General features: G+C 38.5%; 9 protein-coding genes and 1 pseudogene across 11 annotated transcripts in view; 6 read left to right on the top strand and 4 right to left on the bottom strand.

Moving 5' to 3' along the window:
• LOC143887574 (blue copper protein-like) overlaps window positions 1–2424 on the top strand; it is a 2701-nt gene extending 277 nt beyond the window's left edge. Inside the window, exons 1-2 of the mRNA XM_077391655.1 lie at window positions 1–1064; window positions 1896–2424. The exon at window positions 1–1064 is cut by the window's left edge and continues 277 nt beyond it. Of these exons, the coding sequence (XP_077247770.1) occupies window positions 893–1064; window positions 1896–2203 (480 nt within the window). The 5' untranslated portion in view covers window positions 1–892 and the 3' untranslated portion in view covers window positions 2204–2424. The remainder of the gene's footprint in view (window positions 1065–1895) is intronic.
• Window positions 2425–17634: 15210 nt separating this feature from the next.
• On the top strand, window positions 17635–40088 carry LOC143845578 (5-methyltetrahydropteroyltriglutamate--homocysteine methyltransferase 2-like). Its single transcript, XM_077353959.1, has 12 exons — window positions 17635–17873; window positions 17985–18187; window positions 18267–18430; window positions 18833–18913; window positions 19007–19140; window positions 19187–19292; window positions 19395–19484; window positions 24254–24259; window positions 38857–39011; window positions 39133–39205; window positions 39324–39452; window positions 39580–40088. Exons 1-12 carry the CDS (start codon window positions 17635–17637, stop codon window positions 39946–39948), a joined length of 1749 nt encoding a protein of 582 aa, XP_077210074.1. The 3' UTR covers window positions 39949–40088.
• A 1788-nt stretch (window positions 40089–41876) lies between these two features.
• Window positions 41877–43146, top strand: LOC143845588 (blue copper protein 1a pseudogene; annotated as a pseudogene).
• Window positions 43147–52542: 9396 nt separating this feature from the next.
• On the top strand, window positions 52543–53474 carry LOC143845597 (Cupredoxin superfamily protein). The gene is made up of 2 exons (XM_077353979.1): window positions 52543–52714; window positions 53182–53474. The coding sequence occupies exons 1-2, from the start codon at window positions 52543–52545 to the stop codon at window positions 53472–53474; spliced, it is 465 nt and encodes a 154-aa protein (XP_077210094.1).
• A 5128-nt stretch (window positions 53475–58602) lies between these two features.
• On the bottom strand, window positions 58603–59697 carry LOC143887579 (blue copper protein 1a-like). Its single transcript, XM_077391664.1, has 2 exons — window positions 59488–59697; window positions 58603–59077 (listed from the first exon to the last, which is right to left on the bottom strand). Exons 1-2 carry the CDS (start codon window positions 59654–59656, stop codon window positions 58758–58760), a joined length of 489 nt encoding a protein of 162 aa, XP_077247779.1. The 5' UTR covers window positions 59657–59697; the 3' UTR covers window positions 58603–58757.
• Window positions 59698–64242: 4545 nt separating this feature from the next.
• On the bottom strand, window positions 64243–65203 carry LOC143887587 (blue copper protein 1a-like). The gene is made up of 2 exons (XM_077391677.1): window positions 64994–65203; window positions 64243–64633 (listed from the first exon to the last, which is right to left on the bottom strand). The coding sequence occupies exons 1-2, from the start codon at window positions 65160–65162 to the stop codon at window positions 64296–64298; spliced, it is 507 nt and encodes a 168-aa protein (XP_077247792.1). The 5' UTR covers window positions 65163–65203; the 3' UTR covers window positions 64243–64295.
• Window positions 65204–72530: 7327 nt separating this feature from the next.
• On the top strand, window positions 72531–75086 carry LOC143887594 (blue copper protein 1a-like). Its single transcript, XM_077391691.1, has 4 exons — window positions 72531–72687; window positions 73563–73638; window positions 73777–73934; window positions 74597–75086. The coding sequence occupies exons 1-4, from the start codon at window positions 72678–72680 to the stop codon at window positions 74932–74934; spliced, it is 582 nt and encodes a 193-aa protein (XP_077247806.1). The 5' UTR covers window positions 72531–72677; the 3' UTR covers window positions 74935–75086.
• A 7593-nt stretch (window positions 75087–82679) lies between these two features.
• LOC143845608 (uncharacterized) lies at window positions 82680–85346 on the bottom strand. The gene has a single exon (XM_077353992.1). It carries the CDS (start codon window positions 85344–85346, stop codon window positions 82680–82682), a length of 2667 nt encoding a protein of 888 aa, XP_077210107.1.
• A 4575-nt stretch (window positions 85347–89921) lies between these two features.
• Window positions 89922–91360, bottom strand: LOC143887601 (uncharacterized). The gene is made up of 2 exons (XM_077391703.1): window positions 91179–91360; window positions 89922–90733 (listed from the first exon to the last, which is right to left on the bottom strand). Exons 1-2 carry the CDS (start codon window positions 91285–91287, stop codon window positions 90000–90002), a joined length of 843 nt encoding a protein of 280 aa, XP_077247818.1. The 5' UTR covers window positions 91288–91360; the 3' UTR covers window positions 89922–89999.
• A 16129-nt stretch (window positions 91361–107489) lies between these two features.
• LOC143881566 (RNA binding (RRM/RBD/RNP motifs) family protein) lies at window positions 107490–122975 on the top strand. 3 transcript variants are annotated; one of them, XM_077384716.1, is made up of 9 exons: window positions 107490–107649; window positions 107785–107888; window positions 108205–108280; window positions 115931–115996; window positions 116089–116154; window positions 116287–116627; window positions 118597–118720; window positions 122311–122441; window positions 122570–122975. In XM_077384716.1, the coding sequence occupies exons 1-8, from the start codon at window positions 107644–107646 to the stop codon at window positions 122314–122316; spliced, it is 789 nt and encodes a 262-aa protein (XP_077240831.1). In that variant the 5' UTR covers window positions 107490–107643; the 3' UTR covers window positions 122317–122441; window positions 122570–122975. The 3 variants fall into 3 exon arrangements, with proteins under 3 accessions (XP_077240831.1, XP_077240822.1, XP_077240839.1); XM_077384707.1 differs by lacking the exon at window positions 122311–122441; XM_077384724.1 differs by lacking the exon at window positions 122311–122441 and having other exon boundaries at window positions 116089–116112.
• The last annotated feature ends 21204 nt before the right edge of the window (window positions 122976–144179 follow it).

The raw sequence follows: 144179 nt of genomic DNA on the forward strand, positions 1-144179 counted from the left end.
AGACACATCAAGTATTGATAGGGGCGGGGACTAATAGTAGAAGAGCAAATAGCCTGTAGGGTGAAAGCTCAAGATTAGGCAAGATAAATTGAAGACATTTGAGGGGATTCATCTAGTGTTAACGTCTGGTGTTCAATGGCATCATGGTCAATTTTATTAGGTTCAAAGCTTTTTCCTATTAGCAAAACTTTGGTCCATACATTACAAGGGTTCATGAAGTAAAATGGAAGTACCGTCTATGCATATGTCATCGGGTTAGCCAAATATTTGCAGGCTAAAGAAGAATACCAAAGTTGACAACATCAGATTCTAATTATTTAAAAGTTTTGCCTGGAAAGGCATTTCACGGCCTACTTTTGAAGGACAGAACATCCACCTCAGATGACTTAAATGAATAAGACAATCTCCTAACATGTGAGCCTGTGTGGGTGTTCTCTTCTGCAAAAGGTGCAAAGGTGAGCCGCGAAATGGCTTTCTGCGAAATTGCCTTACAAATCTCATTATTTAAACTAGTGAAAGAATGAGGCCATAGCATAAACAAGAAAAAAAAGAAGGTAAGCATTGTAAGTATGATAACATTAACATTAAAGATGTTTTACATATAAAACAATCTACATTTTATTATACTTATGAAACATCCACTAGTTAGCTCCGTCATGAATTCTGTTTCAGATGAAAGCAGTCCGGCAAAAGCATCTTCAATAAACAATATGCCGGCATCTCTGTACATGTTGTTCTCTGCCAGCAACCCATCTAATTACTTCCTAATATTATTTTAATATTTTTGAAAGGGATTATTGTTAGTATAAATACACATCTTTCTCCCCGTTCTTCTTATCATAATCTTACCATCGGAGCAAATCGGGTTTTAAGCAAATTAATACGAGCTCCAATGGGTTTGATCGGATCGAGGGTTCCTTTTGTTTTTGTCATTGCCATTTTCATTCTTCCTGCAGTTGCTCTCGCAACAGAGTATGTTGTTGGAGACAACGATGGCTGGACCATTGGTGTGGATTACAATGATTGGGCTGTTGACAAAAAGTTCTACGTAGGAGATGTTTTAGGTAATTTATATTTAGTTTCAAAGCTAATCATAATTTTAATATTTTTTCAAGCTTATTATAATAATTTTAATTGGTTTCTTCTACTCGTGTTGGGTTTCATCTCTCTTGTTAATGGTTTCCAATGCGCTTCCTACTCCCCCCCCCCTCCCCTTTATTACTACTACTACTACTAGGGAAATGATATTATCCTAACCATGTTTCGGTATTTCCGCTAAGGGATTTGCTAAGGTCCATCACAAAAGGCTTTTCGCAGCTGGTCTGTCGCACGTCAGAACAGCCACCTTGCGAATAGGGACAAAAACTGTTGTCTTCATTCAAGAGATGGTTAGTCTGACAGACCAGCCACGAAATTCCTTCTGAGATGGACGCTATCAATTCCCTTTCTCTAATGCATCATGTCTTATATTTGAAGAGCTGCCAAAAGGTTATCACAATTCCCAAAAAGCTCTTCCAAGACAATTAAAAAAATAAATAAAAATCCTGCGGATCAGTGCAATTATTAAACCATGTATGTGCTGATATTATTATTATTATTATTATATTCGACCTATTTCTTCCCTGGGTCACCCCGACCACTACAAGGGGTGGTATGGAGAAGAAAAGGGGGCAGTTCAAATATATCATTTCCCTTTATTACAAATAATTAATTAAGGGATTTCCTAGTTAATTTTGTGGAAAGCCATTTCGCGGTTCACTTTTACACGAGAGAAGAGAAATGAAGAAGACAGAGTGTGCTAAAAAGTGAGCATGTGTGGGTGTTCCATTCTACAGATAAACGAAGAAAAAATATATTTCATGATATATTTTTTTCTTGTTTTCTGATGTTCACAGTATTCAAGTACAACGAAGGTTCCCATACAGTGATTAAAGTGAACGGAACAGGGTTCGCCGGTTGCATAACATCGCCGAATTCAGGGGTTCTTACAAGTGGGGATGACAAAATAACCTTGTTAACTCCGGGCAATAAGTGGTATATTTGTGGAGTTAGCAATCATTGCAGTTACTACTATCAGAAGCTCACAATTACAGTGATGCCGAAAACGATGATGTGGCCACCTGCAACGGCACCGGCACCGGCACCGGAGGCAGGAATCGAGCCGTCACAACCAGCATCGGTCGCAGCTCCAGGCAGCTATTAAGCACCCATCTACTCTTAACAAGACCATTGTGCACCATAGCTTTGGTCCTACTCGTATGTCCCTACTGTTCTAGCATATATGGTTTTAATAAATATTGCTTGGATGTTCTTACCAAGGTCTAAGCTATACCTTAGGTTTAGGAGGTTCTCTAATTTACATTTAAGTCAAAACATCCGTATGTTCTTTTAAAGTATTCTCCTACACCATTTGGGCGTTGTTGATGTTGCTGTCTCTCTCTCTCTCTCTCTCTCTCTCTCTCTCTCTCTCCTTTTTGTTGTCTTTTGTCTTTCAATTTGGATCATAATTAGTTCTTAAGTTAATTGCCGATTATTTTATTTGCACAAATATTCTGAGCCCAGCCGGTTTCCTAGTTGGAAGGTGTTGAGAAAAATGGTAAATGGCTCATAAATGAATGGAAATGTATAAATAAAAGCAAACTACAAGATGAACACTGAGATTTACGTAGGCCAAGAAGACTACATCCATGGGCAAGAACACGATCACAACTACGCGAAAAAAAATTACAAGGATTACAATGGGATTAACCTCCACACCCGTAAACCTACAATTAAACCTGCAAACTGCAACCATTTCCCTTGCTTCTTAACCAAGACAATACATGAGAGTAACTTGAGAAAAACTAGAGAAAACCCAAGGTGAAACCCTCATTCAATTCTCTCTTCCTCTTCCTCTTCCTCTCTTTCCATGTCTACCTTGTCCTTCATGTATCCACTACCCACAAGAGAAAAACACCTTGTCTCTCGCCTCATCTCTGTAGTCGTCACCTCTTGTACTTCCGAAATCAGAAATTCCTAATTAAAAACTTTTGTCTTAAATAAAATAATTTCAAAATTGAAGCAAAGGACAAAACTATTAAAGTGCTTTACAAGATAAAAAACAAGATGCAAAAAGAATAGAGAAAAAGGCTAAGAGAAGGTACACCCGGATTTTTATAGTAGTTCGGCCAAATCCCGTCCTACGTGCATTCTCACAAAGAAACTCCCTCCTTGTGCTTCCACTATCCTCGTCATGTTACGAGTGAAGACCAAACTGTTTACAATCCAAGCTTTATCTCCAAGTTTGCCTTCCGAAGTTGATTCCATGCATCTCTACGAACCCTAGCTTTATCCCCAAGCTCGTCTTCAAGGGTTGATATGTTGCCCTCCACCAATTATAAGAAGTAGGAAAAGATGAAAAAATATACAAAATCCCCACTAAAACTTCTCCCAAGGATATACATAGTAGTTCCTATACTAATCCTCAATAGATTTGTAAGTGATGGCACTTAGGATTCTAAAACTTCTATGATGGTCAATAATGAGCTCAAGTGTCTTAGATTTTATTTTTGGGACCTTAGAACCCCTTTTATAGAGGTTAGAACCCAAAAGCACCCTTTATAGGATCCCAACGGTCTCTACAGATGACCCACGGTCGGCTGGGGGAGCCGACTGTCCAGGGTACTGGTCTTGTTTGCACAGTGAAATTCAGAAAAATCATATCTCCCTCGTTTCTTATCGGATTTTGACGTTCTTATACATTCTGAAAATCTTAGAGAGTCTACTTTTTGTTAAAAGTTATTTCAAAATTACTTGAAACTTCCTTAGTGCCATAATCTAAAAGTTACTATGAGGAATTAGCTTTACACTTGACACAAATCTTTAACTTCTTCAAGTCTTTAATCTTCAAAGCTAGAGCACATCTTCTTTGTTCTTCAATCTTTCAACTCTGGCATGAAGCTCCCAAGCCTTTGCTCTGATCCATGCTTCAACTGATCTTCAATTTGACCTTTAAAGAACATTCTTAGATAACATTGAAGCATTATTAAAATGACTAAAATACAATGTTATATTGTGTTTGGAGACATCAAAACATGACTGGAAAATTTGTACGTTTGTACGAATTTGGACCATTTTTTATGTTTTGAAAACATGTGAATAGAGTAACAAATGTACGTTGTACGAAAATTACCACCAAGTTTTAATTTGAAAAATTCCTCGAAAGTTCAAGTTCGTACGAAATGAAACGTATGAATAGAATTCATATGTTTCAAACAAATTCGTATGTTTTAGACAAATTCGTACATTTTGAACTTCTTGAGAATTTTGCACAATTCTCTGAGGATTTTGAGATCTAATCACTAACAGTGGTGCTAGGGGTTATTGTTAACCTATTTACCACCAAATTACCTACCGGATCTCTTTGAATTTCGAATTACATTGAATTCCATTGGAGATCCATGGGAATTATGAAAGAATTGTCCACAATTCTCATGATCATACATTAGATCTCACTAGAATTTGAAATTACCTTACAAATCTAGATGAAAAACAAGAAATCAAACCTAGATCTATCAGAATTGGGAGAAAACATTGAGAATTAGGGTTGAAAACTCTAATTCCCTAGGGTTTCCCCCAATTCTAACTAAACTATGCTTGGAAATTGAAAGTAACTACAAAACAGAACCTGATTGAAGTCGTTCCAACAGAATTCCGGCGAACTCCGATGATCCAAGCGACGGTGCTCCGGCTCTCAACTTTCCTCTCCGAAAAACTTGAAGGAGAATTCGTCGGAGGAGATCGGAAAAGGCCTTTAGAACCTTGATCTTCCTTTGAAATTCTTCCGGTAAGAATTCCTGACGAAATCCGGTCGGCTCCGGAGAGAATTTGAACTCTCTCTCACAAATGGGAGGGAATTTTCTCACTTTTTGAGGAATTTTGAATTCCAAATTCTTCTCTCTTAATACACAGAACTAGGGCTTATTTATAGGTACAAATGAGAGGGACCATTTCCACTCATTTGAAATCTTTGGCTGAAAACTTGATGTTCGTACTATCTAGAATTCGAATGTTTTAAATTCGTACGGATGGAATTTCATACATTATAAAACGTACTGGCGACTTTGTACAAACATACAAATTGAAAATGGCTTTGAAACTGGCTTAGCTCAGGGCTATTTTGCTGGTTTCTTGGCTCGATCTCAGGGATCTCAGATGTGCAAGCTCAGGATTATATTTGCAATCTGGTTTGGTCAAATTTGTACTGAGTTGAAAGGTATTTTCATGGTCAAAATGCTATGAGCTGGGAATTCCTCCACTTTCTATGCCTATAATAGTTCATCATTCTGTTGTCCGGAGAGTGCCGAAACTTCCCGGATCTCATGCTGGAGATTCAATGTCTCAAGGATACGTATGTTCCCCTCATAGATGGATTCATCATTGGGACTATCATTGCGCCAAACTATCATCAGTCTGATCGTGGAAAAATGGGGTGTCTACACCTAATAAGGATTATACTGGCATTGGTGGCTCAACTGATGATGGGTGTAAAAATGGACTTTCTCAAAGGAGAGTTGAGGAAAACTATTTATATAAATAAGCCTGAGGGTTTTTCAGATGAAGGGTTAGGAGGAAAAATATATATTGATGTAAGAAATCTTTATACATTTTGAAACAATAATATCGTCAATTGCATTTGACATTTAACAAGTTAATTCTCTATGTGGCTAACAAGCTCAACTACTAACTTGTCTCAGATTGTGGACTTCCACTGTCTAAAAAAGTACTGGAAGTTTAGAATCTTGTCTCAAAATGTAGATGATATAACTTAGAAATGGTCGAAGGAACTGAGTCATGATTTAGCTCAAGGTTTGAGATGAAAGACAATAGAGAACCATCCTATGTGCTCAGAATTAAATAATACTAGGTAGACGAAGAATAAAACATTAAGACAAGAAATATACTTGAATTCACCATTTTAGAATGCATAATTGTACTCCTACACAGACACCCTAAGCGTAGGCAAGAAATTGTCTTTGAGTCAGTGTCCAAACAAGGATAATAAATACTCAATATTCCGTATGCTCAAGTAATTGACTGCTTGATGTATGAGATGTGCTATAATAGGCCGGATTTGGACCAATCGGTAGCTACTCATTAGGATGCAGTGAAAAGGAACTAAGTACCTCAAGTTATGTTTTTGAGCAGAAAATCTTGAGGTTCACGGTTACCTTGATGCAGATACTGCAGATGACAAAGATATTCTAGTCATGTACTCATATCTAGCAAGAAATAGGGTCGTGAGGTGAGATACAAACAAGATGCTAAGTATATAGCATGTAGCATAGCAACTACTCATGCCCTTTGGACTAGACAATATTTGGTCAATTTGGACCTTTGTCTAGTTGATGGTCCAATAGAATTGTATTGCAACAATAAGGCAATATTAACCCTAACATACAATGGAGCGAATAGCTCTGCGGGAAGACATGTGTGGAATATCACTATATTAGATTGCTACCCTTTGACAAAAGGAGTTCGTGAGAAAATTTGCATCAAGTATGTTACGTTGATGGAACCTTAGAAGTGTCTAGTTGAGGATGTGAGCTTGACAAGACTAGAAATGTCAATCCTTTTACCAAAGGAGTTCATGTGAAAGTTAATGAGCATGTGAGCTTGACAAGACTAGAAATGTCTAAGTCATGGAAAATTGTTTGGAAGAATATCCTAGATGAAATAATTGCAATCCGTTGAGTTCGTGCTGAAACATCATTAAGCATATGAGCGTGAAATTGTTTTAGAAATATCCTAAAATGGAAACACAAAAGGAATTCACTCAGCCAATGTGGCCAAGTGAGAGATGTTATCGCAATGGCCACAAAGGCCTCAGCATAATGCATTGGCTTGCATACGTTTTATATGAGGAATGAATGAAGAGGTATGAAGGAACCGACGGTTGTTAATGGCATGAATTAAGGGAATGCCCTTATATAACTGGTCAATGGATCAAAGAAACTATGGCCATTGTACATGATAAAGGATACCCCTAACATGGTGACCATGGAGTCCCCTCATCCAACGTTATCTTCTTTTGCAAAACACTACAAAAAGAAGTGGCTACATTGACTGTTCTGAAGTTAGGGGTAGACGAGGCATGTGATGCATTATATTGATTTGTCATGATTGAGGCATGTCTGATCTAAAATGATAGGCAGGGAAACAAAGTGTGAAGCACGCTCGGGTAATTTGGATGACAATTTCCAATAACGTACGGCATGGAAGAAGTTCCTTATTCTTCAAATTCTATTTTTGTCATCTATTTTGTGCCCTACTTTTTAGGCATCAAATCTTGTTCGTTAGCCTTGAGTTTGATCTCATTAGAAATATTTTTCGATTATGTATCAAAAGAGCCCAAGATAATGCGATTTGGACTTGATTTGAAGGAGTTATGGGCAATTTATGGATGCTGTGCATGGCTATTACGAGATTTATATTTTCAGGGATATTTTAGGCATATTTTTGTTTTTATTTAGTTGCTTTAGGTGAACAGCTCGGACTAATTGCTTAGGTGTTAAGTTAGCTTTTAGGGTTTCTTTTTATTATAAGAAGAAGTTAACAAAGCATTGTAATGGATTTCTTTAAATTGCCTTTTATGATTTTGAGTTATTTGAGAATTTTAGAGCATTTTCTAGTTTCGCTCTGAGAAACTCCACTTCAATGGGAATGAAGTAAATCTCATCCCCTTCGACAGTGATCGAAGTATTCTATTCCCTTTGACGGTGATCCAAGGGTCCATTTTATTCTTTATTTTGTCTTTTTTGCCTCCGCTACTGGGCAATGAAGAACCTTTGGGTTTTTGGACTGCATCAGTTGCTGTCAGAGAAAATTCTTTTCTTAGGTTGAAGAAGATTTTTGGTAGAGAAGTTTGCGTAGATTGCACTGGCTACAGAGTATTTTCGATCAATTGAAAGGAGGGTTGCTGAATGCCAAGATTGGGAGGTAACACTAGGCTTGAAGTCATTCTATTATTACTTAGAGCAAGGAATCATAAATTGAGAGTCACCACCAATCTATGATGAATATTCTGGATATTTAATCATTACTAAAAGATCAGATTATAAGTTATTGCCTTTTGATGGTAACAAAGTAATAGCAAATCACTTGAAGGTAGGGGTGTTCACTAGTCGGTTATAACTGACCGAACCGAATTGTATTTCGGTTTCGGTTTAGTTATTTTTTATTTCGGTTCGGTTTCGGTTAACAAACCCTTCCTTTTTCGGTTATCGGTTTTAGTTTCGGTTTCAAAGAAAAGGTAAATTGGTTTAGACCGAATAACCGAATTGTATTGTTTACCCATAGCGCCAAGTCGCTCAATTGCTTAAAATATCTTGTTGGATGTCTTTTTATTAGCCCTATGGAAAAGTTTGATTTGATTGGTCACTGGGAAATGTCATATCAAAGATAAAAAAGAGAATCTAAATAGGAGATCTTGTCTTTGCAAATTGCCAAAAAACATGGAAAGCAGGAGCCTTATTATTTGGCTTTGGGAATCATTTGACTGTAAAACTTGAAATTTACACTGCTGGCTCTGAATATAACTAGTTTTAGAAGTGACTCATGTAGTGAAGTGGACCATGTTGAAATTTACAAATTTGTAAATTGTACATTTGTATCATTTCTAAAACTAAAGTGGACCCAAGTCACCAAACCTACCCGAATACTAGATACTTCAATAGACTTGATTTTTCATTCAATCTCTCGGTCAAACCGTCAAAGAGGCGATAAGACCAAAGAGGCGAAGAGTCCTTAGGGCTTAGGGTTTCTTCTCTTTCAGCCTTATCCTTTCAGAGTTTAAAGTTTTCAGCAAAAGAAAAGACCAAAGAGGCAAAAAGTCCTTAGGGCTTAGGGTTTCTTCTCTTTCAGCCCTATCCTTTCAGAGTTTCAGGCTTTCAGCAAAAGAAAAGACCAAAGAGGCAAAGACCTAGGGTTTCTTCATTTTCTTCTCTATGGAGTCTCGAGTCTCCACGCCATCTTCTCTCACTGAGACACCGACGACGAATCTTCTTCTCTATCGAGTATCGACTATCGAGTCTCGACACTCCACGACGACTCTTGAATCTCGGGTTTTTGACTTTTTTCTACTCTCTCGACTGAATATCTTTGGCGTTTTTGCTGAAGATCTCTCTCCAACTCCGGCTTCAACAGATCAACTTAGAAGTGATTTATATTTATGTTTTATGATTTTAGACTTGGTTTGTAATTTTTCTGCCATTTTTTGAAATCAATTCTCGTTCGGTTATACCGAACTAACCGATTAACCGAACTAAAAATCCGGTTTCGGTTAGGTTCGGTTATGAATGATTTCGGTTACGGTTTCGGTTATAAGAATAAGATAACCGAATTTAAATCGGTTAGTATTTTTCGGCTAAATCGGTTCGGTTATAACCGAATAACTACCTCTACTTGAAGGGATGATTAATGTTCCCTACGAAATCATGAATGAAGAACTCAAAGAAATTGGATTTGATAGCATGGAGATTTAAATGAAGGATAAATGGTGAAATGTTAGGTTGATTTTTTCATCAATTTACGTCGATCCATTTTTATGAGATCATACATTGAAGCCTACAATGGGTATATGAATTCAAACCGGTTCAAGATAAAAAAAATTATATTTTCATTTTTGGAATTATGTAACAGGATTTGATCCTCAAGAATTTCATATGATTAACATTCTTCGATACGTTTTAAACCAGGGGAGAATGATGCGGACGACAATTACTAAGAGCATACATCATTGAAGAAGTTCCTTATTCTTCAAATTCTATTTTCGTCTTCTTTTTGTACCCTACTTTTTAGGCATCAAATATTGTTCGTTTGGCTTGATTTTGGTATCATTAGAAAGGGTTCTTGATTACCTATCAAACGAGCCTAAGATCACGCGATTTGGACTTGAGCTAAGGAAGTTATAGGTAACTTACGGATGTAGTGCATGCCTATTACAGGGTTTCTATTTTTTGAGTTATTTTTACTATTTTTAATTTTTATTTAAGTTGCTTTAGATGAATGGCTCGGATTAATTTCTTAGGTTTTAAGTTAGCTTTTATGGTTTCTTTTTCTTATAAATAGATGTTAACACAGTATTGTAATGGACTTTTTTGAATTCTTGAAAGAAAATTAGCCTTTAGGGTTTTGAGTTCTTTGAGAACTTTTTGAGTATTTTCTAGTTGCGCTATGAGAAACTCGAGTTCGATGGGAACTAAGTAAATCTCATCCCCTTCGAAGGAGATTGAAGAGTGTACGAGATGCTGCAATCAAACCCACTGGATTTTTCTGACATCAAGTACATTAGCCTCCCCTTTGTCATTGATACACTGACGCTGGGTGTCCCTAGTGATCAAAAGGGGCGTAAATACCATTTATTCTTTATTTTGTCTTTTTGCCTCCATTGTTGGGCAACGAAGAACCTTCTAGTTTTCGGATTGCGTCATCGAGTCCCTTTAAGATGGATAATGGTTCTCGGATTTGTCCAAATTGCTTGTAGAGAGTCTTTGTTACGCCCATGAACTCTGAGAGGATGCAGCAGAAGAGGTTATGTCTACATTAGTTTGCAGTCTGACACGGGCTTTAGGGTGGTATTGGAGTTTGTATCAATGGTCATGGGAGGTGTTAACAGTTACAAGCTTTCTACTTTGGGGACTGCTAAGCTGAATGGCGCCCTTTCAAAAAACCAGCCACAAAGGTGCCCCCATTCCACCATCTCACCAAAGTGCATTTATTATGGCACCAAAAAATCTAAAATTAAAGAAATAATAAATACAATATGGTGAGATGACCCAATGGGTGCACCCTTGTAGTTGGTTTTTTTTGCAAGGCCACCCTTAACTTTAGATTCCTCTTCTACTTGTTAGTCAGATGATTTGAAACGTCACATTGATTAATGATTCTTACTGTTAGGAGGTAACATGGTGGGTAATTAAACCTTAAAACAATAATCACCGTTGATTATAGAATTTTCTTCCTACCAATCGCCCGAGGCCCATCTATGCCTCATTTATATGATCAAATCCATTGATCCATGCTTTTTTTTTAATTGATGCAGATTAAATTAAAGCTGAGGAGAAAAAAAGCTAAGATCGAGATGGTAAAAAATACACAGGAAGGAAGAGCAATAAAAGATGAAATACAACCAATGATCAAGGAGGAAGTTAATAAAATGGGTTTTTTTGCAAAAAGAGTCTTCATGTTTGACGTTTTTGTAAAAGGAGAGTCTTCTGGTTTGCAAAATTGCAAATCAGGTCACGCCATTTTACCCATACGGTGCAAATCAGGTCATTATTGACAGCATACAAACGGAACTCCACTTTAAATTGTAAAAGACAAAACTGTCCCTTATTCTCAAATAGCTACGTTAGTCCCAACAAATGAATGGTTTGGATCACCCAAATAATGTGGGCCTCACTATATTTTTGTATTGCACGTGCGCATGCAGCCGTCACTGTATAATTTCAAACCTATTTTCTATACCAAATACACACATAAGGCGAGAGAGGGAGAGTCGGAGACGCAAAGAGAGAGAGAAGGAAACTGCCTAGCCATTCACGGCAAGGTTGCACCGATCTTCATTTCAGGATTTGCCACTTTCAGGATACATAGGTTTGAAATTATTTTATTATTTTATTCTTGTTTTGATAGGACGATTCAAAACCTTTGATTTTAGGAGGGTTTAATACTTTGTTCATTTGGCATGCGAACATGAGCATGGGAGGCGGGCCCACCATATGTCAACAGTCTAAATTAAACACAACACGTTTCTATGTGGTCGGACCATTATTTTAAAAATGACCTGGTAGCCGAACACGAGTCCGGCCTCTTGATGTTGAGCCACCTTGACCAGCCAATAGTTAGTCCCCAACTGAAAAATCTAGAGAAGATATTATTTAAACAAAGTGAAAGAATGAGGCCAATGCATAAACAGCTAAAAGAACAATACATTGTGAGTATAATACCATCAAAGATGTTTCATACATAAAACAATCTACAATTTCTTACATTTAATTTCGGAATCTCTTCTTTTTCTTCAAGGCATAATGTCTGATCTGCTTACGGATCTTGCTTATCCATTGTTTTGCTGGATTTTACCGTTGTATATGATAATGTAATGTTATATGCATCTGATCTATTTGTCCCTGATTTTGGTGTATTTTTGTTCTACTGATGGAAAAAGTCATTTCTTATGTCCGAATCCGCATAAGAAAGCTTTTGATATAAACATCTTTTATCTCCTTTCCTGATAAAGTTCTCCTATTAAATTGTGGAATACTATTTATTTGAACAAGTTTACCCTGATAAATTGAACTGAAACTTATATCAATGATTGCGATTACCGGTTTGGTTTTGTATTTGAATAATTTGGAACTCAGTTTTAATGCCCGTTTCTTTCATTCTCTCCCATATGTTTATTTTTCCAGTTTCAGATAAAATGATTATGATGATGCTTTATATGCCAATAGTTTTTTTTTATTTTTAAAAGAGGTTTTGATTTATTTTGTTGCATCTGCCGAACCAGCACAATGGCGTCACACATTGTTGGATATCCTCGCATGGGGCCTAAGAGAGAGCTCAAGTTCGCATTGGAATCTTTCTGGGATAAGAAGAGCAGCGCCGAGGACTTGCAGAAGATTGCTGCAGATCTTAGGTCGTTCATCTGGAAGCAGATGGCCGGTGCTGGGATCAAGTACATTCCTAGCAACACATTTTCGTACTATGACCAGGTACTCGATACCACGGCAATGCTCGGGGCAGTTCCTCCTAGGTATGGTTGGAATGGCGGAGAGATTGGGTTCGACACCTACTTCTCAATGGCAAGAGGTGCAAGTGCAGCTCACACATACCTTGTATAGCTTATTGCCATTCCACATATGCCTTGTATAAGTTATTGCCTCTTCACCCATACCTTATATAGAAGATTACATGTATGGGTTTCCATTCTCCTTGTATGAAATCCCCTGATCAAGGGATTAGAGATCTTTGCAATATATATAAATGTATATGCCATGTACACATTAAGAAATACTGTGAATAAAGCTTTTCTTCCATTACCTTGTTCGGTTATTCACATGGTATCAGAGCTTTATGGATCGATCTATCTGTTCTATTCTTTCTCCATCCATTCCTTGCAGCAGCCGCAAGCGACCCCACAGATCAAATCATCTAGAAAGGATTCCTCTCAGAGAGCGATCCAATTTCTCATTGATCATATCACTGCTCCTTGCGAGAACACCGGATTCCAAGCGTTCTTGCCGGATTCAAATCTCCCACTGCATACTCTGTTTCCCATTCAAAGCCCTCTGGTTCCGCATCTTTCCGTCGTGAAATCAGTCACAGCAAAGACTTCACCTCTGTTGCGATTTCACCCATTCTTCTCGCCTACTTCAAGTCATATTGGTAGGTGTCTTCTTATTTCTTCAATCCCTTCAAATTGATATCGACACCACCTTGTATTTAAGATATGACTTCTGAAATCGCCCAACCAATTTCTATTAAGCTGGATGGAACAAATTACAGTCACTGGTCTTTTCTTATGCGAAGTTTTTTGATAGGGAAAGGTCTTTGGAAATATGTCACTGGCGACACTAAACTCCCTGCAAAAGATGATCCAAAATTTGATGATTGGGAACTAAATAATAATAAAATCCTTACGTGGATCGCTAATACTGTTATCCCATCTATCAGCATGCAATTTGGTAGATTTGAAACTGCCAAAGATGTATGGGATTTTTTGTCTCGCCGGTATGTGCAATCTGATTTTGCTCGGAAGTATAAGTTGGAACAAGATCTTCGTTCACTAAGGCATCAGAAGAGCCAATCTGTTTCAGAATTTCATTCCCAAATGACTGTAATATGGGATGAACTAGCCCTTATGGAACCCAAATGGACAACTGATGCAGAATTGTGGTACAACTATCGAGAAGAAATGCGGTTAGTACAATTTCTAATGGCTCTTCAAGATGACTTTGAGACAATCCGTGCCACTATTCTTCATCGCTCGCCCCTCCCAACTGTTGAAAGTGCTTTATCAGAATTACTTGCTGAGGAGACCCGTAAAGGTCTTCTTCCTAATCCAGCTTCAGTCTTTGCTGTCGCATCTCATCCAAGAGGGAATTACTCAAAGGGAAAATCAACTCAGGGATATCAAGATATGTCCAAAATTCAATGCATTTACTGCAAAGAATATGGACATATGGTTAAAAATTGTCCTTCACCTACCTCTAACAATATGCGCAACAAAAAGAAGGGGATTACTCGCTTTGAGAATGCTTCTGATACTCGTCTAGCCGCAGCGGCTTCATCTGAGAACGCTCCATTTGCTCTTTCTTCCACTCATGGACAACTTACAACATATATTGTACAGGAAATGATTCAACAAGCTATCTCACAGATTGGTAATATCACTCCTACTGTCTTTGCTCTCTCGGTACCTTCAAGTATTTATTCAGATAATTGGTTTTTTGACTCTGGTGCTTCTCATCACATGTCCTATGATATGCACTCTTTCCAAAATCCTCGACCGATTACTTCTCCTGTCATTTATACTGCCAATGGATCCACTATTACTGCTAGTCATATTGGGACGATTAATTCATCTTCCATGCTTTCTTTCCCTGATGTTCTTCTTGTTCCTCAACTCTCAATGAATTTAATTTCCGTAGGCCAGCTATGTGATCATGGTTTTGATGTTATATTTTCCTCTTCTGGTTGTATTGTGCAAGATCACTTGACGGGGAAGCAAGTTGGGACAGGCAGTAAAGCTGGTCGATTATTTCGCCTGGATGCACTTCATCTTTCTCCTACTCTCCGTCCCTCGCTTATAGCTGCCTCCACTCCAGGATCCTCTTCTTTCATGTCATGGCACTCTCGAGTGGGTCATGTTTCCGCACCGCCTCTCCGTTACATGATCAATAAAAAGTTGTTAGGACCAGTACAAGTACAAAAAGAATTATGCTGCGTTAATTGCAAACTGGCTAAACAACCAGCATTACCATTTTCTAGAAGTACCTCTGTTTCCTTATTTCCATTTGACTTAGTACACTCTGATGTTTGGGGGCCTACTAATGTCTCCTCTATGGGAGGTAGTCAGTACTATGTTATTTTTATTGATGATTACTCTCGTTATACTTGGCTTTATCTGTTGCAGTCCCGTTCTGAATTTTTACGTGTTTATATTGAATTTGGTACTATGATAAAAACTCAGTTTTCCAAATCCATTAAAATTTTTCGTTCCGACTCCGGTGGAGATTACATGTCAACTCCATTTCATGCATTTCTAAAAAATGAAGGTACTCTTCTCCAGTTGTCTTGTACTGATACACCCGAACAAAATGGTATAGCGGAACGGAAACATCGTCATATTATTGAGACGGCCCGAACACTACTTTTCTCATCTTCTGTTCCTCGTAAGTTCTGGGGTGAAGCTGTTCAAACTTCAGTCTATGTCATTAATCGGATTCCCTCATCCATCACTGCTGGTGTGTCCCCTTTTGAACGTCTTTATCACTCTCTTCCCGACTACTCTGAACTTCGAGTGTTCGGATCCACATGTTTTGTACTTCTTCCTACACGAGAGCGACATAAGTTGAGTAAAAGGAGTGCCATTTGTGTGTTTTTAGGCTACGACATTCAACAAAAAGGATATCGTTGTTATGATCTTGAAGCAAAAAAATTAAGGATTTCTCGGCATGTTGTTTTTTTGGGAAAAAATACCATTTTATTCCCTCTCCTCAAATCCATCCTCTGAATCTCCTCAACCTGTAGACCCCTTTCCTGATTTTCATTCCGACACCTCTTGTGAGTCTCCTAACGATTCTCCTATTCTTCCGAATCATCCTACAGCTTCTGATTCTGCTATTGACCAATTTATGCCGAATACCAACGATGCTGCCTCTACAAGTGATCCCTCACATGTTGTTCATACGCATCACTACCCGCAACGTGAACACCAGCCTTCAGCCAAGCTTAAGGATTATCATTGTTTTTTATCTACTATTTTGTCCCTCCACGAGCCTCAATCTTACCGAGAGGCTGCCTCTGACCCAAAGTGGCAGCAAGCTATGATAGAAGAGCTTACAGCCTTACAAAATACTAATACTTGGGATCTTGTAGATCTTCCTCCTGGAAAGTCTGTTGTAGGATGTAAATGGGTTTATAAGATCAAAACCAAATCCAATGGATCTATTGAAAGGTACAAAGCTCGCCTTGTGGCTAAAGGGTTCACCCAAGAGTACGGAATTGACTACGATGAGACATTTGCCCCTGTTGCTCGTATGACAACTGTACGATCACTTATTGCCGTTGCCTCTACTCGACACTGGTCGCTGCATCAAATGGATGTTAAGAATGCATTCCTAAATGGTGATCTTCATGAAGAAGTATACATGAAGCCTCCTCCTGGTTTTTCACACAAGTCTCGACAAGTTTGCAAACTTCGCCGTGCCTTGTATGGTCTCGAACAAGCCCCTCGCTCCTGGTTTGAGAAATTTCATACTGCCATTCTACACCATGGTTTTTCTCAAAGTGCATATGATTCTGCTATGTTCATCCAGAGATCAACTCGTGGGCTCGTCATTTTACTTTTATATGTTGATGATATGGTTATTACTGGTGATGATCTACGCGGCATTACTGACGTTAAGAATCATTTGAACAAATGCTTTGAGGTGAAAGATCTCGGTACTCTTCGTTACTTTCTTGGGATTGAAATTGATTACATGCCCACTGGATATTTTCTTTCGCAAGTGAAGTATGCATCTGACATTATTAGTCGAGCCGGTAATACTGATGCTAAGGTCGTAGACACTCCTCTTGAACTAAATGTGAAGCTTCGACCTTCTGATGGGAATCTTCTTCCTAATCCTACTTTGTATCGCCAGTTGGTCGGGAGTCTCAACTATCTTACCATTACCCGACCTGATATCAGTCATGCCGTTCAAATTGTTAGTCAGTTTATGGCCGCACCTCGCTCTGGTCATTTCGCTGTCGCTCTCAGAATTTTACGATACCTCAAGGGCACGATGTTTCAAGGGATCCTTTACTCTTCCAAGTCACCACTTACTCTTCGTGCATACTCTGATGCTGATTATGCCGGTGATCTTACCGATCGACGGTCCACAACTGGATTTTGTGTCTTTCTTGAAGATTATCTTCTCTCATGGAAAAGTAAGAAACAAACAGTCGTTGCTCGCTCCAGTACTAAAGCTGAATATCGTGCGCTTGCCCATTCTACTACCGAAGTTATTTGGCTACGGTGGCTTCTCCATGACATAGGTGTTTCTATTTCTGATCCCACTCCTCTCTTCTGTGATAACAAAAGTGCTATTCAAATTGCTCACAATGATGTCTTCCATGAACGCACCAAACATATTGAAGTTGACTGTCATTTTATTCGCGATCATGTGTTATGGAAGACGATTTCGTTGCCGTTTATACCATCAGAACATCAGATTGCTGATTTATTTGCCTGCCATGGAAATGACCAAGTGGTTTGACACCAATTAGTAAGCCCTTTGACTTCTACCCATGTAGTTGAATGTTAGACATGTAATGTTATTCCTTGCATTCGTTTATCTAACCATCACTTTTGGCAATGTTAGACATGTAATGTTATTCCTTCCAATCTGCTATACTGATAAACAAACCACTGTCAGGGAAGTTGTGGCCGAATTGAAGGCAGCTGGTGCTTCCTGGATTCAGTTCGATGAGCCTACGCTGGTGTTAGATCTTGATTCTCATCAATTGCAAGCTTTTACTCATGCCTACTCGGACTTAGAAGCATCTTTGTCCGGTTTGAATGTGCTCATTGAGACCTACTTCGCTGACATCCCTGCCGGGGCATACAAGTACGTTAGATCTCCATTATTTCAGTCTCAATATAACATTAGTTTATACAAGGATCTCCTCATATCTCTGTTTATTAATTCCATCCAACTGTTCATTTATATTTGTTTCAGGACTGTGACTGCTTTGAAGGGTGTCTCTGCATTTGGGTTTGATCTTGTTCGAGGAACAAAGACCCTTGACTTAATCAAAAGTGCTGGATTCCCTTCAGGAAAATGCCTCTTTGCTGGAGTTGACGATGGAAGGAACATCTGGCCTAACGATCTGACAGCTTCTCTCAGTACTCTGCATGCTCTTGAGGCCACCGTGGGCAAAGGTATTCTTTCTTTCATGCATCTCTGGCTTTCCAATTTAGTTGGAAATTGGCTAACATCTGTTTGTTATTTGTTCTTCAGACAAGCTTGTGGTCTCTACTTCCTGCTCCCTCCTCCACACTGCAGTTGATCTTGTCAACGAGACAAAGCTGGATGATGAAATCAAGTCATGGCTGGCATTTGCTGCTCAGAAAGTAGTTGAAGTCAATGCCTTGGCAAAGGCATTGGCTGGTCACAAGGATGAGGTATGAGCTAATGTACTTGTTCTCTTGCATCTCTCGACTTGGAATATTTTTCTCTTATATTGGTGGCATTTCATCTATTAGCTTTCAACCAAGTTAGTGTCATATCCATAGTTCTATTCTCAATAGCAATTTGTAAAAGCATGTTTAAGGAGCAATGGATTTTATACTCACTTGGAAGAGTATTTTTTTTGTTCTGGGCGGACATGATTGAATCAGAGAAATGCTTATTGTGACTATAAAAATGGACCCTGGTCAACATGAGTTACTCGGCCATGTTCCACGTTCTCTGACTTCTGAATATTTGGAAGGAGTTTCTATGCTCCAACATAGGGCTATATATACTTCGTACAAATGAGTGTAATGATTGCTTTCAGCCACTCAGTTGTTTATTATTGTCTTCAGGCCTTCTTCTCGGCCAATGCAGCTGCTCAGGCGTCTAGAAAATCGTCTTCAAGGGTGAACAATGCAGCCGTTCAAAGAGCTGTAAGTACTCCAACATTCGTGGTATTGTTTTCTTTTTTATTTTAAGTTTCTGAACTCTGTATTGAAGTTACCTCTTATTAATGTTGTGCTCAGGCTGCTGCTTTGAGAGTCTCTGACCATCGCCGGAAAACGAATGTCAGTGCCAGACTGGATGCACAGCAAAAGAAACTGAACCTTCCTATTCTCCCAACCACCACTATTGGGTCCTTCCCGCTGTTGCAATCTTTGCCCTAGATATAATGTAATGTTTATAATTATCTGACTCTAATGCAGGATCTCTGAAGATGAGTATGTGAAGGCCATCAAAGGGGAAATCAGCAAGGTGGTGAAGCTCCAGGAAGAGCTAAACATTGATGTCTTGGTCCATGGAGAGCCTGAGGTGAGCTTCTTTTGTAAGTTCCATAGAATAATCATAGGAATGTTTTTTGTTAGTGTACAGAATGTATGTATCACCATTTCTAAGGAAAATTTTTGAATACAGAGGAACGACATGGTCGAGTACTTTGGGGAGCAGATGCAGGGTATTGCTTTCACTGTCAATGGCTGGGTGCAATCTTATGGTTCCCGCTGCGTTAAGCCACTGTAGACACCCCATTTTGACCAGACCCAAATTCGTATTGATTGTGCAAAAACTCGTCAAATCGGTGAGTTGGGGTCCCAAATTGAACCCTGAAGCAGCTTATGGTCCCACCGAGATCCCCGTAAAATTTCGATAAAATCCAATTTGATTTGGCAGATAGGACGAGCCGAGAGAGGGTGCGCAGTATAAATCCGAAGGGAGATGAATTATCTGCACTAGGGGGTGCCCTGGGAAAAAGGGAGGCAAATATATATATTTTTTTAGAAAAAGGCAGATTCTCGTTGAAACAGAAATGGAAGAAGAGGGGAGGAGAAGGAGGAGATTCGAAAGGGAAATCTCAGATTCAGATCTGAGATTTTGAGAGAAAATCTCAGATCTGAATCTAAGATTTTCAGAGATTAAGAAAGGGAGGATCTCATTTTCATTTGGAGGTTTTTTGGCAGAGAGAGAGGGTGAGAACCCATCTTCTCCGGTGGGCTTGCCGGAATCCGGCAAAGCCATTGGAGCCACAATCGCCGCCGGCCACCTCTAGCCACCCTCTCCTTTGCCGCCGATTATTCTCAACCACCCTCCGGCCAGCAACCCCATCTTCTTCTTCTTTTTTCTTCTTCCTCAAACCCACTCCCGCTACCTTCAGAAATCAGAGGAGAAAACCCCCATTTGCAGAGGATTTTCCTCGTGAAGATTAGAGAGAAGAAGGAAGAGAGATTAGGGGTTACCTTCTCCGACCTTGCTCCCCGGAGCTCCGGCCAGCAGAGAAATCTCAGATCTGAGATCTGAGATCTCAGATCTGAGAAGAGAGAAAGAAAAAGAGAAAAAAGAAAAAGGGGAGAAGAAGGAGGAAAGAATAAAAAAAAGCTCATTTGCAGAGAGAAAGAGAGAGGCCGATCGTCTCCTCCGGCCACCTCTCTCGCCGTCGGTAAGCCCTCATCCACACCAACTTCTTCCTCTTTTCTAACCCCTAACCTCTATTACATCCCTCTCAAAACCCATTTTCGTTTTCCCTCAAATCCCCCAAACCCCATCTTCATCTCCTCCGGCAGATTTGCCGGAATCCGGCACCCATTCTGGCCAAGCCTCCACCATAAACCTCCTTCATCAGCCATCACCTTCATCACAAACCCATTTCGTTTTTCCTTCACTTGCTAGTCACCATTAAACCCATCAGCTCTTCCTCCAAACCCATTTTTACCTAAATCTGGGTTTACCCAAATCAACCACCATCTCTGTCTCATCTCAGAAAAAATCAGAAGGGGAGCTTGAGCTCCACTTTCTGGGTGCTCTTCGATCAACCCCGTTGCATCCACCCTAGCCGCCATCTCACCATTAGATCATCTCTGCAATTTTGTTTGAACTATCCTTAATTCCGGCAATTTCTGTATTGTTTTCGGCCAAGAGCAAATCTGCAGAGAGAGGAGAACATCATAGATTTCATCATCAGATCGCTATTAGGAAGATTGATTTAAGAATAAGAAATTGAAGAAGAGAAGCCATTGCCACCCATTGATTCCACCCCCCATGACTTCGATTATAATGAGGAAAAGAGAGGATAGGAGCTGATTCGCTTGAATTTTCCTGGACCTAAGAGAAATCATAGAAGAGAGTTGAATATGGGAGGGTAATGAGCAATGTCATCTAAAGGAAAGAGAAGCATAGAGATGTAGAGATTTGCAGGGATTCGCCCCTCTCAACTATTCCTTCATTCTTAAGTTCTCCATACAGTTGGACATGTAGAGGAGTTAAAGTAAAGGGCCTGATCTGTCCTCTACCCAATTTCAAAGTGAAGGAGAGAAGCTGAGAGATCTGGCTAAGATCCGATCATTTTCCAGAGAAAATCAAAGAAGAGAAGACAGAGCCTTTGATTCATTTCTTTTTATTATTTGGAGCAATTTAGGTAAGACTTTCTTTTAAATTTTGTATGATTTTCTCACTTTAAATCATATAGCATTAAGCTTGAATTGCTGAGATTTTCTTTGCTGATATTTCTTCTTCTTGTTTGATGATGAGTTGATGATCGTTTGGATGGGTTTACACTATATTTTTTTCAGTTGTCTTTTTGGATCCCTGTATTGCCATGATGAGACTAACGAGATTAGACTATTTCATGAGTAATGCTTGTGTTGCTATAGGCCAATTGTTGTAATTGTTCCATGTCAAGGACGAAAGTACATGAATTGTTTGATTTCATATCCCTGTTTGCTTTTAAGAGCACCATAGTGAGGATTGATTTCGATCCATTTAGCATATGCTATGTTGTTATCGGTGGCCATATGCATTTCTCACTATTCATTCAATTTTCCAAGTACTGAAGCTTTGTCCATGCCTGTATTTCTTCTCTTCATTTTTTGAATGAGATTACTAGTGTCAGATGCTTTATTTGGAGAAGTAATGATTTATTTTGCCATGTTGGGAGAATAATTTCTTGGCTGATATCGCATTCCTGTTTTACTGGATTTTGTAATTGGGAAATACATCTGTTAATTTAGAATTCAATGTTATTACATGCTAATATTTGTCATTGAAAAGATGGTGCTCACCGAACTATTCTACCATCACCCAAATAATCAGTCGTTGATTGAAAGAATTGATTTGGAAATTCTTTACTCCCTTCATATCTGGAGTAATAATTTTGCTATGCTAGTCATGGTTGCAAGTAGATTTGTCAGTGCTATATGGCAGATGAGGGCAATGAAGGCGCTAGCCCAAGCCCATCTTTTTAGGGGACTTGCTAAGTCCCTTTAGTTTTTTCCCTTTCTCTTTTAGGAAGACTTTCCCAGTCTTTTAGATGCTCTTAGATTTTAGTTCCCTTTATCATTGCAAGGGCTATGATGGCGATAGTCGGAGCCTCCCCTTTAGAGAGACAATTTGTGTCTCTATAGAGCTAGCTTTATCTGTCCACTTTTCAACTATGTTTTGCACTAAAATTTTTATAAATTGGGAATATCATTTGATATATTCGTATAATCTGTTGAAAATCTAATACTCTTCTTATACTAAGCTTTGAGTTAGGTTTTGAAGATGGTGATGAATGGATTATTCAGGTGAGACTATCTTGAAACCTTATCATACTTTCTTTTATTTCATTAGGCTACCCAGCGGCTGGTCTGGGCTAATTAATTTTATAAATTGTTTAATTGAAGAAGGAAATCAGATGATTTGCACTATTCGATGTCTTTGACACGAATATCGTCTGATTTCAAGGCGGTTTGTAGAAATATTATATGTGTAGGAAATCAGATGATTACTTTGGCATCATCTGATTTCATTGGAGTCCCCGTATTGGGGTTTGTGGTTGGTTTTGAAGTGTTTGATATTGTTTTTGCTTTATTAGGCTATCCAGCGGCTGGTCTGGACTAATTAATGTTGTTTATCATTTTATGATTGCTACAGGTTGTGCACTCTTTAGTTATAGATCATATTTTGCTGATATTTGATTTGTTTTTATAATAATCGATTGGAATTTGCGATTATCTGGTAGCATTTTCCTCTCTCTCTGGTTAGACTAGCACAGTCTTTTAGATTTCTGTTAGGCTTCTTTAGATAATAGAGCCTGTACTAGGAGACATACTCTGTCTCGTTAGGCGATCCTCCTTTGGAGGCAAGCCTCTTTTTCAGCTTAACCTCAGGGAGGTTGCTTTGATTTTGATAAATGATTAGCCTTTAGAAGGCCTGCTTGGTCTCATTTGTAGAATCCTCTCTGAGGTTGCACCTCAATTTGTTCCTTTGTTAATTAGAGACCAATTTGGTCAATTAGTTGTCTTAGCCCTGCTTACCCCTTGAGGGTAATGATAAGGTTGTTTAGAGCCCCTCCTTTGTATATAGGAGACTTGCCCAGTCTCACTCTCTTGCTAAACCTCCTCTTTGTGCGCCGTTTGGTTTTGGAAGAACACCCTACTCGGCTTGGCTTCATACCCCTACCCTTATGGGTATTGGGTTGCACATTTGTTGCACCCTGAGGGCTAGGTAGCTGTCCGGCCCGGCTGGATGTTTTTACCTTTGCCAAATATGCACAAGGTCTCTTATTCCTTTTGCTTGTGAGTCTCTCCTTATTCGGTAGTCCTTTCGCATAGGAGTCAGCCCTTGATTAGAGAGTCTTTGACTCATTCGCCTTTTAGGTGGTGTTATTAGGAGAGTCTTTGACTCATTTGTCTTTAATGTAGTGTTATTAGAGAGTCTTTGACTCATTTATCCTTTAATTAGCATTGGTGGAGTCTTTGACTCGTGTTTCCATCTCTTAGAGAGTCTTTGACTCGTATATCCTTTAGTTGTTGTCAGTGGAGTCTTTCACTCGTGTTTTCTCTCTTAGAGTGTCTTTGAATCGTGTTTCTGTTTCTTTTAGAGAGTCTTTGACTCATTCGTCCTTTGGATGATTTTGCTGGAGAGTCTTTGACTCGCTCGTCCTTTAGATAGTGTTATTAGAGTCTTTGACCTAGTTGTCTTTATTGATCTTGTCGGGGAGTCTTTGACTCATTCGTCCTTTGGATGATTTTATTAGAGAGTCTTTGACTCATTTGTCCTTTTAGGAGTGTTATTAGAAAATCTTTGATTCGTTTACCTTTGCTTTTGATAGTGTTATTTGTTTAGGGGTTTCCCCTATTTGCCCTAAGGTTTAGCCCTAGGGTTTTGCTTTGTGTATTTCTCTTAAGTCTTTGACTCAAAGGGTGAAAACAATTAAAATCCAAAAACATATTAAAGCATTTAAAAATCCCAAAACATTAAATATTTTAAAACTCAAAAACATTCGAAAAATCTTAAAAAAGCTTAAAGTGTTGAGTGTTTTAGAAGTATTAGTTAGGAGGGTTCGTTTCGAACTACGTTGGCTTGATCCTCTTCCGAGGTACGTAGTGCAGCTTGGGATTTACATCCCAAGTCCAGCCAAACTTTTTTATAAATAAACGTTTTAAACCTTCTTCAAAAACCTTTAAAATCTTGTTTTCAAAAGATCTTCCTCTAGAGTTAGGAGTTTCTCCTAGATAGAGAGTTTTAGAGTTAGGGTTTTTCTTTTGATAGGTTGTTTGATTGTTTGTTTGCTGTGTGCTTGTTTTAGAGTTAGGGGTCTGTCCTAGAGTTATAGGAGCGCCTCCGTCCGGTCAGTTGGCGATTCACATCGCCGACTGATGACTAGAGTAGGATACGCTAGTCCACCTTTGGTTTTCCTTAGGAAATACAGCCTAGTTACACATAGGTTGTAGGAACCGCCTGCATTAGCCTAGGGCTAATCTGCATTTAGTTAGGGCATATAGGGTGTCCTAAAATCCATAATTCACTGGAATTTAAATAATCGTACAATAAACTTTAATAATTGGTCCGGTCTTTTAGATCGAGTCTAGGATAGAGGTCTAGGTGTCTTAGGCATCCTAGCTTAGAATAGGTGCGAAGAACTACGTTGCCTTGATTCTCGTGGAGGCGGGGATACGTAGGCTTCTTTGGATGAATACCAGACCATCCGAAGACTCGGGCTAATAATTTAGAGTCTTAGGATTTATTATGTTGTTATTATATGTTTTGATGTGTTTTCTTACTTTCTCGTACTGATCCTATACCTTTTGCTGTGGCTTGCATGTGTTTGCACATCAGAATTTAGACACCCATTAGGCATGTCACTCATAACCTAGCTATGCTTAGGTGATACATCTTTCATCTCATTTTATGTGTGCTTATTATTTTATCCTCAGGAAATGCATGCTTAGGTAGACGATTCCTGAGGATTGTTCCTATTTCATATGATTTTTACCCAAACTTCTTTGGAGTTAATAATAAATGGCATAAGAGACCAAGTGCTTGCACTCGGACGAATCGGGGGTGCTCTCAGACCTTCCCCATTCGTAACCAGGCACGAACCCATATATATTTCTGGTTATCCATTGCACAGAGGATTTGATTTTAGGGTTCCATGGTATATCCATGGATGGCGACTCTGAGTTTATTTCAGGTATGTCTTGGTTTCGAGTCTTGGCTCCGGATCGAGACATATCTCTTTCTTTTTATATCGCCACTCGTGCTATGCTATGAGGGTGGCATCCGTTTCGAGAGTTCCTTGGTAGAGCTCTCCATTCACGTGGATGATCCAGAGGATGGTGTAGGGACTAGTTTCCCTCACCTCACTACCTCTTCGGATCGGGGTCCACAGGCTGGCGACTCTGCTGGGGAGTTTTTGAAACATTGCCTAACTCTATAAAAATGCCATTTTTACTAACTTTGGAGAAATTTGAGTTAAAATCATTTTAAATGGGAATTCTATCGTTAGAATTCAGGGGCACCAGACCGGTGCGTAATTAAAACGAGGGATTCACACACTGCACATCATGCATTATCATTTTTGTTATTTATTTCATTGTTTTTCCTTCTTGGCTCCACGGGATAGATTCGATGCGTACCCGACTGGGATGTCTTCACCCTGACGGTACTGTTGAATCTATTTCCAAGCTATGCGCTAGAGCTGCAATCGTAGACATTGGGCGTACTTTTGTCTACAGCAGCCGATGAGCAATGAAGCATACTATGTATGACACGGGGCGTACTTGTGTTATACATGTTAAGTATGTTTCATACGCATAGTACCCTTTAGATTGAGTCCGGAGCCCTACTTTGTTTTTATATATTATGTATATACTTATTGACCTAGTGAAATCCAACTAGGAAGTACCCTTGTTTATATGAGTATATTACATTCATATAGGGTCGAACATGTGTTGCTCACACATGTGGAGCCTAGAGTTAGGAGCTTTGCCCCATTTGTAGACTAGGGTAGCTCATTTTACATGGCTACAACACGGTCCTAGTACACTTATCAGTCTGTCTTGAGTCGAGATTTTCTTGACTCAGCTAGATTAGAGTTAGGGCTGGTGCCCCTGGTTAGGATTTGTGTGTATGTGTATGTACCTATATATACTGATCATGTATATTATGGTTCTCTTAGTCAGAGATTTCTTATTCATTTCAATCAGTTGTATCCATCTCGAATTCAGATCTAGATCTAGTCAATGGCTTTTTACAGCCATTACCTTGGCCAGGTTTAGTCTTTGATCTGTTGATTATAGGGTTTGACCCATTGTTGTATATTCTTACCTTGGGTTAGTTCATCTGTTGATCACCTTTTTATAGTAATCATTATTCATATACTTTCGATTGAGCTAGGATGATCCCTTGTATAGCCGTTATGCTGCCGGATTTTATCCAGAATATTTTTGAGCATAACCGCTATTTCTTAGGGTTAGTTAAACCATGAGTTTACCTTACCTTGACTTTCTTGTCTAGTCGTTATGCTGCCGATTTTTTCGCAAAATATTTTGAGCATAACTGCTATCTTCTTAGAGTTAGTTAAACCATGAGTTTACCTTACCTTGACTTTCTTGTCTAGTCGTTATGCTGCCGATTTTTTTCGCAAAATATTTTGAGCATAACTGCTATCTTCTTAGAGTTAGTTAAACCATGTGTTTACCTTGCCTTGACTTTCTTGTTTAGCCGTTGTGCTGCCGAATTTTTTCGCAGCACGTTTTTAAGCATGACGGCTACTCTTTAGAGTCAGTTTACTCAGTCAGGACCTTGACCTACTCGTATAGCCGTTATGTTGCTGGATTTTATCCAAAAACATGTTAAGCATGATTGCTATCCTTTGGAGTCAGTCTACCTTGTCTTGATTCCCATATATACATTGTTCAGTAGGATTGGATCCTTACCTGTTTTATCTTGAGATCTGGCCGATAGCTCGTTTGCTGTCCTTATGACCATGGTCTATCATTTCTGATCATATTGATCGTACAGTTGTTGATATCCATCATTTAGATTTTAGATCTGGTCTTTGACCCTACTTTTGTCATTCTTATGGCCATGATCTATTATCTGAGCCATTGATTTTCATTTGATCCGTGTTTACCAATCATATATTTTTTACCCTTGGATCATTTCAAAATCATTGATGCAAAAGTTTGATCTTACCTGTATCCTTTGAGTGCATGATCATTGCTGAGATCGAAACTTATTTTAATTAGGGATGTTTATCGTTCCTGATTCTTCATTCCCAAAAGAAGACCAGTTATACTCAAATGAAACTTAAAGGTGTGAATTGAGAATTCATTGAGACCCTGTTGATGTAGGTCATATGATCACTGTCTATTTTTCTTTAACCTTCATAGACAGTATTTCTTTGATTTTCAGAATAAAATACCCTTTGGTGTATTTCAAGATTACTCTTTTCCCTATTTGTTCAGAATTTTTATCTTATGACTATTGATCTAGTGTGTGTGCTTCCAAGTCAACAGTCTGTGTTTAGCGAAAGACCATTCTTTCAAAAGACTGACCATATCCAAATCACTTGATCCAGGCAGTCTATTGTTTTACCCACATTGTCAACATAAGCCTTTTGTTGCCCCATTTAACCTAGACCTTGTGGAATTGCCTTTTCTGGGATTCATACTCCAAGATCGAACTTTATAGTTATCATTCTCATGAGGAAAGGTGTATCATCTATAAAATTTCAGTGTCAGTTCACTACTTTTGAAGAAGTGTCCTGTGTCTTTAGATTTGCCTTTCATTGAGTGTACATCAACTTTCTTTTCTCTAAGTTGAAAAAGTTCAGTTATGTAGATGTTAAAAAAAGAAAAAGAAAGAGAGAAGTATCATATCTGTCAGTCTTTCTTATATAGAGTCAGCGTTCTGTTTTCTATCAGAACTGATGAAAAGCCCATTGAGGTGTGTCAAAAATCATCAATGAACTTACAGTCTTCAATTCTATAAATTGGTTGATTTCGTATCTGTGATACTCTATGATTCACTCTTAGATTTAATGTTTAAATAACTAAAGACCCCCTTCTCGGATGAGAATGCAGACGAAATTCACCTCGAGATCTGAAAGATGGTCAAACGAGAGGAAGAGCGTCGAGCAAAGCCACTTAAAGAAGAAATCAAAGCCATTGATAGTGGTATCGAAATCCGAAACTCGGGAGAGATGGAGTGGCAAAATTTTATCTCCCGATGAGCGCTAAGAATTGATAAACCTGTTTAGAGGGGTTTGAGGTAGTCTTGCTTGATCCTATAAGGATAAACTAGGGGAATGCCCTGTTGTTGAGCAAAGCAAGACTTCATCTGCTTTAGACATCCGGTTGAAGAGTACAATTTTAAAGAGATAAGCGTCAGACATCCTGTGGAGCTGATGAAATATTGAGAGAAGATTTTCAGACAAAGTTGTGGTATCTTGAGCATAAATTCAAGATCTTCGAGATGGGAGTGGAGCACAGTGGTTGAAGTTTTGCCAGAAAACCGCCAGACTCCTCGAAAAAAAATTTCAAAGATTTTGAACCTTAAGCAAACGAGCTTGTACATCAAATACATCAGGAGGCCATCTTTGATCGTTTGAGCTTTTATAGCCAAAATCCTAATATTTTAAAATTCATTTGTAAACCCTTTGGGCCAAAAGCAAAATTAAAACAACTTCTTTTCAAACACATTATAAACCCGGGGCATTTATGCGCCCGAACTACGTCAGACCTGATCCTCATTTCTTCAGGGGTACGTAGGCAACTTGATTAATTCAAGTTCGGTCAAACCTTGGGATAAAATCCCTTTTCAAAATTTTGAAGCTAAATGCTAAACCATTCTTTGAAAAATCCTTAAGCGAACTACGCGGATCTGATCCTCCATTTTTGGGGTACGTAGGTAGTCTGGCTAGACCAGATTCGGTCCAAATCCTTAGAACCTTAGGTATTCAACCATTTTGAACCCGAGCCCACCTAGAAAGCCCTTCTGGTGAAACAAGTAAAGGTTCGAGGCGAATTAAAAGAAAAACAGAAAGAAAAGAATGAGAGTCTGAAGACCCGCTAGGTTGAAAACCCGAAAGGGCGGCCTGGATAAAGTCATTTTCTTACTAAGTCAATAACCAAAGAGATTGACTTATGTAAAGTAAGGGTAGCGGTCTGATGGATTGAAATCTTGAAGATGCAATCTATTCAGAGGCAAATACTTCCCATGAAAAGTTGAGTTGAATAGAAGCAGAATGAGTTCCTCAGTTACGTAGAATTCCCAAGTTTGAGTACAAGCAAAAGTTGAGACAAGTAGTCTTTTAGACTGAAAGCTTGGAAAGCAAAAGTTGAGATAATTGGTCTTTTAGACTGAAAACTTGAAAATTAAAAGTTGTGACTTCTTTTGAAGAGGAGACTCAAGAAGACGGAGAAACAATCACTGCATAGGGTAGGATCTTGGAATCCGAATAGTGTCAGCGAGACTTACTTTGACACCTTTTTAAACTAGGGGCATTAAAACCGAGCAACCCAAAGGGGGTAATAACCATGACGGAAATCCCGATGGAGGAAATTAGAGCATCTTGACTTGGTTTTTGAGACTACTCTAAGAGTGGCTGACCTTACCATTTAAAAAATGATACATTTGATTTAAGAGTGAATCAAAATTTAGTCAAGTCCCTTGAATATTGTAAGTCTTCTTTGAAAGAGTCATCAGGAGTCTGTTCCTTGTTTATCATTGTTTTCTTTTAGAATCCAAAGTGTTTGGCACTGAAAAGAATGGGTGTACACCTTCCGAAATGTAAAGAAAAATCTAGAGTAGATCCTAGTTTAAGAATCAAGGAAAGGGCAAGAAACATTTGGTCCAAACCTACCAGAGACATCAAGCCTCAAGTAATATTCAACAAAAAGGAAGAATCTTAGATCTAGCCTTTGTGAAGTTGGTTTTACCACTATACCAAAGAAAGAACCCATGCAAACTCACATTTTTCCTACTTACCTTGGTTCTGCCTTCTTAAGACCTTGTCATAGAAGCACATCATACTAGGGGCATCTTTTATGACTTGCGTCATAAAAGATATTACACAATGATAATTGGGATATCTATTCTTAGCAAATAGAAACCAGAGAAGCTTGAGCATACTCTTTGAGTTAAATTCCTTGATCAAATTGTCTCTTTTAGTAGTTTCAGAAACTTCAATTCCCAGCGGGGTATATAATCTACTCTTGCGTCCTTGAAACCTCATCAGAATGCTTCTCACCTATTAAAGAGAGTCAGCACCTGAAAATCTCATCAATCTACTTGAGTTTTGCTTTCAGCAAAGATCATGCGCTCATAGTTATTCTCGGTAAGAGATGACTGGCCCATTATTGAAATCAATCAAAGATGGTAAATTCTTCATTCCTTTTGAAGGTTTTTAATAAGGATAGAAATGGATGGTTCCGTGTTCCACGGTTTGGTTTTTCTTCCATGGTTTTAGAAAGTTTTCAATAAAGGAAGAAATTACTATATTCTGTGTTATACGGTTTGATATTTTCTTCCATTATAAAAAAAAAAAAAAAACTCTTTGAGTGTTTTTATAGAGATAGAAGGTACCGAACCAGTGTTACATGGTTGGGTCTTTTTGAAGTTTTTTTTTACAGAGTTGAAAATTACCGAACCTGTGTTACACGGTTTGGTCTTTTTGAAAGGTTTTAATTGGGAAAAAATCGCTGATCCTGTGTTACACGGATTGGTCTTTTCTTCCTTCTCCCGGGTATTTAGTACCCTGATGATTAGTATTGTAATGTCAAGTAGTGACTTACCTAATCATCGTTCCACAATGTGCAGCTTCCTAACGTGTTAGGAGTCATGCGTATCTGTGAAGAGGTTTGTATGGGACTGTTTAGCAGGACATACAAATTTGGGTTTACGTGGAACTGTTTAGCAGAACCGCGTGATCCGGAGTGATTCTCTACCTTGAAAGAGAGGAGTCAGAATTACTCGGATAGTTAAACAGATTTATTTTCAGCAATGATCTGTATAACTATCGCTGGGCTTGAGACTTAGTCTCGCCTCGGGTATTAGAAGTTTGAGTTTAGCTTGAATATTCGAATATCCTTTTAAATGGTCGAGTAAGTTTGAGACTGATCGACAAGATAAATTACCGGACCTGTGTTACACGGTTTGGTCGTTTTGAAAGATTTTAACAGAATTGTAAATTACCGGACCTGTGTTACACGGTTTGGTCGTTTTGAAAGATTTTAACAGAATTGTAAATTACCGGACCTGTGTTACACTGTTTGGTCTTTTTAAAAGATTTTAATAGAGATGGAAATTACCGAACCTGTGTTACACGGTTTGGTCTTTTTGAAAGATTTTAATAGAGATGGAAATTACCGAACCCGTGTTACACGGTTTGGTCTTTTTGAAAGATTTTAATAGAGTTGGAAGTTACCGAACCTGTGTTACACGGTTTGGTCTTTTTGAAATGTTTTAGTAGGGAAAATATTTCCGATCCTGTGTTACACGGATTGGTCTTTTCTTCCTTCTCCCGGGTATTTAGTACCCTGATGATTAGTATTGTAATGTCAAGCAGTGACTTACCTAATCATCGTTCCGCAATGTGCAGCTTCCTAACGTGTTAGGAGTCATGTGTATCTGCGAAGAAGTTTGTATGGGACTGTTTAGCAGGACATATGAATTTGGATTTACGTGGAACTGTTTAACAGAACCGCGTGATCCGGAGTGATTCGCTACCTTGAAAGAGAGGAGTCAGAGTTACTCGGATAGTTAAACAGATTTATTTTCAGCAATGATCTGTATATCTATCGCCAGGCTTGAGACTTAGTTTCGCCTCGGTATTAGAAGTTTGAGTTTAGCTCAAATATTCGATTACCCTAATAATTGGTCAAGTCTTAGACTGATCCGCATGATATATAAAAAAAAAACTCTTTGAGTGTTTGGTTTTGAACTTGTTTTGGACGAGTTTCAATACATTGGTCTTTGGCCTATTTTTACAGGTTTCTAAAAAGGAAAAGCTCTCTGAGTGTTAGGAGTTATACTTGTCTTAGACAAGTTGCATTGTGGTTTCTAAAAAAATGAAAACTCTTTGAGTGATTGAAATGATTTGTTTGTTTGTTTGGTTGGTGCTCTTTGAGCAATTGTTATGTTTACTTTGGCTCAGCTTGATTAAAAAAAAGAAAGAAAAGAGAAGTGTTTATGTTTTATAATCTGTTTGTTCATCTTTGCTAGCTAGTTTAAATAGTTGAGTCGTGAGCGTTAGAGAGAGGCTATCTCTTTGAGATGTCTTAGTTGCCAAGTTAAGAGTCGGTGAGAGGCTATCACCTTTTAGCTGGTAGAATCTTTCCCCCGTGAATGTCGTTCTTAGAACCAAAAACCCAAAAAAAAAAAAAAAAAAAAATAAAAAATTTTGCTTTGCTTTCGGGTCAGTCAAAATGTGTCGTCTGTTCAGCTTTGTCATTCGCGTGTTACACACGCTCTGCCAAAGAGGGGCATCTGTAGACACCCCATTTTGACCAGACCCAAATTCGTATTGATTGTGCAAAAACTCGTCAAATCGGTGAGTTGGGGTCCCAAATTGAACCCTGGAGCAGCTTATGGTCCCACCGAGATCCCCGTAAAATTTCGATAAAATCCAATTTGATTTGGCAGATAGGACGAGCCGAGAGAGGGTGCGCAGTATAAATTCGAAGGGAGATGAATTATCTGCACTAGGGGGTGCCCTGGGAAAAAGGGAGGCAAATATATATATTTTTTTAGAAAAAGGCAGATTCTCGTTGAAACAGAAATGGAAGAAGAGGGGAGGAGAAGGAGGAGATTCGAAAGGGAAATCTCAGATTCAGATCTGAGATTTTGAGAGAAAATCTCAGATCTGAATATGAGATTTTCAGAGATTAAGAAAGGGAGGATCTCATTTTCATTTGGAGGTTTTTTGGCAGAGAGAGAGGGTGAGAACCCATCTTCTCCGGTGGGCTTGCCGGAATCCGGCAAAGCCATTGGAGCCACAATCGCCGCCGGCCACCTCTAGCCACCCTCTCCTTTGCCGCCGATTATTCTCAACCACCCTCCGGCCAGCAACCCCATCTTCTTCTTCTTTTTTCTTCTTCCTCAAACCCACTCCCGCTACCTTCAGAAATCAGAGGAGAAAACCCCCATTTGCAGAGGATTTTCCTCGTGAAGATTAGAGAGAAGAAGGAAGAGAGATTAGGGGTTACCTTCTCAGACCTTGCTCCCCGGAGCTCCGGCCAGCAGAGAAATCTCAGATCTGAGATCTGAGATCTCAGATCTGAGAAGAGAGAAAGAAAAAGAGAAAAAAGAAAAAGGGGAGAAGAAGGAGGAAAGAATAAAAAAAAGCTCATTTGCAGAGAGAAAGAGAGAGGCCGATCGTCTCCTCCGGCCACCTCTCTCGCCGTCGGTAAGCCCTCATCCACACCAACTTCTTCCTCTTTTCTAACCCCTAACCTCTATTACATCCCTCTCAAAACCCATTTTCGTTTTCCCTCAAATCCCCCAAACCCCATCTTCATCTCCTCCGGCAGATTTGCCGGAATCCGGCACCCATTCTGGCCAAGCCTCCACCATAAACCTCCTTCATCAGCCATCACCTTCATCACAAACCCATTTCGTTTTTCCTTCACTTGCTAGTCACCATTAAACCCATCAGCTCTTCCTCCAAACCCATTTTTACCTAAATCTGGGTTTACCCAAATCAACCACCATCTCTGTCTCATCTCAGAAAAAATCAGAAGGGGAGCTTGAGCTCCACTTTCTGGGTGCTCTTCGATCAACCCCGTTGCATCCACCCTAGCCGCCATCTCACCATTAGATCATCTCTGCAATTTTGTTTGAACTATCCTTAATTCCGGCAATTTCTGTATTGTTTTCGGCCAAGAGCAAATCTGCAGAGAGAGGAGAACATCATAGATTTCATCATCAGATCGCTATTAGGAAGATTGATTTAAGAATAAGAAATTGAAGAAGAGAAGCCATTGCCACCCATTGATTCCACCCCCCATGACTTCGATTATAATGAGGAAAAGAGAGGATAGGAGCTGATTCGCTTGAATTTTCCTGGACCTAAGAGAAATCATAGAAGAGAGTTGAATATGGGAGGGTAATGAGCAATGTCATCTAAAGGAAAGAGAAGCATAGAGATGTAGAGATTTGCAGGGATTCGCCCCTCTCAACTATTCCTTCATTCTTAAGTTCTCCATACAGTTGGACATGTAGAGGAGTTAAAGTAAAGGGCCTGATCTGTCCTCTACCCAATTTCAAAGTGAAGGAGAGAAGCTGAGAGATCTGGCTAAGATCCGATCATTTTCCAGAGAAAATCAAAGAAGAGAAGACAGAGCCTTTGATTCATTTCTTTTTATTATTTGGAGCAATTTAGGTAAGACTTTCTTTTAAATTTTGTATGATTTTCTCACTTTAAATCATATAGCATTAAGCTTGAATTGCTGAGATTTTCTTTGCTGATATTTCTTCTTCTTGTTTGATGATGAGTTGATGATCGTTTGGATGGGTTTACACTATATTTTTTTCAGTTGTCTTTTTGGATCCCTGTATTGCCATGATGAGACTAACGAGATTAGACTATTTCATGAGTAATGCTTGTGTTGCTATAGGCCAATTGTTGTAATTGTTCCATGTCAAGGACGAAAGTACATGAATTGTTTGATTTCATATCCCTGTTTGCTTTTAAGAGCACCATAGTGAGGATTGATTTCGATCCATTTAGCATATGCTATGTTGTTATCGGTGGCCATATGCATTTCTCACTATTCATTCAATTTTCCAAGTACTGAAGCTTTGTCCATGCCTGTATTTCTTCTCTTCATTTTTTGAATGAGATTACTAGTGTCAGATGCTTTATTTGGAGAAGTAATGATTTATTTTGCCATGTTGGGAGAATAATTTCTTGGCTGATATCGCATTCCTGTTTTACTGGATTTTGTAATTGGGAAATACATCTGTTAATTTAGAATTCAATGTTATTACATGCTAATATTTGTCATTGAAAAGATGGTGCTCACCGAACTATTCTACCATCACCCAAATAATCAGTCGTTGATTGAAAGAATTGATTTGGAAATTCTTTACTCCCTTCATATCTGGAGTAATAATTTTGCTATGCTAGTCATGGTTGCAAGTAGATTTGTCAGTGCTATATGGCAGATGAGGGCAATGAAGGCGCTAGCCCAAGCCCATCTTTTTAGGGGACTTGCTAAGTCCCTTTAGTTTTTTCCCTTTCTCTTTTAGGAAGACTTTCCCAGTCTTTTAGATGCTCTTAGATTTTAGTTCCCTTTATCATTGCAAGGGCTATGATGGCGATAGTCGGAGCCTCCCCTTTAGAGAGACAATTTGTGTCTCTATAGAGCTAGCTTTATCTGTCCACTTTTCAACTATGTTTTGCACTAAAATTTTTATAAATTGGGAATATCATTTGATATATTCGTATAATCTGTTGAAAATCTAATACTCTTCTTATACTAAGCTTTGAGTTAGGTTTTGAAGATGGTGATGAATGGATTATTCAGGTGAGACTATCTTGAAACCTTATCATACTTTCTTTTATTTCATTAGGCTACCCAGCGGCTGGTCTGGGCTAATTAATTTTATAAATTGTTTAATTGAAGAAGGAAATCAGATGATTTGCACTATTCGATGTCTTTGACACGAATATCGTCTGATTTCAAGGCGGTTTGTAGAAATATTATATGTGTAGGAAATCAGATGATTACTTTGGCATCATCTGATTTCATTGGAGTCCCCGTATTGGGGTTTGTGGTTGGTTTTGAAGTGTTTGATATTGTTTTTGCTTTATTAGGCTATCCAGCGGCTGGTCTGGACTAATTAATGTTGTTTATCATTTTATGATTGCTACAGGTTGTGCACTCTTTAGTTATAGATCATATTTTGCTGATATTTGATTTGTTTTTATAATAATCGATTGGAATTTGCGATTATCTGGTAGCATTTTCCTCTCTCTCTGGTTAGACTAGCACAGTCTTTTAGATTTCTGTTAGGCTTCTTTAGATAATAGAGCCTGTACTAGGAGACATACTCTGTCTCGTTAGGCGATCCTCCTTTGGAGGCAAGCCTCTTTTTCAGCTTAACCTCAGGGAGGTTGCTTTGATTTTGATAAATGATTAGCCTTTAGAAGGCCTGCTTGGTCTCATTTGTAGAATCCTCTCTGAGGTTGCACCTCAATTTGTTCCTTTGTTAATTAGAGACCAATTTGGTCAATTAGTTGTCTTAGCCCTGCTTACCCCTTGAGGGTAATGATAAGGTTGTTTAGAGCCCCTCCTTTGTATATAGGAGACTTGCCCAGTCTCACTCTCTTGCTAAACCTCCTCTTTGTGCGCCGTTTGGTTTTGGAAGAACACCCTACTCGGCTTGGCTTCATACCCCTACCCTTATGGGTATTGGGTTGCACATTTGTTGCACCCTGAGGGCTAGGTAGCTGTCCGGCCCGGCTGGATGTTTTTACCTTTGCCAAATATGCACAAGGTCTCTTATTCCTTTTGCTTGTGAGTCTCTCCTTATTCGGTAGTCCTTTCGCATAGGAGTCAGCCCTTGATTAGAGAGTCTTTGACTCATTCGCCTTTTAGGTGGTGTTATTAGGAGAGTCTTTGACTCATTTGTCTTTAATGTAGTGTTATTAGAGAGTCTTTGACTCATTTATCCTTTAATTAGCATTGGTGGAGTCTTTGACTCGTGTTTCCATCTCTTAGAGAGTCTTTGACTCGTATATCCTTTAGTTGTTGTCAGTGGAGTCTTTCACTCGTGTTTTCTCTCTTAGAGTGTCTTTGAATCGTGTTTCTGTTTCTTTTAGAGAGTCTTTGACTCATTCGTCCTTTGGATGATTTTGCTGGAGAGTCTTTGACTCGCTCGTCCTTTAGATAGTGTTATTAGAGTCTTTGACCTAGTTGTCTTTATTGATCTTGTCGGGGAGTCTTTGACTCATTCGTCCTTTGGATGATTTTATTAGAGAGTCTTTGACTCATTTGTCCTTTTAGGAGTGTTATTAGAAAATCTTTGATTCGTTTACCTTTGCTTTTGATAGTGTTATTTGTTTAGGGGTTTCCCCTATTTGCCCTAAGGTTTAGCCCTAGGGTTTTGCTTTGTGTATTTCTCTTAAGTCTTTGACTCAAAGGGTGAAAACAATTAAAATCCAAAAACATATTAAAGCATTTAAAAATCCCAAAACATTAAATATTTTAAAACTCAAAAACATTCGAAAAATCTTAAAAAAGCTTAAAGTGTTGAGTGTTTTAGAAGTATTAGTTAGGAGGGTTCGTTTCGAACTACGTTGGCTTGATCCTCTTCCGAGGTACGTAGTGCAGCTTGGGATTTACATCCCAAGTCCAGCCAAACTTTTTTATAAATAAACGTTTTAAACCTTCTTCAAAAACCTTTAAAATCTTGTTTTCAAAAGATCTTCCTCTAGAGTTAGGAGTTTCTCCTAGATAGAGAGTTTTAGAGTTAGGGTTTTTCTTTTGATAGGTTGTTTGATTGTTTGTTTGCTGTGTGCTTGTTTTAGAGTTAGGGGTCTGTCCTAGAGTTATAGGAGCGCCTCCGTCCGGTCAGTTGGCGATTCACATCGCCGACTGATGACTAGAGTAGGATACGCTAGTCCACCTTTGGTTTTCCTTAGGAAATACAGCCTAGTTACACATAGGTTGTAGGAACCGCCTGCATTAGCCTAGGGCTAATCTGCATTTAGTTAGGGCATATAGGGTGTCCTAAAATCCATAATTCACTGGAATTTAAATAATCGTACAATAAACTTTAATAATTGGTCCGGTCTTTTAGATCGAGTCTAGGATAGAGGTCTAGGTGTCTTAGGCATCCTAGCTTAGAATAGGTGCGAAGAACTACGTTGCCTTGATTCTCGTGGAGGCGGGGATACGTAGGCTTCTTTGGATGAATACCAGACCATCCGAAGACTCGGGCTAATAATTTAGAGTCTTAGGATTTATTATGTTGTTATTATATGTTTTGATGTGTTTTCTTACTTTCTCGTACTGATCCTATACCTTTTGCTGTGGCTTGCATGTGTTTGCACATCAGAATTTAGACACCCATTAGGCATGTCACTCATAACCTAGCTATGCTTAGGTGATACATCTTTCATCTCATTTTATGTGTGCTTATTATTTTATCCTCAGGAAATGCATGCTTAGGTAGACGATTCCTGAGGATTGTTCCTATTTCATATGATTTTTACCCAAACTTCTTTGGAGTTAATAATAAATGGCATAAGAGACCAAGTGCTTGCACTCGGACGAATCGGGGGTGCTCTCAGACCTTCCCCATTCGTAACCAGGCACGAACCCATATATATTTCTGGTTATCCATTGCACAGAGGATTTGATTTTAGGGTTCCATGGTATATCCATGGATGGCGACTCTGAGTTTATTTCAGGTATGTCTTGGTTTCGAGTCTTGGCTCCGGATCGAGACATATCTCTTTCTTTTTATATCGCCACTCGTGCTATGCTATGAGGGTGGCATCCGTTTCGAGAGTTCCTTGGTAGAGCTCTCCATTCACGTGGATGATCCAGAGGATGGTGTAGGGACTAGTTTCCCTCACCTCACTACCTCTTCGGATCGGGGTCCACAGCCACCCATCATTTATGGTGACGTTAGCTGCCCCAAGGCCATGACTGTTTTCTGGTCCTCAATGGCTCAAAGCATGACTTCTCGCCCAATGAAGGGAATGCTGACAGGCCCCGTCACCATCCTCAAGTGGTCTTTTGTTAGAAATGATCAACCGAGGTGAGTCCGACAACCTGCACGCCATGTACTTCCCTTTATAATCTTTGGATACTATTCATGACATTCCCACTATGTTTTAACTTTGATGTGGGGCGTAACACTAACACTTGCTGAATATCAGATTTGAGACATGCTATCAGATTGCTTTGGCCATCAAGGACGAAGTGGAAGATCTTGAAGTTGCTGGTATTCAGGTTGTCATTTGAAAATTTTGAAATAACTTTTGATCCATTTCTTCCTCCATTTTGTCATGGTGTTCTTCCTCTTCTTCTGCTCTCTCATGTTCTTGCTTTGTTTTGTGGTCGCTTGTAGGTAATTCAAATTGACGAGGCGGCTCTTAGAGAGGGTTTGCCACTGCGGAAATCCGAGCAGGCTTTCTATTTGGAGTGGGCAGTCCATTCTTTCCGTATCACAAATTGTGGCGTCATAGACACCACTCAGGTTCTTCATCTATCATATTCTCCTTTTGCTGCCATTTTTGCATTTCTCCATTTCAAGAACTGTATATCCATAGAGTGAAACCAACTAATGTAATCTATTCTAATCTCCCATCTGTCTTTCCCAACAGATTCACACCCACATGTGCTACTCCAACTTCAACGACATCATCCATTCAATCATCGACATGGATTCGGACGTGATCACCATTGAGAACTCTCGCTCTGACGAGAAGCTCCTCTCTGTCTTCCGAGATGGGGTGAAGTATGGTGCCGGCATTGGCCCAGGGGTGTATGATATCCACTCCCCTCGCATTCCATCCACAGAAGAGATTGCTGACCGTATCAACAAGATGTTGGCTGTGCTAGAGACCAACATCCTTTGGGTGAACCCAGACTGTGGGCTCAAGACCCGCAAATATCCCGAGGTTATGCCTGTCCTCACCAACATGGTCGCCGCCGCCAAACTCCTTCGCACCCAACTAGCCAGTGCCAGGTAAGAGAGGCCCCATTTTATCTAAAAGAAATTTCCTGTTTGAGTCTCTAATAATCTGTCTTTTGTGTTATGATGAGTATGTAGTACATTAGCTCTTGCTCCTTCCCAGCCATATTTTTTTGTTTCAAAGGCTTTTGCCCAGAATCTGAAGCATTGTTGCCATTGTTCACTCATATTTTTTAGTTTTGTATGAGCACTATTAGCAAATGCAAAACAGAAGGTTTTGAGGTACCCTTCTTTGTTTTCATTGTAATAGAAAAGAGCAGACCTGCATCGCAGAAGGATAGTGCTCTTGATCTATCAAGATCTTCCAACTGGTGGGTGCTAACTTCTCTGTTGGTCAGGAAATCAGGCTGATTAGGGGATTCTAATTATTGATTCAAGGGCAGTGATAAATCGACCCCCATCTCTCTCTCTCTCTCTCTCTGCACTGCGCTATATGGGGGTCGATTTATCACTGCCCTTGAATCAAATGTAACTTCTGCTTTAAGGCAGTTTGTTCTGGCCCTGTTTTTTTTGGATTTTGAGAACAGATTGTCAGTCCAAAACTGAGGCCCTCTTCATTTTAGATTTTGACAACCAATTGTTAGTAGGCAAACCCTGTTCGTTTAAGATTATGACAACCGATTGTGGGTGCCAAACTGATTATTGGGAGTCCAATAATCGGTTTAGCACTCGCAATCGGATGTCATAATCTTAAACGAATATGGCCTAAACACTGCCAATTTTGAGTCCAATAATCATTTTGGCACTCACAATCGGTTGTCATATTCTTAAACTAATAGGGCCTAAACACTGCCTGATTGTTGAAGTAAATTTACAATTGGTTCTAAGAATCCAAAAATACAGGACCTTAATTTTTGAGTCCAATAATGAGTTTTAGACCTTCAGTAAGTTCTTAAAATCCAAATCATAACACAAAATGGTTCAACCGTTGCTAGGTGAAACTGGATACAGCGATTTACTTTCAACCCTTTGCTTAGTATATTGCGTGTCTGGAATCTCTCTTGCCTGAGCCTTATATAGAGTTCAAGGAGGTTAGAACTAGAAGACACATCAAGTATTGATAGAGGCGGGGACTAATAGTAGAAGAGCAAATAGCCTGTAGGGTGAAAGCTCAAGATTAGGCAAGATAAATTGAAGACATTTGAGGGGATTCATGTAGTGTTAACGTCTGGTGTTCAATGGCATCATGGTCAATTTTATTAGGTTCAAAACTTTTTCCTATTAGCAAAACTTTGGTCCATACATTACAAGGGTTCATGAAGTAAAATGGAAGTACCGTCTATGCATATGTCATTGGGTTAGCCAAATATTTGTAGGCTAAAGAAGAATATCAAATTTGACAACATCAGATTCTGATGGAGCTGATTATTTAAAAGTTTTGCGTGGAAAGGCAATTCCGTGGAAAGGCATTTCACGGCCTACTTTTGAAGGACAGAACATCCAGAATAAGACAATCTCCTAACATGTGAGCCTGTGTGGGTGTTCTCTTCTGCAAAAAGTGCAAAGGTGAGCCGCGAAATTGTCTCGCAAATCCCATTATTTAAACTAGTGAAAGAATGAGGCCATAGCATAAACAACAACAAAAAAAGTAAGCATTGTAAGTATGATAACATTAACATTAAAGATGTTTTACATATAAAACAATCTACAATTTCATATACTTATGAAACATCCACTAGTTAGCTCCGTCATGGATTCTGTTTCAGATCAAAGCAGTCCGGCAAAAGCATCTTCAATAAACAATATGCCGGCATCTCTGTACATGTTGTTCTCTGCCAGCAACCCATCTAATTACTTCCTAATATTATTTTAATATTTTTGAAAGGGATTATTGTTAGTATAAATACACATCTTTCTCTCCATTCTTCATATCATAATCTTACCATCGGAGCAAATCGGGTTTTAAGCAAATTAATACGAGCTCCAATGGGTTTGATAGGATCGCGGGTTCCTTTGGTTTTTGTCATTGCCATTTTCATTCTTCCTGCAGTTGCTCTCGCAACAGAGTATGTTGTTGGAGACGACGATGGCTGGACCATTGGTGTGGATTACAATGATTGGGCTGTTGACAAAAAGTTCTACGTAGGAGATGTTTTAGGTAATTTATATTTAGTTTCAAAGCTAATCATAATTTTAATATTTTTTCAAGCTTATTATAATAATTTTAATTGGTTTCTTCTACTCGTGTTGGGTTTCATCTCTCCTGTTAATGGTTTCCAATGCGGTTCCTACTCCCCCCCCCCCATGTTTTGATATTTCCGCTAAGGGATTTGCTAAGGTCCATCACAAAAAGCTTTTCGCAGCTGGTCTGTCGCACGTCAGAACAGCAACCTTGCGAATAGAGACAAAAACTGTTGTCTTCATTCAAGAGATGGTTAGTCTGATGTGCGACAGACCAGCCACGAAATTCCTTCTGAGATGGACGCTATCAATTCCTTTTCTCTAATGCATTATGTCTTTTATTTAAAGAGCTGCCAAAAGGTTATCACAATTCCCAAAAAGCTCTTCCAAGACAATTAAAAAAATAAATAAAAATCCTGCGGGTCAGTGCAATTATTAAACCATGTATGTGCTGATATTACTATTATTATTATTATATTCGCCCTATTTCTTCCCTGGGCCACCCCGACCACTACAAGGGGTGGTATGGAGAAGAAAAGGGGGCAATTCAAATATATCATTTCCCTTTATTACTAATAATTAATTAAGGGATTTCCTAGTTAATTTTGTGGAAAGCCATTTAAGGGTTCACTTTTGCACGAGAGAAGAGAAATGAAGAAGACAGAGTGTGCTAAAAAGTGAGCATGTGTGGGTGTTCCATTCTACAGATAAACGAAGAAAAAATATATTTCATGATATATTTTTTTCTTGTTTTCTGATGTTCACAGTATTCAAGTACAACGAAGGTTCCCATACAGTGATTAAAGTGAACGGAACGGGGTTCGCCGGTTGCATAACATCGCCGAATTCAGGGGTTCTTACAAGTGGGGATGACAAAATAACCTTGTTAACTCCGGGCAATAAGTGGTATATTTGTGGAGTTAGCAATCATTGCAGTTACTACTATCAGAAGCTCACAATTACAGTGATGCCGAAAACGATGATGTGGCCACCTGCAACGGCACCGGCACCGGCACCGGAGGCAGGAATCGAGCCGTCACAACCAGCATCGGTCGCAGCTCCAGGCAGCTATTAAGCACCCATCTACTCTTAACAAGACCATTGTGCACCATAGCTTTGGTCCTACTCGTATGTCCCTACTGTTCTAGCATATATGGTTTTAATAAATATTGCTTGGATGTTCTTACCAAGGTCTAAGCTATACCTTGGGTTTAGGAGATTCTCTAATTTACATTTAAGTCAAAACATCCGTATGTTCTTTTAAAGTATTCTCCTACACCATTTGGGCGTTGTTGATGTTGCTCTCTCTCTCTCTCTCTCTCTCTCTCTCTCTCTCTCTCTCTCTCTCCCTTTTGTTTTCTTTTATCTTTCAATTTGGATCATAATTAGTTCTTAAGTTAATTGCCGATTATTTTATTTGCACAAATATTCTGAGCCCAGCCGGTTTCCTAGTTGGAAGGTGTTGAGAAAAATGGTAAATGGCTCATAAATGAACGGAAATGTATAAATAAAAGCAAACTACAAGATGAACACTGAGATTTACGTAGGCCAAGAAGACTACATCCATGGGCAAGAACACGATCACAACTACGCGAAAAAAAATTACAAGGATTACAATGGGATTAACCTCCACACCCGTAAACCTACAATTAAACCTGCAAACTGCAACCATTTCCCTTGCTTCTTAACCAAGACAATACATGAGAGTAACCTGAGAAAAACTAGAGAAAACCCAAGGTGAAACCCTCATTCAATTCTCTCTTCCTCTTCCTCTTACTCTTCCTCTCTTTCCATGTCTACCTTGTCCTTCATGTATCCACTACCCACAAGAGAAAAACACCTTGTCTCTCGCCTCACCTCTGTAGTCGTCACCTCTTGTACTTCCGAAATCAGAAATTCCTAATTAAAAACTTTTGTCTTAAATAAAATAATTTCAAAATTGAAACAAAGGAGAAAACTATTAAAGTGCTTTACAAGATAAAAAACAAGATGCAAAAAGACTAGAGAAAAAGGTTAAGAGAAGGTGCACCCGGATTTTTATAGTAGTTCGGCCAAATCCCGTCCTACGTGCATTCTCACAAAGAAACTCCCTCCTTGTGCTTCCACTATCCTGGTCTTGTTACGAGTGAAGACCAAACTGTTTACAATCCAAGCTTTATCTCCAAGTTTGCCTTCCGAAGTTGATTCCATGCATCTCTACGAACTCTAGCTTTATCCCCAAGCTCGTCTTCAAGGGTTGATATGTTGCCCTCCACCAATTATAAGAAGTAGGAAAAGATGAAAAAATATACAAAATCCCCACTAAAACTTCTCCCAAGGATATACATAGTAGTTCCTATACTAATCCTCAATAGATTTGTAAGTGATGGCACTTAGGATTCTAAAACTTCTATGATGGTCAATAATTAGCTCAAGTGTCTTAGATTTTATTTTGGGGACCTTAGAACCCCTTTTATAGAGGTTAGAACCCAAAAACACCCTTTATAGGATCCCAACGGTCTCTACAGATGACCCACGGTCGGCTGGGGGAGCCGACTGTCCAGGGTACTGGTCTTGTTTGCACAGTGAAATTCAGAAAAATCATATCTCCCTTGTTTCTTATCGGATTTTGACGTTCTTATACATTCTGAAAATCTTAGAGAGTCTACTTTTTGTTAAAAGTTATTTCAAAATTACTTGAAACTTCCTTAGTGCCATAATCTAAAAGTTACTATGAGGAATTAGCTTTACACTTGACACAAATCTTTTACTTCTTCAAGTCTTTAATCTTCAAAGCTAGAGCACATCTTCTTTGTTCTTCAATCTTTCAACTCTGGCATGAAGCTCCCAAGCCTTTGCTCTGATCCATGCTTCAACTGATCTTCAATTTGACCTTTAAAGAACATTCTTAGATAACATTGAAGCATTATTAAAATGACTAAAATACAATGTTATATTGTGTTTGGAGACATCAAAACATGACTGGAAAATTTGTACGTTTGTATGAATTTGGACCATTTTTTATGTTTTGAAAACATGTGAATAGAGTAACAAATGTACGTTGTACGAAAATTACCACCAAGTTTTAATTTGAAAAATTCCTCGAAAGTTCAAGTTCGTACGAAATGAAACGTATGAATAGAATTCATATGTTTCAAACAAATTCATATGTTTTAGACAAATTCGTACATTTTGAACTTCTTGAGAATTTTGCACAATTCTCTGAGGATTTTGAGATCTAATCACTAACAGTGGTGCTAGGGGTTATTGTTAACCTATTTACCACCAAATTACCTACCGGATCTCTTTGAATTTCGAATTACATTGAATTCCATTGGAGATCCATGGGAATTATGAAAGAATTGTCCACAATTCTCATGATCATACATTAGATCTCACTAGAATTTGAAATTACCTTACAAATCTAGATGAAAAACAAGAAATCAAACCTAGATCTATCAGAATTGGGAGAAAACATTGAGAATTAGGGTTGAAAACTCTAATTCCCTAGCGTTTCCCCTAATTCTAACTAAACTATGCTTGGAAATTGAAAGTAACTACAAAACAGAACCTGATTGAAGTCGTTCCAACAGAATTCCGGCGAACTCCGATGATCCTAGCGACGGTGCTCCGGCTCTCAACTTTCCTCTCCGAAAAACTTGAATGAGAATTTGTCGGAGGAGATCGGAAAAGGCCTTTAGAACCTTGATCTTCCTTTGAAATTCTTCCGGTAAGAATTCCTGACGAAATCCGGTCGGCTCCCGAGAGAATTTGAACTCTCTCTCACAAAAGGGAGGGAATTTTCTCACTTTTTGAGGAATTAAATTCGTACGAATGGAATTTCATACATTTTAAAACGTACTGGCGACTTTGTTCAAACATACAAATTGAAAATGGCTTCGAAACTGGCTTAGCTCAGGGCTATTTTGCTGGTTTCTTGGGTCGATCTCAGGGATCTCAGATGTGCAAGCTCAGGATTATATTTGCAATCTGGTTTGGTCAAATTTGTACTGAGTTGAAAGGTATTTTCATGGTCAAAATGCTATGAGCTGGGAATTCCTCCACTTTCTATGCCTATAATAGTTCATCATTCTGTTGTCCGGAGAGTGCCAAAACTTCCCGGATCTCATGCTGGAGATTCAATGTCTCAAGGATACGTATGTTCCCCTCAGACATGGATTCATCATTGGGACTATCATTGCACCAAACTATCATCAGTCTGATCGTGGAAAAAAGGGGTGTCTACACCTAATAAGGATTATACTGGCATTGGTGGCTCAACTGATGATGGGTGTAAAAATGGACTTTCTCAAAGGAGAGTTGAGGAAAACTATTTATATAAATAAGCCTGAGGGTTTTTCAGATGAAGGGTTAGGAGGAAAAATATATATTGATGTAAGAAATCTTTATACATTTTGAAACAATAATATCGTCAATTGCATTTGACATTTAACAAGTTAATTCTCTATGTGGCTAACAAGCTCAACTACTAACTTGTCTCAGATTGTGGACTCCCACTGTCTAAAAAAGTACTGGAAGTTTAGAATCTTGTCTCAAAATGTAGATGATATAACTTAGAAATGGTCGAAATAACTGAGTCATGATTTAGCTCAAGGTTTGAGATGAAAGACAATAGAGAACCATCCTATGTGCTCAGAATTAAATAATACTAGGTAGATGAAGAATAAAACATTAAGACAAGAAATATACTTGAATTCACCATTTTAGAATGCATAATTGTACTCCTACACAGACACCCTAATGGTAGGCAAGAAATTGTCTTTGAGTCAGTGTCCAAACAAGGATAAGAAATACTCAATATTCCGTATGCTCTAGTAATTGACTGCTTGATGTATGAGATGTGCTATACTAGGCCGGATTTGGACCAATCGGTAGCTGCTCATTAGGATGCAGTGAAAAGGAACTAAGTACCTCAAGTTATGTTTTTGAGCAGAAAATCTTGAGGTTCACGGTTACCTTGATGCAGATACTGCAGATGACAAAGATATTCTAGTCATGTACTCATATCTAGCAAGAAATAGGGTCGTGAGGTGAGATACAAACAAGATGCTAAGTATATAGCATGTAGCATAGCAACTACTCATGCCCTTTGGACTAGACAATTTTTGGTCAATTTGGACCTTTGTCTAGTTGATGGTCCAATAGAATTGTATTGCAACAATAAGGCAATATTAACCCTAACGTACAATGGAGCGAATAGCTCTGCGGGAAGACATATGTGTGGAATATCACTATATTAGAGATATAGTGAAAAAAAAAGAAACAAAGGCAAGTTTTATGCCTATTTGTGATATGATTGCTACCCTTTGACAAAAGGAGTTCGTGAGAAAATTTGCATCAAGTATGTTACGTTGATGGAACCTTAGAAGTGTCTAGTTGAGGAAATTGTTTGGGAGAAACATTCCAGACGGAATAAATGCCAATCCTTTTACCAAAGGAGTTCATGTGAAAGTTAATGAGCATGTGAGCTTGACGAGACTAGAAATGTCTAAGTCATGGAAAATTATTTGGAAGAATATCCTAGATGAAATAATTGCAATCCGTTGAGTTCGTGTTGAAACATCATTAAGCATATGAGCGTGATGGGACTTAGAAGTGTCTAAGTCAAGGGAAATTGTTTGAGAAATATCCTAAAATGGAAACACAAAAGGAATTCACTCAGCCAATGTGGCCAAGTGAGAGATGTTATCGCAATGGCCACAAAGGCCTCATCATAATGCATTGGCTTGCATACGTTTTATATGAGGAATGAATGAAGAGGTTTGAAGGAACCGACGGTTGTTAATGGCATGAATTAAGGGAATGCCCTTATATAACTGATCAATGGATCAGAGAAACTATGGCCATTGTACATGATAAAGGATACCCCTAACATCGTGACCATGGAGTCCCCTCATCCAACGTTATCTTCTTTTGCAAAACACTACAAAAAGAAGTGGCTACATTGACCGTTCTGAAGTTAGGGGTAGACGAGGCATGTGATGCATTATATTGATTTGTCATGATTGAGGCATGTCTGATCTAAAATTATAGGCAGGGAAACAAAGTGTGAAGCACGCTCGGGTAATTTGGATGACAATTTCCAATAACGTACGGCATGGAAGAAGTTCCTTATTCTTCAAATTCTATTTTTGTCATCTATTTTGTGCCCTACTTTTTAGGCATCAAATCTTGTTCGTTAGCCTTGAGTTTGATCTCATTAGAAATATTTTTCAATTTCATATCAAAAGAGCCCAAGATCATGCGATTTGGACTTGATTTGAAGGAGTTATGGACAATTTATGGATGCTGTGCATGGCTATTACGAGATTTATATTTTCAGGGTTATTTTAGGCATATTTTTGTTTTTATTTAGTTGCTTTAGGTGAACAGCTCGGACTAATTGCTCAGGTGTTAAGTTAGCTTTTAGGGTTTCTTTTTATTATAAGAAGAAGTTAACAAAGCACTGTAATGGATTTCTTTAAATTGCCTTTTATGATTTTGAGTTATTTGAGAATTTTAGAGCATTTTCTAGTTTCGCTCTGAGAAACTCCACTTCAATGGGAATGAAGTAAATCTCATCCCCTTCGACAGTGATCGAAGTATTCTATTCCCTATGACGGTGATCCAAGGGTCCATTTTATTCTTTATTTTGTCTTTTTTGCCTCCGCTACTGGGCAATGAAGAACCTTCGGGTTTTTGGATTGCATCAGTTGCTATCAGAGAAAATTCTTTTCTTAGGTTGAAGAAGATTTTTGGTAGAGAAGTTTGCGTAGATTGCACTGGCTACAGAGTATTTTCGATCAATTGAAAGGAGGGTTGCTGAATGCCAAGATTGGGAGGTAACACTAGGCTTGAAGTCATTCTATTATTACTTAGAGCAAGGAATCATAAATTTAGAGTCACCACCAATCTATGATGAATATTCTGGATATTTAATCATTACTAAAAGATCAGATTATAAGTTATTGCCTTTTGATGGTAACAAAGTAATAGCAAATCACTTGAAGGTAGGGGTGTTCACTAGTCGGTTATAACCGACCGAACTGAATTATATTTCGGTTTCGGTTTAGTTATTTTTTATTTCGGTTCGGTTTCGGTTAACAAATCTTTCCTTTTTCGGTTATCGGTTTCAGTTTCGGTTTCAAAGAAAAGGTAAATCGGTTTAGACCGAATAACCAAATTGTATTGTTTACCCATAACGCCAAGTCGCTCAATTGCTTAAAATATCTTGTTGGATGTCTTTTTATTAGCCCTATGGAAAAGTTTGATTTGATTGGTCACTGGGAAATGTCATATCAAAGATAAAAAAGAGAATCTAAATAGGAGATCTTGTCTTTGCAAATTGCCAAAAAACATGGAAAGCAGGACCCTTATTATTTGGCTTTGGGAATCATTTGACTGTAAAACTTGAAATTTACACTGCTGGCTCTGAATATAACTAGTTTTAGAAGTAACTCATGTAGTGAAGTGGACCATGTTGAAATTTACAAATTTGTAAATTGTACATTTGTATTATTTCTAAAACTAAAGTGGACCCAAGTCACCAAACCTACCCGAATACTAGATACTTCAATAGACTTGATTTTTCATTCAATCTCTCGGTCAAACCGTCAAAGAGGCGATTTAAAGGGATGATCTTATAACCGAATAACTACCTCTACTTGAAGGGATGATTAATGTTCCCTACGAAATCATGAATGAAGAACTCAAAGAAATTGGATTTGATAGCATGGAGATTTAAATGAAGGATAAATGGTGAAATGTTAGGTTGATTTTTTCATCAATTTACGTCGATCCATTTTTATGAGATCATACATTGAAGCCTACAATGGGTATATGAATTCAAACCGGTTCAAGATAAAAAAAATTATATTTTCATTTTTGGAATTATGTAACAGGATTTGATCCTCAAGAATTTCATATGATTAACATTCTTCGATACGTTTTAAACCAGGGGAGAATGATGCGGACGACAATTACTAAGAGCATACATCATTGAAGAAGTTCCTTATTCTTCAAATTCTATTTTCGTCTTCTTTTTGTACCCTACTTTTTAGGCATCAAATATTGTTCGTTTGGCTTGATTTTGGTATCATTAGAAAGGGTTCTTGATTACCTATCAAACGAGCCTAAGATCACGCGATTTGGACTTGAGCTAAGGAAGTTATAGGTAACTTACGGATGTAGTGCATGCCTATTACAGGGTTTCTATTTTTTGAGTTATTTTTACTATTTTTAATTTTTATTTAAGTTGCTTTAGATGAATGGCTCGGATTAATTTCTTAGGTTTTAAGTTAGCTTTTATGGTTTCTTTTTCTTATAAATAGATGTTAACACAGTATTGTAATGGACTTTTTTGAATTCTTGAAAGAAAATTAGCCTTTAGGGTTTTGAGTTCTTTGAGAACTTTTTGAGTATTTTCTAGTTGCGCTATGAGAAACTCGAGTTCGATGGGAACTAAGTAAATCTCATCCCCTTCGAAGGAGATTGAGGAGTGTATGAGATGCTGCAATCAAACCCACTGGATTTTTCTGACATCAAGTACATTAGCCTCCCCTCTGTCATTGATACACTGACACTGGGTGTCCCTAGTGATCAAAAGGGGCGTAAATACCATTTATTCTTTATTTTGTCTTTTTGCCTCCATTGTTGGGCAACGAAGAACCTTCTAGTTTTCGGATTGCGTCATCGAGTCCCTTTAAGATGGATAATGGTTCTCGGATTTGTCCAAATTGCTTGTGGAGAGTCTTTGTTACGCCCATGAACTCTGAGAGGATGCAGCAGAAGAGGTTATGTCTACATTAGTTTGCAGTCTGACACGGGCTTTAGGGTGGTATTGGAGTTTGTATCAATGGTCATGGGAGGTGTTAACAGTTACAAGCTTTCTACTTTGGGGACTGCTAAGCTGAATGGCGCCCTTTCAAAAAACCAGCCACAAAGGTGCCCCCATTCCACCATCTCACCAAAGTGCATTTATTATGGCACCAAAAAATCTAAAATTAAAGAAATAATAAATACAATATGGTGAGATGACCCAATGGGTGCACCCTTGTAGTTGGTTTTTTTTGCAAGGCCACCCTTAACTTTAGATTCCTCTTCTACTTGTTAGTCAGATGATTTGAAACGTCACATTGATTAATGATTCTTACTGTTAGGAGGTAACATGGTGGGTAATTAAACCTTAAAACAATAATCACCGTTGATTATAGAATTTTCTTCCTACCAATCGCCCGAGGCCCATCTATGCCTCATTTATATGATCAAATCCATTGATCCATGCTTTTTTTTTAATTGATGCAGATTAAATTAAAGCTGAGGAGAAAAAAAGCTAAGATCGAGATGGTAAAAAATACACAGGAAGGAAGAGCAATAAAAGATGAAATACAACCAATGATCAAGGAGGAAGTTAATAAAATGGGTTTTTTTGCAAAAAGAGTCTTCATGTTTGACGTTTTTGTAAAAGGAGAGTCTTCTGGTTTGCAAAATTGCAAATCAGGTCACGCCATTTTACCCATACGGTGCAAATCAGGTCATTATTGACAGCATACAAACGGAACTCCACTTTAAATTGTAAAAGACAAAACTGTCCCTTATTCTCAAATAGCTACGTTAGTCCCAACAAATGAATGGTTTGGATCACCCAAATAATGTGGGCCTCACTATATTTTTGTATTGCACGTGCGCATGCAGCCGTCACTGTATAATTTCAAACCTATTTTCTATACCAAATACACACATAAGGCGAGAGAGGGAGAGTCGGAGACGCAAAGAGAGAGAGAAGGAAACTGCCTAGCCATTCACGGCAAGGTTGCACCGATCTTCATTTCAGGATTTGCCACTTTCAGGATACATAGGTTTGAAATTATTTTATTATTTTATTCTTGTTTTGATAGGACGATTCAAAACCTTTGATTTTAGGAGGGTTTAATACTTTGTTCATTTGGCATGCGAACATGAGCATGGGAGGCGGGCCCACCATATGTCAACAGTCTAAATTAAACACAACACGTTTCTATGTGGTCGGACCATTATTTTAAAAATGACCTGGTAGCCGAACACGAGTCCGGCCTCTTGATGTTGAGCCACCTTGACCAGCCAATAGTTAGTCCCCAACTGAAAAATCTAGAGAAGATATTATTTAAACAAAGTGAAAGAATGAGGCCAATGCATAAACAGCTAAAAGAACAATACATTGTGAGTATAATAACATCAAAGATGTTTCATACATAAAACAATCCACAATTTCTTATATTTTGAAGTGTCAAGTAGTTAGCTCCGCCATGAATTCTGTTTCAGATCGAAGCAGTCCGGCAAAAGCATCTTTAATAATAAATTTGCCGGCAACCCATCAAATTACTTCCTAATAATATTTAAATTGTTTTTGCAAGGGATTATCATTAGTATAAATACAGAGCCTTCTCTCCTTTATTTGCATCGTGATCTTACTATCGGAGCAAATCGGGGTTTAAGCAAATTAATACGAGCTCCGATGGCTTTGATTGGATCGAGGGTCCCTTTGGTTTTGATGGTTGCAATTTTCATTCTTCCTGCATTTGCTCTTACAACTGAGTTCATTGTTGGAGGCGAAGATGGGTGGACCGCTGGTGTGGATTATGCAGCTTGGGCTAATGGCAAAAAGTTTTTCGTCGGAGATGTTTTAGGTAATCTATATTTTTTCCAAGCTAATTATAATTATTTTAATTGGTTTCTTCTACTAATGTCTGGTTTCATCACTCCTACTAATGCTTTCCAATACACTCCCTAACTTTTTTCTGCTACTACTGCTACTACTACAGTACTACTACGATTATTAATATTATTATTATTATTAGAGGAATGTGGTGTTGGCTGCAAGTCAAAGGAGTATTAAATGCACGAAGGTGACAAGCCAATGGGGCACCATTTCAGCCTATGTTTGAAAGGGCGCTCTTGAGTTTAGCATACCTCTTATGATTATTATTATTATTATTCCTAGGGAAAAATTCATGGTTCCCAAACATGGCCTTAAGGATTATGTACTTAACCTAAAGACGAGTGTCTCATATATGCTTCTCATTCGATCATTCTAAAGATTTAACAATGAATAAATAGTTCTTGATATTTTTTTCTTGTTTCCATATGTTCACAGTTTTCAATTACGCCAAAGGCGCCCATACAGTCGTTAAAGTGAACGGAACAGGCTTCTCCGCTTGCCAAACATCGCCAAATTCAGGGGTTTTTACAAGCGGCAATGACAAAATAACCTTGTTAACTCCTGGAAATAAGTGGTATATTTGTGGAGTCAGTAATCATTGCAGTTACTATAATCAGAAGCTGAAGATTACTGTGATGCCAAAAATGATGATGTGGGCGCCAGCACCGGCACCAGAGGCTGGAATGGAGCCAGAACCAGCACCGACCGGATCTCCATGCAGCTATTAAGCACCCATCTACTCTTAATAAGAGCATTATGCACCAGAGCTTTGGATCTAGTTGTTATGTTTAACTGTTCTAGCATGGTTCTAAAAAATACTACTCGTGTTAAAAAAATATCAGATACATCTGACCGTTGTTGAATCATTAGTTTGGTGAGATTAGGCTACCTATGTAGATTAGGTAGTTAATAGATTCTGATAATCTTTCTTAATCTTACCTTTTATCTCTTTCTATGCTTATCTGTAAGTGCTTATTTAAGCACCTTTTAATGTTAATGAAAGTAATATGAAGATTAGTGAAATATTCTCAAAATTTATCATGCTATCATGGAAATTGATCCGGCCCTGATTACGATTTCAACAATTTCATTTTCTGGCGGATGACCGAACTAGCCGTCCGCTGGGCACTGCAACCATTATCTCCCACGATTGCTGCAAATCCATCCCCAGTTGGGCCCTGCACGAACTCGTCTAACCTCAGAGATTGTCGTCACCCCTTCCTGTTCATCTTTGTCCCATCATTGTCGTCAGCTTCAACGGAAACATCGCAACATCATCCACAACACCTTCTCTTTTCTATCTGTTAATGCCACCATCATGGCTTCCACAATGTATGGCCGCAGGGGCTAGGTTTGAGTACCAGAATTTGAGTTCTTTGTCTATGGGATGAGACAGCCGGTATCTGAAGTCTGAACAAAGACCATCGATATTCGATTGAGACTATAGACCTGGTTTTGGTTTTAGCTCCGTTTGCATATAGTGTAATTCTGTGATTTTTGTAATGTCTCCTCTCTCTCTTGTACTTCTTCTCTGCATACTTCAGTACCATATTAATTGCAGTCCAAGTGGCATTGGTTTATGCCTTGTGCACTTGAAACCATAAGATTCTGAATTCTCTCCTCGGCGATGCCGTAAGCATCCCCAAATCAAAGTGTTTACAGACTTTATTATAAATACAAGGGGAAGGTGCTATGGATCAAAATATGTGGCAGGGTCATTGATTTGGGTGACTGGCAAGAGGTTGGTCTATACTGTTGGTCCGACCAAGATCGTATGATCTAAAGCATTTGAACAAGCTGATTAAAAAGGCAAGATCTTTGTTCGGATTGGGGCTTGGAGACACTGTATCATCTGCGATGCAGAACGCATGGCGTTGAACAAGTCTTTTATTTTTTATCTTCGTTATTTTATTAGTAGTATTTTTTAGGGCGTCAAATCTTGTTCCTTTGGCCTAATTTTGGTGTTTTTAGAAAAGTTTTTCGATTACCTATCTAAAGAGCCCAAGATTACGCGATTTGGAGTGGATTTGGCTAAGTTATATGCATTTTACGGATGTGGTATAGGTACAATAGGAGATTATTATTTTAGGAATATTTTAGTCATGTTTCTACTTTTTATTTATATTGCTTTAGTTAGAAGATTGAGAATAATGAGTAGGCACGTATTTAAGGTTGCTATTCTTAGGCTTTGGCTCTCTCTATATAATGTAATGGCATGAGAAAAGAAAAAGGAGATTTGAATAAAGTTTAGTTTGGGACATCACTTGTGAATAGAGCATTGGCTCTTTCACATTGGGGAAGGAGCTTCGCTCCTTTCACATGTTATATTGGAGTTTTCCTCCAAAACCGTAGCATGGGTTTTCCAACCCCCACGAGATTAGTTTAGTTGCTGCTTGCGTTGATCTTTATCTTGGTGTTGCCGCTCCAAGTTCCCTACGTCAATCTGTATGGTGCAATTATGCCCATCCAATTAATATCAATACTTGTCTCTCTAGATGAACACAACTATAGGGCAACCATAAGTCCAGTTAAATGATGTTGGCATTACCTTGATCTTATGATCCTAGGCAACCATAATTCCGTTTATGCACGGGATGCCCTTTGGGAATGGAATCAAGGCCATGTAGGTTAGCCTTATGATGTTTTACAAGTTCAACGGCATTGATTTGTATATTCCCATAGTTCTCAAAATTTGTTTTTTAATTATTGTTTTAATTTCTTTCTAAAATTGACATATGACTTATTAAAATTGTTTTTTAATTATTGTTTTATAGTGGGATATATATGACATACATATTCATTTACTATGCTGACATTGCCACTCAACATCCATTCTCTCATATTAGAACTTGTGTATTTCGATATTGTTCCCCCTAAACATAGTGTCACTTGTTTGGGTTGCATTTAATTATTTTCCATGAAACTTATAATGCATGATATTATGATAATAAATCTCTTGAACAATATAATGTGTAGATTATATTGTGTGTAAGGAAATACTTGCTACTTCGTAAGTTGTGGGGGTTGCATATTAGCACAAGTAGAATAAGTTGTGGGGGTTGCTTATGAATGTGGGGGCATTTAGAATTGTTGCATGATTTAAACTTATGAGCATAGACAGATGACACGCTCATAATGTGAAAAGGTGTTTTAGACACTATTGAGAACTCTTTCAAAGAGTGGCGACTTTAGACTTTATAAAGTCTGGAAGCAATATAAATAAAAAAGACTAGCTCAAAGGCTAGTGATATATCATCGAGGGAAATGATACTAAGCCCATAAATTAGTCACCGCAGTGGACATCCCCCTTTGTGATTGGAGATCCCATGAAGAAGGTTCAATGTGTAAGAACGAAGATGTAGGGTGACTGGGAGGAGCACTGACTATTTTGAGGTGTATCCCTAGTCTTATTGCTATGGTGACAGTGCCTGTTACTGTGACGGTATTTAGGATGAGTATTATCTCTTAATCAGTCGAAGGCAGGATTCTGCAGGGTGTAGGACACGGAGCCCCCTTGAAGGACTCACCTATGTGAGTGTGGTAGTGAGGTCGCTACTGTGAGAAGCTGGGCTACTCCCTAAAGACACTTATGAAAATAAGATACGGACGCATGTCCGTAAAGTGCCAACTGACCATAACTCAAAAATTGCCTATATTGTGTGTGGTAAGGTGAGGTCTAAACTAAAGGACCCAGTTCAAGACTTAGTTCACTACAACCCCTTCAGACGAAAACTTACTAATACTAAGTGTGGGTTCAGGTCCGGTAGACACTTGCACCCATTGCACAATAAAGTCACTTGCTTGTTTATTATAAATTTTAAATCATGTTAGAGATTGATAGATTTTTTGGTGATTTAAAATTTAATAAATCTATTTTGTTTTATCTACAAATTAGGAAAGTTAAATGGGTGTAAAACGGCTAGAGATATTAGGGGAATGGGAGAGATTTTAGGAACATGGAACATATGTAACGTCCCACCCCTTCAATTTCTCTAATGGCTCTCTGAACTCTTTCCTATCTCTTAGAATAAAAACGTATTCTTCCTCTATCTTTTGGCACTTTTGCAAAACCAGAACTACAGTCTTCTCTCATGGAAAACGCCTACATCATGTTTTATTCTTCGGTTTTTATCATTTTATCGTCCTTATAAATTTTATTGTGTTTGCAATACGGGCAATTGAGAGTTCAAGTGATCAATTCCCTGCACGAAAATGACACAATGGTTGGTTGTATCTTAGGAGATGAACGCCGGCATACCCAGTGTAGAAGGGGGCGTATCGTCTCTAAGGATATCATTATTTCCAGCATGTCTCGATCCTAAATACCGACTATTTCTTAACTTTTCTCATGAATATTTTTATTACTTTGATTTATTATTAGTGATTATATTAATTAATATTAATAGAAAATTCCTAAAGATTTTTTTACAAAATCTCTAACAAGCTCAGGATGAGGTGTCTACTCAAGTCTAGGGGTCAGCAAAAGATGGAATGTTAGTTTTGGCCAGGGTTATACTCAGGGATCGAACGCTAGATTAGGGCCAAGGGACACCTTCCCAAATTTTCAAGCTAGAAGGATCTTTTTGAGGACAAAGCATAGTAGAAAACTTCTTTTGCAAAAGGTGCCCCCCATCCCGAAATCGTTTTTTGTTTTGAAAATCTAGTAAAATCTTTCCCAGTGAGACAAGAGAAGGGGGGCAGGGGCATTAATTATGTTCCAGGGAAGTGACTTTCTGTACAGGGACTTTCAAATTGGAAAAAAAATGTTATTTTTAGGGGGGGGAAGGAGGAGGGGCAATTGCGCCCTGGCACCTTGCTAGACTTTGGAAAAATTCCAATAGAGCACCCCTCCTGGTGCCAAGTGTCCTTTCGAGGCTTGAATGTCGGCTCAGGACCAAAGGCCAGTTTAGGATCAAGGGTCGACTCAATAGTGGAAGGTTAGCTCAAGGCTAGAATGTCGGCTCAGAGCCAGGGATCTAACTTAGGTCTTTAATGTCCATTTAGGGCCTAGGGCCTAACTAAAAGAACCTTTTTTTATGCTAAGCACGGCTATGTTTTCATAGTTGTACTAACTCATCTTGTCTTTTATCAATTAAACAGTTGCCAAATGTTAGTAGAGTTCCCAAAAAGCTCCAGGAAGCTAAATAATTACAAAATAAAAGAAAAGCTAAGTTTGTACAATTATTAAAACATGGTAGTGCTAACATGAGTAGCCTTTTTTCTCGTAAGAGGATGCTGTAACTTTTGAGTATATAAGCATATATGTTATGTTTTGTTGCTCAAAGGTCGATGAGAGATTAATAGAAGAAGAAGTCAAAAGGAAGTAGACAAGCATGGAAGATGCATAGAAGAGTAGTTGAAGAGTGGTAAGTAGTGTTTCGTTGGGTGGCAATCGTCTAGAAGATTGGTGAAAGATGTAGGGGTGTCATTACCAATATAGAGGCTTGTAGAGGTAGGGAAGAGACAGAAGATAATGAGACAAGACCTTTTCCACTCTTCTTCCACCAAAATTCCACCAAAATGGTGAAATTTGGTTTGAAGATTAGAAGATGGAACATTTCCACCACATGGGCGTCATGTAGGATAAAAGGCAATCATGATGTTTGGGAGTCAAATGAAGTTTCATTGTAAAATTGGCAACCAAATATGCTTTAGAAGATGTCTAAGAAGATCAACGGCATTTGAAACGAGCGTATTCATATCATTTGCCAATAATAAATAAGGCATGGTTGTTCACTGAGCTATTAACTGCCTGTGTTTGAGACAACCTTGACACAAGAGCGTCTTTGTATCATTTGCCAGTAATATATGTTTGATTGTGCAACTTGTTTTCTTGCACAAATTTTCAAATCGTGTAAAATACCTTATAATTCATTAATCCCAACTTCAAAACAATCACTTACATAAAATCAAAGATGAAAAATTCTATGGAAATAGACTCATTCCCTGAAATGCAGATCTTATTATATGAAAATACTATAGTAATATTCGTCAAACTCAAGTCAATTCCATCAAGCCCAGACCATCATCGCGGTAGCAACGATCGCCACCATTAAAACTTGAAAACCAGACGAGTTCGGACCTTCAGCTCCCCCTCCCATTGGCGGTGATGCCGGAGCAATAACTGCCGGCTGCACAGTGATACTGAATTTCTGGCCTTTGGCACAATGCTGGCCCACACCACATATGTACCACTTCTTACCCGTGGTTGCAAGTGTAACTGTGTCATTTCCGGTGGTGAGTGTCATGTTTGGCGGTGGCACAGTGCAGCTCTTGAAGGCGGCTCCGTCGACTTTGCAGACGGTGTGCTTCCCCGGTGGGTAATTAAAGACTACGAAAATTGACATTTTCATTAATTTAAAATTTTTGATTAAGAAATTGCGATTTCATTTATGATTTTTCAAGAAAAAAAAAATGATGATATTTCATGCTCTAATAAACTCCAAATTTATTTTGGGTAAAATTGTATGATATCCCAACCATCCAAATCGGTTTTCTCAAATGGACAGTCAAATCAGTGGTTAGGATCATCCGATCAGAAGAATTTTAGTCTCACCGGAGATCAAGAAGGTCTTGGCCCCTCTTTTTTTTGTTGGGTTTGCCTCACCATCGTTAGGCAATAGCTCTGATACCATGTGAAACAACCCATCACTCGTAATTGGTTGTTTCACACTATACACCAAATCATTGCTAACTCATTAAATTAATTAGAAAAGAAATAGGATTAGTGGTGCAAATTACCAAGCTTATCGCCAACATGGAATTCAGAGGCATTGGCCCAGGCTTGATAATCTACAACGCCAACCGTCCAGCCCTTATCGCCTCCGACTATGAATTCCTTTGCGAGAGTGACCGCAGGAAGGACAGCCACGATGATGGCCACGATGAGATACATTTGTCTAGAAGCCATTGGAGATTATCCTGGAAAACTTAAACTTCGAAAAGCTTGATTATCTCCAATGGTGAATGCGAAGGAGCTTAATAAATGGGCTCTATTTATGCACGTAGAAACTTTAAAAGAATCGAAGAAAGACAAGCATAGCCGTCTAAGGGCGGCATGCCCATAGAACACAAAAGCTTTGGGTAGTCCGCGAAGCACAAAAACAATAAATTGAAAAATATTAAAAAAAAAACAAGATTGAGAAAAATGAGGTAGAGCTGGCTGGCAGTTCTTTGTATATGGTTAGAATATGATCTCCTTGTTTGATCTGGTCATGAGCAACCGGATCTGATCACCTCATTTGGCATGCAAACAAGAGATTTTATATGGAGTGTAGCAGTCCAGTATTTTTTAAAAAGTACTGTACGACCCTCTCCATAGGATGATCCAAGCCGTCAATTAATTATAATGAACTGCTATATTGCTTATATTAAAATAAGGAAAGATAAAGATTACTAAAAGTGGATGTTGATTGTGGAAAGAGATAAAGATAGAAACATACTAATCTAACCCATTAACCCTATTTAGCCTAATTGCTTAATCTAGCAACTTAATCAAATATCATTAAATCTGATGAAATCTAATATAACAAATCTAACATATTCTAACAAGCCCCCCTCAAATGCATGTGGATTGAAAAATCTACTTGACTACAATGAATTCCCCAATTAAGAAAGGAAAATGATAAATGCGCCCCCTTTCATTACTTGGGACACCCAGCTACAGGGTATCTATGACTGCAAAGGGGCTGATGTACTTCACGTTTGAAGGAATGAAGTGACCTGATTGTCACGTACAATGCAGCTTGGTGTCCCAAGTGATGAAAATGGGCGCATTTATCATTTCCCTTAAGAAAATAGAATCTTCTCATTTGGAGCACACAATATTGATGACCAAGATGATAATTGCCACCCGCTGTTGAAGAAGAGATTTTATATGGTGCCCAACCGTCATGTATGGTGCTAGCGGTACCGCCCTTGATATTTGATTCAACAGCAGACCACTTTTTAAGAGGCTGTTGTTGTATCAAATATCAAGGATAGTACTTCCATCGTATACCATCTACAAGGGACTTGACGGTCGGCCACCATATAATTTCCGGTTGAAGAATGTGTCGCATGAAAGATGAGCTGTAATGGACTTGATGGAACTCGAACCTCGGTGGGCAAGTTCTTCAGGAATCGGTTTTAAAATGCTGTTCATCATAGAAATAAGTCACTATGGACCCGTGCCACATTAATGGGAAATAATTGGCCTCGATGGACAAGTCCATGGTTTCAATTTTGGTTTTCAGAATGCGTTTCGGTCCTCACCGAATCCGAAATTTCGAAATTTCAGATGAAATCCAACGAAATCATATAAAGTAATATTTTACCTCATACAAAATTTCAGCCAAAATTACCGAAATTTCAGGGAATATTAAATAATGAATAAAATCCAGATTTTTTGGTGATATTCCTTAAATTTTAAGGAAAATTTTGAAATTTTGTCGAAATTTTGTAACGTTCGGGTTTACTCGATTTCGTTTCGGTCTCAACCAAAACCCGAAATTTAAAACCATGGACAAGACATTCGGGTCACTATAGACCAATATTGCCACAATGGGTAATAATTGGCCTCGATGAGCAAGGCATTATGAGTCGGCTGTTGAGTATTGATCCTCATGGAATTTGAATTCTCTCTCTGGCACACACTTAAAAAAATGAAACACCCCAATTAATAGGAGACAATATTCCATGAATGCACTTCAACTAAAATAAGAAATGGGGTTTGAAAAATAAGAAAGAAATTGGAAAAAGAAATAAATGAGCTACACCTAGTCACAGGGATGGAGACAACAAATTTTCACAACTTTATGAAAATCAAAATGACTAATAAAATGACAATGGATTCCAATATCAATTTTAGGGGTGTTTTATTTCACCAAAGTTAGAAGAAACGAGTGCTTGTGGAAAGATGATTGAAGGCAAGAAAAATAATGCAGAAAATTAGCATGAGAATAGGCTGCCTTATATATAAAGCTAAGGCCTCTCTCTCCTAGTCAAAATCATATTAAGAAACATAGGTAGCCGAACCTAAACCTAGCTCTATACTAGCTAGGAAACCCACGTCTCTCCTCTTTCAATTCTCTATCATAGTCATATTAGGAGACGACGAAAGAGAGTCTCGCTTCTTATAGAAATGGGGAAGTGGGACCTTGAGCTCCTCTTATAGGTGGAGATGAGGCTACCATCAAGCCTCCTCCATTCTAAGAAGTAAGAATAAACATTTTATTCTCGCTTTATTGTTGGCCAACTTAGCAACATGCTAAGTCCCTCAAAACCATGCAAATGCAAGGTGTCATTTGCAAAGCTTGTGAATCCGGGTACAAGGCCAATGCAAGGCAAAAAAAATGGCAAGTTTCCAACACATTAGTCTAAGTCTCATGGTTAAACCTTTCTGGCTTCATTCACTGGTCTACATACAGCTTGACACTTGGCTCAGTCTAGTTTCTAGTTGGACTGAACCCTTGGCTCTGTCTTGGTAAAAAATCCTCTTCACTTGTTGAACTCTTCTTCTTGGCTTTCTTCAATTCTCTCGTGTCTATGCATGTGTCTTATATAAGCGTGCCAAATGATAATTGCCTTTGTGCCTCTGTCATGAGCACACACCAAGACTTGCATAAATCTCCAGAAAAGTCTTAAAATTACACTACAAGAAATGTGGGTTTTAATGACGGCCTAGACCGTTGGTAAAAGTCAAATTATCCGCTGGTAAAAGCTATACCAGCAATCACATATCGGCAGCATGATGTGTGCCAGAAATTAAGAAACATGCTTTTTAGAGACAATAATCTTAGCTCTTCACGGAAAAAAATAAAAAAATAAAAATCTTAGCTCTTCACGAAAGACTGAAATGCTGATTTTTGGGGGAACTGAAGCTACGGAGGTGTAGTAACCGGTTTTATCATAATAGAATGACGTAAGTTTTTGAGTAAGGATTTGCTAGGGTCCATCACAAAAGGCTTTTCACGGCTGCTCTATTGCACGTTAGACCAGCCGGCCACCTCGTGAATGGAGACAAAAGCTGTTGTCTCCATTAACGAGGTGACTGGCCATGTGCGACAGACCAGCCGCAAAAACCCTTTTGCGATGGACGCTAGCAATCCCCTTCTGAGTATATATCATATAGAGTTCTAAAAGAAGGTATGCCCCTTCACAGTTCACAGAGCTTGAGTTAGAAATAATTTTGAAGTCAAAAGTAACTGTTTGAAACAAAATTTTTGAAGGAAGATTCAAAATTGGAATCTCCCTCTTGTTTTGAAAAGCGAAAAGCTATTGTCTTTTGTGATACTTTTAGAATTGAACTCAAGACCTAGAGGTGTGTGACGTGGGTTTCAACTCAAATGCAAGAATTTCAGTCCCATATTGGAACTTTCAAGAAACATTCACCTCCTAATAAGAGGCCAAAGTGGAGGAAAGGCTTGGGCCTTTAAGAGAGCATTGGAAATTGTTGACCCGATTTTAGATGAACTGGAGTTCATATAAACACACACGCGCGCGTGCCAGTGGACGAGGTTTGGATTGGGTCTTTTTGCTAGCTTCTAATAAAAGTTTTGAATTTTTTTTAATTCCAAAACTTGTTTTATTTCTAAAATGGTTTTGTATTTACTGTATTTTACCGTTTTGAGCAGTTTCATCCTCCCCAACAGCCACAAAAGTCACTGTCGGAGAGAGAAGCGTTTTGCTCTCTTTTCTCTCTCTATAAAAGAGAGAGAAAGAAGCCCTCTGGTACACAGATTTACGCAGAACCGAAACATAATTTTTATTTTTTACAGCAAAGAAAAACAGTTTTCTCACCTATTTTGTTCCATCTTACTCCTCTGTTCCGTTCCGTGTTTGAGCACAATTCTAAAGTGATTCGAAGTGGACCAGTCAACGAGTTCACGTGGATTGGAGCCTATTAGAGCTGTTTTATCTTGGAGATTCTATTCGCAGATCTCGGTTGCATCGTGGGGGCGGTACTATTCTTAAGGAGAGTGACCACATGGCATGACTCAACCGTTCTTCTTCCTTCATCAACAATCTGATTTCTACATAGGGTTTTCGTCAAATCGATAAGTGCAACCTACATTTACAGCTTAATACTCATTCTGGAATTTTTGAAAATACCTAAAATTTGGGTTTGAGTAACTCCAAATTAGGGTTCAAATAAGCAAATCTGAGTTCGACCAACGAGTTGCACCAATTTGGGTTCGAGTAAGCCATAGATCAGTCACTTTAAATATCAATCTCTATTATCTCAACTCAAGTTCCAACAGCTTCCTAACAGTCCTTTGTTTGAGACAACCCTAACACAAGTGTCTCTTACTATCATTTTCAAATCATAAATGTTAGATTGTGCAAGTCGCTTTTCTTTCACATATTTCAGATCTTTTAAAGAAAGTTGTAATCTCATTAATCCCAACTCCATAATGATCAGTTACAGAAAATAAAAAAGTAAAAAATCAATGTAATTTATCTCATAGTTTAATATAAAAAAATCAATGTAAATAATCTCATAACATGAAATATAGATCTTCTTATATGACCGTAATATCGTAATCTTGCTCAAACTCAAGTCAATTCCATCAAGCCAAGACCATCATCGCCATAGCAATGATCGACACCGTCAAAACTTGAAAACCAGATGTCACGATCCCATTTGATGTGCTCGGACCTTCAGGTCCCCCTCCCATTGGTGGTGATGCTGGAGCAAGAACTGCCGGTTGCACGGTAATGCTGAATTTCTGGCCGTTGGCACAATGCTGGCCCACGCCACATATGTACCACTTCTTTCCGGTGGTTGCAAGTGTAACTATGTCATTTCCGGTAGTGAGTGTCATGTTTGCCGGTGGCACAGTGCAGCTCTTGAAGGCGACCCCATCGACTTTGCAGACGGTGTGCTTCCCCGGTGGGTAATTAAACACTGCAAAAATTAACATTATCATCAATTTAAAAAATTCTTTAATTAAGAAAACTGTGATTTTAATTATGATTTTTTCAAGAAAAAAATGATAATATTTCATGCTGTAAGTAAACTCCAATTTTTTTGGGGGTAATCTATCTACCCTTATAAAAAAAACTAGCTTTGATGACCCATGCTCTGCATGGTGTGCATTGGTGGCCCCCCCACTCCATCAAAACATGAGGTGGAAAATGAGGTCCACACTATACATGGGTTTGGCTAGAGATGGTGGGATCCACCCATCAAAACATGAGATGTGAGAAGGTAGGCCCTACCCAATAAAATGAGGTGTAAAGAACTAGGATTAGTTGTGCAAATTACCAAGCTTATCGCCAACCCAGAAATCATGGCCGTCAGCCCACGCTTGATAATCAACGACGCCAACCGTCCAGCCTTTATCGCCTCCAACGATTAAGTCCTTTGCCAGAGTGACCGCCGGAAGGACGGCTGAGATGACGGCGATGATGAGATACATTTGCCTAGAAGCCATTGGAGATTATCTTGGAAAACTTAAACTTTGAAAAGCTTTGATTAGCTCCAATGGTGAATGAGAAGGAGCTCAATGGTGTCTATTTATTCACCTAGAACTACACATGAACTGAACAAAGAAGCATATTTGCTGTCTAAGGCCGGCATGCCAATACGACAGTTGCACAAAAGCTTTGGGTAGCCCGCGACGCACACATAAATTAGAATTAAAGTACCAAACAAAGCGATCAGGCGTGCTACCATTGGTTACTCTCGACCGCGTCAAACAAGGAGACCACATTGTAATCATGTACTTAGACTTATACGGATTTTTTTATTTTACATTGGCACGGTCTTCAATAAAGACTTACCCAGCCAACTGTAAGCCATTTGTTTTTTTTTATTATTTTGCAAATTATTTTTTCTGTGCGTCCCGGACTACCCAAAACTTTTGTGCTCTATGGGCATGCCGCCCTTAGACGGCATATATGCTCTTCTCTCTTCTATTCTTATTTGTTTCTAGATGCATAAATAGTCCATTGAGCTGCTTCTCATTCACCATTGGAGCTAATCAAGCTTTTCAAAGTTTAATTAAGTTAACCTAGATATATAATCTCCAATGGATTCTAGGCAAACGTATCTCATAATTGTGGTCATCGCGGCCGTCTTTCCAGCGGTCTCTCTGGCGAAAGACTTCGTCGTCGGAGGCGATAAAGGATGGACGGTTGGCGTCGTTGATTATCAAGCGTGGGCTGATGCCGAGGATTTCCATGTCGGCGATAAGCTTGGTAATTTGCATAACTAATCCTATTTCTTTTGTAATTTAATGAAGAATGGTATGGTGTATATCATTTTGGCTGTATTATGAAATTAACATATGGGTGATGGAAAGGTCCATCTGAACCATTAAATAGGTGGGCCACATAGTTGATCTCTGATAATCATAAATTGTTCTGATCTGATTATCCTAACCAATAATTTGACCACCATGGATAGTAAAAAATTCCAAATGGACCACCCTATAGCTCAAATGATTGTTAAGAGGGCGGGGATTCTTCATTTCTTCTTAAAAGAATTTTATATTTGACTGGGAAATTACAGAAAATCCCCTTGAATAAAATTTCTCAACAAAATAACACCCAAATATTTTGAAAATGACTTAAATTATCCATTATTTGCCTTTACAAAAATTCTACCTGTTTTAGCCTTTATTAAAGCATTGTGGGGAAAAGGACAAAGTAAGAAAACTGATTTTTAAATTTTTTTTAAAGCAAATGATAGGTGATTTTGGATCTTCTTAGTTTCCCTAAGAAGATTAATGTGATCCAATTTATATAATTTTTCCACCAACAATTTCTATATGTACCCAAATTAAAGTTTGGAGTTTATTAGACCATGTAATATCATCATTTTTTTTCTTGAAAAATTATAATTAAAATCATAATTATCCCAATAAGAAAATTTTGAATCGATGATAATGTTGATTTCTGCAGTGTTTAATTACCCACCGGGGAAGCACACGGTCTGCAAAGTCGATGGAGTCGCCTTCAAGAGCTGCACAGTGCCGCCGGCAAACATGACACTCACCACCGGAAATGACATAGTTACACTTGCAACCACCGGAAAGAAGTGGTACATATGTGGCGTGGGCCAGCATTGTGCCAACGGCCAGAAATTCAGTATGACAGTGCAACCCGCGGTTGTTGCTCCGGCTTCGCCGCCAATGGGAGGGGGAGCTGAAGGTCTGAGCTCGTCAAATGGGATCGTTTTGACGGTGGTGATCATTGCGATGGCAATGATGATGGTCTTGGCTTGATGAAGTTGACTTGGGTCTGACCAAGATTAAGATATTATAGTGATATAATAAGACCTAGCTATCTGTCATGACATGAGATTATTTACATGGATTTTTTTTTTTTTTAGCTTTCTTGTAATTGATTGTTATGAAGTTTTGGGAATTAATGGTATTGCACAATCAAGATTTATTAATGGGAAATGATATGCGGACACACTTGTGTCAAGGTAGTGTGGGAAGTTAGGAAGGTCCGTGGACAGGATTGGGTCCATATTCTAGGAATTGGAAGCTGTGCACCAATCCCGCCCCCAAGGCCAACTTGAAGTTGGTCACTAGTAAAAATGTGGGGAATGTCATGAAGTTGGGATTTTCTCCGATATGAACCGAGAGGCCCCTCTTTACAATAATCTGACTGATGGAGGAGAGGAGGAGGAAGAATGCAGAGGGTCTGCCTCTTTGGGGACTCAAACGCATCCCCCGCATGAACCATGCATGGAGGCGCCTTCTACTCTGGGCAATCCCCCTTTTCCTTTTTATCCAGTCCGTCCGATTAAAAACCCTTATTTTTCTCTATTCCTTATAACCTATTAATTAATCTCCAGAAGAAATGGGAGAAGAGGAATAAGAGAGAATGAGAAATAGAGGGATAGATAGTGTGCATGTAAGCTAGAAGCTAAGGAATCCCACGTTTTGGAAGTCCTGTTTGCCCAAATGAGTCTAAATCCTAAGGTTGATTCAGCATCTTTTATGCCTAGTTGTCCTAATCCAAATTAATGAATTCTTTGTGGACTTGGCTTCTTGGGATTTGGGCTGTAAATGGGCCCAAGTCCCAAGGCCCCTGTAACCCACTCCATTTGACGGTCAAGGCTCTTGGATCTTTGTTAATTGTCATAATTAAAGCCTAGTTGATTAGTCCATAGTTTAAATTAATTAGCTAATTAGAACTTAAGTGGAGGGATTACCTGGTTGATGCATTAGTTTGGGCCTCAAGCGCTCCGAGCTTCTCAACGGCCCAAGGCCTTAATTGGTGTGAATCCAAGCTACCCCGATGTGGAACCACGAAAGGAGATTGGAAAAAATTGTACTTGGATCTCTACCTTGCTGGGTACAAAGACGAGTTTGCTCATAAAAAAACTCATACTAGATGGGCTCCCTGTGGGAAGCTTCATGTTTTGGGGATTTCCACTCGGGGGACCTCCCTCTTGAGGACTCTTACTGTTGGAGAAGTAATTTAAATTCCTCCATTTTGGGGAGGGTTAAATGCATTTATAGGCTAGCTAGCGGAAGGTAGTAATATTTCTTTTTGGTTGATGTGGGGTTGTTCACTCTTGCCAATTTCGGAAAATGGGACAACCTCATACGTGGGGCCGTGCGCCTGCTCTTGTGTAGTCCAGTCCACGTACGAGGTCGTTTGATTGCCTTTGGGGGCTAGGAGTGAGCTTACAGAGGCTCGGATGTTTTTGAAAAAGATGTTTTTGCCCTAAAAATGGGTGTGATTTCTTCATCGGCATGGTCCTTGGACATCGGTTTTAGAGTGATGCTTAGGTCCGGATCTTGTTACCATAACACGAGTGTATAACATGCCTTACTCCTCTCAAAAATTCATCAGGTTCATCATTGTTGGCTCTCATCAACTAAGCAGAGCAAAATGGGGGTGTTTACAGATGAGCGAGTCTTAACGGACTGGTTTTAGATACTGTTCTTCAAGGAAATAGTTCACTATAAACTAATGCCTCAATGGGCAAATCATCATGGGTCAATTTTAGATACCATCATCATAGGAATGGGTCATTATGGATCAATGCCTCTCTGGGCAAGTGTTAGCCCAATAGTTCAACCTTTCGAAATCTTCTAGTCTTGTTTGATGATTCCAAACACAAGTTGATTCATTATGTATTACTAATGAGTTTTTGTGTTTTGAGTTGAAGATCCCTTGAAGATCTGATCACGCTCAAGTCAAAGAACATGGATCAAGGCTTGAAGTAATCATGAAGATCAAGGAAGTCAATGGGAAGAAGAGATCCAAGAAGAAGACGATGGCTTGAAGGATAAAGATCAATTGAAAGATTCAAGTCAAGTCAAATATGTAAAGATTGTATAAATCTAAGGGGAGTGATAAATCGACTCCCAAATATCTTAAATCGACTTCCCATGTGTCTTTCTCTCTCTAACCCAGAGAAGAGAGAAAGACACATGGCGAGTCGATTTATCACTGCCCTAAATCTAATCCCCAAAGAATCCCACTAAGAGGCACTCAAGGGCATGGTTTAAAATTTCGGTTTCGGTAACCGTTTGGAACCCCACTAAAAACCGAAATTTCAAATTCCGGACCCAAATTCCGAAAAAAATTTAATAAATAATGTCTTTAAACCGAAATTACCAAAATTACCTAAATTTCGGACCGAAATCCGAAATTTCGTAAATGGTGAAAAATTGAATTTCGGAAATTTTCGGTTTCGGTCCCCACCGGTATCTGAAATTTCGGATTTCGGTTGAAATTTTAAACCATGCTCAAGGGTACCTAATAGGGTCTCAAACAAGTTAATATAATAAGAGAAATCAAGTGGACCAAAAGCTCAAGTGCTAAAGAGGGCTTAAAATGAAAAAGAACGAAATTGGTACTTGCTTAGTTGGCTAATGGCCTTTATCTTATAGATAATGGCTCTAAGAGATTTTCAAATGATTTTAAAATTATTTTTAATAGATAGCCCTTAGCTTTCCGAAGAGCACAAGATCATCAAAATCGGATAAATCATGAAGATAGTATACTCCCTTGGAAAAACCATGTAGGTTGGCTTCAGCCTACCGAAGAGGGTTCGGCCGACCAAAGCCCAAAAACCTTTTTTTTTTAAATATATTCCAATGGGCGTGGGGGTGTCCCAAACTGCTAGTTTCGGCATGTTTGCCTATAAAAAGGGTGTTTAGCCCTTGGGATATGTTAGGACACTTCAAAAACATGATTTAAATATTATTAAGAGTGATTAACACCCTTGTGCCTAAGATTGGTAATTCTGAAAGGGATTAGATTTAGTTGTATCCGCATTATGAGAGACATTGTATTTTTCATTTTCGTTGTTGCGTTTGGCGAGTTTTTGAGGTACGAAGCTTCCTCTGTTGCCAAGTGCTTGGAGGTGCAAATCCATCTCCGTAGGTGAGTGTAGGAAGATGCAGAGCCATCTTCTATGGCAAGTGGTGAGGCGCAAAGCCACATCGACTGTATTGGTTTGATCTTCACCATTAAGGGGATCGGGTTTTAGTGAAGCCACCAAGGATTTTTGGTGGAGTAGGTGTAGGTTCGGGTTTTTGAACCGAGCCACTATAAAATACCGAGTGAATTCTCTCTACTCTCTTTCTCCATTATTTTTGTGTGCGTCTTATGTTTTTACCTTCTTGCATTGAATTGTTAAATTTGTTCTTTAGTTTTAATTTCCCATTAAATCTTTAAAAGGACAAAATTTTCTATAACCCAATTCACCCCCTCCTCTTGGATTGCCACTTGGGCTAACAACAAGTCATCATTAGTAGGTTTTAGATTTATTTGTGGGGGTGCAAATATCAAATTTGGGAGATGAGTGTTTTGCATATGACAGGAGAGGAGAGAGGTGTTGGATCAAAATAGGGCTGCAACTCGGGTCGGGCGGGTCGGGTTTTGGAGAACCCAACCCTACCCGAGAAATATCTCGGGTCGGGTCGGGTCGGGTTTTTTTTCGGAAAACCCACGATTCCCAAACCCAGCCCTACCCATGATAAATCTCGGGTCGGTTCGGGTCGGGTCGGGTCGGGTTTTTTCACGTTGACGCAATTTTTTAAGGAAAATTCTTATTTGGCAAGGCAACTCAACTCATAGAAGCAGAAATTACACTCACATTACACTTGAATCAAACAATGATGTAATTACACTCACATTACACTTGAATCAAACAATGTTGTAATCAAACAATGTTGTAATTACAATCAAACAATGCTGAATCAAACACTTGAATCAACTCAATTCATAGAAGCAGAAATTACACTCACATACAATAAGAGTGGATGCGTGGGTTTTCACTTTTAACTTTTAACTAACAATAGAAAAAAATGTACATACTATAACTTATGTAACTCGGGTCGGGTCGGGTCGGGCCCCTTCAAACCCGGCTCGACCCGAGATTCATGCGGGCTTTTGAATGCTCAACCCGGCTCGACCCGAAACCCATGAAACCTGAACCCAACCCAGGCTATTTTTGGGTCAGGTAAAACCCAGCTTGAGTTGCAGCCCTAGATCAAAATAGTGGGTTTGTAAATGAATGGTTGGGGTTTCAATACCAATTTAAAGGTAGTACAGGGATTATATAAAAAATAGAGAAAGAGATATATCAACTAAAAATGAGGGGCTGAAAATGTCAACTTTATCCTTCTTCTTATCTCCTCGTGAGTGAAGTCCACACACGAGTGTCAAACTTTACCCTTTTTCTTTCTCGGCTTGATTTCTTCACTCCTCGTTGAGAAAGATCAAAGAGAAAGATCTCTATGCATCTCGGAAAAAAACCCATTCCCAATCTTATATTTTCTCTTTTTGTATACCTTCTCTATTTCTCCCTCAATAATGTGTCATTCTCTCATATCATTGCTGTAGATTGATGAAAATTATAATAAAAAATCTAATGATTCAGTGCAGCTGGGCGGACGACGTACTCCATCTGCCGGAATACGTCATCAGTTAGGGTTGGGGTCGGGCCAAGGGAATCAATGGCTCCATAGGATCATCCCAACCCTTCAAACTGTGGAGGCAAAAATGGACAGATTTGTGGAGGTTTTTACACGTCCATATTTGCCTCCACAAATCGTAGGGTTGGTATGATCCTATGGAGCTGATTTTTTGGGCACACCCTATCTATGTGAGGGCCCCTCAAATGAATGGTTTGCATCACCCAAACAATGTGGGGCCCATTGTATTTTAAGACGTTGGTGTAGCTAAGTTAGCTACACGAGTGTGTAGCTACACTTTTCTCATATATATATAACTTAAGGGTATTTATTCTATGTGTTTACTAAACGAGCTGAACCCAAACCCTACCAAGCTCGAGCCTGGCTCAGCTCGGCTCGGGTTCGTTCGTTTACTAAACGAGCCGAGCTCAAGCTTTGTTGAATTTTGGCGAGCCGAACATGAGCTCAAAAAAAAAAAGCTCTTCACAAACACGAGCCGAGCCTCAAACTAAGCGAGCCGAGCACAAACACCCCAATGTTCGGCTTAGCTCGGCTCTTTTGCAACTCTACATCCACGGGCGAGAACTGTTGGACATTTTCCAACTTTAGAATTTCTAAAGTTGAAGTATTTCCATGATTTAGACTTTCTAAATCATGGATTTTCAAGTTTAGAGTTGCTAAACATGTGTGGCCTTGCATTCTAAGCAACATTTCATTAACTACGTTAATCTCTTTAATTTGGAAACATTTTGGATAGCAAGTTGGCTCAGATAGCACTTGCCAATTTATGCCTAAAGATCCAAACAAATTTGCACTCAAATTAGAGGCTTTATGGGAGCTCTTTGCCTGTTTAAAGAGACTCTTGGTCCCTCTTCCTACCATCACAACAATAGTACTCATTAAGAGAGAGAGAGAGAGAGAGAGAGAGAGAGAGAGATTTCCCATTAATTTAGTGGTGTGTAAAGGGAGAGAAGTTCTAAGGGGCGTTTCCGTGCCTACGTTGTGCTCGGAAAGGAATCAACAATCGTCGGATTTCATGCAAAGGAGTGATCGGCCATGGCACAAGGTATCTCTAACCCATCTCATTAAACTCGATTTTTTCTTTGTTTTTCACTGCCCAAGATCCAAAGGGATCATTAAGTTAATGTTTAGAATAACAAGAACACGATCTTTCACTATATGAGAAAGTAAAGTTCTCTGATTATAACTGGATTAACCCACAAACTGTAACTCTTTCCTTGTCCTTTCAATCAAGACCGTCCACAAGAGAAACCGAAGAAAACCCGAGAAGAATTCAAGAGAAAAAAAAAACTAGAGAATCCCCCGGGAAGAAGAAACTCTCTCTGTCTCCGTCTCCGTCTCTCTCTCTCTACCTCTTTTTCTGTTTTTACCCGTGGTCTCCTTCACGCAAGAGTTTGAGGAACTCTTATGTCTAGGAAAACCTTGACTACCCTCTTTCCTCGTTATAATAGGAAATGAGCATAGATAGGAAACCCACTTAAGTGGGAAGCAAGGCAACTTCCCAACCGCACAATTGAAAGAATAATGAGAAATAAAAAGGTAAGGAGCAAAACCAGAAAAAATAAATCATGAAGAGAGAGAAACTCGTCCACTCAAATGAATCAAATGAAATTCTTCAAAATTTAAAACTTTCATGGAAAAGAAAACAATAATAAAACATTTTCCAAGGAATGAATTTAAAAAGAGAAAGACTCAAAGTTTTGGTAACATATGCTATATTTGCATACCAAATCAGGTGATCACGCGGGCCACCATCCGAATGCTCATGACCATGTCAAACAAGATCATATTCTAATCATGTACATAGAATTTAATTATTAAAAAATATATTTATTTCATTTGCATGGTCGTTAATAACGAATTACCCAGCCAGCTCTGCCCCTGTTTTTTAATCTTTTTTTTTTTTTTTGTCTTTTTCAGTTTATTTTTCCGTTCGTCGCGGACTACCCAAAGCTTTTGTGATCTATAGGCATGCCGCCCTTAGACAGCAAATATGGTTTGTCTTTCTTCGATTCATCTAAAGTCTCTACGTGAATAAATAGAGCCCATTGAGCTCCTTCCCATTCACCATTGAAGCTAATCAAGCTTTTCAAATTTTAATTACTTAATCAAGCTGATCTCTATTGGCATCTAGGCAAATGTATCTCATTGTTGCCATCATCTTGGCCGTCCATCTGGGGCCCTCTCTGGCAAAGGAATTCATAGTAGGAGGCGATAAAGGATGGACGGTTGGCGTCGTTGATTATCAAGCGTGGGCTGATGGCGAAGAATTTCACATTGGCGATAAGCTTGGTAATTTGCACCACTAATCCTATTTCTTTTCTAATTTCATGGATTAGGGATGATATGGTGTATATTTTTTTCGCTCATATTATAATATCATTATGTGGGTGGTGGAAATTAAGGTCCATCTGAGTAGGTTTTTTTCTTAAGGAACTTTGGTATGGAGTGTTTTGCTAATTTTTCTTTCTCTTTTTATTTCATGGGTGCCATGGGACCCATTAAAAATTGCCTAAGACCCAATAGTTTTTCTCTAAGAAGTTTATCATTAGTCAATTTATGTGATTTTTTCAGTAACTATTTATATAATGGTAGATACTAGATAGATTACCCAAAATAAAATTTGGAGTTTATTAGACCATGAGTATTGTTAGAAACATTCTAATCTAACCTAATTAACATGTCTGCAATTACAAATCTACCACCACAACAACCAACGGTCAAGATTCCTTACAATCAAGGATCTTAGAATAGATGAGATCTTGACCCTTGATTGTGAGGGAATCTTGATCGCTTATTGTTGTGGTGATAGATTAAGTAATTGGTTGGAGTAGGCAACTAAGCCAGGCATGATAATCAATGTTATCATCATATTTTTCTTGAAAATCATGATTAAAATCACAATTTTCTTATTCAATAAATTTCTAAATTGATGATAATGTTAATTTTTGCAGTGTTTAATTACCCACCGGGGAAGCACACCGTCTGCAAAGTCGATGGGGTCGCCTTCAAGAGCTGCACTGTGCCCCCGGCAAACATGACACTCACCACCGGAAAGGACATAGTTACACTCGCAAGCACCGGAAAGAAGTGGTACATATGTGGAGTGGGCCAGCATTGTGCCAACGGTCAGAAATTCAGCATTACCGTGAAGCCGGTCCTTCTTGCTACGGCTTCGCCGCCAATGGAAGGGGGAGCGGAAGGCCCGAGCTCGTCCAATGGGATCATGACACATTGTTATCACGTTTTGACAGCCGCGATCGTTGCTATGGCCATGATGGTCATGGCTTGATGAACTTGAATTGGGTTGACCAATATTACGATATTATTGTCATATAATAATATCTATATTTCGTGATGTGAGATTATTTCCATGGATTTTTTATTTTTTATTTTATGTAATTGATTGTTTTGGAGTTGGGATTAATGATATTACAACGTTTTTTAAAAGATTTGAAATATGTGAAAGAAAACGAGTTGCACAATCAAAGATTTATGATTGGGAAATGATATGAAGGCACACTTGTGTCGAGGTTGTCTCAAACAAACGGCAGTTAGGAAGAAATCTAGGAAGAAGAAGAGTTCAGCAAGCGAAGAGGATTGTTTAGGCCTTATTGGTTTTAGATTTTGACAACCGACTGTGAGTCCAAAAACGATTATTGGACTCACACTAGGTTGTCAAAATCCAAAATGAACAGGGCCTTAGCAATAGAAACTAGACCGAGCCAAGGGTTCAGCCAATCATTTTTGTTGCTTAGTGCTTTTCTCTGTTGCACCGACTATCTCGTTCGTATGTTTTCCTCTTTCCAATGAAGCTATCTATCATTCAAAAATTAAAAAAATAAAAACACACCCCTGTTGGTATTATTAGATTGTAAACCAATCACAATATGAAACCAACAGAAAATTGGGTCCAACAATTGGATTGGGCTTACAATCGGTTGTCACAATCTAAAACGAAAAGGCTCTAAAGGAGCTCCTCTTCAAAAGGCAGTTGAAACAGAACTGCATAGGTTTACGTGCCCCCAAGAGCTAGAGAGTTCGGGTGGTTGGCCTTTTAGAGTAGGATTCAGACCGTGGACCATTGTGCTCTATGTATGGGAGCAGAAGAGTCAATAGCCCATATGTTTATCCAGTGCAGGTATGCTCGAGAGATAAGGAGTAGGACCCTGACGCACTTTGGGATTTCCTGGGTGTTCCCTAGACATGTCTGATCTTTTGGATAGTTGGTCTTATGCCCCTTGGCCTAAAAAGGGTAAACCTTATGGAACTTCACGTTATTAGCCATTATCTGGGTCTTTTGGAAAGAGAGAAATGCTCGCACTTTCAAAAACGTGGTAAAAAGTGCGACCTCTTCCTTCTTCAGGATCATCTCGTTAGTGGTTTCTTGGGCAAAAATTCTCCCTGATTTTCATTCTACTCGGATTCTGACATTCAATGGTTTTGGAAAGAGGTTTGCAATTGCAAGGAGAGTGAAAAGGTTGTTGCCCTAGGTGGAACCCACGTGACCAAGGTTGGTTAAAGCTAAATTTTGATGGTTCTAGTTTGGGAAACCCAGGTCCATCAAGTATCAGAAGTCTTTAAGAGATGAGAATAGAACCACTAAATGGGCATTCTCTAGACCTATTGGAATCAAAGATTCCAATGAAGCGGGAGTGACAAAAATTCTCCAAGGCCTAATATGAGTGTCAGATAGAGACATGAGCAACCTTATAGTGGAAGGAGATTCCTTGAACGCCATAAGGTGGTTTGAAGGCCGATCTTCTCCCCGGTGGCATTTTTGATGAGATTTTAGATAGGGTTGAAGGCCATACGCTTATTTATCATCATGTAAGGAGGTCGGCGAATGAAGAGGTGGATTGCCTTGCTCCGGCAGGTGTGTCTAGATCTAACATAGATTTTTTTATTTTGTTCCCCCATTAGGAAGCCTCCGAGTTGTTCATTTGGATATTTTGCTTCTTTGTGATTGCCCTTGACCGCCTTGGTCACTGCCTTCTCTTTAGCAATAAAATCTAACAGTTTTTTTTTTTTTGTTTTTAAAGGGAAGAAGAAGAAGTACATATACCTCCATCCACTCTTGATTTCTACAATTTAGTCCACAAATTTCCAAGGGGCAGGAATAAATTTATGTTGCTAAATCTGTTTGTTTCAGATTCTGACAGTCAATGTTGAGGGCCATAGCTGATTATTGGCCCAAAATTAAGAATAAATGGGTATATTTTCTTAATAATAAATAAAATATTTTGAGCACTATTTTATAGTTTAAATTTTGTTGAAAATGAAAGTGTTAGTTACCATAATCTTGAGGACAGACAACTGCTTTTGAAGAACTTTAAAGTAAAATGAGATTAAAAATCATGCTAATGCAAGCTACACACTACAACAAAATATAGTGCTGGAAGAAAATATAAAATAGAGTAGAAGGGGCATGGCAACAGAGTAAGAAAACTGTGCGTAAAACTTCTCCTGCGCCCAAGCTGTAGCTTATGCAATATATATGTTGAAGGTAATATCTAGGCAATTTAAAACAAAACCATTTTGCGGCTCACTTTCTCAAAAGAGAACAGCCACCTCATAGCAGATTTTATCTTATTCATTTAATTCATCTGAGGTGGCTGCTCTGTCCAGCAAAAGTGATCCGCGAAATGGTTTTTTGCGAAATTACCTAGACAATCCCTATGTTGAATAGGTCCCATACTAAAGGTGTTGATAAAAAGGCAGCCAGACATGCATGGGGTATTAGAAAACCTTCAATATCTGATAACCTTGGAAGATTTTCGTGGTTCTTTCTTTGCATTTTTCTTGATTATGTCTGTAATCCGCAGGGGAATTCGACCCTAATTTAGTTGTTAATGAATATTACAGAGCTTATACTCCATCTTTCATTTTCTTGAGTTAACAATAGCTACAAACTCATATGGCCTGCAAAGGCAGAGGATTACCCTCTAGAGATTAATGTGCCTATCTCACACTTTTTTCCCATGCTTCTACGCATGAAGGGATTCAAAGAATCTTGGACAAAGCAGTAAGACAATAGGTGGTGTTAAGCCCCAACGGAACAGCATATGCCACTACAATCATTGGGTTTCAACAACATATTTGGGAATCATGAAATATTTTTCAGGGAATATTAGTTTGCCAAGTGATGAGAAGAAAGAGTGGGAGGATGGTGCAAACCCAGAGGTTTTGCAGGTAATTATGGAGAACTTGTAGGAGCTTGATGGGTAACCCGTGCAATAAAATAATTCAAACCATACCCATAAATCAGATGAGGATAGAAATTGAGAGGGAAGGAGTGAGGAAATGGTGCTAAGTGGATGAAAAATAAAAATAAAAATCTATTCTGAGTAGAGTTTTTCTTTTCCTTGTTTTCAGTCACTTCTCATAATCTCCTCAATCATGCCCTCACAAATCCCCTCCCTCTCCCACTCTCTTTCCACCACCGGATAAACTAATATTCCATGGAAAAAAAAATGATGGTTGCCTAGCATGGCCTGAATGATTATGTCAAATGCCTAGGTTCAAACCACCTTTATATGAAAAATCCACATGTAATGTCCAACCCAAAAGAGGGGCCAAATGTGCCACGTGTACGCCAACCCTAAAAAGAAGGGCCACACGTGAGCGGAAGTGTTTAAGTACAAAAGACTAAATAACACCAACTCTAACAGCTTAAGCTTTTGGAGTTACTGGTTGCTTTCACATGGTATCAGAGCAAATGGTCCTGAGTTCAAACCTCTCAGATAGCAAAAATCCACATGCAATGGCCAAACCGAAAAGAGGGGTCACATGTGCCCCGTGTAGGACAACCTTAGAAAGAGGGGCCACACGTGAGGGGGAGTGTTAAAGGGTAAAAGAATAAATAACGCCTTTCTCCAACTGCTTAAGCTTTTGGAGTTACTGGTTGTTTCACAGATTATTTGTAAAGAATGGCATGCATATAAATTAAATAAAACAAATACACCTACTGAAAGGGGCACCATGCATACAGGTCAATATTGGACCGTTCATCAGGGAAAAAAAACTGTGGATGTAAAATTCAATTTTAACCTTACTTATAGTTAAAACTAGAACAAGATAACTGGAAGAACAGTAAGATTTCAAGAACTCAAGAAAGCATCTATATTTTGTATGCAAAACCAAAATTTACACCCAATTTCATCTAGGCAAGTAGGAAGCCAATTTTTTGGATGAAAACCAAGCTCAAGAAATACCTACAGTCAGAATACTTGTCATGGATGCTATCAACAGTAGCAACAATCAATTTCCCTGACTCAGACTTTGCCTGTAAGGGGCGGAAATGTTAACATCTTTAGGTATAGTGACTTTGTTTTATAGTTTAACTTTTGAGCAGTAAAAAGTAATTATCATAAAATATGTACATGAAGTAAATTGTTTACCATTTCTACTGGTGAGCTTCTACTTACCAGAAGAAGAACTCTTAGAAAATCCAACATTGGCTGCCTGAGTTTTACAAAATGAAGTTATGATTACCATTTCACTAAATGAAGCAAGGTAGTGTAAGGGGGGAAATGTAAAATAGAATACACAATCACTGGATTGCATCCCCATGTTCAAGATCTGTCATGTGGGCTATGACCTTGTAGGTGACAGAACATCATTTACCTAATGGGAATAGGATTCCTATCAGAATCTCTTCTATAACATTTGAAAAAAAGGAAAACTTGTTTCCTATATGCAAGTTATCATACTTAAATAATGGTCGAGGAATTGATTTTCTCCAAATGATCGCATGTGTTCTAAATTTCTAATAATATCAAAGAAACTAGTTAAAGGAAATGTTGATGGCCTAACATGAATTAAAATAGAAGATACTTAAGTAACTTACAAACCCAGAAAACCAAATAAAACCTTGAGAAAAAAAAAAACAGTAGAAGAGCAGCAGGAAACAAGCAAGTGGGATCAAAATCATGTCCAAGAATCTGTCACAATTAACAATAATCCATTTAACTGTTAAAATTTTCTGTCCGTTAAGTCCTTTGTCTTGACCAGGGTAGTCATTTTTACCACTGCTCCATTATGCTCCCTAATTAAACCCCTAATACTCATTGCCCCTGGGTTCCCAATGGTTGAACCATCAAAATTCACATTAATTATCTCAAGAGGAGGAGGGGATCTAACAGAGGGAAACTCTATCAAGAGTCAAGATGCCAAAGAGATAAAATCCCCACCACCTCCGTAAATTTGAGACTGGCACTCCATAGAATAAGTGAAGAACTTCCTTGAACTGACAGAATGAAGGACACTGTTGAAGATCAAACTCCTCAATACATTGGGGTACTTGTTGGACTTTTCCTCTCTGATATGACTCCACAAGGTCTTTTAACATTCTCGGCATCACCCAAAAGCATCTGAAGAGAGACTAGATGAAACTCCAAAGGGTGGAACCAATAGGATAGTAAATAAAGTAGAACAGAATGTTTAAAAGAGCCGATTTGATTACCGAATGTTTCCCGCCTAAAGATAGCATGACTCTTTTCCAAGTCAATAATTTCCTTTCAGATCGTTCTATCATTGCATCCCATAATGTCTAATATGGCTTCCCAATGCATAACCAGAAATCTAAGTACGCACCATACAATTCAGCACTGCTGCATCAGAGGATTTTTGTTAAGTTTTCCACCATGTGCTCCCTTGCTCTCACCCTCATTGCCACCAATTGACAGTGATCTACTACCCCAATGCTGCTTCATAGCATCTAAGAATTTCTTTTGAGATTTCGAGCTTGATCATAGCAAGATCCCCAGAATATAGGAGTGTTTTCTGTACATTGTGACTTTTAAATCTCGAGTTATCTGCTTTAAAACATAAGGAATATCCATATTAGTCTTCTCGGTCATTTTATTATAGAGCTTCCACCACAATCATGAATAGGGCAGTGGCATAGGCCACATTGCCTCAATCCCCTTGAAGTTCTAAAATATCCTATAGGGGATCCATTCATAAGAATATAGAACCAAGCCAAAGATAAACAATCCCTCATTCATACCTACCATTGCAAACCAATGCCTATCCTATCTAACATGCAGTCCAGGAAGTAGCACTCCACTCTTATAATGTGGTGTGGAGCGAAAAAAACAATAGTCCCACCAATGCCTATCCATGAGTTACAAGGCATTTCCAAATGTTGGGATTTTGAGATTCCAGGTGAATTAAGTAATTGCAGATAGAGTTTACCAAGTATTTATGATCTCGATTCAAATGGATGTTTTTAGTTTCCAGCTGAGAATTCATTTTTTAGCATACACTGGGAAAACTTTGTCCTTCATAGATTATTTTATCGTTGGGTGATTGATTGTACATTTCAAACCTTGAACTTTTAAGTATTTTCAAGTGGCCTTATTCTGTTAGGCATGGAAAGTAAAGGGGTGGTGGTTCATCGATGTTTCTGAGAGAGATCTAACCTTTTAGTCTTTTGACGTTTTCTCCACTCCGTACCCAATAAATTTTGAACTGGTTAGATTGAGACAACTGCACTCTCTGGTGGCCTGCCTTGGACATACACTTTGACCTTACGAAGAGCGTGTTTCCATAATCTTGAAGTTTATGGATCTGTTGAAGAGAGTGTACAGATTTTACTGTTATGGGTGTTTTTTAGACAGTGTAGATGAGAGTTGTCCTCTAGGTAGGCCAAAATATGCGGCAATGGCACAGGCAACATCTTTTTAAGTATACTTCAGGGGAGCTAGCTTCAACACCTTATGGATAATACCAAGCTTTGTTGAGAGACAGATGATTTAATAGGCAAGATGTGAGGGCCTGGAGGAGATTTTACATTTTCAAGAGATTTTTTTGCTGACATATCGAGGTAATTGTGGTCTCTCTAGCCTAATGGGAGGCCACAATTTGTGTTTAAATGACACATACAAGTGCTGCCACATCGGAATTGTCATTTTGGGAACAAACCATAATTTTTTGGCCTTATTCTTGCCTTTTCTCCTTCTAGACCTTGATACTATTGCATTTTTAGAAGTGTAATTCTTTCACTTAAACAAATCAAAACTTTGAAATTTTGGGTGTTTTTTTGCTCCCTTTTCCGCTGTCCCTTGCAAATTTTAACTTGTTACCTAGCCAAATCATCACAGGATCCAAAGGGAAGTGAGATGCCAATTCAAAATTTCAACCAGTATAAAGGACAAAGTAATTACAAAAGGACTCATTAAATTGTAAAAAATTTGATATGGTAAATTGAAGCTAATAAGAAAGAATCCTTCGGTGAAGACCAGCACTACACACATCAAGAACTCTTGTTCCATAAAGTTCCAGATTGGATGTCAAAGAATCCACCTTGGACTCCCATGGCAGACAAGTTAAATAGTTCAAGGTCACTTTTCATGTCTGACAAAGAGATGGTCAAGGAAATCTTACAATTTGTACCCAAAGAACTCCCTGGTTGTGTCTGAATACAGAAAAGAGCATGTAGACCCTAGTAATATAAGATAATAACAACAAAACACTGGTACCACAGAAGATTTTCAAATATATATAACTTTTAGAACCATGAAAATTCTACAATTGCAAATAAATCCTGCATAATTTTGTCTTCCAAATAAACTCCAACAATAAACCACTTAGTAAAGGTGATCATGACAGTAACATAAGCAAAATATCCAGCAAAATCTGTAAGGTCAACACATTTTTTCAAAGAAAAACTCAATTGATGAAATGCCTTTGGAGCTTGCAATGTTTGAGAAAATGTAAAAAAAAAAAAAGGCAAAACATGAAGATTAACTGGTCATATAAACAAATTAACATCATCCGATGCAAGAAGCACAAATTAAGCTTCAAGGGTTAAATATATAAGCATCAAAGTGTAGAAGAAAAATCGAAATATGTTTCAAAAGAAGAGCATTATTACATAATCAAGCATGAAGACCACTTTCTTGCCATGAAAAGGAATGTGAACTTGTCATTACGAGTTATTAATTGGTATAACGGTAATATGAAATACATGGTTGTGACCATTCAAAAAAAAAAATGAAATACATGGTTGTGACATGACCAGAGAAATTTGATTCAAATGGCACCGGGATTTGCTTGAAAACTCATGATCATAGCCATGGTTTCTCTAGCAGAAATTGTTTCATAATGATCCCAACCACATATTACCTCTCTTATACTTATCGCTGTCCTACAAAGTTGTTCCCCTGTATCATATTGCCCACCTCTAAACATTAGTTTTGCCCTTGTTTCTAGCAATGTAGCTTTCAAGAGTTCTAATTCCTGGTAAAGGGATAGTTTCAAATTTTTAGGCGAGCGAATTGAACTTCTCCATCTCAGAGATTTCTCTATCCCTTTCTCAAAAGATTCCTGCTCAACTTCCAATGCATCAGTGCACACTCGCAAGAGCTCTAAAGAAGTATTGCACTGTATGAATGTGTTAAAAGTACGGATAGCTATGGGTAAAACAAATTGCTTCGTGAAGGATAACAACTTTGAGACCTCTAGTTTGATGATCCCAGGATCTGTCCCAAATTTAAATAACAAGAAACATGCTGCCCATATATGTTCAGTATCTCGAGGAAAAGAACCTCTCATGCTAATTGCTTCCACCATAGCACGAGCAACTACAATACCTCCTCTTTTGCGGGCATATAGCTTAATAATATCATGGAAATGAATGCAATCATGCTTGATGCTACTCCTTGCAATCTGAAACCTCACCAACATGGCAGATGCTTCGTATTTTGATTTCTTAGTGTGAGATGTGAAGCATCTGCAAGTTACAAAATTCAGGCACTTCTTCCAAAGATGAGCACTGTGATGGTCTTCTAAATTCTCGCATGCAGCCAAATCTAACAGTGAAACTGGAATTGGTGAAGGAGCAAACCAACCACTTGCCAGAAACATTCTCTTTGCCAAATTCCACGGACGGTCTGCAATATTGAATATCGAAAAACAAAAATCTAAAAGTTGCATGAGAAAAGGAGTGTGTCTCAAAACCGAGTCTTCATCACGACTCCATGCCAAATCTCTAGCAGGTATTTTGTTGATGGAGTTAAGTAGTTTGCTCGCACCAATCGGAAGCTCGGATAGGATCGCCCCGACAAGAGCAAGGCCCAAGGTAAGCCCGCCCAATTTCTCGTGAATGACTCTAAGAGCATCATTGTCCACCTGCTGAAGATCTTGTAACCTCCCCTTCATCAAGGACATTGCCTCCTCATCACATAAGGAAGACAGCTTCAATGGTTCCAGGTTCATTATTCGAGGCTTACGTGTGGAAATAATGACGTGTGTCTCTCTGCCAAAAGGTGGGAGAAGCTCCATTATGTTCCTCCTGCCCCACCAATCTCTCTCATCTTCCAGGTTGTCGATTACTACTAAAAAAGGGATGTCACGCATGAGTTCTTTTCTCACTCTACGTATGGCTTCTTCCTCCAGCTCTTCAAAGCTCTTTGGTCTATTACTTTCAGGACAAATATGATTTTCAATGCTCACATCAACTCCCAAGAAAGAAAACAAATTCATGTAATTTTGATAAACATACCGTGATTCCCCACCCACCCAGAGAACCATCCGATATCTTTGAGAGACTTTGTACGCAAATTCTAACAACAGCTCTGTCTTACCAATACCCGAGATGCCAGAAACACAGGCAACACCCGTCCCATACACTATGTTCCTGGATCTCGACTTCCTTACGTGCCCTCCTCTACTCTTCCCTGTCGAATCCCTATAATGGTTCGAAGGACTCTCATTGCCTTGCATCACAATCTCGTCCTCGGACTCCTTCCAAACAACTACCTCTTTGCGCTTCTTGGTCCTCTCATCCAACCGTTCCTCTGCACTTTCTTCCACAACCCCATTTTTCTTACTTCTTCCCAACCTCAAACTCTTACGTCTACGACTAGGTTTGAGCTCGAAAAGTTCATTTGCTGCATTGCCATCAACATCTCCAAACAAAATAAGTTCAAGATCAAGCAGCTCTTCCTTTCTTCCTACAAAGTTACTATTCCGAGGAAACAGGAACTCCTCCTTCACAGTCTCCTTCCACTTGTTCACCCTCTCTATAACATCTCTCTTCCCCAACCTCACTCCTAGTAGACCAACAGCCTTTGAAATGCAATCCCTCCAATTACCAGGGTGTGTTTCCAATTTCAATTCATCGATACCTGAGAGCCCATCAACAGCCTCCTTCCAATCCTTCTCCAATCCGCCATACGACATCCAAAGCCCCCCACCATATTTCGCCCAGATTTTTCCCCGCCTCTCGACTATATCCCTCGCCAGGCAATCACTAGACTCTAATCCAAAGAAAATAGGAACCAAATTCTTCCTACCCAAGAAACTCCTTACCTCATCAATGCTATAAGGATTCGAAAATGATTTCTTGTTCAGGATAACGACCCCGAGCGTAGCCGCATTCATTACTCTATCAGCAATCCCATGGTCTTGAGCGTCCCTACACCGACTCCTATCCGCCATGAAGCAAGACACTCCTTGCAATTCCAACTCTGCGCAAAGCCAGTTGGTGAACCGGATCAAGGACTTCTTTCTCCCATAAAAACCGATGAAAACATCACAACTTCGAACCCTCGCAAAGGATGAAAGTGAAGTGGGAGACTCTGTAAACACAGAATACCCACTGTTCCACAATCGCTTTCTTTCATCACTATCAGATCTTTGACTTTCGCTCGATGAATGAATGTCAGAAGTTCCATTTTCAAGGGTTTCAATGCCCATTAGAGATTTGTCAATGTCCCACAATAGCATAGGACAAGATTTAGGTTTTAGGGTTAGAAGTTTAGAAGTATGATTGAAGCAAACCCTAAGTGGGTTTTGGATATCTGGCCGAGAAGATTCAGAGTCTATGATTTTCGAAAGCAGAGGGTTCAGGTTTCGTTTGGAAGCTCTATCTATCAGAAAAGCTGTAGCCAGGGTAGCTTGAACTTTCGTTCATTTTTCTGAAATGTAGGAAGAAAAATCTAGAAAGAAATCGAAGAACCCTATTTTTAGGCTGTAGAGAGGGAAATCCAACCCCAAAAAACTTGTGCGGGAGAAGATTTAGCCGTTTAGGTCGTTACATAAGGGCGCTGATATTCCCCCCCACCCCCACCCCCTTTGTAGGCTATTCCCCCCTTGACGGCTGGCTAACGTTAAACGTTAGGATTTAACGTATATGTCACTTTCCCACCATTTGACCGGTCTCTCTCTCGTATATGTCACTTTCCCACTATTTGACCGGTCTCTCTCTCTCTCTCTCTCCAGATACGCAACCGGAACAGTTGGTGGGCCCAACAGAAACAGTTGGTGGAATGGTGGGCCCATCTTTGAACAACGTAGGCCCCGCCCATACCACACCATAGGATAATCCAAACCGTCCATTTGATGGGCTATATACATAAATAGGTTGCATCCCGTAATATCATTTCCATAGGCTGATCCTAGCCCTCCGAACTAAATAGAAACTATAGATTGTAGGGTTGTGATCATCCTATGGAAATGATTTTTGGGGCACAACCTATTTACATTGTGGCCCATCAAATGAATGGTTTGGATTATTCTATGGAGTTGGTCGTAAAGTAACATTAAGGCCCGTCCACAACATAGGACGATCCAAGCCGTCCATGGTTTGGATAATCCTATGGAGTTGGTCGTACAGTAACATTAAGGCCCAATCGTAGGCCCCACTGATATTTTTCAAATTGAAGCGTACTGTCCACAACATAGGATGATCCAAGCCATCCATGGTTTGGATCATCTATGGTGTGGTTCGTACAGTAATATTAAGGTCCAATTTAGGCCCCACCCATATTTTTGAAAATGAAGTGTACCGTCCAGACCATAGGATGATCCAAGCCGTCCATTTGATGGGCCATAACGTAAATGGGTTGTGCCCCCAAAAGTGTTGGCCCATCAAATAAATGGTTTGGATCATCCTGTGGTCGTACAGTAACATTGAGGCCCATCCAAAAAATAGGATGATACAAGCCGTCCATGGTTTGGATAATCCTATGGAGTTGGTCGTACACTAACATTAAGGCCCAATCGTAGGCCCCACCGATCTTTTTCAAATTGAAGCGTCCCGTCCGCAACATAGGATGATCCAAGCCGTCCATGGTTTGGATCATCCTATGGTGTGGTTCGTACCAATTTAGGCCTCACCCATATTTTTTAAAATGAAGTGTACCGTCCAGACCATAGGATGATCCGAGCCGTCCATTTGATCGGCCACAATGTAAATAGGTTGTGCCCCAAAAATCATTTCCATAGGATGATCACAACCCTACAATCTATAGAGGTTGCATAAGATGTAATTTCTATTTAGATCGGAGGGCTAGGATCAGCCTATGGAAATAATATTATGGGACGCAACCTATTTACGTTTATGGCCCATCAAATGGACGGTTTGGATTATCCTATGGTGTGGTATGGGCGGGGCCTATGTTGTTCAAAGATGGGCCCACCATTCCACCAACGGTTTCTGTTGGGCCCACGAACTGTTCCTGTTGTGTGTGTGTGGAGAGAGAGAGAGAGAGAGAGAGAGAGAGAGAGAGAGAGAGAGAGGTCAAATGGTGGGAAAACGTTAGCCAGCCGTCAAAGGGTGGGGATATCAGCGTCCTATAAAAACTCACATAATATATCTATTTAAATCTAGTGGCATATTTGCATTGAAGTTTGAAACAAAGCAAGAATGTTAGCATCAGTCTCCCACTAGTCATTGGCACCCCCACCCCCACGCAAGTGAGAGCTAGGGGTGCAACATGATTTTGGCTCGTGTTGGGCTAGCATTTCCTCGGGTTGGGTTGGGTTGTGTAAGGGTTAATTTTTTTCTTGTATTTTTCTGTTTGGCCCTAGGTGAACCCGAACCCAACCCGACTAAACTCAACCCAACCCCAACCCGATTTGGGAAAAAAAACAAGTTAGATGGGTTGGGTTAGGGTTGAGAGATTTAGAGGCGGGTTAGGTTAGGGTCGACCATCGTCAACCGGAGGCTTGGCTTGGGTCGGGTTAGGGTTGAGGAAATGCTATCTTGGGTTGGGCTAGGGTTGTCAATTGTCATCAACCCGATCCAAGTTGCACCCCTAGCGAGAGCAATGGATTCCATCAAGCAAGCAATGGCTTGGGGAGAGAGGATTAAAAATAGAGATGGAGCCCGGGGGGTGGGGGGGTGGGCAGAAATGGGACAAGGAGAAGCTTGACAGTAGTCCACTAAAAACTGAACCCATCAAGTAGTAGCATACTCGATGCCAAAGAATAGGTCTCAATTCACGCATTGTTTTTTTTTTTTTTTTTGGTACCAGTCGGACAACAATCATCATTGAAAACACCTTTTGAGTTCTTATTCATTCCCTTTTTCTAGAAAGATATCAAAAACACGTAACTGGCCAAAAACAACTTAATAAGGATTTATTATGCGCGATATGCCGATGTCTCACTACTAGGAACTATGGGTGCAGTAGAGATTCTCATAAAAGTACAAAAATGTCATAGGCCCCTCCTTTCCCTTTTTCACATTGTTGATAGGGGGCAGTGGTGAATTGAAAGCTAAGCAGTGGTAATTCTAAAGATCTCGGGGGGGGGGGAATAGAGATTGGAGTTGTCTGCTTATTCTGATACATACTGGGTTGGGCAAGCTGCCCTATTGATCACCGCTCTACCGCTGGACTTAGTGCTTGTCATATCAGTAGTTGCCTCGCCTCTTTACGCCGGGACGATTTGAGTGTTATAGATATCCATCATACCCAATCCACAAGGGCAAACATCAGCTCCTTCTAATTATTTTGTTCCATAAATGGGGGTGTTAAAATATGTAGTGTTATGTAGGTGTAAACAATTATAAATGGATTCAACATGAAAGGAGAAGCTTGATGCTAGTCCACTAAAAACTGAACCCATAAAGTAGTAGCATAATCGATCAAACGGGTTATTTTCTCGCCTAATGGGCATCAGAAGCAAGAATAAAGGACAACAAACACCATGGAACACACATGTTGAGTTCTTGTTCTTTCCCTTTTTCCGGAAAGATTTAAAAACAAAAAAACTCAACTCTCCAAAAACAACTTAATAAGGATTTGTTATGTGCGATATGCTGACTCACTACTTGGAATTGTGGGTGCCATAGAGCTTCTCATAGAAATACAAAAATGTCATAGGGGCCCCTTTTCCTTTTTCACATTACTAATAGGGGGCATATGCAAATTGAAAGCTAAGAAGTGATAATTCTAAAGATCAATCTCTCGGGGAAAAAATAGAGATTGGAGTTTTATGCTTATTCTGATCTGATACAAACTGGGCTGGGCAGGCTGCCCTACTGATCATCGTTCTACCACTGGACTTTGCTCTAGTCGTATTAGTAGCTCCCTCGCCTCTTTACCAAGGTTTTAAAATTTCGATTTCGGTCAGCACGGAAATAGAAACATTTCAATTTCGATTGAAATCTTGTAAAATCATAGAAACATATGCAAATGGTGAAGTTTTTTAGTCTTTTAAAAATATATGCAAATGATGAAATTTTAAGATGAAACTGTGGGAAATACTAGAATAAGCACAAATGCTTACTTAGAAACCATCACATAAGCCACAAAACCATCCATAATGGCTTAATCACATCGAACACCCAGTGACATGCATTGGCGCATGCCTAGAACAATAAACAATAAAGAAGTACCATTTAATGAAGTATAGGAGAGCACAATGACTAGTCTCTCTCTAACAACTCTATGTCAATACCACATAGAGTTATTATTGGTCTCATATCGATCTGACATCCCATGCATAAGATATGGCTACTTTGTCGTGCAGTTGAATGGTTTTGCCTACCAAATATCATTCTCTACGTTAATAAATGAAATGAATATAATAATATCTTTCCAATTTTTTGTGGTTTCGACCATTTCAGTTGAATTGCAGAAATTTAGATTAATTTTGAGAATTTCAGTCAAGTTTCGATTGATTTTGAGAATTTTGGTCAAATTTTGATCGAATTTTGGAAATTTCGGTTAAAATTTCTCGAAAATAATGATGTGAAGAGAAATCATGTAGATTTCGTTTTGATGGGAATGGAAATGGAAACATTTTGGAAAAATTTTGGAGAGATTTAAAACCATGTTCTTTACACCGGCAGTTGGAAAATCTTGGTGCATGATCTGAGTGCTATGGAAGAGGTTCATGAACCTCTAAGAAAAGGCGATGACTCATTTAATGGTATACGCAAAAGCATCTTTTGTCCGATTGCGATGTGATAGATATCTCTCTTACCTGATCCACAAGGGCAAAAATCAGCTCCCTCTAATTATTTTGTTCTAGAAATGGGGGTATTAAAATATGTAGATGTTATTAGATGTAATCAACTATGAATACATTCAACATGAAAGAAGCGATCAATAAGATGATTCAAAACATATTCTTTACCGTATACTGTTCTCCTTTCTTTGAGAACCTAACCATATGTATTAAATAAACCCCAAGTGCAATGACCACCATGATGGACACCACTAGATTCACAATCAACTGTCTGGGCTTATCTAAGCCGATGACCTTACCACCTCCTTTATGCTTCTTATCTCCATCTGGCATGGACCTGCCGGATGTTTCGTCAGCTGGCGGCGGCGGCGCCATTTTTCCGGCATCAGTAGCCTCACTTCTCTTCGCCCCCTCTTCCTTCATCATCCCATTTCCTACAACTTTTCCAACATCTCCTTTAGACCCATTACTTTGAACTTCCTTTTTCCATGACACCTTTTTTGTAATTTGCTTGCCATTAACACTCTCCTTATTCATCCCATTTTTTTGTTTTTCCGTGGTGGGGGCACTTGAACTGGCCTCCTGGCGAGGACCACCTTGATCTTTTGGGGATTTTTGCTCCTTTGGGCTGCCTATAATCTCTGGAGATTCCTGCTTTGGTGTGGGTCGAGCATCCATGATGATTGGAGCGATTGTTTTCGGCATTATCACATATAAAGTACCATTTGCGAACCTTGCGCGGATCTCATTAATGTTACAATTATCCGGGGCACGAAGTTCCTTGCGGAAGCGGCTCCATTTGTTACCGTTGAGAGGGCATTCTCCACTGATGATCATGTTGCCAGAATTGTCGATCTGAACTTTGAGTTGGTCCCTCCTGAATCCTGGGAAAATTATGAAAATAAAGAACAAATGATTATGGCACAAAACACGCGTGCCCACACACACACACGCTCATGAACCGTGATCTAGGAAACTATAATCCTTAGATCCAAACCAATTGATGAATCCCAATATGGGTTGCTTGTGATCTAAACATCTCATGATCGATGAGATACTTCACGTATGAGCAACGGCTAACAATTGTTAGTGTTTGATGTTCAATGTCCTTTCAGGGGCGACTCGCCAATTGGTACGATTTTTGGGTCATGGCCATCTATGAAAGATTTCATCTAGTAATGTGGATCCCGCATGGCATAAGTAGGCCCACATCATTAATGGGGCAGACTTGATTAATTTTGGATCCAATTAGTATGCGGATTCGGCCCGCTTAGAAGGTCAAAATAACATCATGGATTGTAATATAAAATATAAGTAGGAGAAAAATACCAGGAAGATCGATCAAGTGAGTATCAGATCCTTCTTCTCGTACCCAATAGGACGATGGTTGAAAATCTTCGTATGAACGAGGCTGGACGGCTTGAGATCTAGTATCCATGTCTCTCTTCTTCTTCTTCTTTCGTCTTTTTTCTATATCTATTAGTGAAGAAATAAAAAAATTTGTGAATGAATATAAAGGTCTTGCATGGGTTTATAGATATAAATAGAGATGGGGTGAGATTTTTCTTTGTTGAGTTTTCTTGTAAAAGGAATGATGCCTTTCTTTTTGTTGTAGGGTTTGAGCTGTTTTATTGCTCCAAGTATCCTTTAGTCGTGTGGAGTTGAACACCTCTTACATTGGCAAGGTGGATGTTCCTTATTTAATTTGTACTCTTTTGAAGGGTGAGCCTTTACTATGCTAGGATCTCTTTAATCAAAAGAAACCTCTCTGTTTCTCTCACACACATATCTTTCCTCTGAGAAAAGTACGAACCGGGGCCGATGTTTAGTGAAAATACGGATTGCGGACACCTTTTAAAACAAGAACAAAAAATGGGCTAATCTTCAAAATCGGGTTGAAAAATACCCTGATACTCTTCTGACATCAACGGAAACGTCATTCAGCCTCATTTTTCATTACTGGCGTGTTTCACGGTTTTTTTGGTTCGTCTGGTATTTGAACCGACAGAAGTCACAAAACCTTGGATTCGTTTCTATCTTGGCTGTCGAAAATACCTAGAGACGGATGGATGCCTGACACGTGTTGAAAAACTTTCTGGAATGCTAGCGGCTCTATACATAGTCAGTTTGGTTTGGATTGAAATCTTTCTGTGAACCCAGAGTCATTAGGTTCCTTTAAATCTTGGTCGTCACCAATATGAATAGACGGTCGGATCCACGACACGTGGACATCAATGTGAAATAGTGGCGTCTTCTAATAATACCCTTATCTGTAACCATTATTTTCATCGGCGTACCCATTATTTCCGCCAACGTACCCACTATTCGCCTCTCTGTAACCATTATTTCCATCGGGGTACCCATTATTTCCGCCGGCGTACCCATTATTGCCCTCTTTGTAATCATTATTTCTATCGGCGTACCCATTATTTCCGCCGGGTACCCATTATTTCCCTCTCTATAACCATTATTTCCATCGGAGTACACATTATTTCTGCCGGCGTACCCATTATTTCCCTCTCTGTAACCATTATTTCCATCGGCGTACCCATTATTTCTATCTTGGCCGTCGGAAATACCTAGAGACGGATGGATGCCTGACACGTGTTGAAAAGATAAGTGAGAAAAGATAACGTCTACAGTTCTAAGCGAAAAGATAAGTGAGAAAAGATAACGTCAGTGTTCCAAAATGTTTTCCAACACGTGTCAAGATCCATCCGTCTCTAATTATTTCCAACGGCCAAGATAGAAACGAACCCATGGTTCTCTCGGTTCAAATACACATTTAAATGAACCAAAAGAAGCCTTGTGAATCGGGTCAATTTAAGAGGTAGTAATGAAAAAAGAGGACTCTGTCTATGTCAGATTAGGATCTTTTGACCACCCGATTTTGAAGTTTAGCCCTTTTTTTTTTCTTGTTTTAAAAGGTGCCCCAATCCGTATTTTCACTAAACATCGGCTTACATTCCGTACTTTTCTCCATTGCTTTCTTAGATTAAAACAGTTTGAAATGTGATTGAAAGGTTTTTCAAATGTGATTTGGCAGACTACCTAGAACCTAAGAAATGAGATTTCCACCCCCTTTTTCTGCATTTCCACCACTTTCGTTTACCTTTTCCTGGCAGACTACTTAGGACCTAAGAAATGAGATTTCCACCATCTTTTCAGCATTACCTTATTCCATTTGTATCTTTGATTTAAAAGTTGGATTAATTCAAAGAGTTTCTATATGGTAGCCGACCGTCAAACAACAAGGGTAGAGAGAGAGAGAAAAAAAACCCTCCCCCTTGATTTTTGATCGAGGTCAAACTCCATTTTTTTCAGTTTTACCTTTATAAAAAATCAACGTGGTTAATTGATTTTTTCTCTCTCCGCCCTTTATATGTAAAGGGTGGCCACCATATAATATCTGTAATTCAAATTGGTGTAAAACATTTTATTTACGCCCACAACATAAAACTGAACTTACCTCGTCTAACTACTTGTAAATTAATCCGTCTAACGGTTCTTTTTTTGCCCCCAAAACAATGCATTTAACTTGCCACGTTTTCTAGGACAAGTCATTTATAGAGTAAAATCAGGCTTGCAAGTTCTTTCTTCCCAACCTCTTTTCTTTGGACTTCTTCCTCCACCCCCTCACTAGCTTGCTGTGGCTCTATGTTGAAGTATAAATGATTAAATAACCACAACTCTAACAGCTTAAGCTTTTGGAGTATAAATGACTTATCTTACTCCTGAGATGTCGATTCAGCATGGGCCAAAATCATGTCAATCGTTTGATGATGTTCAATAAGATTAGCGGTCTTGATTGCACATACTTGTGACTATGAGGGGTTCTAGAATTGATCTTCCATGTTGATCTTGATAGTACTGTCTGCCTTGCAACTCTATCTTAATAAAGAGAAACCATATGAAGATACGCTTGTGTCAAGGTTGTCCAAACAACACTTGTAATTTTGCCAAGTATAACTAGTAGGAGATTTCATTGGACCTGTGGGCGCGAAGTCCAGTATTTTTCAAAAAAATAATTTGGAGCCCACTTCATAGGATGATTCAAATAATTTCATTGGCCACTGACATATATAGGTTGCACTCGGGAAATCATCTCCATAAGATGATCCTAACCTATTAAGTGTATATTATATTGGCAAAAATGCCCTTAATTTTTTTGGTCAATGGCAATTAAATCCCTTTTCATTTGAGATCAATGATTTTCGATTAAAATGGACTGGTTATTTAACTTATCCAGTACGTATCAACTAATACATGATTTATTCTACCTGATAATGTGATAATAACTATTTTATTGATAAAAAAAACCCTTATATTTTGACAAATGGCAATTATACCCCTTTTAATTTGGAACCATTGAATCTCTGTAAAATGGAGGAATGCTATACTCAAGGGTGCCATTGCAAGAACTAGCACAAGAGCGCCTCCATTGGACCTATATCCCACCAAAGTTCATTTATAATGGCACAAAAAATATAAATTAGAGAAATAATAAATAGGGAGATGGTCCAATAGGGTCCATATAAGAAGATCTGATGTGACCCAACCATTGTATTAGTCGGTAGATTTAGTTTTTTATTGGATTATTGGACGAGTTTTTATATGATGGCCTACCGGGTAATTTACAAACTTTTCCTTTATCCTATTGATCAAGTATTTGGGGAGGGCTCACGACTAAAATAATAAATATCCATGAACTCCTACCAAAGCCTCGGAAAAATGTGGAAGAGAACCCCTAGCGAACCCTCGCCACGCCCCCCCTGTTGGCTTCTATTCTTGCCCTCCCGCTGTTCTCCCACCAATTGACCTTCTCTCTCTTCGTCTCCTCACCTAATCTCTCTCTCATTTATATCCCTCTTATCAACCCCCCCAGCGGGCCTTCGCCACCCCCGATATTCCCCCACGCCCCCCACCCCCCTCTGTTGGCTTCTATTCTTTCCCACTCCCACCAACTGACCTCCTCTCCTCTCTCTCTCTCTCTCTTATCAACAACACCGCCCCCCCCCCCCCCCCACCACCCTATCTCTTCCTTTCCTCACCCAATCAATCTCCCTTCCTTTTCCTCCATCCCTCTGTCATTTATATCATCCTTATTTCTCCTCTGTCCTTTCCTACTCACCACGTCTTTTCCTCTGTCTCTCTTCTCCCTTCTCCCCTCGCCTTCTATCATCTATCTCACCATCTTCCTCCCTTCTTATATTATTCTCTATCACTTCCCTTTTTCTTCTTCCCCTTCTGTCTTTTAGGTCTCATTGCTCTTTTCCCCTCCTCTTCTCCCTTTCCTTTTTGTTTCCACCCCCCTCCGTATCGTATGGTTCATTAACCGTTCTCCCTTGGATTGGTTCATAAACTGCTTTCCCCTCGGCTAGCCCCTTGGATGAGGGCATAGCCAAGTTTAATCATCCACATGATCACATTACCGCTCGAGATCAAATGCACTTATCAAATCCCTTACTAGTCATAAAGGGTGCTGAAATTAGAGCCACATCAACCTTTGTTTGAGTTGGAATGGCAATTACGTATTGGCTAGGCTTGTTTGCCATGTCATCAAAGAAATACGCTGCCCATGAGCTATTCTCAAACTGTCATGACATCTAAGCACGAGCTGCAACCACTAAAGGGACTGGAATCACAACTATAAATAAAGAACCGGTGCAGTAGTTTAGTTGGATTTTGAGAGTTTTAAAGATTTTCAGAGTTGGAGAGTCTTGGAGGGGTTCCAAGTGAGGAGGTTAATTTCTTCAATTGGAGGTTTGCACGCTCCTTGTAGTAAGTGACCTGCAAATTCTTCATAGTTGTCAGTTTAATCGTGTGACAGTGCAAGATCCGTTTCCTTCGACATGGTGTAATCTTGTGGGAGTGCTAGCTCACGCGATGCTATGTAAATCTTGTTCCTTCTTTTCTAAATTTTCTACACCTAGATTCTATGCATTTCAGTCTTTGAAAATTCTGTTTGTTGATTTCGTTTTTTATTCATAGTTCCTCAAACAGTTCCTCAAAACCATGAGCATCCGTTATTCAGATCAAATCGGATTTCCTACTTACACCTAGATCCTTTAATAGATCTAATTCTATTACAGTTCATATATATACTTGCTCCAAAATTCTTCTATATTGAACACAATTGAATGTCAGTTCATGTAAATGTAAAACTTTGTGTTTCATCTGCCTTGAATTCCTTTAAGTTTTAGTTGTTTTATGTTCTTGAGAATATGGAATTTTTGCAATCAGTAACCTGCAAGTTTGAAAATCAGATCTGAAAACCTTGTTGCCGCTGCTAAGTTTCGCTTCAACTCACATGGATCTGAACAGAAACCTCTTGTTCAGTTCTTATCCACATCAGATTCCGTATCACAGCATACCATATGAAAGAGCACAACTCCATTCCATAAGTTGAGATTGATTTCCATTGCCCGCTCTACCTCAAAATTGGTATCAAAACTAGCTTGCTAGATGTATCGGTACTCTGCAGTTCCATTTTAATACACACCTATTGAGTGAGCAGAGGTACTGATCTTGCATCAGACTATGGCCTCATATCAAGATGAGCTCCGTGGTAGACTGAATGAGCATCTAGCTAGAAACAGCCCAAAACAAGATCAGCTTTATGCCATCATCGAGCAGCTCAATCAGTTTATGGCAAGCATGAATTGTCCAACTCCTCCCTTACAACCACTAATACCTCAATATAATCAGTGGGAGGATGGTTATAAGTAGAAAGCCTGCGATGAACAGAAACCTCGGAATATAGATCAAGAGTGATCTTGATTCCATCACCACGAGTGTCAGTTGAAGAAGAACTATCAGTTGCTAGAGAGGACGATGTAGAAGTCACAGTTGACTTTGAGCAGTCACCTTCCATGCCGCTAGAATCAACTAAGCAACCAATGGGAGAAAGCTGGTAGATGAATGCACTAGGAGAACAAACAGGAGACTGCTCTGGAAGCCAAAGACTAAGGAGCAGGCTGAGATCACAGAGGAGATTCAGAACGAGACCATAGAAATGGAAGACAAAGAATTAGTTGTTTTCTGTATAGGGGTGGATAGATTTCCCATGGTTGATCATGGTACGACTGTCCTGCCCAAGCACATGAGGTAGATACACACATCTGATCAAGCAAAGGAATTTCCACGCAGAGCAAAGAGGAACTTGAAATTGACTTTCCTTGACTTTGAGATTGAAAAGGGAGGTAACACACCATGGAGGTTTAAATGGTGTATGTTGTATTCTCTAAGGTAGTTCTTGAGTTTTTTTTTTATTGTGAGAGGTTTAGAGATAGTTTTGGAGAGCTTGAGAGCTTTTGGAGTGGAGGTTTCCCTCCATGGATGATGTCATGAGAGATCCTTCAATGTAAGCGATCGTCAATTCCCTCCCTTTGGATCTTTTTTTTATCTTGCTGAATTCAAGATTTCTATGTCCATTTTCCAGTTCCAAAAAAGGAAAAAAATATGTCCATTTGAATAGAACCATTTTTTTGTCCTCTTCTTAGAAATTCAGTTGTGTACTATTTTCCTGAATTCCTTTCTAGATCATCACACACATAGCCTTAAGTGTTTATTAAGTCAATATACTTTAGATCTTATATGTTGATTTACAATTTTCTCAATCAGATCTGCATGTTTCCGAGTCTTAAAATAGCTGAACAGTTAGTGCAAGCAAAATTCTGCTTATGCTGGTATTTTTCAGTCAGCCGAGCTTCTGTTGCTGTGATCTGCAACTTCAGTCTTGTTTTTCTCATGGTGATTTTGATCTGTTTGAAACAGATTATGTGATCAATGACCTGAAATCCCAGTTCAACACTGAAATTTCTCTCTTAGATTCTTCCACTAATAACATCCAGGCTTAAGAGAAATAACCAATGAGTGCAATGTAAATGTTGCCTTATATTTTAGAATGTTGAGATGTTTTCATAATATGCATTGTAATTAGTTGTATTTTAGAATGCTGGGATGTTTTTGTAATGGGAACTGATAACCCTTTTCTTTACATGGGACATCCAGCTCTAGTGTACGTGGCAATCAGGCCCATTGAATCCTTCTCACGTGAAGTATGTTAGTGATTTTGCATTTTCAAAATATTGTATATTACATGTTTTAGTGTTTTGGAAAATGTTTTATCAAAAGCGTTTGGGAAAAAGAAAATATTTTCTTGGAAATATTTGCTTTTACAAAAGGATGTAGAAGTGTAGTTGAAAAGATAGTCCCGTACCGGATGAAAGAAAAGAAAGAGAATGGCTTATAAAGCACTACCTTTTCTAACTCTTGTTGATTGCACATTGGGTTGAACCCATGGTTGGACCCGCGGGACGGTGCAACGCACCGTTCGCACGCGCGCGCGGCGTGGGCGCATAGTGGCGCTTTTTTAGGTGCACTTTGCACTTCGCACTGAAAAGACACCAGATGGTCTATAAAAATGTGCAAACTTCAGTCATTTCATATAGAAATCGAATTGGCAATTCTGACAGACTTTACACTCTCTTATACACTCCTACAAAAATCCCCAAGTATTTCTACATACTGTTTTTCTTTTGTTACTGTTCTAGATACTGTTTTTCTGCAGAAACAGAATCTAGAGATTTCTCTAAGGCTTGAAATTTCGGAAGGGCATTTCGGGTTTGATTCCGCTAGTGCTACGCGTCATCAAACATTAGTAGGGCTTCCCTACTAGGCTTCATTGTATCTTGGAGGCAATTCGCGGATTCCCTTTGCACACTACTAGTGGGGGCGAATCTTGTCTTAAGGAAAGTGATATCACGCCTTGAAGCAACAAGTTTCTGTTTTCTATCATCAACAGTACCCTCAACAAATTTTCCAACAAAGTACATCAGCCCCTCTGCAGTCATAGATACACTGGAGCTGGCTGCCCCAAGTAAACAAAAGAAGCCGACAAATCACATCCCTTTTATAATATGCTTTGTAATTAGTTGTTGTAACAGGAGTCGATAGCCTCAAATTCATTTCCAAATGGATGCTAATGCTGTCACTGACTCGCTAAGGATGAACTTGTAAGACTTTCATGTTGGTAGGGACCTTTGCTCGCCTCTTGAATAATGTTTTCTTTGTTTCTGTCCATAGTACTCTATGTATATGCAGTAGTAATCAATGTTTCCAGTATACTACTTTTTATGTCTTAAAAGAAATAATTAAGATAGGGCAGTGCCAAAGGGAATGAGAGCAGAAAAATCTATCAGGGCAACTATTAGTGGAAACATAAACATCTCCACTCATATTGTGGTGACATTTTATACCATTTTTGCAGATTATTTAATTAGAAATATATTATGAACTAATAGTTACATTTGGGTGTCTTTCAATATCATTATCTAACATAATGGACTAGTTCTGTTGGGTCTTTTTTGTTTGGCACATAGTCTCTATGTTAGTTTACTTAGCTTTCCGATATCCATCTTGGTCTATTAGTTCTATTTACAACTCTAGACGAAGTTCTTGGAACCATTTCTGATACTTCAAGTTCTCTCCATTGCAAGTTCTCTCCATTAAAGCCACCTTTGAGGGTAACCTGAAAGAATTGTATCTTTGTTGATCTGAAATCCCCAAAACACAATCAACTTGCCTTCTGCCATTTCTGGGAATATGTCAACTACAAAGACTATTTCTCATACGTTATCAGTAAGGGAACATGATTTTTACCTCTGTAATATACTTTTTTTTAGTGTTGAGATTGACAAATTACTGGAGGCTTCCCGTCATCTTATATAAAAGCCTTTGAGAGCTCTTTGAGGAACCAGACCAACATGCTGATTAGGAGCTCCAAGTGTAGAGAAATTTCAAAATGATGGTTACCTGTAAGAACAACAGAGGCAGTTCTCAACAAAACAAAGTACAAAGTTTGTTCAACCATTATTCTGGATGTCCTTTTAAACTACTCGCATTTGGGTCTTTATTTATAGCAATATTGTTATGTGAAGCAGACTTGTGCAAGATAGTTGCAATAGATGTAACAATCTTTAATTATTTAGACTTGATAACGACTATTGGAGTTAGGGAGATGATATTTTCACACCCTCGGCAGTACGCATTCGCCCCCCTTATAACGTGAACAGTGGGCAACTTTAATGCCTTTTGATGTCAAATCTTGTTAACAGGGGGGCGAATGCGTACTGCAGGGGGGTGAAAATATCATCACCCTTGGAGTTATTAGAGTTGCATTTGTTATACTTGTCTTTCAGTTGAGTGCTTGTACCCAGCTTCCGTGTACAAGATACAGGATTCCTTTTTGTTAGGTAAGTTGAGATTCAACCTCTGATCTCAAGGTTGAAGAACAAATCTTTAACCAATTGAGCTAGAGGTTCAACAACCTCTTCAACAGAGGGACGCAATATGAGCACTTCCAGTGAGCTCGCCCATCGTAATTCTGATGAGATCCAATGCATTTGTGATGGAATGATCTCACCCAACAGGATACAAGCTAACCTCATTTCAGACACGCAGGTGAGATTCCAATAGGATCATAGTTGTACAGTGGCGCGGGCTTCTAAGCCTAGTGTAAGATTAATGATGAAAGTTCAATAATATCACTTGTGGAGAATGGCAATGATCAAGCTGATTCTTTGAGGAAGCCTTCTGTTTCCTCTCTTAAATATGATTTCAAATAGAAAGTAAAGTAACCATCCAGAGCGTAGTCATGGCCCCTGCTAATAGCTAATTAGCAGCTCTCCATTATGAAAATATTGTGATAACACATCAAACTGAATCCATCTCATCTTGCAGGGAGAACAATAAGCTTGTTGTGTAAAAAATCATGCTAAACTTTTCCAGTTGTTATATTGCATATGGTATGAATGTGAAACAACCAATTACTCCAAAAGCTTAAGCTGTTAGAGATGGTGCTATTTAATCTTTTATACTTTAACACTCCTCCTCACGTGTGGCCCACCTTTTTAGGGTTGGCGCTTACGTGTGGAATCTTAATATCAAGCAGGTTTGAACGGGCAATTGCACTGATACCATGTGAAACAACCAATTACTCCAAAAGCTTAAGCTGTTGGGGATGGCATTATTTAATCTTTTATACTTTAACAATGAAGACATCTTTTATACTTTAGTATTGAAGACGATGTCAATTTGGAGTGAATGGGTATTTAGATGCAAAATGACCATGTGGTAGGCGTAGGGGTGCAACTCGGGTCGGGTTGAGGTCAACCTTAACCCAGCCCGAGGTAGCATTATCTCAATCTTAACCCGACCCAACCAGAACCACAGCTTGAGGAGTGTCAACCCTATCCCAACACGTCTTTAAATTTCGAGAAAAGTACGGAATGTGGGTATTAAGTACAGAAAAATACGGATTGCAGGTACTAATTAAAGTAAGTATGAAACTCGGGTGATTCTTAAAAACGGGTGGAAAAAAATACCCTAATACGCTTCTGACATGATCAGAGTCCTTGTATGTTGCCCTTCCTGACACATTCACAGTCCAACGTCAATCATTATCTTTAAAGTAATATTTTATTATTTCTCACTTCTCTTTTGGCTGAGAACGGCTACGTTATTGAATATTTTATTGTTTACACATCTCTTTCGGTTGAGAACGGCTACGTTATTGATATTTTATTATTTACACATCTCTTTTGGTTGAGAATGGCGACGTTATCTTTTGGCTTAGAATGTCTATGTTATTGAATATTTTATTATTTCTCAAGTCTCTTTTGGCTGAGAATGGCTACGTTATTGAATATTTTATTATTTCTCACATCTCTTCTGGCTTAGAACGGCTACATTATTGAATATTTTATTATTTCTCATGTCTCTTTTGGCTGAGAACGCCGCCTGAATATCGAGTACGCCGGATTTTCCGGGTTTAAACATGTGTTCCAAACATATCGAGTACGCCGCTAGAATCTCGAATACGCCACCGGATTCTAGAGTACGTCGCCGGAATATCGAGAACACCGCCGGATTTTCAAGGTGTACGCCGAAGGAAGTAAGGTGTTCACCGGCAGAAATAGGGGGCACGCCGGCGGAATTCAGGTGTACGCCTCGGAAATAATGGGTATGGCGGCGTAAATAATGGGTATGGCGGCGGAATCTCACTGAACACCTCACCAAAATGATTAGCTGGTGCCATTCTCTCAATTTTCGGTGCCGTTCTCTTCCTAAATCCAGAGAGATAGAGGACAATGTCCCAACTCTTAAATATAGATGAACAAATGGAAGGCAAGGTTGAACAGACAATAGAAATGAAAGAGTTGGAATGAAGAAGATGGTGAATACAGAGAGATGACGCTCTCATTAGAAGACGCCACCGATCCATATTGATGTCAACATGTCGTGGATCCGACCGTCTATGCATATGGTGACGACCAAGATTTAAACAAACCCAAGAGACACTGGGTTCAAAGGAAAATTTCAAATCCAAACCAAACCAGTAGTGTATAGAGGCGCCACCGTTCCTAAAAGTTTTTTAACATGTGTCAAGCATCCATCCATCTCTGGTTATTTCCGACGGCCAAGATAGAAAGGAACCCAAGTATTGTTGGTTCAAATACACATTCAGACGAACCAAAAGAAACCTTGTGAAGCGCGCCAGTTTAATGGAGATGAGATGTGCATTAAATACAAAGGGATATTTTGTAATGAAAAAGGAACATGCAAGGAGAATCATGTTGATGTCAGAAGGGTATTGGGGTCTTTTTCCCACCCGTTTTTCAAGAATCATGTGTGTTTGATAATTAATTTAATTGGTACCCACAATCCGTAATTTTTCGTAATTAACACCCCATTCTGTACTTTTCTCTTAAGTTTCTCAACCTTATCCAACCCGTCTAATGCAATTTTCCAATTTGAGATGGGTTGGGTCTGTGACTGCCCGAGGCAAAAATAGAAATAAATGTATATTGGGTTCCGGGTTGGGCTAACTTCAGGTCTCAATAAAATCACAATTAAATTAGGCTGACAATGTCAGGGTTTGGGTTAAGGTTAGGGTTGGGAAAAGCCAGGCCAATTTAATTCTAAGTTGGGTTGGATTGGGTTGGGTTGGGTTGTGTTGGCCCAAGGCTTCTAACATAACCCAAATTGGTATTAAACTTGGTTGGCTTTTATCAATCCTAACCCAATCCAACCCGTTCAGATGGGGCCTGACCCAAGTTGCACCCCTAGGTGGGCCTATCATGGAGATGATATAACCTTTTTAATCACAACTCAATGGATGATTAAACTGGAAAATTACATATACACCCCTTGTGGTTTGGTCATTTTCCGCTTTAAGCCCTGTGGTTTGGAAGTTACCCTTCAACTTTTCGTGGGTTTTTTTTAACGTGACGAAATGGACAGAGAGGAGGAAATGACTATAATGCCCTCATCTTCTCCAACTAAAAATTAGGGTTTTCACATGTGAAAACTGAAAAATAGGGTTTGATTCAAACCCTCGTTTATCAACACAAACCCTCGATTTAGGGTTTTTATTTGTCTTCATTCACATTATCATGCTTTGCACAAAAACCCTAATATTTTAGGGCCTTTTTTTTGTCTTTGTCTGTGGTTTTTCTTGAAATGTAGGGTTTGATGTAGCCATGGAGTGGGTTTTCATTGTTGGAGGAGGTGACGGTGGCGGTGGCCGGAGGTGGCGACGGCAGGAAATGGCGTAACCCTATTCCCTCTGCAAATGGCTTAAAATGAAGGTATTTTTGTGCTCAAAATATTAATCATGGTTAGTTATAGTCATTCCGTTAGGTTAAACTAACAGATCGTCAACGGAGGGGGTCTAGTTAAAAATGTCAGAACGTTGAGGGGGTGTCATTGGTAACTTCCAAACCACAGGGTTTAAAGTGGAAAATGGCCAAACCACAGGGGGTGTATATGTAATTCTCCCTAATTAAAAATATCTTATTGTGTTGCAGAAGAGGTAATTTCAGCTGCTTATTGATTTATCTTTTGAGATTCATGGTGCTTTGTGTTGCACAGGGTACATAAACACATAATAAGTGCACTAAATACCATAATGCATACATCCGTATGTAGATGCATACACAGATCTACATATGATGTAGACCATGAGGGCCCACTGGATCCTCTCAATTTTCAGTCCAAGAAGACTGCAGAAGGGAGGGAAAAGGGAACAAAATCAGACTTTCCTATTGCTGTCACCAGCCGAGGAACATGACGTGAGCTGTGTCAGTTAGTGGGCCCACATGACCCGATTGTGCGCCGTATAGTCCATTATTTTTTGAAAAGGGCTGTACGGCCCACTTCATAGGATGATCCAAACCGTTCATTTGTCATGTCACATCGTCAATATGTTGTGCACCAAACATCATTTCCATGTGGCGATCCTCACCTTACAATCAATAGAACTGTGGTGCCTCTATAGATCGGAGTGTTAGATCATCCTATAGAAATGATTTTTGGGGGATAACCCATTTACGTTGTGGCCCAACGAATGAATGATTTGGATCATCCAATGAAATGGGCCATACAATACTTTTTGAAAAATATTGAACTACACGGCCAACGCACACCATTTAAAATATCCACTTACAAGAGAAATTCTATGATGAATGGGCGTCCATGCAAGCGTACGGGGCAGCAGCCCTTGATATTTGATCCAAGGGAAAATGATCAAATGAAAGGGCTTTCTACTGACTATGACATTTGAAGAGGGGAGACTTGGAAATAACCAATATACAGTGATGGTGACTGGTTTGCATGGGTTTAGGACAAAAATATCCTCATTTTTAAAATATCGTCACCTCTCTCTCTCATGGGATGATCCCAACTATCAATTAGAGGGCCACAATGCCCCTACTCTCTCTCATGGGATGATTCCAACCGTCCATGAGAGGGCCACAATGCCCTCTTTCTCTCATGGGATGATCCCAACCGTCCATTAGAGGGTCATAGTGCCCCGCAGGTTCGTGCACATCTCTCCGGTATCCTCTAAACCACTGCTTACACTGTATAAACAACTTATAAACACTCTAAACAACTGTTTACCCTATATAAACTACTTGTAAATACTCTAAACCACTACTTACCCTTATATAAACCAGTGCTTACACTGTATAAACAACTTATAAACACTTTAAACCACTGTTTACCCTATATGAACCACTTGTAAAAACTCTAAACCACTGCTTACCCCTATATAAACCACTTACAAACACTATAAACCATTGTTTACACTGTATAAACAACTTATAAACACTCTAAACCATTGTTAAGCCTATATAAACCACTTATAAACACTATAAACCAATGTTAGGCTTATATAAACAACTTATAAACACTCTAAACCGCTGCTAGGCTTACATGAACCACTTATAAACACTCTAACCCAGTGCTTACACTGTATAAACAACTTATAAACACTCTAAACAACTGTTTACCCTATATAAACTACTTGTAAATACTCTAAACTACTGCTTACCCCTATATAAACCACTGCTTATACTGTATAAACAACTTATAAACACTCTAAACCACTGTTAAGCCTATATAAACTAGTTATAAACAATCTAAATCATTGTTAGGCATATATAAACAACTTATAAACACTCTAAACCATTGTTTACCATATATTATACACTTATAAATCCTCTAAACCACTACTACGATTATATAAAATACTTATGAACGCTGTAAACCACTGTTTACCCTGTATAAACCATGTATAAACACTCTAAACCACTGATAAGCCTATATAAACCACTTATAAACACTATAAACTACTTCTTACCCTGTATAAACCATGTATAAACACTCTAAACCACTGATAAACCTATATAAACCACTTATAAACACTCTAAATCACTGATACGCTTATATAAACCACTGTTTACCCTATATAAACCAGTTGTAAACACTCTAAACCACTAATAAACCTATATAAACCACTTATAAACACTATAAACTACTTCTTATCCTGTATAAACCATGTATAAACACTCTAAACCACTAATAAGCCAATATAAACCACTTATAAACACTCTAAATCACTGATAGTCTTAGATAAACCACTGTTTACCCTATATAAACGAGTTGTAAACACTCTAAATCACTGATAGGCTTATATAAACCACTGTTTACCCTATATAAACCAGTTGTAAACACTCTAAACCACTGATAAGCCTGTATAAACCACTTATAAACACTATAAACTACTGCTCACCCTGTATAAATCACTTATAAACACTTTAAACCATTGTTAATCCTTGTAAACCAATTATAAACACTCTAAACCACTGGTAAGCCTTAATAAACCACTACTTAGGATTATAAACCACTACTGAGGATTCTTAACCAAAGAAGCTATATAAACCACTTATAAACACCCACTTCAGTAGTGGTTTATCATAGTGAAATAGTAGTTTAACTTAAGAAATTAGTGGTTTACAGTAAAATAACAATGATTATAAAGTGAAAAATAGTAGTTTAAGAATGGAGGCTTTGTGCAATGGAATGGTGGTTTCTAGTGAAGATTTTTGCGATTTCGGAATCTAATAACGTTTTTTTGCAATAGTTGTTGTAAATGGAGGCGTTTTTCAATGCAATGAAGGGTTATGGAGGCTTTGACATCTAAAAATGAGGTTTTCAGCAATAGAATGAAGCTTTTGGCATCTAACAATGGAGGTTTTTGGGTTTTTCATACGTACGTAGGTGGGAGGAAAAAGAAGAAGAGAGAAAAATGTGGGTTTTGGGATTTGTATTCTAAATACAATCATTTCAAAAAGGTGATTTGATAGGGAGGGAGAGAGAGAGAGAGAGAGAGAGAGAGAGAGAGAGAGAGAGAGAGAGAGAGAGAGAGAGAATCAAGGGCATTTTAGTCATATGCACTCTTGATTGGTGATTTACAAAACACCCCTCTTCAAATGTCATAGTCAGTAGAAACCCCTTCTATTTGGTCATTTTCCCTTGATCCAAAGGAGAACGTCCTCAATGGATAGAGTATAACATACGAGCAGGGCCAGATGTGTTTGGTTGCACAAAAGCTAGGCTTTTGTGTAGCTTTTTGGTGACACGACATAAAAAGCCCTTTGTTTGGTTGCCAGTAGAGTAACCTCTTCTTGCTATATTAGTGAAGACACCTATAAGGATGAGAACCAAACACTACCAAATCACTATTCTACAAGGTAACTACAAGAAGACTCCGAGGCATGTCTCCTCCTTGTTTACTACTTCCACCACTTCTCTACAAGGTAAACAACCTACAACCAAGCAGAGGGGTTTATTCAGGAGAAAATTATCCAAGATGGCGAATGATGTGGCCGGATATACTAGCAAGAGATGGGAGTTTCTAAGGAAAGGGTGGGTGGATCTTTTCTTATTTTGTACGACCTTATTTCTCCTAGGCCTGCTTGGTCTTCTCTTTTAATGAAATTGCCTACCATTTCTATAAAAACAAAAATTATCCAAGTAGGATAGCCCATATCCCGGGAACAACTCATCGAATAATTTGTATCCCCACGGAGAACAAGGTGTTATGACTTATCTAGGCCTTTTGATGGTTTTCAAGCATCGTCTTACTAATCAATAGTCATACGTTTTTTTTTACGGGTCGATAGTCATACTTTGCGTGCGCTGGGAGAGAATGTACACGTGTCTTAGCTTTTGATTGATAAGCATAAGCATTACTACATTCTTTCGGCGAGTTTAGCGGGAGTGCCAATATAAAAAAGAAGTGGTGGGAATATAATTGCACTTTTCTTCTTGGGATTTTGGGAATGACCACCGTGTAGAAGTGCGTCTGAAAGTGATAAAAGAAAGACACCGACGCAAAGACAGGGAGAGAAAGAGAGGCAAAGATACGAAATTCCTGTTTGGTAAAATGCAGGTAAATCGAAAACTTTCCTCACGATCTTTTATTTTTTTATTTTTCTAGTAGGTAAGCTGGGAAAATTTTGGATCTTGCTGTCTTTTATCCTATTTTTCATCTAATTTGTGCAAAATTTTATTGTTATTTATTCAGACAAGAACCGTTCAAGTAGGGCATATTTCGGATCTGGCAGGGGAAAGGGAGATCAAGGAATTCTTCTCATTTTCCGGTGACATTGAACACATCGAGATTCAACGGTTAGAATCTTTTCTTCTGTTTTTTTTTTGCCTTTTTATGCATTATCTTTTGAGATTTTTACCTTATTTTACTATATGCTTTGTTAGTTTTATTTTGGTTTAGAGTTTTATGGGTAGAATTTTGGTTTAGGTTTTAGTCATTACTTTAATTACGTTTGAATTCTACCCTTAAAAAAAAAAAAAAAATACTTGTGAATTTTCTTTGCTGTTATCTTAGCATTTGCTTCTTCTTCTTCTTCTTCTTTTTTGGTTTCTGTTTATGGTTTACATATTTTGATGAATTGAGTTTTTGTTAATTTGGGGATTTATTGAGCAGCGGCGTTGGGGAGTCAAAGACTGCATTCGTCACATTTAAAGATCCGAAAGCGCTTGAAATCGCATTACTCTTATCGGTATTTCCTTGGTTTCTTATCAATTCAGTTACGAGTTTTTTTCTTTTAATTTTCAACACATATATGGGTGTGTTGTAGATCACTACTAGACTATATGTTTGGCTCTGGGGTTCAGAGGATTTGAAACAGCATAACACATCATAGATGACCCATGGTACAAAATTCACACCACTTGGTTGATCACAATTGTTCAACCAATGAACTTTTTGATGAGTGCTGAGCTGACAATTTTTATTTTAACTATCAGTTTGATGGGCACAAATTGGAAAGCTAGAATTGTCTGAGTCCTATTAATTTTTGTATCCTGGACCATACATTGTAGGACCCACCTCATGGATAGTTTGAATCCTTCAACTATACATCCCCTGTACAGCGCTGGTGTGCTGTATACCCATTTCGGTTTGTTGCCACTGACCCTAAACAACCTCTTTAGATATTTAGTGCCTGAAATTTTTTAATGTTGTGTTGTAATTTCCCCATTCTTTCTCAGTCTGGAAATTATATTATCCTTGGAAAGTACATAGGATAGTAGCAGATTTCGTTCAGGCGGATGGTAGCAGATGTTTTTTTTTTTTTGAAAATTGGATGGTAACAGATGTTGTTCTGTGAAATTTCATTTATTGGAATCATAGGGTTGGTTTTCCTCCTGTACAATCATAGATTTATTCAATGAGATGCATTCAATGACTAACTTTACTAAACACGCAGTTAGTGAATGAAATATTTGAGAACTAACTTAACTAAGTTCCCACTTGATTTCTTTGATAGCAAATTATGTCTCCTCGTATGGAATATGTAAAATGCTATGATAAATATATTATGTTTCATGTAAAATGCTATTATAAATAGATTATGTTTCGTCTTTGGTTCTCCAAGAGAAGTTGAGAAGCTGTATGTTTTATTTAGGGAGGTGAAATTGAGAATCTCTGCTGGACTTGTTCCTTTGCCAATGATACATGAGGTATGTTGCATGGATTCGGATTTGCGTGTCGGAATCCGACACGGATTCGAGGTGTCGGATTCGGCAAACCCCAAAAAGGATATATATATATATATATATATATATATATATATATATATATATATGAAAATTTTGAGGATGAAGGGTTGAGGCCTTAGAGTTTTTTACTAAGATAGTCGAAGAAGGAGGGAAGGGGGGTCGATGTTCAAGGGCCGAGGTGCTAGGGTTTTTATTAAAAGAGTACTAGTTACCTTTCATATAAAAAAAGGTTAAGAAAGAAACACATTTAAAGGGAGAATATACATGATTCACATTTTAAAAGAGACAATGATGAATCGGAATCGCCCAAAAAAACAGGATTTGTGCAGGACATGGCTACGCCAAGAATCCGGGTGTGTCCCACGGGAATCCATGTACGATTCGCGTGGGGAGACGTGTTGGCATGGATTCAGCATTGGGGGGGGGGGGGGGTGCAAAGAATCCATGGACCACAGTACATGAGCTAGGATACAACTCTGTGTTTTCGAAATATAGGACACATACATATAATGGTATCTCATACCATGAATAAGGCCCACGATATAAATTTATTATAAGAAAATTTCGTTGTATTTAACTTAGGAAAATGAAGTAATACTTTGAGTGTAGATTTCAACTAGATTTAACTTATCTTCAAAAAAATAGCGTATAGCATCTATAAGACTCGTGTACTTAAAATTTACATTGCAACTATGCAACACTAACAAAAAACATGAAGGACATCTAACAAATATTTGGCATAATTGAAGCATAATCGTTAATTTGACAAATAGAAGTATCTATAACGTATCTGGTTCAAGTATCAGTATTGTAAAGTGTTAGACACAAAAAGTGGGGCCTATTCACGTATCTTGGGTAATAGGTGACAGCCAAGTCAACTATGGGTGCAATTAGGATCAAATACAGGTACGGAAAACTATTTGTTATGATGATTTCAAAATAGTAGAGAAAACACACAATCATGTGTCATGTTATCATACAATGCAAGATATAATATCATTATGATGAGAAATCTGGACCATCAATTATTACAGGTTGAATCGACATTGCCATTATCTCTATCTTTGCTAGGGCACCTTTTGTAGATTAATAACAATAATTTTATTGATCAATCATTTTAGTACAAGTGGGGTTAGATTTTGAAGAAGATGGTGGTGGTGGCTGGGTTTAAGAGTGGAGTTGGATGGCTTTTGTGGAAGGGATGTTGGAGGGACCGGAGGTGGTGACCGTGGAGAAGGAGGTTGTGGCTGGCGGGGATAGTTGCCGGAGAAGACTACATGCTCTCTCTCTCTCTCTCTCATGGTTTTAAATCTTGGTTTCGGTTTCGGTCATCAGCGAAACCGAACGTTTCGGCCGAAATTTCCGAAACATTTCGGCGAAGTTTGGTACTTTTCCGACTCAATGTGGATTTTGTTTCGTTTTCCAACGAAACCGAAATATTTTGGCCGAAATTTAAAACCATGCTCTCTTTCTCTGGAAATGCAGCCGAAGAAGATGACCTGGCGTACGTTAAAAGAGATGGCTATCGTGCATGGATAGGACCTAGGGGCGCACAATAGCTCTAGTTCTTCGAGCGGGATTTTTGAAAATCGGAAGCGCCAGCTGGGATGAGGTGGAGAAGTTTGTGTGGCATGGCGGACACATATGGCACTTTTGTTGGATCTGATACAAGTTAGGCTATTGGGTAATGTAATGAGGAATGGGGATGGGTAGCATATAACAGATATGTAAGCTAATCATACTGTTTGTAGGGGGCGGTACTGTTGTAGCCTGTTAGGGGACAACTTGTCCCTTATTTGGCACTTTTTGGAATAAAAAAAATAAAATAAAATATTATACATACATATATATATATTTATATATTTATATCTATATCTATATAGTAGAAGAGAAAATAAGAGAATTTTTTGTAGAATTACACATCACTCTTTTTGACTTTTTTTAACAAAGGCACCCATTCAACACACATATTTTCAATCCTACCCCCTCCTTTATGCTTTTTAACAAAGGCACCCATTAAAGCCAAATAATTTCAATCCTACCCCCCTCCTTTATGCTTTTTTAATAAAAAATCTATAGGGTGATCTTAACCATCCGATTTAAGAGGAACCCAATGGTCTCTCTATATTAGTACAAGTACATGCTATAGTGAACCCAATGGTCTCTCTATGTTATTGTGTGCCCTAATATTCAAACATAAGAAAAGTCATCAAGATAAAGGGATATGAAAATCAATCAAAATCTCAAATCTTGCCACATTGTCTAGCTAACAATTCAGCCTCTTATTTGCCTCCTATATTATATGATCTAAAGATACATGGAACTCACCACACGTGTCTAGGGTTTCTATTTTCATGTTGGTCTCTGTGGCACTACCCCATTTCCTAATCATTTGATTATGAAAACAAAGAGACTCGATCTTAATTGACCTTGACAGCTGTGAAGAGAAAAACATAACACCCTAGTGATTTTTATTGTGACCGTTGCCATTGGGAAAAAGTAATGATATCCCAGCACCATCACATTACCGTTACAATCTCGTAGGAGCCTTATATCCCAGCACAAAGTATCCCTAACTCATTATGGGCATCTTCATATCATTAGAAAGCCCTATAATACCAATGCTAATGATGTTAAAAGGGTTGAGCCCTGTTGGGTCTTTAACATCTTCTCTTGCTCCCATTGGACTCCATGGACTTCATAATCATACTTCACATCATTTATAATACAGATATATTCACCACCTTCATCATCAACTTTACAATATCACTCATTGTCTTCCTCAGCCTTAAGCGCACAACTATGTCCGCTGTTGTCATCACTACCATCACCAGTACTACGAGGTTTAAAATCATCATTAGCAATACCGTGAGTTTTAAAATCATCATTAGCAATGGAATGATTTGTAACACTACTATTACACATATTTAGACTCTTCTTATTTTCGTTATGTTCCTTACGCATCATCAATGTCTGATGGGGACCATCCTTCACAGGGATCTAGGAGTTAGATAGCACGATGTGTCCATCATTAGTGTCAAAGTTTCTTTTTTATTTTAGTCATAGGTTTTAATTGAGCCATTTATGTCACTTTAAGTCCATAGTGGGGTTTTTTTTTTTTTTTTTTTGTCTTTTTCTTTTTAAGTCACTTAAGTCATTTAAGTGAGTTGTGAAATAAGGATAGGGCCGATCTATTTCCCACAACATGTTTAAGTGAGGAGACTGTTTAAGTTACTAAAGGGTATTTGAGTCATTTTCTCTTTAATTCACTTAAGTCACTTCAGTGGATTCATATGAAAGATGGGGCCTATTAGGTTTTGTGATTTTAAAAATAAGGGGAAAGCTTTAAGTCGTAGGTTTTGAAGGAAATGCCTTATTTTTGTAGAAAACAGTTGGGTTTTACTTATTTTTGTAGGTTTGTGTAGGAAGTCTCTAAAAGTTGGGGTTTTGAGTTGAGGGTTCACATATGTTAGGGATTTGAAACCTAGAGTCTTTTATTAGTATATACATAATGTATAGAATTAGGGTTATCACATGTTATGTTATGCTTTATGACATAAAGCTTTGCTTGGAACTTGGAAGATATTACTTCTCCATCGATCTTGAGGTGAGTTCGATCACTCATTAGTGTGAAGCATTCAGTTCTAGTGGTTTGAGGGCCAAGAGTTCTATCCCATCTTCTCTTCTTCATCTTCTGATGTAATATCTTCACCGTTAATAGTTCTACTTGGTTGAACTTGGAGGCTTTTGTTTTTGTTGATTTCAAAATTTAATGTGCTTGTTGATACTTATGTTTGGTTTATCAAATTTGAGAGTCATCTTGAACGGATCTGATCTTAAACTTGATGATCAGATTGAGTTTATCTCAACAATCAGATTTATAGATTGACTTGATTGCACAATTTAATGGTTATTTGATTGATTTCACTGTGAATTGTCAAGACTAACCTAGATTTGAGATTTAAGGGTATATCAAAGGCTATATTTTATTCTATTTATGAAAAGTTTTCTAAAACCCTTGATCGGATAGATTAGAGTGATTTTTATATAGCCGAATGCGTAAAGAACATCTCTCTCCTTGGTCGGATAGATTAGAGTGAATTTTATATTGCTGAATTAGTAAAGAACATCTCTTTTTCTAGTTCTGCATTATTCTTTTATTAAATCTACAACAAAGAATTAATATTACGTATTAATTCTACAAATGTTAGTCCCTTCTTCCCTATTGGACCTGCATTAGTTTTGTATCAGAGTGAGGTTTCAGATGGCTATTCGAAGTAGTGGTACCTATAGAAAGGTTAACTCGTGATCTAATAGGTGAAGTTAGGATGTTTTCATATGAAAGTAGGTTTCTCATGAACACGGTTTTAAATTTATGGTTCGATCGCCACAGAAACGGAAACGTTTCGTTTTCAATTGGAAATTTTAGTGGAAATCCTGTAAAATCATGGTAACATATGGAAACATATGCAAATGATATAATTTAAAGATGAAAGTTCAAAACATTCTAAAATAAGAATAAATACACACTTAGAAACCATCATATAAGCAAAACAACCGTCGATAGGGGCATTACTTACATCGAGGTGGGAGACGAGGACAAAACCAACGACTTCGGTCTTTTATGATTTGTATTTGTCATTTGAGGTTTGAGACTTTGAGAATTGATATGATCTTGTGTCTTTTTTTATTTTTAAGATTATTATCCAATATGCGTGGGTTTGGATGAGAAATAGATGATCAGTATGTGTCAAGTTGGTTAGCAAACAATTCGTATTACGATATTGAATGGCTAATCATGGTTCTTTCTATTTGAATTAATGAATTTGGATGAAAAATGAATAAGTGGATATTTTTTATTCTTTAATTTGTTTATAATTTTTAATATATATATATATATATATATATATATATATATATATATATATATGAGAAAAGTGTTCCTATGCAGCTGCTCAGATAGCTTATCTGAGCAGCTGCTTCAAAAACTCATGTGGCCCCACATTTTTGGGGTGATCCAAAGCATTCATTTGGAAGGCCCTTCCATGGATAGGGTGTGTACAAAAAATGAGCCGTTTAGGATCATCCTAACCCTGCCATTTGTGGAGGGGAAAAATGGTCAGAAACACTGTCTGTCCATTTCCCCCTCAACCTTTGATTGGGTTAGGATGATCCTATAGGGCTGATTTTTGGTACACACCCTATCCATGGAAGGGCCTTTCAAATGAATGCTTTGGATCACCTCAAAAATGTGGGCCACATGAGTTTTTGAAGCAGCTTATCTGAGTAGCTGCGCAGGAACACTATTCTCGTTTGTGAGCAGCTTCTCTGATAGCTTATTTGAGCATGGATTGTTAAATAAGGGTGGGCCCACATTTTGAGAGTGATCCTAAGCATTCATTTGGAAGGCCTCATCATGGATGGGGTGTGTACCAAAAATCAGCTCCATTGGATCATCTTAGGGTGTCCATTTGTGGAGGGAAAAATGGACAGATACCGCTTGTCTACAAATCTGCCCACATTTTTTCCCTCCACAAATGGAAGGGTTAGAATGATCCAATGGAGCTGTTTTTTGGTACACACCCCATCCATGATGTGGCCTTCCAAATGAATACTTATTATGACCCCCAAAATGTGGACCCACCCTTGTTTTAACAATCCATGCTCAGATAAGCTATCTGAGCAGCTGCTCACAAACCATTTCCTCTCTCTCTCTCTCTCTCTCTATATATATATATATATATATATATATATATATATATATATATAGGGACCATTGCAGAGGCATTTCGCGGATGGGCTGTTACACGAGAGAGCAGCCACCTCATGAATAAAGACAATATCTGTTGAAAAGTGAGCCTATGTGGCTGCTCTCACATCTAATAGCCATCTGCAAAATGACTTCCGCGATGGGTCCCTAGCAAATCCCATATATTTATTTCTGAATGAATCTTACAATTTACGATACGATTTTAGATCTGATACGATTTATGATATTTGGGACTTGGCGAGATGTTGAGAACCTCGGTGGAAAACATAGGAAGACAAAGGACAGCCCATAATAACAGAGGAAGAAAGCAGCAAGGTAGCCCAACTCATAATGTTGCCAAAGTCAGACAAACTCACAACATACTCCTACAAGTCCGCTAGCTCATGAGAGCTGAGTAGCTACAGTTTACTGTAAAGCACTAACATTTTTAACCTTTTTTGTTTCTTTTGGATGAATCCACTCAATTTCTCAAACGAGAGTTTGTAATATTTCAAGACTTAAATTACTAATTTAGGAGCAAAAGTGTAGCTTGATTGCCCTGCTCAATTTCCATTACTTGAATGCATGCAATTATCCCAAAAAATGTTTCCATTACTAGATTACTGCCCACGTTAGCAAATTGTTGAGTTCATGCCTAGTCATCCCGCTTTCTTTCAATTCAATACTGACTTGTTACATGGATGAGGCAGGGGATTATTTAATAAATCCTACTATAGTTGTTGGTGGTTTCTTCTCTTCTTCAAACTCCTTGTATTTTTCATACAGAAAATATCTATATGTTATAGAAGATCCATCTTGCACTAGATATTTGTAAAATGGAATTCTGAGCCACTACATTTCCATTAAGCAATATTTACATTTTGAATTGTGGTCTATGCAGGGAGCAACAATAGTAGACCAGATTGTGACTATAGCTCCAGCCGAAAATTATGCTCCAAAAGTTGAGGTGGGAGTAAACTCCAGCTTAGAACTTGACATTTGTTAAGTGGCTCCTTCATGTTAAGTGATTTTTTATATTTCCCATTGCAATTCATGCAGGAGATGACTACAGTAAACCAGGCTGTGAGTGTAACTCCTTTTGAAAACATTTCGCCAAATGTTGAGGTGTCAGTAAACTTCATAACCTCAAGATGTATTTTTTACTGATGCTAAACTTCGTTCTAGAATAAACATAAATCATCATTTTTGTGGACATGACATTCGACAAATTATGTTATTCTTGTTCTCTTCTTGCAGTTTAAGAGTACCTCTCCTAGCAATGGTCGTGTATATGTGAGTAAAGCTCAAGACGTTGTCACAAGTATGCTGTCAAAGGGTTCAGCTATACGACAAGATGCCGTGAACAAGGCTAAAGCATTTGACGAAAAGCATCGCTTGACAGCCAATGCATCTGCTAAAGTTATTTCCTTTGATAGAAGAGTTGGGCTTACAGAGAAAATAACTGTTGGCATCTCGGTTGTTAATGAGAAAGTAAAGTCCGTGGACCAAAGGCTGCATGTCTCTGATAAAACGATGGCAGTCTTAACTGTAGCAGAACAGAAGTTGAATAACACAGGCTCGGCTGTCAAAACGAACAGGTATATGTACCTTTTCTGATGTCTGGAGCAAAGAGCATTGGTCTTTTAGTTTATTATTTCACTATATGGGAATTTAGTCGAACAAGTTAATTAGTGAGTTGATTTCCTGTTGGAGGGAGAAATTCCAAAGGATCAGTTGTGAAAGTGGAAACATAAGATCCATACAAATAGTTTGCTATATGGTTGTCTCTTGGTGGTAATATATATCTAAGAAGCCCCAATAATGACTCTTTCTGCGAAGTTCAAATAGTTTTTGTGTCTTTTTATTTCTTGTTACTAATTGAGTCAGGATAGAGAACCAAACATGATTATCTACTTGGATTTTGCTCTTTAAAGTCTTAGTTGTTTTTGTCTGTTTATTTGTTGAATCTAATTGAGTCAATATAGAGAACTGAACATGATCATCTACCACTTTTCATATTCTTATGTATCTTTCTTTCAGATATGCAAACTAAGAATGACCTATATATCTTAGATATTGACATGCATGTTAGTATCACATGACCCTGGAAAACCTGGCACACTGGTAATGTTGTAAGGTTATAAAACAAATATGATGATATTGAGGTTATTATAAATAAAAAGAATGAGGTAATATTGGGACATACAATAATCTATAAAAGGAATGAGCTAATATTGGGACATACACTTGAAAATTAAATCTAGATTTCTTGAAATGCAATCACACCTTAAAATTGTACAAATATGTAAGCAGAAGTAACTTATCGGGCATATGAAGGGCACATATTGAAACAATAGTGGTTCATAATGATCTGATTCAGCATTTGACCCAAAATGGTCCACTAACCCTAAAAATTTACAAAATACTTTTGTTTTCCGATATGTCTTACTGTGCGGAGTGAGGATTCACTTTTGGCATGATATCTGGCACCATGCCAGGTATTTGCGAGACAATTTCCTGGTGCTGTATAGTCGCTTCTGCGAGATGGGCAAGTGTGGGTGCTTACCTTGTTCAGCAGGACGAAAAATGCGCGTGGGAGGTGCAGCTTTGTAGAAACTTGTTCAACCGTGAGCTTGACATGGTTGATGCTTTTATGGTGAGATTGAACTCCGTATACATCAAGATGCAGAGTGAGGATGTCAGAATCTGGACATGGACTTCAGATGGAAAGTTTTTGGCGTGATCCTTCTACACTTGCGCACCCCCCCCCCCCCCCCCCCCACCGTTCGCATCATTTTTTGGGAGGGTGTGGAACATGCCTGTGCTATATTGGGTTTGTGCTTTTTGATGGATTGCTTGCTTGGATAAAATCCCCGTAATGGATCATCTGAGAAATCGGGAATGGATTATCATCAATGGTTGTGGAATGGGCTATGCGGTGGAAGAGACAATTGATCACCTTTTCATTCATTGTAGCTTTGTTAGGGAGATTTGATTCTTTATCATGGGCCTGTTTGGTGTCAATTGATGACGCCTAATTACATTACGAATTTGAACGGGGCTGGAGTGTTGTGAAGTCTTGCCCTTTTAGCCACTTAATGATTGGTGTGGAAGGAGAGGAACAAGTGGATCTTCAAGGGTACTAGCAGAGGTGCATAGGATCCAACAACAAGCCTTTTCTTCATTGATTCGATGGTCGGCAGTCTTACTCTGACTTCATTGGCGTCTCGGAGCCTACATTGCGTTTCTCATGGGATGGGATTTGTCTAAGAAGTTTATCTTCTCCCAAGATAAAAATGCCCTACCTTTCAAACGAAATTTATCTCCACTTTCGGCAATAGGTTAAAAAACTTTCAAATTTGCCGACACCCAACTGCCTGAGTATTCAATGGATGATTAAAGTTGAAGAATGCAGTTTTAAAATTCCTGATTACTAGAACTATTGGATTTCTATTTACATGTGTGCTCATTTATTTACTCGTGGGTGCTCTTCATGTACCTGCGGCACACTATTCTCCAAATATCTGGCTTCATGCATGAATGGATCTCTTTCTTGTGGTTGCAAAGGTATGTATCTGCGGGAGCAGCTTGGCTAAATGGCGCATTTAGCAAGGTGGCAAAGGCTGGGAATGTTGCAGGGGCAAAAACAAGAGAAAAGTTCCAGTTGGCCGTCTCAAACTTGACTGCAAAGGTGAGTTTCATTCACCCCTCTCTATGTATCATGCTTGTAGTGATTGGTTGTTTATTTGATTTTCGACAAGGTCTTCAGTGGTGCATTACGGCATTATTTCCAGAAATGACCATACATCTTTGTTCTTTGAATGACGTGTTGAACTTTCATTGATGTCATAAAGTTATGAGAAGATGTATATTTGAATGATGCCATTATGCCATTATCACCTTGTATAATTGGAAAAAAAATAAAAATCTGTGGCTATTGTTTTGGATAATCAGCGCACTAGTAATTGACTGATTGTGACCAGTTGAAATCTCCTACTACCATGTCCCAAAGTTTCTGAATTCTTGGTTGCTTAATATCCACTTTTAGTTAGCAATTAAATTGCATTGAATGGCAGTTTTGAACAAGATCCATGTGGCGTCTTGAAGAAAAAAGATTTTGTTTGGCAAAAACACATCCAGGCTATGTAGACAGCGAGGGTAATTCTTTTTTTTTTTTTTTAATTCACAATTGTATTCATACCATGATAATTACATTGGGGACCAGGAGTCCCTACTTGCATTTAAATAGCATGAGAGGTCAGGATGTACCCTAGACCAAAAGAACAACCAAAAGTGAAGTATCCACTGGATCACTACTATAGATTGACATTTTCTTTTCTTTTTTTTTGAAAATTGACAAATATATTCATACCAGCAAAATTACAAGGGGACTAGTAGTCCCACTAGATTTACATAGTATGAATTGCCCATGAGCATTCTCCTTCGCCCAAAAGAAAACCCATTACCCCTTACAATACCCAATAGCCTCAATTGAATCGAATCCAGCAAAAAGTGCCATATTTGTAGGACCCCCCAAGTCAAGATCGTGACCTGCCATGTCACACCGATTTCTCCACTACAATCCGCTGGCAAATTCGATTTTCAAAAATCTCGCTCAAAGGCCCAGAGCTATTGTGCGCCCCTAACCGTGCAGGATTGCTAACCACCCAACATTATCATCCAATCTCCGGTGGCCTCAACCTCGAACCACCACGAAACACCGACTTCTCCCCATTAAAAATATATCAAATCCTTCCACCAAACGCTCCAAAACCTACTTCCACTAACCCAAAAATGATCCCATCCAAAAGTATACTCCAAGCTCTAACCCTAAACCGTAACCCTAAAGACTATAATACTCCCCACCTCCTTCCCCATTCAACCCTGACCCTAACAACCCTAAAACTCCCCTCCTCCTCTTCCTCCTCCTTCAAACCTTAACCCTACAAGGTTCATTGCCGCTATCCACAACCTCCCTCACCTCCATATCCAACCTCCTCCTTTTCCCCTGAATCTGGACACCATTTTCCTTACATCGGCCCTTTCCACAGCCTCCAACGACTCCCCCACCTACTTTCTCCATCATCCCTAACTAGATCCGGCCCCTTCATCATTAAATCCGGCCTTCTCGAGCCCAGCTCCGGCCATTCCGCCCCTCCAGCCATCCACGGCTCCAGGTCTGGCACCCCACGGCCTTTCACAGCCACCGGCAACCTTCACGGTTTTCTCCGGCCCCAGATTCAGCTTCACGGCCTCCATGACTTCAGATCTGGCCTCTACGGTTCCCAATCCAGCCTTCACGGCCCCAGATCCTGCCTCCACAGTCCTAGATTTAGCCACCATGGAAAAGCCATGTTCTAGATCTGGCCTCAACGGATCCCGATTCGGCCTCCGCAGCTCATCTTTTGCCAACAATGGGAGAGACGGTAAAAAGAGAGTCGTCAATGGGGAAAGAGAGGGAAACGAGTGAGAGAGGGAGAACGAGAGAGAGGAAGATGTGGGAGAGAGAGGATGAGAGAGAGGAAGATATGGGAGAGAGAGGGGATGAGAGAGGATAAACCGCCTCCCTCCCTAGGTCGACGCCCTAGGGAGGGAGCTTTTTTTTATTGCCATGATGCAAATATTAGGCCTAAATAAGTGGCATATTTGCCAATTAGTATTTTATTAGGGGTATTTTAGTCATTTGGTTATTTAGAGTTCTTATTTTAGTAGGCAGAAATAAGAGTTCATGTTTTAGTTGGTTAATATTTCCTAAGTTATTTATTTGCTTATATATAGGCCTCTTTACAGCTTATTTTGTAACTTTTGATGATTATTGATATTGAATAAAGATTATTCTCCCTCTAATTCTGTTTTTCTTCTTCTCTCTTCTGATTTCTTCTCCTCTCCCTAAATTCGTCTATTCTTCTGGTTATTTTCGTCTCTTCTTTAGGTTATTTTTGTCTCATCTACCCCTATTCTTCTAATTCTATCTCCTTTCGTCTATTTCTCTCCCCTTTTCTCAATTTTTCTTCACGGTGCTACATCACGCTCTCTTTCAGTGAATAAAATATTTTTGGTAAGATGATTGACATTTTCTTTATACATTACAAAAAATCATCCATCCCAAAAAGTTCCATCCGCACTTCCGTGAGACGTGAGCATCCCAAAGATGCTACCACTGCAATAGATCTATAATGCCATCTGACCACCGCCTACTGATTCCAAAAAACAAATGCCATTTCTAAACTTTTGCGATCTTTCCACGGAGATCCTGAGTGCAATTACAAAAACCAAACCAGCCTCCAAGCTTCGTTCCACTGGTTACATCCTTTCAGACCCCATCTGTACCCCCAGCCGCTCACGAGCTCTTGCCGGTTCGTAGACCACCATAAAAACCATCTATTCATCCACTGCACGACAATGCAAAGGGTTTGATGCGTCCTCGGGTGGTCTCGAATTCTTTTTTTTTTTCAGGTGATTCTATTGACCTCCTTTGTCAAATTGTACACTGGTCATCTTGGAGAGAAGGAAAATATTTTGTGGATGACAACTCCATATGTCTGTTTTGGGAGATATGGAATGAGTGAGAGAAATATAAGGATCTCTGAGGATCACAGGCCAATGTTTTGACTTCCTCCATTTGGTCTTTTTAAATGTTTATCACAGGCCTATGTTTTGCTCTCATGAAATGGCACAGGAAGGTGCTCTCTTATGACATGGAGCCCATCTTCAAACTCACCTCTTAGTAGCTTTCCTCAATTACTCTCCATTGCTGGTGGCTTTGAGAGAGAACATATATTGGGAACTGCCATAGAATATCAACCATTATGCAATTTTTTTTACCGATGCAGCGATGTTTCATGGATTTTGGATCGATTAGAATTATGTTAACATCCGATAAATTCCTTGAGAAAAATATGAATTCATCTACTTCTTTCCTCTCTCAAAGACCATCTTCTCCTTGATTCACCCATTCTTTCTGCCACCATCAATCTCTGAATAGCACCATCCTCGATGGATTTTTCCAGATGAAAAATTTTCTACATAAACAAAAAATAATAAAATCACAAGTAATTATCAGTTTATTTGTACATATAAGTTATTTTTACTTCAGTGTCTATAATATTGACTCTGACCATGAATTTTATTACTTTTCTAATGCTTTCCCTATTGTCTTGAAGCTTTGGCTGTTTTCTTTCTTTTTTCTTTATTTTACCATGATTTTATTACTTTACTAATACGTATTCCTATTATCTTGAAGCTTTGGCTGTTATTCTATTGTTTTTTTTCTGAGTCCAGGAATAACGGAACTTACTGATGTGATTTTGGCAAAATGGGTGATTAATTGTTATCCGTTGTTCGATTATTCTCATGATTGTGATTCCCTTAATCCACTTATGGCAACTGAATTGTCTGCTGTTACATAAAATGTAAGAAGCTGCCTGTTGATTTTGCTGATTAAAAAAGACTCCTGCTCCACTTACAACTTTACTTTATTTATTTATTTATTTTGAATGGTTCCACTTACAACTTTATTGTACTGACTTCTTGAAAATAGGACCCAGCCGTTGTAGCTTAAAACAGTAGCTTTAGTGTGTATGAACTCAATCAACAACACAGTCGCCATAATGTTTTCAAATGGTCCATGAATCTGCATCTGAATTGGAATCTGAAGGCGCTAACTGTGGGGGCCACCTGACAGGCGTGTCAAATTCTTCTATCACTTACTGCTTGATGTGTGCTACATGTGCTTGGTTTTGTATTTTAGCTCTTCCTATTTGTTTTGTTCTATCTTCTTCATTTTTTGGATCTTGGGTATTGAGTGTTATCGCATGACATGGGTGCAATGTATTTTCATGTTGAAATATTCTTTACATTTCTTAGAGAAATTGATAATGAAACACTATTTGTTTCTGTGATTGTTCAATGAATGAAAGCATTCCCATGAGTGCAGTGTATTTTCATGTTGTAATGTTCTTTACATTTCCTTGAGAAATTGATAATGAAAGAGAAAGACTATTTGTTTCTGATTGTTCAATGAAACACTCCCATCATCACATCACTATTTACTTGGTTTAGACATTGAGTGGACTGTCATAGGGATGTAACACTTACTGTGCTTCTAGCAAGGTTTCAAATTTAGGTTTTGGAATGCGTTTCGGTCCTCACCGAAATGAAATCTCAGCCTAAATTTATCTCCTAGAAAAGTTCGATCGAAATTTCGGTAATTTCGGTCGAAATTTCGGGATAATATTAAATAATTATCATAAATCGAGTTTTTGGGGTGAAATCCCTTAAATTTCTGATGAAATTTCGGGATGTCGACTGAAATTTTGAAATTTCGGTCGAAATAAACTAGTATTTCAGGTTTTATCGATTTCGGTTTCGGTATCCACCGAAACCCGAAATTTCGGATTCCGGTCGAAATTTAAAACTTGGCTTTTAGTAGGTGTATTTGTTCTTTTTTTTTTTGAATGGAGATTTTTCATTTAATAAAATAAGGCTATGCCCAATGTCCCAAGGCGATGTTCCACAAGCTTTTCATTCTCCCATTTTCGGAGCAGGCGAAATGGGTGGAACAGATTTATTTATTTATTTATTTTTGAATAATTGGGTGGAACAGAATTACCAGAAGCGAATTCATTTTGCTTCGAGATTTAAGCTCCTATTGCCACTCAAAAGTTGGGCTTTCGAGGAATGGGCAGAGCGGGGTGAGTTCTTTCCTTTTTCTCATTCTCCGTCCAGAAAAGCACAAAAGCACTGGAAAATAGTTGCCGAAGACATAGCCTTTGTTTTCGGTTTTTATGTTAAAAATCTACAGCCTGTTGCTTAGATCATGCTCTGAAGGCTTGATTTTTTTTTTCCCCTTGTTTTCTTCCTAAATCTTAATAGGTGTATTTACTTTAGGAATAGAATGTATGAAGAAAGGGGGGAAAAAAAACTATTATTAGAAGTTATGAAAATGTTTACTGGTTTTAAAGGGGATTTGCTAGCGCCCATAGCAAAAGGCATTTCACGGATGGCCTGTTGCATGTGAGAACAGCCACACAGGCTCACTTTTCAGAAGATTTTGTCTTCACTCACGAGGTGGCTGCTCTCAGATGCAACAGGCCATCCGCAAAATGCCTTCTACGATGGACGCTAGCAAATCCCGTTAAGATAGATATTTTGAAAAAAGAAAAAATATTATAAGGTCTTTCTTACAATCTCTATCAGTGAAGACTTTTTTTGTTAGCCTTCACGTGAAACCCTATTACCACAATTTCACATCTTACTTTATAGTATAGTGGTGGCATAAAATCAACCACTGTGTCATGTTCACATTTCTTACATTTATTTTTAAATGTTTCTCTCAATTTATTCATTTATAATTACCAATATTATAATTATTTACTTTCAAATAATGAAGTTTTTCATGATTTTCTTTGAATATTTTTAGCCTATTGATATTTGAAGTAGGGGTGCAACTTGGATCTGGCTCAACCTGAACCTGACAGTTTCAACCCGATTTTGGGCTAACATATTTTGATAACACTCAACTCTCCTTTATCTTTTATTATTTAACCAGCTGTCAAAGGTCTTCTTCTTTTCTTTTCTTTTCTTTTTTTTTCTATGACATAGGGTATCCCCACCCCATTTTAGGCGGGGCTGATCCCTATGAGTGCGCAATCACCCATAAACCACGCGCATGAGGTTACTGTTGGGGGAGTCAAACTTGCGTCACTGGGAGAACACCCATGACTTTAAGCCGGAGAGACACACCCGTCCCGGGTTAAGGTGTCAAAGGTTATTACAATTCCCAAAAGCAAATTAAGAAAGAAAAGATAAGGTGAGTTAGTGCAATTATCAAAACATCGTATTGCCAATATCAGTAGCCTATTTTTAATATGTACCATGAAATTTACTCTATAGACTACTTTGTTTTTTGTGAAGTTATTATATACTCGTCCCCTTTTCTTTCCTGGGACAGCCCCTCTAGTGTATTTATGACTACTCTTTTGCAATACAAGCGGCTCCTGGGGAGGAAAAGGGCGCGAATGTACAATTTCCCTTTTATAGTCGTAGTATTTAAGTTATCATGGGAACCATTCGAGACATTCTAATGATTTCCGGAAGTTTATTTAATAATGTTATTCTCTATTTTACACATTCCTAATCAGCTTATAAGAAAAACGTCCACTATAATGATGTAGTGCCATTATCAAAACAAGAGGGTATCCATATCAATTAGGGAAAATGACTAAACAAGAGGGCTTTCTACTGATTATGACGTGGCAAAGGGGGTGTTTTCTAAATTACAAATTTGAAATGATATTGACTGGTTTGGATGGGTTTGGGACAAAAATGCCCTCATTGTAAAAAACGTTAGTTTTACTCTCTCTTTTTTACATTCTCTCTCTCTCTCTCTCTGCAAATACCCCTTGCCAGCAGAAATTTTCCGGCAACTCTCTCTCTCTCTCTCTCGCTGCAAATACCCCTTGCCGGCGGAAATTTTCCGGCAACTCTCTATGTCTCTCTCTCTCTCGCTGCAAATACTCCTTGCCGGCGAAAATTTTCCGGCAACTCTCTCCGTCTCTCTCTCCCTCTGCAAATCTCTGAGAAAAAAAAATTTCTCGAAATTCCGCAGTAGACAACACAGTAAAAAAAAAATTTGCTCGGAAGCCCGAGCTTTTCTCTCGGAATTCCGCAGCAAACATCACAGTTAGAAAAAAACAGTTATCGGAATTCCGAGAACTGTTCCAGGCACGTTTAAAGCCCTAGAATGTGTGATTTTTTTTCAATTGCCCATTCTATTTTTCATTTTTTCCCTTCTCTCTCAAACCCTTTTCCAAGCCGTAACTCAATTAACCATTTTTCCTCAAAATTCCTCAAAATCTAATCCTAATCCATCATCTTCTTCCTCCAAAACCCCTTTTTTACTCAAAAACCCAAAACCATTGGTAATCCTAAATAAACAACTTATAAACACTCTAAAACCACTACTATTCCTATATAAACCACTTACAGACACTCTAAACACTTGCTTACCCCTATATAAACCACTTACAAATACTATAAACCACTGCTTACACTGTATAAACAACTTATAAACACTATAAACCACTGCTAAGCCTATATAAACCACTTACAAACACTCTAAACCACTGCTAAGCCTATATAAACCACTTACAAACACTCTAAACCACTTATAAATACTTTAAACCACTGCTTACACCTATATAAACCACTTACAAACACTATAAACCATTGTTTACACTGTGTCAATAACTTATAAATACTTTAAACCACTGCTAAGCCTATATAAACCACTTATAAACACTCTAGACCATTGGTAGTCTTATATAAACCACTTATAAACAGTCTAAACCATTCTTTACCATATAAACCCTCTAAACCACTGCTACGCTTATATGAACCACTTATAAACACTCTAAACTATTGTTTACCCTATATAAACTACTTGTAAACACTCTAAACCACTGCTTACCCTATATAAACCACTTATAAATACTATAAACTACTACTTACCCTGTATAAACCACTTATAAAGACTCTAAACCACTGGCAAGCCTATATAAACCAATTATAAATTCTCTAAACCACTCTAGGCTTATGTAAACCACTGTTTACCCTATATAAACCACTTGTAAAAACTCTAAACCACTGCTTACCCCTATATAAACTACTTAGAAATACTATAAAACACTGCTTACACTGTATAAACAACTAATAAACACTCTAAACCAATGTTTACCCTATATAAATCACTTGTAAATACTCTAAACCACTGCTTACCCCTATATAAACCACTTACAAACACTTTATAAACAACTTATAAATACTCTAAACCACTGTTAATCCTATATAAATCAGTTATAAACAATCTAAACCATTGTTAGGCTTATATAAACAACTTATAAATACTCTAAATCATTGTCTAAACCATTGTTTACCATATTTTATACACTGATAAACCGTTTAAATCACTGCTAGGCTTATATAAAACACTTATGAACACCCTAAACTACTGTTTATCCTAGATAAACCACTTGTAAATACTTTTAAACCACTGCTTACACTATATAAATCACTTATAAACATATAAACTATTGTTTATCCTGTATAAACCACTTATAAACACTTTAAATAACTGATAAACCTATATAAACCACTTATAAACACTCTAAACCACTGCTAGGTTTGTATAAACCACTGTTTACCCTATATAAACCACTTGTAAACATTCTAAACCACTGCTTACCCTATATAAACTACTTATAAACACTGTAAACTACTTCTTACCCTGTATAAACTATTTATAAACACTTTAAACCACTGATAAGCCTATATAAACCACTTATAAACACTCTAACCACTGATAGGCTTAGATAAACCACTGTTTATCCTATATAAACCAGTTGTAAACACTCTAAACCACTGCTTACCCTATATAAACTACTTATAAACACTATAAACTACTGCTTACCCTATATAAATCACTTAAAACACTCTAAACCATTGTTAAGCCATATAAACCAATTGTAAACACTCTAAACCACTGGTAAGCCTAAATAAACCACTACTTAGGATTATAAACCAATACTGAGGATTCTTAACCAAAGAAGATATATAAACCACTTATAAACACCCACTTAATGGCCTTCAGTAGTGGTTTATCGTAGTGAAATAGTGGTTTAGCTTAAGAAATTAGTGGTTTACAGTAAAATAACAATGATTATGAAGTGTTTAAAGTAATTTAAATGCGATTAAATAGTGATTGAAGGCTTTGTGCAAATGGAAGACAACAGTTTAACGTGGAGAAATTTCATTCAAGTTTGTAAATATGCCTTATAATGGAAAGAGAAGGGAGAGGGCTAGAAATACACACATTTCCATCGAATGGAGTCTTTGTGCAATGGAATAGTGGTTTGTAGTGAAGCTTTTTGCTATTTCAGAATCGAATAACATTTTTTTGCAACAGTTGTTGCAAATGGAGGCGTTGTGCAATGCAAGGAAGAGTTTGGCATCTAAAAATGAGGTTTTGTACAATAGAATGGAGCTTTTGGTATCTAACAATAGAGGTTTTTGGGTTTCAAAAATGGAGGTTTTTGGGTTTTTCTGACGTACTTTTTAATGGGTAGGTGGGAGGAAGAAGAAGTAGAGGAAAAATGTGGGTTTTGGGATTTGTGTTGTAAAGGTAATCATTGCAAGAAAGGTGATTTGATAGGGAGAGAGAGAGAGAGAGAGAGAGAGAGAGAGAGAGAATCAAGGGCATTTTAGTCATATGCACTCTTGATTGGTGATTTAGAAAACACCCCCCTTGACTTGTCATAGTCAGTAGAAAGCCCATTTTTTTGGTCATTTTCCCTATCACTTATTACCATGTTCTTTATATCTTTTTCTTGTGATTGATGTGGGTTGATTTTACAGGCATGTGTGGTGTTGAACACCACTATTTAGTTTAAGAGAAATGCTAGACTCACCCGAGCCCTTGCAAAAAAAGGGAAAGGGCGCCCCCATTGGTCAAAACCCCTTTACGACAGTTATGACCGTGATTTTCTGCACCATCCTTAATGGGTTTGTGGATGCTCGCAGTCTCTATTCTTCTTCCATAGGTCAATCTTCACATGGAGGTGCAAATTTGAAATCTAAATATTCCAACAAAAATTCTACAAAAGCAGCCCCTACACATCATGCTGGAAATTAGCCCAATCGTTCCAACAATCCAAATGCTTGTTTCAAGTGTGGTCAAGTGGGTCATCGTTACAAAGACTACCCAAAGAGACAAGTAGTGTCCTTCGGTGATGAAGCAAATGATGAGAATCTTGTTGATGATTCAAATCAGCCCCAATATGATGAGGAATGTGACATACAATATGAGGAGATTGAATCCGAGGAAGGAAGAAGCTTGGTGATCCAAAGCGCACTTAGTACACCAAAGGCAGATTTTAAAGATGATTGGCTTCGTTCTAATATTTTTAAGACTCGATGCAAATCTCATGACATAGTTCGCACCATTGTAATTAATGGTGAAAGTTGTGAAAACATTGTATCTCGTGAGATGGTGAATAGGCTCAAGCTTCAAAACGAGCCCCATTCAAAGATCTGTAGGATTGCATGGTTCAAGAAGGGTAATGAGCAGGGGCAGAGGCACATATAGTATGAGGGGGCCATATTCCCCCCCGCTCTTTCAAGTGTAAATTCTTGGCTCCGCTCCTGATAATGAGGTAAAAGTTACTAAGTAATGTTTGGTTTCATTTTCTATGGGAAAAAATTACCATGATCGAGTTTGATGTGATGTAGTTCCTATAGATATCTGTCATATATTCTTAGGAAGGTCATGGCAATATGATAGACATGTCACCCATGATGACCGTAAAAATACATACACCTTTCGAATAGAAAAAGTAGAGATTGTTCTTTTGCCATAGTAAGGAAGAAAAGATAGCCAAACCTTTACAAGAGGAGGGTAGCAATTTTCTCACTTTATCAAAGTTTACAAAAGAAAGTGTGATTAGTGGTATTATGTACATGCTAGTGGCAAAAGAATTGGAAAAGTCTTTCAATGTGCCTAGTGAGTTAGAACCTCTCTTGGAGGAATTCAAGGATGTCACACTCGATGAGTTACTTGATGGACTTCTTCCTTTAAAAGACATTCAACATCAAATTGATTTGAGACCCGGTTCTAATCTTCCTAATAATGCCTACTATTGTATAAGTTCTAAAGAATATGAAGAGTTGAATAGGCAAGTTATGGAGTTGTTACAGAAATGTTATATAAAAAAAAGCATAGCCCTTATGTGGTGCCGGCATTACTAACTCCAAAGAAAGATAGAACAGGATGTATGCATGTGGACTGCCGGCATTACTAACCCCACTCAGTAAAATGGAGATCGGACCAAATGCAACGAAAGAATTACATGTATTTGCATGAGGCAAGACCTGCATAAAAGCTAAAATAATATTTTCATTTTCAATCATTTTAATTGAATTTAGTAATATTGAAAATAAAAATTATTAATATTCATAAAAGAGGCTATGATAAATTCGCATCCCTGTAGGATTAATTCGCACCCCTTTAAATGAGGGTGTGTGGCAGACCTTTGACGCTTTTTGACTTATAAATGGGTGTGAATTATCCCGAATTTATCATCGCCCAAAAAGATTCATCGAATGCTATATATAATAATTTTCTAGCTCACATAAAGCACAAAATATCGAGTTGTTATATGTTGGCTACCACCTTTGATATTGATGCAACAGCAGCTCACTTATTAAGAGGCTGTTGTTGGATCAAATATCAAGGGCGTTACTTCAGTCCCACCGACTTCACTATCCGGCACCATATAATTTCTCTAATAATATCAGTTGACTTCTTATGAGATGAGCATATGAAATTTCTAATCATGGGAAGTGATAATGCCATCCCCTTTTTTGATAGGGATTAATTACTTTATAGTGATCCACTCACTCATTTTTCATTGATTCAAACCATTCATTTGTTAGGCCCCAACTTAAATAATAGGCCGTGACCCGGTCAAAAACCATCTACATACGAATTATTCTAACCTCCCAATTTGTACAGGATTTTAGAATAAGTTGTAGTCTCTACAGATCTGAGGGTTATGGTCAACCTATATGTGGATGTCCTAACCACATTTGCCAAAGTTGTCCATCTGTATGATGATCAACATTATCACTTGAAGATGTATCCTGTCACAGTAATTGGTGGGAAAGACGGGTACCGTCTACCATCAATCGTTCTATATGTAGAAGCTTTCCCATACGGGATCCATAACTGTAAATCCATCAAAAGTAGAGGTCAAAACACAGTCAATATCCTTGCTAAGTTCAGCAACGGAGAGAATATTCTTCTTAATATAAGGGATGCATAAAATATTATAAATGGGAATGGTATAAGTTGAGTTCTACAATGGACCGGACCAATGTGAGCAGTGGAGAATTGAGTACCTCTACTAATCAAAATTGATCATATGCTTATCCCCATGTGTAATGCAGGTGCTTAAAAGAGAAGAAGAAGAAAATGGGAGCAATGCTCAACCCAATTGATATTCCACCAATTACATAAGTTTATCAAAATACAAAATCCCCCTCTACAACTAGTTTCTAACCCTTTAAATATAAGACAATAAGAGAAAATCCGTTCAAGCTCCTCCACAAGTTAGCCTAGGGACTTACCTAATATTAATTGCTTTGGAACTCACAAAATTTGACTAGCTTGGGAACCCACATACAGAGTCCACTGAAACTGTCATAACTTTCTGACCACTTGTCTAATTTTCGAGATCTTATATTCATTGGAAACGGCACAAAATTATCTATAACTTTTTAGTTTGGCCATTTATAAGTCCAAAATCAGATTAAAAAATGGGCAGCAACATTATACCGGGAATACACTTCGGAATCCACCCAAATCCACCTAGGCATGACATGGCTGCCACCCAAATCTCAGGATACCATGGCTGATCAGTTGAGTGATTCATGCCATAAAATATTTTAAAAGATCTTTTTGTTGAACTAATTACAACATTGGAGAGTAGAGTGACCTGGCTTGTGAAAAACGTGGAGGAGATGCCAAATATTCTGATGAAGAGGGTATAGGTAGCTTGTGTGAATGTTTCAGACGTTACTCATGATGTGTGGAAGGAGAGAGTGAAGTTTAGAAAATAGGATCAATCTGGTTTGGGGAATGATCCACTCATGTATTGTTGGCCATTAAGATGTCCCGTGGATCGTCCTTTAAGATGTCTTCAAGCCGTCGATTTTTACATGCCTCGATCTTGCAAATAAGATCTCTCTTTAAGGTTGGGCTTGGATCGATCCAATGGTTTGCCTTGTGGTGGTCCATCAGATCAACGGTCATGATTCCCAAACAGAAGCGCGCAATGTGTGCATTGTGTCTTGGCATGGCCGCAGCGCCTCTTGCTCTCATCTTCTTTCCAATTGACCACATCAAATAAACCAAACTTAGATGGTGCAAAACGATTGATTTATGGGTGTCAATATTGTTGGTGGGATTTGGTGATGATGGAGATTTAAGATCAACAAGAAGTGATGCTTCAAGGCTTGTAATCACTTTCCTTAAGACAAATTTCGCCCCCACCAGTAGTGTACAAAGGAGATCTGCGAATTGCCTTCAAGATACAATGAAGCCTTGTAGGAATATCCTACAAATGTTTGACGACACTTTGCACAAGCGGAATCAAACCCAAAACGCCCTTTAAGAATTACAAGCCTTAGGGAAATTCACTAAAATTGTTTCTGCAGAAAAACAGTATTTAGTGCACTGTTTTATATAAAACTCAACCTCTAAAAACAAGAGAGTGGGGGATTTCATGAGAGAAAAAATTCAGCAGTAACTAACTATCAAAAGACAGATTTTCTGCTCTTTTTATAGTGCCATAGATGTCTTTTCAATGTGAAAAGTATCTCTTCAAATTACCCTTTAGATTGGTTTGTACAATGACCGTTAGATCGCACATCTTCGCGATATAACTAATTTGGATCATCCATAAAGTGTCCCTTGAATTTGAAATCATCCATGACTGTTGGGAAGCAAAAGGACACATGAAGAGATTCAAATTTGAAAGTGAAAAAATGTGTCCATTTTTCTCCCAACGGATAGATTTTTGCGCAGCCGCGGTCGACCGGGCCACCCGCGGTCGCCTGCCGATATGCTTCTGGACTTTTTATTTTTTCCGACCCAAAGAACCGTGGTCGACCGGCCATACCTTTCTGGAAATCGTTTATATTTTCAGATTCCAATTCACGGTCGACCGGCCTTGTTTGAAAATCTGTTTTAATTTCTCTTTTTATTTTGATAAAATACTTTCAAATATTTTTGAAAATCTTCTTTCCAATCGAACGTCAAATAAACCAAACTCAGATAGTGATTGATATTTGTGTGTCAATATCAAATCAGTGAATTCATTCTTGTTAATTTAATGGGAAAATGACCAAATAGAAGGGGTTTCTACTGACTATGACATTTCAAGAGGGGTGTTTTCTAAATCACCAATCAAGAGTGCATATGACTAAAATGCCCTTGACTCTCTCTCTCTCTCCCCCTATCAAATCACCTCTTTGAAATGATTACATTTAGAGGAAAACACCTTTTCCCCTCTTCTTCTTCTTCCTCCCACCTACCAAAAAAACGTACGTATGAAAAACCCAAAAACTTCCATTTTTGAAACCCAAAAACCTCCATTGTTAGATGCCAAAAGCTCCATTCTATTGCTGAAAACCTCATTTTTAGATGTGAAAGCCTTCCTAACCCTTCATTGCATTGCACAACGCCTCCATTTTCAACAAATATTAGAAAAAAACGTTATTGGATTTGGAAATCTTAAAAATCTTCACTAGAAACCACCATTCCATTGCAGAAAGCTTCCATTTAATGGAAAGGTGTGTATTTTTACCCCTCTCCCCTCTCTTTCCATTATAAGGCATGTTTATAAACTTGAATGAAAGTTTTCCATGTTAAACTACTGTCTTCCATTGCAGAAAGCATTCAATCACTATTTAATCTTATTTAAATTACTTTAAACACTTTATAATCATTGTTATTTTTCTGTAAACCACTAATTTCTTAAGTTTAACCAGTATTAACCTACCATAAACCGGTACTGAAGTGGGTGTTTATAAGTGGTTTATATAGCTTATTTGGTTAAGAATCCTCCGTAGTGGTTTATAATCGTAATTAGTGGTTTATTAAGGCTTACCAGTGGTTTAGAGTGTTTATAATTGGTTTATAAGGATTTATAAATGATTTATACAGGGTGAGCAGTAGTTTATAGTGTTTATAAGTGGTTTATATAGGCTTATAAGTGGTTTAGAGTGTTTACAACTGGTTTATATAGGGTAAATAGTGGTTTATATAAGCCTATCAGTGATTTAGAGTGTTTATAAGTGGTTTATGTAGGCTTATCAGTGGTTTAGAGTGTTTATCATTGGTTTATACAGGGTAAGAAGTAGTTTATAGTATTTATAAGTGGTTTATATAAGCTTATCAGTGGTTTAGAGTGTTTACAACTGGTTTATATAGGGTAAACAGTGGCTTATATAAGCCTATCAGTGCTTTAGACTGTTTATAAGTGGTTTATGTAGGCTTATCAGTGGTTTAGAGTGTTTATACATGGTTTATACAGGGTAAGAAGTAGTTTATAGTGTTTGTAAGTGGTTTATATAGGTTTATCAGTGGTTTAGAGTTTTTACAACTGGTTTATATAGGGTAAACAGTGGTTTATATAAGCCTATCAGTGGTTTAGACTGTTTATAAGTGGTTTATGTAGGCTTATCAGTGGTTTAGAGTGTTTATACATGGTTTATACAGGGTAAGAAGTGGTTTATATAGACTTACCAGTGGTTTTAGAGTGGCTTATCAGTGGTTTATAATGTTTATAAGTGGTTTATATAACCCTATCAGTGGTTTAGAGTGTTTATAAGTGGTTTATATAGACTTACTAGTGGTTTTAGAGTGTTTATAAGTTGTTTATTTAGGATTACCAATGGTTTAGAGTGTTTATAAGTGGTTTATATTGGCTTAACAGTGGTTTATAGAATTTATAAGTGGTTTATATAGGGTAAGCAGTGATTCATATTTCCTTGTCATGACTTAGTAGTGGTCTAGAGTGTTTAAAAGTGGCATGAATTGTCTTAGTAGTGGTTTATGTTGTTTATGGAGATTTAGTAGTGGTTGAAGTTGTGCATAATTCTAAAATGGCTGCTTTACTTATTAATTGGAATGATTTTTTTTTTCAATTGGTTATTTTGACAATGGTTTAATTTTGTGTAAACAGAAGAACAGTAGAACGAAGAGCTTCTTTTATCTTACACGTCGACGGCTTTGTAAAGGATGCGGTATCATTTGAATACATCGGTGGGAAGAAGTTGCCCGTAATTGTGGGTCGAAAAAAAATTGTGAAAAAATTGGAAGCAATTAGGGGTTTAAACCAAACTTTAGGGCTCTAAACCATACAATTCTAAGAAATTAGGGGTTCAAACAAAACTTTACGACTTTAAACCATATATTTCTAAAAAACATAACCAAACTTTAGGGCTTTAAATCATAGATTTCTAAAAAAAAATTAGGGTTTTAGTTGCTGATTTTCCAAACTGAAAGAGAGAGAGTACCAACCCTAACTTATTGGTTTGAGTCTAAACTGATTTGGGAAAATTATAGAGTTTTCTAAACTGATTTTCCAAAATATACGGTTTTCTCAACTAATTTGGGAAAATATAAGGTTTTCTAAACTAAATTTCTAAACCAAACTTGGAGGTTTAAACCAATAATCTGTGAAAAATTTGGGGAAAATTAGGGATTTAAACCAAACTTTAAGGCTTTAAACCATAGATTTCTAAAAAAATTAGGGGTTTAAACAACTGAAAGGGAGAGACTACCAACCTGTGAGAGGAGGTTCACTCAGAATAAGAGGATACCGGAGAGAGGTGCACGAACCTGAGGGGCATTGTGACCCTCTAATGGACGGTTGGGATCATCCCATGAGAGAAAGAGGGCATTGTGGCCCTCTAATGGACGGTTGGGATCATCCCATGAGAGAGAGGGGCATTGTGACCCTCTGATAGACGGTTGGGATCATCCCATGAGAGAGAGGGGGCATTGTGGCCCTTTAATGGACGGTTGGGATCATCCCATAAGAGAGAGGGGGGCATTGGGGCCTTCTAATGGACGGTTGGGATCATCCCACGAGAGAGAGAGAGAGAGAGAGAGAGAGAGAGAGAGAGAGAGAGAGAGAGAGGCATTGTGGCCCTCTAATGTACTGTTGGGATCATCCCATGAGAGAGAAAGAGAGAGGAATTGTGGCCGTCTAATAGACGGTTGGGATCATCCCATGAGAGAGAGGGGGCATTGTGGCCCTTTAATGGACGGTTGGGATCATCCCATGAGAGAGAGGGGGCATTGAGGCCCTCTAATGGACGGTTGGGATCATCCCAAGAGAGAGAGAGAGAGAGAAAGATAGAGCCCTCTAATGGACTGTTGGGATCATCCCATGAGAGAGAAAGAGAGAGGAATTGTGACCCTCTAATTGATGGTTGGGATCATCCCATGAGAGAGAGAGAGAGAGAGAGGTGACGGTATTTTAAAAATGAGGGTATTTTTGTCCTAAACCCTTGCAAACCAGTCACCATCACTATAGATTGGTTATTTCCAAGTCTCTCCTCTTCATATGTCATAGTCAGTAGAAAGTCCTTTCATTTGGTCATTTTCCCTAATTTAATTTAATCTAAGCGTAACAAAGGCAATGACGTCTGAACTCAAAGGACAAAACCATGACCTGATTCTTTCAACGTGGACCCTTTGGTTTACTCGGGAAATCCTATTTACGCAAAGAACCCCGTAGAAGTGTCAGGTCAGAAGCGACGTAATAGGTAGGACCCACGTTAAAAACAATCGAGTATGTCTCAAGCAACTGGAAAAAGCACTGTAATTGCTTGGAGGATGGAGCCATGAATTTACCAATTCCACAGCAAAAAGGAAGGGGAATGACCGGTCAAGATCATGTTTAGACTGTGGCAAATGTCATTGCAAGAGAGAGATTGGACCATCAAGAGAAAGCAAAAGGTGAAATCATCTCTGGAGTGAAAACACGATATGAGAAATCAATCATTCTCCAACCTGATGTGAACATATGTCTCTCTCTCTCTCTCTCTCATACACAACTTGCCCCGCGACCAGCATAGTAAAAGAAGGGGAGTTTCCCCTTGCCATGCTTACATAGTTTCATTTTGCTAAACCCGGAAGCGTGTGGCTCTTGGCGTAAAGTCATGGGTTTACTCCGAAGAGACGAGCGTTCAAATCCCCCCTTGCTTACCCGATGCGCGTGGTTTCCGGGTGATTGTGAGCATCAGTAGGGAAATAGTCCTACACCCGAAGGGGGTGGTGACACCCTTCGTTACCAAAAAAAAAAGAGAGATTCATTTTGCTTAAATTAACTGCTCTCTCTCTCTAACCTTGCACTATGACTAGTAGTAAAGGAAGGGGAGTTTTCCTCTTGCCATGTTTACTTATTTTCATTTTCCTTAATTTAACTGCTCTCTCTCTCTCTCTCTCTCTCTCTCTCTCTCTCTCTCTCTCTCTCTCTCTCTCAGACACTCTCTCTCCTCTCTCTCTCTCTCTCTCTCTCTCTCTCTCACTCTCTCTCTTCTCTCTCTCTCTCTCTCTCTCTCTCTCTCTCTCTCTCTCTCTCTCTCTCTCTCTCTCTCTCTCTCTCTCAGACAATTTCTCCAAAAGCTTAGACTATTAGAGATGGCGTCATTTAATCATTTATACTTCAACACTCCCCCTCACGTACGGCCCCTCTTTTTGGGTTGGGCGTATTCGTGGATTTTGAATATCAAGGAGTTGTTTGGTTTTGAACTTTCGAACCTAGGACTTGCCAGCAATGGCTCTGATAACATGTGAAACAAAGCTTTTGGGAGTAATTGGTTGTTTCGATTACATGCTATCAGTATCATGTGAAACAACCAATTACTCTGAAAGCTTAAGCTGTTGGAGATGGCATTAGTTAATCTTTTCTACTTAAACACTCCCCCCTCACGTGTGGCCCCTCTTTTTAGAGTTGGCCTACACTTGGCAGATGTAGCTCCTCTTTTGTGTTGGCCATTACATGTGAATCTTTAATATCAAGAAGTTTTCAACCCTGCACTGATACCATGTGAAACAACCAATTTCTCCCAAAGCTGTTAGAGATTGTGTTATTTATTCATTTAATTATACTTCTACATTCCCCCCCCCCCCTCTCTCTCTCTCTGTGTCTCTCTCTCTCTCTCTCTCTCTCTCTAAGGGCTTCTATTTAATTTGATTTTGCATCTACCACATAGTCTAAGTTTACTAAGTGCTCTCTCCCTCTCAACTTGCATTATGACTAATAGTTAAATAAGTAGAGTTTATCCTCTTGCCATGTTTACTTATTTTCATTTTTGCACTCTCTCTCTCACTGACTACCAGTAAAATAAGGAGAGTTTATCTTTTCTCTCTCTCTCTCTCTCTCTCACACACACACACACACACAAAGTGACTAGTCTACACAGCAACACAGAAACGTATGCTGATATCATGCTTAGATTTGGACGGTGGTCCCTTTTCTTCCCTCCACTGATAAATCCTCCTTGTTGTTAGCTTTTCTACCTCAACTTTACCATATTATATTCGAACCCATGCTTCCTTAGTTTTCCTCGTTATTTTCAGTGCTCTTTACCTCAGAGATAGCCTGTAAAAGCTCACCACTCTCGCTCCCATCGAAAAACCCTAGAAGAAGAAGACAACACCACCCCCAAAACCTAACAGCTTTTCATTATTTTATCACACAAATGACCTGTCTCTCATCTGCTTTCCTACATAATTATTGCCTTCCTCCAATATTTTTATCTCTACAAACCCATTTAACATCATTAGATGGGAGTAGAGAGACTAGAGACCTAGCCTACAGCCTTTGATTGAGAAATCATGACAGAGAGATATGAAGAAGAAATTGGGAAGTGGGTGTTTGGAATGAGGTTTGATCCAAGATCTATTTTTTATTTTATTTTTTAATATATTTCCATCAGTGGGTTCTTCCTAGATTCATGGGTAGATCTCGGACCAGGCTTCATTCCTCACACCAATCTTTCCAGCACAAGAAAGCAAGGTGATCACTTATATAAGGCGATATGATCGTTCACATCGTTCTTTTTTTTGCCACTAAATCAATGGAGAAACAGCCTAAATGTCAGGTTTCTTCTCCCAAGTGAATATGAACTGCTTATCTACTTCTTAATTTTTACCCCTTTGAATTTTGTTGAAATCCCATATGAAATTTTAGTAGCATGCCTTTAATGTTTTGTATTTATTTGTTACATTTTTTTGTTTGGCGTGGTTAAAGTACTAATGAGGACCTTGATGGTTATGAAGTAAACTTGGGTTATAGTTCAACAATCACACTAACATACCCATGGAGAAAATTTTGCTTTGTATTTAAACAATTCAGTGGTACAGTAGTAGGTATTTGATGGTTATGAAGTAGTGTTGAGCTTTTAGGGTTGGAACAGTAGCTATAGCAGCTTATGCTGTAGTGATTTAAAAAGATAGAAATAGGGAATCGATGGTTATGAAGTCAACTTGCTTTTCTTAGGCTTTCAATAATCACACTAGCAAGCCTGAAAAATCGCTGAGGAATAGTTTAAATGGTATTCTTATCTTCACTACTAAAACGAAATATTCATCCACTTTTCAGTTTAACTGAGTACTTTAAAACTGTATGTCAAATTTTGGTGTGTTAGGATAAAATTGGTACGATGAGTGATCAAATTGTAGAGATGCAAAAACACAAGGAGAAAATAGACTGAAGTACAGAAATAGGAACTAGGCAAGGCAAGCCAATTAATTCTTTATCTCAAGGACTTTTATTTCTCCATTTATGCATGTGGCTATAAAGTCCAGAGGATACAATGCTTATAACTATTGACCTAGGGCTACACCGAAGTTCAATAGCGAAACAGTATGCCTGCACTTAGATGGAACATAAAGGAACAAAGGAAGAACACAATTCTCGAGGCCCTAGACTATTCTCTAAGTTTGTTTTGAAGTGAAACCATAAGCCTCTTTATATAGAAAATGAAAAAACATGAAATACCCTTTAATTTGAAATAACTATCTTTTGAGTAATCAAAACACCCTTTCATAACACAAGTGTCTTTTGAATAGAAACAACATTTCACAAAAAGAAGCATATCTTTGAATAACTCATTTTCATATTTAAAAAAAATAAAAGTAACTTGAAAATATCCAAGATGGTTTCATACTTTCATGTCCTTTTCTTTGCTTTATTGTTGTATTTGTCTGTACTATATTTTAGTAAGATCCAGTTCAAGGTCTGTGTTTCAAGTAAACTTAAGACTTTGAATTTGATAGTCACATCTGCAAGCCGTTCGAGAATATTATGGTTTAGTGTGTGTATTTGTATATAGGAAATGAAGTATGTGCAGCTGCACAGATAAGCTATCTGTGCATGGCTGCACAAACCATAGTGGGGGCCACATTTTTTGGGGGATCCAAAGCATTCATTTCGAAGGCCCTTCCATGGATTGGGTCTATACCAAAAATCAGCCCTATAGGATCATCCTAATCCAATCAAAGGTGGAGGGGAAAATGGGCAGACACTGTGTGTCAATGTTTCTGCCCATTTTTCCCCTCCATAAATGGCAGGGTTAGGATGATCCTATAGGGCTGATTTTTGGTATCCATGGAAGGGCCTTCAAAATGAATGCTTTGGATCCCCCAAAAAATGTGGGGCCACATGTGTTTGTGAGCTCTGCTCAGATAAGCTTATCTGAGCAATTGTTCACAAACCATTTCCTCTCTCTCTCTCTCTCTCTCTCTCTCTCTCTCTCTCTCTCTCTCTCTCTCTCTCTCTCTCTCTATATATATATATATATATATATATATATATATATATATATATATATATATATATATATATGAGAAAACGGTTCCTACACATATGTGTAGAGAGTTCTCTACACACTAGCTTAAAATACAGTGGGGGCCCACATTGTTTGGGTGATCCAAGCCATCCATTTTAAAGGCCCTCACATAGATAGGGTGTCTACAAAAAATCAGATCCATAGGATCATCCCAACCCTACGATTTGTGGAGGTAAAATGGATGTCTTTAAACCTTCACAAATTAGTCCATTTTTTGCCTCCACAGTTCGAATGGTTAGGATGATCCTATGGATCTGATTTTTTGTGGACACCCTATCTATGTGAGGGCCAATCAAATGAATGGTTTGGATCAACCAAACAATATGCCCTCCACTGTATTTTAAGATAGTGTGTAGATAACTTGTCTACACATGTGTGTAGAAACCGTTTTCTCTCTATATATATATATATATATATATATATATATATAGAGGAAAGTGTTTCTACTCGGCCGAGTAGAAAAGCTTATCTACTCCTCCCTTTAAAAAGTACAGTGGGCCCACACATTGTGGATGATCCAAAGCATTCATTTGATAGGTCTTATCATAGATAGGGTGTGCCCAAAAAATCAGCACCAAAGGGTCATCCTAGCCCTTCGTTTTGTTGGGCCTTGTAGAAACAGAATGGACGCATCTTACGCATCTTACACAGTGCGTCCATTTTGTTTCTACAAGGCCCAACAAAACGAAGGGCTAGGATGACCCTTTGGTGCTGATTTTTTGGGCACACCCTATCTATGATAAGACCTATCAAATGAATGCTTTGGATCATCCACAATGTGTGGGCCCACTGTACTTTTTAAAGGGAGGAGTAGATAAGCTTTTCTACTCGGCCGAGTAGAAACACTTTCCTCATATATATATATATATATATATATATACAGAGAAAACGGTTCCTACACATATGTGTAGAGAGTTCTCTACACACTAGCTTAAAATACAGTGTGGGCCCACATTGTTTGGGTGATCCAAGCCATCCATTTTAAACGCCCTCACATAGATTGGGTGTCTACAAACAATCAGATCCATAGGATCATCCCAACCCTACGATTTGTGGAGGTAAAATGGATGTCTTTAAACCTTCACAAATTAGTCCATTTTTTGCCTCCACAGTTTGAATGGTTAGGATGATCCTATGGATCTGATTTTTTGTGGACACCCTATGTATGTGAGGGCCTTAAAAATGAATGGTTTGGATCACCCAAATAATGTGCCCCCACTGTATTTTAAGCTAGTGTGTAGATAACTTATCTACACATATGTATAGGAACTGTTTTCTCTTATATATATATATATATATATATATATATATATGAGAATAGAGTTCCTAAGGTGTCACCTCATATAGCTTATATGAGGTGACGCTCACAAAACATAAAGGGCATATATATATATATATATATATATATATATATATATATATATATATAGACAACCCAGAAATATCAATTAGAATAGCTTAAGAAGCTCACATCATTTGAAGAACATTTTTGCCTAAAATTAATGGGGTAAAGTCCCAAATGCTTTTCGGATCTCACAATGGAATTTGAACTATTTTTCTACTTTTCAATCATTTTCTATCTAATGTTTTGTCAGTCTCATACCAGAATCTAGCAGCAAGTCTTATTTTGATTTGTTCTTATTATTTGGGTTATTTTTAAGTGTATTTTGATAATGTTCTACTAGATAGAGTTATTTTGGTTATTTTCTAATAGATAAGAATATTTTCCACAAAATATGGGTATTTGGTAATTTTCTATGAGATAGGGGTATTCTGAATTAAACAGGAGTGTTCTAAGATTTTTTTTTTTTTAGTTTAGGATTTTTAAAATTTTCCATTTTCTCCATTTTCTATTTTCTTAAATTTACCATGGAAAAACAAACTTACCAGGTATAATCTTGTGTGAGTTGGTATTTTGGTCCTTTTTCATAATGTATGTGTGTTTAGCTTTGAATGGAAGCTGCAGTAAACAGCGGCAGTAACTCTAACTGTCCTAAGGTAGCGAAATTCCTTGTCACGTAAGTAGCGACCTACACGAAGCGACCTACACGAATGGTGTAACGACTGCCCCGCTGCCTTTTTTTGTTTTAGGGGCAAATAGGTCTCATCCAGTGGATTATTATACATATTCATTTTCTATGCGATATAGGTGTGTTTTAGTCATTTTCAAGATATGAATATTTTTGTTATTTTCTACAATATAGGGATATTTTGATCATTTTATATGGAAAATATGGATTTTAGTCATTTTCGATGAGATATAGGTGTTTTGGTAATTTTATATAAGATAGGGGCATTTTGGGCATTTCATATGGCATAGGGTGTTCTAGGATTTTTTTCTTATGATTTTTTTACTTTTTTCTCATTTATTCCATTCTTTCTCAAACATAGTGGATATATATACAAATGTGACTATTCTGGCTTAAAATTAAGATTATGATACCAAGGGCAATTATAGTATCTTGGCTTAAATCAAGAAGACGTGAGGAATGATATGATTTGGGAAGTGATAAATGTGCCCCTTCTCATCACTTGGGACACCCAGCTGCATTGTACGTGGCAATCAGGTCACTTCATTCCTTCAGATGTGATGTACATCAGCCCCTTTGCAATCTTAGATACACTTTAGCTGGGTCTCCCAAGTGATGAAAAGGGTACTTTTATCATTTCCCTATGATTTTTGCTTTCTCTCATTATTTTGATGTTGGTACTAACCTGCAAGCAAAAGTAGAAGGAATGGTAGATGATCTTAGATATCATATAGCTACTTTCTCTAATTTTTATGATGTCGGTACTAACCTGCAGGTGGAATCAAAAGGTATATTAGAGGTGTGGCTCGAGATGGACATCGAAGTACTAGTAGACATGTTCATGACCGAAAAAGAATTTTGCCCTGGTTAATCAGAAACTACTGGGAGGATCTAAAAGTTCTTACCATAGGTATTAAGCCGAGACTTTCTCATCAATCTAGAGAGCTAACCAAGTAGCCGACTCCCTCACAAACTCTGAGCGAGACAAGAAATGTAATAAATCATTTTGGCGCTGGAATGATCTCCTACTTGATAGGGAGCTTTTGAGATATGATGTATTGGGTTTATTCCTAGTATTCGAATTAGGCAATTAGTTTTTTTTTAGTTCGGGGGGGTTGTTAAGGCAAAAGCGATGTCCTCCTCTTTTATTTTCTTTTATTATTAATAAAATTTAAGATGCCAGATGGGATCACTATATAAATCCCATGATTAAATAACAGCTATGACTAACCAAATTAATAGTGGAAAAATCATTTTTCGTGGAAAGTTTTCTTAAGAAAATAGAATCCATACATCCAAACATTCCACTTGGCTTCTTTTTTTTCTTTTTTTTTTAATATTTTTAATATTTTTAAGTGATTCCACACAAACTTTTTTGTAAATTCACAACTTTATGAGAACCCACAACGCCGAAAAATTTTAAAACATTAAGTGAATTCACAACTTTATGTCAATTCTACAAACTTGATGTGGAAAAAAGGATAAAAATTAATAAAAATGATAAAAATTAAGAAAAATGAATAAAGAAAATTTTACAATGCCGCATATCTCAAGAAAAAAATGACCAAAGTAATCTTATCTTGGTCATTTCATGTGACTACAAGATGAAAGGTGGATGAGATTTGATCATGTGTT

Source organism: Tasmannia lanceolata, unplaced genomic scaffold (genome assembly GCF_043159265.1).
Source record: "Tasmannia lanceolata isolate RefF3 unplaced genomic scaffold, GAP_Taslan_0.1 ptg000002l, whole genome shotgun sequence".
NCBI classification, from domain to species: Eukaryota; Viridiplantae; Streptophyta; class Magnoliopsida; order Canellales; family Winteraceae; genus Tasmannia; species Tasmannia lanceolata.

Coding starts and splice junctions, on each gene's coding strand:
- LOC143845578 (XM_077353959.1), top strand. CDS start 17,635: ATGTTATTCCTTCCAATCTGCTATACTGATAAACAAACCACTGTCAGG. Junction 17,874..17,984: donor ATCCCTGCCGGGGCATACAA/GTACGTTAGATC, acceptor TATTTGTTTCAG/GACTGTGACTGCTTTGAAGG. Junction 39,206..39,323: donor TTGAAGTTGCTGGTATTCAG/GTTGTCATTTGA, acceptor GGTCGCTTGTAG/GTAATTCAAATTGACGAGGC.
- LOC143845597 (XM_077353979.1), top strand. CDS start 52,543: ATGGCTTTGATTGGATCGAGGGTCCCTTTGGTTTTGATGGTTGCAATT. Junction 52,715..53,181: donor TTTCGTCGGAGATGTTTTAG/GTAATCTATATT, acceptor ATATGTTCACAG/TTTTCAATTACGCCAAAGGC.
- LOC143887579 (XM_077391664.1), bottom strand. CDS start 59,656: ATGGCTTCTAGACAAATGTATCTCATCGTGGCCATCATCGTGGCTGTC. Junction 59,078..59,487: donor CCATGTTGGCGATAAGCTTG/GTAATTTGCACC, acceptor CAATTTTCGTAG/TCTTTAATTACCCACCGGGG.
- LOC143887587 (XM_077391677.1), bottom strand. CDS start 65,162: ATGGCTTCTAGGCAAATGTATCTCATCATCGCCGTCATCTCAGCCGTC. Junction 64,634..64,993: donor CTGGGTTGGCGATAAGCTTG/GTAATTTGCACA, acceptor TAATTTTTGCAG/TGTTTAATTACCCACCGGGG.
- LOC143887594 (XM_077391691.1), top strand. Junction 73,639..73,776: donor GCCCTTAGACAGCAAATATG/GTTTGTCTTTCT, acceptor ATTGGCATCTAG/GCAAATGTATCTCATTGTTG. Junction 73,935..74,596: donor TCACATTGGCGATAAGCTTG/GTAATTTGCACC, acceptor TAATTTTTGCAG/TGTTTAATTACCCACCGGGG.
- LOC143845608 (XM_077353992.1), bottom strand. CDS start 85,346: ATGGGCATTGAAACCCTTGAAAATGGAACTTCTGACATTCATTCATCG.
- LOC143887601 (XM_077391703.1), bottom strand. CDS start 91,287: ATGGATACTAGATCTCAAGCCGTCCAGCCTCGTTCATACGAAGATTTT. Junction 90,734..91,178: donor TCACTTGATCGATCTTCCTG/GTATTTTTCTCC, acceptor TAATTTTCCCAG/GATTCAGGAGGGACCAACTC.
- LOC143881566 (XM_077384707.1), top strand. Junction 115,997..116,088: donor ATTATGCTCCAAAAGTTGAG/GTGGGAGTAAAC, acceptor CAATTCATGCAG/GAGATGACTACAGTAAACCA. Junction 116,155..116,286: donor ACATTTCGCCAAATGTTGAG/GTGTCAGTAAAC, acceptor CTCTTCTTGCAG/TTTAAGAGTACCTCTCCTAG.